Source organism: Lepus europaeus, chromosome 8 (genome assembly GCF_033115175.1).
Source record: "Lepus europaeus isolate LE1 chromosome 8, mLepTim1.pri, whole genome shotgun sequence".
NCBI classification, from domain to species: Eukaryota; Metazoa; Chordata; class Mammalia; order Lagomorpha; family Leporidae; genus Lepus; species Lepus europaeus.
In genome coordinates this window covers 67,787,311-67,899,152 of record NC_084834.1, presented here as the reverse complement: position 1 = coordinate 67,899,152, position 111,842 = coordinate 67,787,311, and the positions used below count along the sequence as shown (strand labels likewise).

At 42.7% G+C, this 111,842-nt stretch overlaps 1 protein-coding gene across 4 annotated transcripts; it reads right to left on the bottom strand.

Annotated features, from left to right (window-relative positions):
• Positions 1–1,739: 1,739 nt before the first annotated feature.
• SEC24B (SEC24 homolog B, COPII coat complex component) lies at positions 1,740–103,025 on the bottom strand. Of its 4 annotated transcripts, none has more exons than XM_062199751.1 (24): positions 102,799–103,025; positions 74,623–75,369; positions 65,285–65,452; positions 52,620–52,724; positions 40,931–41,011; positions 37,280–37,503; positions 33,152–33,336; positions 31,365–31,467; positions 29,426–29,552; positions 28,663–28,772; positions 26,264–26,376; positions 21,658–21,776; positions 21,313–21,368; positions 20,859–21,065; positions 18,700–18,823; positions 18,137–18,295; positions 14,943–15,116; positions 14,219–14,329; positions 10,390–10,565; positions 9,361–9,498; positions 8,095–8,199; positions 7,205–7,297; positions 2,905–3,008; positions 1,740–2,661 (listed from the first exon to the last, which is right to left on the bottom strand). In XM_062199751.1, exons 1-24 carry the CDS (start codon positions 102,923–102,925, stop codon positions 2,547–2,549), a joined length of 3,771 nt encoding a protein of 1,256 aa, XP_062055735.1. In that variant the 5' UTR covers positions 102,926–103,025; the 3' UTR covers positions 1,740–2,546. The 4 variants fall into 4 exon arrangements, with proteins under 4 accessions (XP_062055735.1, XP_062055736.1, XP_062055737.1 ...); XM_062199752.1 differs by having other exon boundaries at positions 33,152–33,333; XM_062199753.1 differs by lacking the exon at positions 52,620–52,724 and having other exon boundaries at positions 1,741–2,661; positions 102,799–103,024.
• Positions 103,026–111,842: the final 8,817 nt, after the last annotated feature.

Here is a 111,842-nt window from a genome sequence, read left to right as displayed (position 1 = left end):
GCAGAAGCCAGGGACTGTATTCGGTGCTCCACTCTGGGTTCAGGGGCCTGAGTCCTTGGGCCGTCTCCCTCTGTTTTCCCAGGCATGTCAGCAGACAGCTGGATCCCACAGGGAAAGGCTCCCAGGAGGGGCCGACGCTGTGGGGGAGCGGGTAAAGCCACCGCCTGCAGCGCCCGCATCCACATGGGCGCCGGTTGGAGTCCCGGCTGCTCCACTTCCGGTGCAGCTCTCTGCTGTGGTCTGGAAGGCAGTAGAAGATGGCCCAAATCCTTGGGCCCCTGCATCCACAAGGGAGACCCCAGGGAGGCTCCTGGCTCCTGGCTTCAGATCCGCTCAGCCCCGCCCATTGCAGCCAATTGGGTAGCAGACCAGCAGATGGAAGACCTCTGGATCACGATTCATTCTCTCTCTCTCTCTCTCTCTCTGAATTTCAAATAAATAAGATCTTCAAAAAAAATTAAAAATTAAGAAAAGGAAGACATAGTTATAAATAAAATACTACATCAAGGCCAACTACTACAATTCCTTCAGAATTTGATATTATATGCATTACCTCCCTATTAACACAGAATTTGAAAAAGAATTTAACTCACTCTTAGAAAAGGTGTTGGTACCCATTCTTTCTCTTCTTCCTTACAAACGTTCCGTGTGGTATTATCTATGACTTATGCATGAGGAAATCAATGTAGTTTATTTATTCGGACACTTGGGTACCCACTCGCACAGGGACTTGAGACACCTGTGATCTACAGAGTTCTCCACTGAACACAGGTCTGCTCCCCAACCTCCGCCCTTCACAGTCTAGGCCTGCATTTAATGTATGGAGCATGTTTGGACTAGGACAAACCGTGTCTTCCACAAAGCATGGTAGAATACATAAAGGTAGCGTCTGAGGTCCCTCTTGGCATTTTCTACGTGCACGTTATCACATTGGTACTTTTTCTCTCCTTTCTCAATGCTAGATACAAATTGGGAGGGAGGAAGTCAAACTATCCCTATTGGCAGAGGACATGATTCTATATAGTAAATAATGTCACTTAGGATGAGTCATTTAACCTCTCATTTCCATCAGTGTGTGTGAGATAGTACTTTTCTTTTTATCCCAAGAAAATAGATTCACAAAATCACAAAACCAGCAAAAATCATTTACCACACACTCCAAGAGCCCTTTTCCTTTCAAAGTTCATTAATTGGGACTTTCATAGTATACAACATAAAATTACATTCTATATTGCTTTTTTTATTTTAAAACATTATTTTATTTTTCATTCAGTATAATATTGTTTGAGTTATTTTGCTCTATATACATGTGGATGAATATTTGTTTTTTTTTTTAATTTCCATTCCATATTCTAGTGGATAAACAGTTTTTGGGGAAATATGCTATTACTGAATGAGTGATTTTTGGACCACAACAAAATCATTCGCAAAGTTCAAGATGGTAATCTTGAAGTCAATTAAATAAAAAGCATAGTTAATATGTTTATAAAATTTTGTTATAAATGTACTTTTTAAAAATGAAAACAAGTTTATATTTACTAATATACTTTGAAAGCATCATTTTAGGATACAAATGGAATTAAGTACTTGGTAATATCCACAAACTAATGAAAATTTATTGATTCATCTATATAACTAACTAAAATGCAATATCACTACAATCCCCTAAGAAGTAAATTCAGTATATACTATATGCAAAAAAAAAAAAAAAAAAACCAGTAGTCCACACCAAAAATAAAAAAAAAAACCAAACCATATTGTCAAGCAAAATATTTTTAATTAATAGGCTGATCATAAATAAATCCACATAAAAGATTTAGCAGAATTACAAAGAGTTTGTGTCTCATTTGTGGACTCAATGCAGAATATGCATTGGTCTATCTCATTCTCTAACCGTGACAAAAAGAGATGTCATCCAACAACCCAGAGCAGTATAAGCAATTCCTATTCTGTAGCTACATTTTTACACTTTCTTTACAAATGTAACAGTTATGTACATTATACATATATATATATATGTTTTTCTATAGTTCGTGTTCTGAAACTATTGTTTTTACAGGGAAAATGCTGAATTTATTTAATGAATATGAATCATTCCTTGTTAAAAAGTAATTCATATAAACAAATAACATGGTACCTGCTGCCTTTTTGGAATCTTTTGTCAGAGTTCACGTCCAAAAATGTTATATTAATAGTAAGACAAAAGAATTTATCTAATTTTATATTAGGACATATCATTCCACACAGTTGTATCAATTTGCCCGCTTGCAACAAACAGAACACTACACTGCTGCACTACTGGAAATGTGTAGAAACCAATTCAAAATAGACTGGGCGAAACAGCGTCATCCCTACCATTATTTCAGGCTGAAGAAAATCTGTCAAGTTCTCTTTTCGCCTTTATCTTTTGCCACAACCTCAGAGTCCAGTGCATTGAATCGTGTAACAGCAAGCTCCTGCATTCCACATTTCTTGTGTGCTTCGCCAACAGATAATGCTTTACCTAGATAATAAACCTTTTTCTTCTTATTCCATTTTATTCTACTTCACTTACAAATTTGCTGCTGAACATGAAGCAAAAATTCATAATAAGAGAATGCAGCTTCTGTCCGGTCTTCAATCAAATGCTGAAAAAATTCTGTTTTGGCAGGACTCTCATCTCTGAAACAGAAAAGGACATTTGTCTAAAAATGCATGTTGTTAAAAAGAATAATTATTCATTAAAAAAGCTGTTAATAAGTAGAGACTATAGAAAAATGGAACACAGGAGATATTAATCAAGGAGCAATATTCTACCACCAGAATCTATTTTGACATTATTTAAAGTATGCTTAAAAGACATGTTATTTCACACATATTGCACAGGAAGAGATAACTTCATAATTCAGTCACATAAGTTCTTACTTCACCACATGAAGGACTGGGCTTAGTGGTCTGCTGTCTCTTAGCCAAGTTATAAAAGATCTGGTTCTTTCTGATGAAAGCGTATCTAGTTCTGGAAGATGTGTCTGGAAAAAAAATATAATTAGGAAACTATTTCCTATTCAGTACTCATCACCAGTATTAAAACTAAATCTTAGTTTTCAGTACCACCAACTGCATCACTCTATTCCCCAGCCCCAAGAGTAGCAATCAAATAAATGAAATTTAAATTGTTGACAAATCTGTTTATATGAGCATACTTTGAATTTAATTAGCTTACTGATAAGCTGACCTTGAAAAAGAAAAAAAAAACCTTATAATTTTTATGTACTTATGAAAAGAATAGACTTTTAGGTCTTTCTAAAATAGCCTTGCATATAGTTTCAAAACACTTATTGGAATGTAAATAAAATTAAAATTAAAAAGATAGATTAATTGTATTTGTAATCCTTGTCAATAGGAAAAAATGGCTATTTTCATGGGACTTTTTTCAACTATTTTTTAAAAATACACATTTAAAAATCACATACACAAGCATAATTTTTGAAGGAAAAAAAAAAAAAAAAAAAAAACAGCGACCAGAAAAGGGGATGGGGCCAGCATTGTAGTGCAGCAGTTAAGCTGCTACTCACAAGGCCAACACACCATTATCAGCGTTCTAGTATCACCTGCTCCTCTTCCAATCCAGCTTCCTGGTAATGTGCCTGAGAAGTCAGCTGCAGATGGTCCAAGTGCTTGAGTCTCAGCCACCCAAAGGGAGACCCAGATGCAGTCAGAGACTCTTAGCTTTGGCTTGGCCCAGTACCAGCTACTGAAGCCATTTGGGAATGAGCCAGCAAATGGAAGATCTCTCTCTCTCTGTTTCCCCCAACCCCTGTTCCCCTATCTCTGTCACTTTGCCTTTCAAATAAATAAATCTTTACCTCCTTCAAGGTGTACTTCAAGTATTTTGTGGAAGAATGGAATGAAAATATTTAAGTTTATTCTGGTGAAAAGTTTTGAAATCCATGAATATGAGAGGGCTTCAAAAAAAGTTCATGAAAATGCCTACTATGAAAAAAACCTGCAGGAGTTTCAAATTGTTTTACTCCAAAACACATTTACCTGTGCATCTCATCTTCCATGAACTTTCTGAAGAAGCCCCATACAAATGGGATCATACTATGCACTCTTGTCTCACGTCAGGCTGTAATCTTTTTCTTAAGTATGTATGGGCACCCATACATGCATCTATGAAAACAGCTATGGGATACATTGCTAGGAGTAAAAAAATTAACTGTGTCACAGCATTTGATTTTGAATTTTAACACTGTTAAATGGCACTTCCAAAAGGTTTGCATAAATGGACACTACAGTGACTGGTGCCTTGTACCCTCTATGTGATCACCCATCATCAAATTTTAAACTCTGTCAATCTGGTATATGGAAGAAATGCTCTGTGGTTATTTTATCTCGTTTTCCTGAACTATGAGTGAGGCTGATCTTATTCCACACGGCCAATACTATGTTCTCCTAAGGACTGCATGTTCAAATCCTCTGTCCATTTTTCTTCTTTTTCCCTTAGGGATCACAGGGTGTCTTTTTCTTAGAGATTTGTAATGTACTTTTTATAATAGAGAAGATAGCTCTTTTCCAGTATTATATAGATAATTTTATAATTTTGTTGTCTATCTTTGGGCTTTATTTTTACCAAGTAGAAACATTTTATTTCTATGCTCTTGGGTTTATTAATCTTTTGAATTACTAACTTACAAAAGCTTTACCTGTTTCTATATTATATAAATAATTGTAATAAATGCAGTGACTTGTAATGGTTTGCTGTTTCACATTTAAACACCTGATTCATTTGAAAGTTATTTGATGTACGGAACAAGATAAATATCCAGCTTTGTTTTCTTCCCAGTGTCTAATCCATAGTCCCATCATTTTCTTTCTAATTCCATTTCCTCTGGAGTGACTTGAAATGCAGTCTTTACCACATTTTGTTTTTCATGAACTGGATACATTTCTGAAACCTATTTAGTTTTACTGACTGACCTGTATATTGTACCCGTATCGTAGTACATTTAACTACAACTTTACAATAAGATTTCTTACTTTATTTAGTAGAATGTATTTTTCATAGTTTTCCTTTGTGTGGACACCAGCCTCCCTTTCCAAATGTTTCCTTGTTCTTTTCTGTTGAGTCTTAATAAGGAACTCTGGTATTCACTTGCCAAGTTAGAAACAAAAACTGACTAAGATTACATCGAATTTATATTAACTTTGGGAAAAAGAGAAAGTCTACAATATACAAGAATAAGGTAGGCCTTTTTTTGCAATTAATTGAATATGTACAACTGCTTTCAGAATTGTATTTCTTTGGTATTAGTTAACACATATTTGGTAAAAGGCAACTGGAAAAGCTGTAATAAAAATAATCTAAGTCAAAAACTATGGTTGCTTTCCTCTTTTCCTGGGGCCAGCGCTGTGGTGCAGAGGGTTAACGCCCTGGGCTGAAGCGCCGGCATCCCATATGGGTGCTGTTCGAGACCCAGCTGTTCCACTTGGGCTCCTGCACCTGCGTGGGAGACCCAGAAGAAGCTCCTTGCTCCTGGCTTCAGATCAGCGCAGCTCCAGCTGTTGTGGCCAACTGAGGAGTGAACCAGAGGATGGAAGACCTCTCTGCCTCTCCTCTCTCTATGTAACTCTGACTTCCAAATAAATAAGTAAATCTTAAAAACAAAAAAAAAAGAACATTAAGCCTTTGTCTTAAAATGTAAACTAAACATGGATTTCAAATTTTTTGCAACAAAATAAACTCCTAATTTAAAAAAACCCCTATGGTTGTTGGAAAACAATTTGATGGTTCATCACAAAGTTAAATGTAGGGTTACCTCACGCCCTAGCAACTCTACTACTGGCTACAAAGCCAAGAGAATTTAAAATATATATGTATTCGCACAAAAACTTATGTGGTAGCAATAGTCACAACAGCCCCAAAGCAGAAAACCAAAATGTGTTATATCCATAAAATAGACTAGTTTCAGTCATAAAAATGAATAAAGTAGTAATATGCACGTACTTCAAAAAAGTGTGGAAAATAAAACTGAAAGATTTATTTATTTTCGTGCAAAGCAACTTTGAGATCCATGCATAACTTTTCATTAACTTTTTGAAGACCTTGGTATGCATTGGATCTCAAACTTTTTTGCTACAAAAATAACTTTACATTTTCCATGGGCTTTTTAAAGTATTCCTATATATGCCACCTAATGAGCAAATTTTGATAACATGGGAAACAGTCTAGTGTTGTGCAGTGGGTAAATTTGCTGCTTGCAATGCTGGCATCTAATACTGGAGTGCCAGCTCCAGTCTGAGCTGTTTGGTTTTTAATCCAGCTTCCTGCTAATGTGTCTGGGAAGGCAGCATATGATGGCCCAAGTACTTGGGCCTCTGCCAGCAATGTAGGAGACCCAGATGGAGTTCCTGGCTCCTGGCTTTGGCATGTCCCAGCCCAGGCTGATGTGGCCATTTTGGAAGTGAATCAGAGGATGGAAAATCTCTATCTTTTAAATAAATAAATATTAGGGGGAAAAAATGGAGCTGGCGCAGCAGCATAGCAGGTAAAGCTGCTGCCTGCAGTGCCGGCATCCCATACGGGCACCAGTTCCGGGGACCCAGTTGCTCCATTTTCAATCCAGCTTTCTGCTATGACCTAGGAAAGCAGTAGAAGATGGCTCAATTGCTTGCACCCCTGCACCAATGTGGAAGACCTGGAAGAAGCTCCTGGCTCCTGGCTTTGGATCAGCCCAGCTCCAGCCATTGGGGCCATTTGGGGAGTGAACCAGTGGATGGAAGCTCTCTCTCTCTCTGTAACTCTGCCTATCAAAAAAATAAATCTTAATAAAAAAAGAGGAAGAGAGAGAGGAGGGAGAGAGAGAGAGAAAGAGAGAGACATGGGAAGTGAAAGAAGCAAAACAAATAGCCACATAATCGTATGTCTTCATTTATATGCCATGCCCAATGGGCAAATCTGTAGATAGAAAGTAGATAGGAATTTCCAGGGCAAGAGGGATCAGGGAGGATTGGGAGATACGGGGTTTCTTTTCTGGGGTGATAGAACTGTTCTGAAATCAATATAGTGGTGAGAACTGTGTAACTGTATAAATATACTGAAAAACAAAACAAAAACACTGAATTGCACACTTTTAAAACAGATAACATAGTGAACCTTACATAAATCTTATGTTAATAAAAAAAAAAACTAAAACAAAAAGTTAAAGTATAAAAATCCACTGACCATTTTCTGTGGAATTGATGCAAAATTAGGGCACCCCAGTACATCCTCTATGAAGTTATTTTCACAGCCTTTTCCAATCCAAATGTAAAAAACCTACAAACAAGACAACAAAGTATCAAAAATCCCCTAATATTTAATAGAAAACCATCAACAGCTAATTTTCTCAAACTAATCATGCATAAGAGAAGTATACAATCTCAAAATAGGCACAACATAAAAGTAACATGGAAACTGTACTTAGTTCATTGTGAATGTACATCCAAGGATCTAGAGTGGTTTCTATTGTTTTTGCTTCAATTTTAAGGATTCCCAGAAAATTTATAACTTCCTCCTCCCCCACTATGAATGCAGTGCTTTAATCAAGATGATTGACTCACTCTATTTCCCACTCATTCTTTCAATTATTGCCTCCCATTCTTGTGTGGTGATGCAAATCCTTTGGCTGCTCTATCTCGAAGCCATCTTGACCACTCTGACACCCTTTATCACTGCCCGTGCCCTGTGACTTGTCCTAAACTCCTGAACTCCCATCATTAACAGGACTTTCTCGTTCAAGTTATAATCTCTTGAAGTTCCTGTGGATTTTATGACTCTACATGGTAACAACCTTGAAGACAGGAATACAACTTTGTAACACTTCTCTGCACCAAGTACATGTAATCCAGGACTCTGAGTACTCCATTTTAATGAGATTTATTTATTTATGATAATAATATGATGTGCATCTGGGAAAATCTAAAGTTAAATAATCTCTTGTGCCAGTTACTAATTTAGTGCCTCTCAATTCCTAATCCAACTTTCACGGTCAGCTCTGTGGTCACAGAGCTGGATGTTATGTTTCTCTTTTTGCCAGGTGGGACAGTGCTGAGCTTTGTTAATAGGGTGCTTACAGAGCCACAGTCCATGAGGAAGGCACCTTCTCTTGTCAGCTTCTCTGCAGACAGTTTTTGAAGAGGTGGCTGAGGTACAACCCTGTCATTAACATGAATTGCACCCTGAAAGAAAAATAACAATGTGAATGCGCTTATATTACTATCAATAGTTTGTGTGCTAATGTCCACTAACTCTCTTTATTAAATATGGGAACATGCTACTTGAGAACTAGATGGTATGCAAAAATATCAATTATACATTACCACATTGCCTCAAACATACTCAAACTAAAAAGGTAAAAGCATGAGTATATAAAATGATCTGTTATTTATTTCCTTCCTTTTTGGGCTACAATGTATCCCCTTTTGGATAAGTAGTAATATAATTGCTGAATTAGAAATATGAATGATATTCTGCTGCATATCAAATTGCTTCTTACATTTATCTAGTAACAAAAGGCTATGTTTGAAGTTAATACTAATTTCAAAGAATATAGTTTTAACCCAAGGAAGAAAAAAGACACTACATGTTTGTACCTGAAAAGTATTGTTGGATACTGGATTTTTTACTTTAAAATCAAAATTACAATCTGATGTCAGACAGTCATTATCTACAAAATATAAATGGAAATTAACACTCTACAACTTAGGTGTGTAATAAGTATTAAAACCAAACCCATGGTCAGCGCCGCGGCTCACTAGGCTAATCCTCCACCTGCGGCGCCAGCACACTGGGTTCTAGTCCCGGTCGGGGTGCCGGATTCTGTCCCGGTTGCCCCTCTTCCAGGCCAGCTCTCTGCTGTGGCCCGGGAGTGCAGTGAAGGATGGCCCAAGTCATTGGGCCCTGTACCCCATGGGACACCAGAAGAAGCACCTGGCTCCTGGCTTCGGATCAGCACGGTGCGCCGGCCACAGCGTGCAGGCCGCGGCGGCCACTGGAGGGTGAACCAACGGCAAAAGGAAGACCTTTCTCTCTGTCTCTCTCTCTCACTGTCCACTCTGCCTGTCAAAAAAAAAAAAAAAAAAAAAAAAAAAAAAAACCAAACCCACAAAATAAATTATTTCCCATATGAAACTATTTTTGAAACCTCAGTTACTATTGATATTACCAGAGAGTGTTAGAAGCCAATCAGATCCATAGCTAGTGTCCTTACTTAATACAATACTACCGTGGAGGGGACAGGAATAGAAAAAACTATTAAAAATAAATTATTGATACCTTTGCTGTAAAACAGAGGTACTCAAACACATTCAAATTTTTCAAATGCACACTGAAATGCATACCTCATCTGTCAATCTGTCTATCCGGTATAAGTTGGGATGAATCATTTTCATTAGATGGACAAGTGGTTGAGACTTTATCTGACACATGGCATACACACGATCATCTAGGCGTGTGCTTGTACCCGTTCTAAAGGCTTTCTGCAAGGAAAAAAGACATGTTTTCAAGAAAACAAAAACATAGTGGGAAAATATTAAAATAAGTACCATTAATCATAGGAAAAGCATGTCCTTCACATCAGACAGACTTGGATTCTATTCTTAGCTCTGACATCATCAGAAGAACAAGATAATAATGCTCACCTCTCTAGGCGGCTGTAAGGATTAACTAAGAGTATCTATTAACAGTGCCTGAGACAAAAGAAGGATGCTCTGTAAATGTTAGATCCTTTCCTTAGGGCCTCTCTCCAGAAGCAAATGGCACAAGTGGGTTATGACGGCTCACTTGGCTAATCCTCCACCCGTGGCGCTGGCACCCCGGGTTCTAGATCTGGTTGGGGCGCCGGGTACTAGTCCCGGTTGCTCCTCTTCCAGTCCAGCTCTCTGCTGTGGCCCGGGAGGGCAGCGAAGGATGGCCCAAGTGCTTGGGTCCCTGCACCCACATGGGAGACCAGGAGGAAACACCCAGCTCCTGGCTTTGGATCGGCACAGCACCGGCTGTAGCGGCACGGCCATTAGGGGAGTGAACCAACGGAAGAAAAACCTCTCTTTCTCTCTCTCACTGTCTATAACTCTCTCTCTCTCTCTCTCTCTCTCTATCACTGTCTAACTCTGCCTGTCAAAAAATAAAAAAATAAAAAACACAAGTGGGTATGACCATAACATTATTCAAACTGCTCATACATGTTAAAGAGGCAGAGGATATGGTTTCACAAGGTCACTGTATACCCATATACAATCATTTTCCACTGAATTTTTTGGCTACTCTTCAAAACTTCCAATGCTAAAGTCCATTATCCTTTATAGCAATACAGATTTTATTTAACATATGTATCTGAGACAGAAAATCTTTATCAAATATAATAGAGCTACCTGTTTGAGAAGTGCCAAAACATAGAGTGGAAATAATTTGAGGGAGTTGGGTGCAATCAGTGCAGAGTGCTGAAAATTTGAAACAGTTGAGCCATATGCAGACAACGAATCCACCACCGCATTCACTAAGGCGTCTCTTGCATCTGACAGACTTGATGACACTGATCGATCCACAGCTGTAAAGGAATGAAAATGGGCAAAGGTTTAAATATTACATTCCAATAAGCTCTGTAAAAGACAGAATATGCATTATTTAATAAGCATAATGTAGGTCATCTGCTCCCTCACTTGAAGTATTATTTTATTTATTTGAAAGTCAGAGTTACACAGAGAGAGAAGAGGCAGAGAGAGAAAGAGGTCTTCCATTCCTGATTCACTCCCCAAATGACCACAATGGCCAAAGCTGAGCTGATCCGAAGCCAGGAGCCAGGAGCTTCCTTCTGGTCTCCCACCTGGATGCAGCGGCCCAAGGGCTTGGGCCATCTTCTACTGCTTTCCCAGCAGTAGAGAGCTGGATCAGAACAGGAGCAGCCAGGACTCGAACCGGCGCCCATATGGGATGCCAGCGCTGCAGGCTGCAGCTTTAATCCGCTGTACCACAGCGCTGGCCCCATTTTTCTAAACCAAATCTGAGTAAATCTGAAAATCACAGTAAGTTTAGATTCTTTTGGAGTTTTTTTGTTTTAATCTGTTAAGCATAAAACCACTTAGCCACTATTCATATTAAGGGTAGATTCATACACTTCTGAGAAAGCCCTGGGGATGTTTCTATTACTCAAATGGAAATCACATGTATAATAAATACATCATTCAACAATCACAATCAACGTACATTCTCTAACCTAAGTTATCCCTTGTGATTCTCTAAATTTTCTTTACAAAGCAATCCAGATCAACAAATAAAACATGAGAACATGGGGCTGACATTGTGGTATCACAAGTAAAGCCATCACTTGCAGTCCTGGCATTCTATATCAAAGTGCCAGTTCAAGTCCTAGATTTTCCACTTCTGATCTAGCTTCCTGCCTATGTGCCTCGAAAAGCACAGGAATATGACCCAAGTATCTGGGCCTCTGCCAACCACATAGGAGACCAGGATGGAGTTCTGGCTTCTGGTTTCCACCTGGCCCAGACCTGGCTTTTGCAGCCATTTAAAGAGTGATTAAGTGGATGAAGCATCTCTTTCTCTGCCTCTGCCTCTCCATCTGTTCCTCAGCCATTCAAAGAAATCAAAAACAATTAAAAAAAAAGAGAGAGAGCAAACTGAACAACACAGGTTTTCATGCAGTCATTGAAGAAATAGGTATCAATGGGAAAATTATTTTTTCTCTAAAAACCTCTTATTAAGACAGAGACAATCTATATAAAAATCCAGTACTAAAATAATCAGTTATGGTATAATTCAAAATCTAGATTTAATTGCTGTTTTTCTCCAGGACTACTTGGGAAAAAATTTTATTTCATTCATGTCTAAATTCATATATAAGGTAAATTCATTAAAAACAAAACACTCAGTGTTGTTAAGTATTAACTTTCCGAAGGATCTTTTTATCTTGCATATAGTGACACTTTTTTGACTATAGTTCCATGGTGGTTACACGTAAAATGCATAGCCATGTAATCACTACCATCAAGATACACAAGTTTCATCACCCCAAAAATATCCCCCTGTAGTGCCTCTTCACAGCAAAACCCTCCCCATGTCCCCAACCCTGGAAATCACTAACATACAATTCATCCAATCTTCTCATTTCCTGAATGTTAGATAAATGGTATCATATAGACATAGTCCTTGGAAAGTACTGCTTCTTTACACTTAGCACAATGCCTTTGAGAGTCATGCATGTTTAGATATTGATAGTTCATTCTTGTTTTAAAAAATATTGCTCAGGCCAGCGCCGTGGCTCAATAGGCTAATCCTCCGCCTTACGGCGCCGGCGCACCGGGTTCTGTCCCGGTTGCCCCTCTTCCATGCCAGCTCTCTGCTGTGGCCCGGGAGTGCAGTGGTGGGTGGCCCAAGTCATTGGGCCCTGCACCCCATGGGACACCAGGAGAAGCACCTGGCTCCTGCCTTTGGATCAGCGCGGTACGCCAGCCGCAGCGCGCCGGCCGCGGCGGCCATTGGAGGGTGAACCAACAGCAAAGGAAGACCTTTCTCTCTGTCTCTCTCTCTCACTATCCACTCTGCCTGTAAATAAATAAATAAATAAATAAATAAATAAAAATATTGCTTCAGGCGGGTGCCGCGGCTCACTAGGCTAATCCTCCGCCTGCTATGGTGCCGGCACTCCGGGTTCTAGTCCCGGTCGGGGCACTGTATTCTGTCCCGGTTGCTCCTCTTCCAGTCCAGCTCTCTGCTGTGGCCCGGGAAGGCAGTGGAGGATGGCCCAGGTATTGGGCCCTGCACCTGCATGGGAGGCCAGGAGGAAGCACCTGGCTCCTGGCTTTGGTTCGGCGCAGCATGCCGGTCGTAACAGCCATTTTGGGGGTGAACCAACGGAAAAAGGAAGACCTTTCTCTCTGTCTCTCTCTCTCTCACTGTCTAACTCTGCCTGTCAATAAATAAATAAATAGAAATATTGCTTGAGGGGCTGGCACTGTGGCACGACAAGCTAAGCTGCTGCCTACAATGCCAACGTCCAATACTGGAGTGCTGGTTTCAGTCCTGACTGCTCTGCTTCCCTCCAGCTACCTACTAATGTGCCTGGGAAAGAAAGCAGCAGCAGATGACCCAGGTACTTGGACTCCTACTACCCATGTGGCCGGTGTGGAAGTAGCTTTGGGCTCCCGGCTTCAGTGCAGACCAGCCCTGGCTGTGGCAGCCATTTGGGAAGTAAAACAGCAGATGGATGATCTCCTGCTCAGTCTCTCTGCCTCTGTCACTCTCCCCTTCAAATAAATAAATCTAATAATGAATTAATAACTTAGTCTTCAAATTAAATAAATAAATGTATTACTAACAGGTGAAAAACAGAGACAACGAGCTCCCATATGCTGATTTACTCTGCAAATGCACATAACAGACAGGGTGGGCCAGGGCCCAAGCAGGAGCCAGAAACTCACTGAGTCATCCACATAAGTGGCAGGTACGCAATGGCTTAGGCCATTACTGCTGCCTCCCAGCATCTGTATTAGCAGGCAGGCAGAGTCAGAAACCGGAGCCAGGTATTCCAATGTGGGATGCAGGCATCTTAACCACAATATCAAATGCTCTTCCCTGGTTCATTTCTTTTCATTGCTGAGTATTCCATTCTATGACTAAAAAATACTCTCATTAGTTGAGTCCATCAGGTTTTTACCAGTTTTCAGTTATTCTGAATCCCCTAAAAGATTTTTACATTAAGAATGACCATCAAATATAAGAACAGTTTAGGGGGCTGGTGCCGTGGCATTGTGGGCTCAGCCTTGGCCTGTAGCACTGGCAACCCACAGGGGCACTGTTTCTAGTCTTGGCTGCCCCACTTCCCATCCAGCTCCCTACTAACGGCCTGGGAAATAAATGGAAGATGGCCCATGTGCTTGGGCCCCTGCATCCATGTGGGAAACCAGAAAGAAGCTCCTGGCTCCTGGCTTCAGCTCAACCCAGCTCCAGGGGTTGCAGCCATTTGGGAATCAAACCAGCGGATGGAAGACTTCTCTGTAACTTGGCCTCTCAAATAAATAAATAAATATTTTTTTTTAAAAAAGAGAACAGCTTAATTCATAACATTAAAAGGAAAATGTAAAACATACTTTTTAAATAAGGAGTTTATAGGATGACAAAATCAGCTGTGTTTCAGTTTTTAGGACAGAAAAATTTATTTCACCTGTTCCTTTACGTTTTACTCACCCATATTTGCTAGAAGGCAGATGGCAGCTTGAACATCCACTCCTGCATAGACATCTGCTAGTGAACTTACCACTGGCAAACAAAGCGTATGCACTCTAATTCTCCGCTCACCTAAACAAAATGATGAACAGATGTCATTGCACAATATAGTAAACCAAGAAAGGGACAAAAAGAACAGATCAAAATTTTACTCAAGTTATTCTGACTAGATGAGATCACCCACAGGATTTTGAAATGTAAAAAAGTTTACAACTAACATGTTTTAAAGAAAAAGGAACACTCTCTATATCTGAAGACACATGATGAATCTATACTGTATTTCATCTCTAGCTGGACATTAGGTTCTACTTTTTATTGTAATTTCATACTAAATTATACCCAACAGACATTTTAGACTGTCAAATAGCAGATGAAGACCTGAATTGCTACAGCTCTCTATTTTATAGGGAGCAAGAAATATTGCAAAGGATGGCACAGCTGGATTTACCACAAGTTTCAACCAGAAATAACTGATCCTAGAGAATACAAGTCTTCTACAAATGAAAAAAGTATATTACTAAAGACTCAAAAGTGAGCATTAAGAAAGGACAGAAGAAACCAACAGAACTTATTTTTGATTAATACAAATGCCATTACTTGGTACTGTGCATTCATTTTCTTTCCACACACGAAAGAGCGTGTGTCTATTCCTGTGTATGTTGTATTTCATTTCTGTTAACATTACCTTTGCTTGATGTATACAACAGGGCTGTTTGAAAGCACACTAAGGAAGTATCTGTCAAACTTTCTTCAATTGACAACTGCACTGCAAACCCAGCATCAGGATTGATGTTGGCAAGGGATAACAAGTCAGTGGATCGGACAAAGAAGTTTCCATGAAAAGTATGCATTGAAAGACCTAAGAGGAGAAAGCTCAATATGAAAGACGAAGTAACAATATTTTCACCTAAGCTAAAGTTACTTTTTTAAAAAAAATTATTAGTTTCATTTCAGTTGAAAGGTAGAGATAGAGACAGAAACAGATCTTCCACCTGCTGGTTCACTCCCCATATGCCTGCAATGGGCAGGGTTGGACAAAGTAGAAGCCAGAAACCCAGAATTCAAATCTGGCAGCTCATATGGGTGGCAGGGATCAAAATACCTGAGCCATGATCTGCTGCCTCCTATAGTGTAAATCAGCAGGAAGCCACAATCAGAAGTGGAGCTGGGGCCAGCGCCGCGGCTCAATAGGCTAATCCTCCGCCTGCAGTGCCAGCACACTGGTTCTAGTCCCGGTTGGGGCACCGGATTCTGTCCCAGTTGCCCCTCTTCCAGGCCAGCTCTCTGCTGTGGCCCGGGAGTGCAGTGGAGGATGGCCCAACTGTTTGGGCCCTGCACCCGCATGGGAGACCAGGAGAAGCACCTGGCTCCTGGCTTCAGATCAGTGTGATGCGCCGGCCACAGTGTGCCGGCCACGGCGGCAATTGGAGGGTGAACCAACAGCAAAGAAAGACCTTTCTCTCTGTATCTCTCTCTCTCACTGTCCACTCTGCCTGTCAAAAAAAGAAGTGGAGCTGGAATTCAACCCAGGAAATTCCAATACGTGATGCTAGCAACCCAAGTGGCATCTTAACCACGGCACCAAACACCAGCCCCCTGAAGATTTTTTTTAAAAAGATTTATTTATTTGAAAGGGAGAGTCAAATACACACACACACACACACACAGAGAGAGAGAGAGAGAGAGAGAGAGAGAAAGGACAGAGTCAGACAGAGAGATCTTCTATCTGCTGGTTCATTTCCCAAATGGCTGCAATAGTTAGGGCTGGGCCAGGGCAAAGTCAGGAGCCTAGAACTCCATCGGGGTTTCCCACATGAGTGGCAGGGGCCTAAGTACTTGGGCCACCTTCTGCTGCTTTCTCAGGAGCATTAGCAGAGAGCTGGAGAGGAAGCAGAGCGGTCATGACTCAAACCAGCACTGCGAGCCAGAACGCCGGCCTCACGAGCAGCAGCTCGGTTTGCTATGCCGCAACACTGGCTCCTAAATTTACTTTTTAAAGTCAAAGATGCTTCTCACTTTGAATCAAAAGAATCTCAGGAGAGTAAAGTTAGAGTGTAGGCAGAAGGTTCCAAAATACTAATTAAGGGGCCGGCGCAGTGGTACAGTAGGTTAACGCCCTGGCCTGAAGCGCCAGCATCCCATATGGGCACCAGTTCAAGTCCCAGTTGCTCCACATCCAATCCAGCTCTCTGCCATAGCCTGGGAAAGCAATAGAAGATGGCCCAAGTACCTGGGCCCCTGCACCTGCGCGGGAGACCAGGAAGAAGCTCCTGGCTCCTGGCTTCGGATTGGCACAGCTCCGGCCGTTGCAGCCAAATGGGGAGTGAACAATTGGATGGAAGACTCTCTCTGCCTCTCCTCTTTCTGTGTAACTCTGACTTTCAAATAAATAAATTAATTTTTTAAAAAATACTACTTAAAATAACCAATGGAGATTATAAAGAAGGAAAACTACATATTTATCTTGTATTGATATCTAATTTTATTAACATTTTCTGCTTTATGATTTGAAATCAGACACTGACCTAAACAGGCACAAAATTAAACAAATGAGGATTACTGTACAACTCTTCTTAGATTGAAAATAAGGGACCAGAATCCCTACAGCAAACATTCAAATAAAACCAAGGAAATGTAAATTAAACTATCATGAAGGCAGGCCGGCACCCAGGCTCACTAGGCTAATCCTCCACCTATGGCGCTGGCACCCCAGGTTCTAGTCCTGGTTGGGGTGCCAGATTCTGTCCCGGTTGCTCCTCTTCCAGGCCAGCTCTCTGCTGTGGCCCGAGAAGGCAGTGGAGGATGGCCCAAGTGCTTGGGCCCTATACCCACATGGGAGACCAGGAGGAAGCCATTTGGGGGGTGAACCAATGGAAGGAAGGAAGACCTTTCTTTCTCTCTCTCTCTCTCTCTGTCTAACTCTGCCTATCCCAAAAAAAAAAAAAAAAAAAAAAAAAAACTATTGTGAAGGCAAGGCAAACATCCTTAATTGGACAATCCCTAATTTTCCTTCTCAAATCATTTTGGGCTTTAACTTATGTTTGAGAATAAGCCAAAATTTTATTTTTGTCCACTTATTTAGGTTATTAAAAAAAAAAAAAAAAACAGGAAATGGGGATGGGTGGGTATTTGGTACAGCAGCTGAGCTGCCTAGGTGCTGTATCAGTGTGCCTGGGTTCTGGCCATGGCTCTGCTTCCAATGCTGGTTTCCTTCTGGAGTTCAGGCTGTTGAGGTGGCAGGTGACAGCTTGACTGTTTGGGTTCCTGTGACCACGTGGGAGACCTAGACTGAGTTCCATGCTTTAGCATTTTGGAGAACATCAGTGAATGTGATTCTCTCTCTTTAATTTTTTTTTTAAACAGCTAATGATCTTTCAGTAACTTTATTATAAATAAAGAATGGCTATACGGCACCACGGCTCATTTGGCTAATCTTCCACCTGTGGCGCCAGCAACTTGAGTTCTAGTCCCAGTGAGGGCGCCGGATTCTGTCCCGGTTGCTCCTCTTCCAGTCCAGCTCTCTGCTGTGGCCCGGGAAGGCAGTGGTGGATGGCCCAAGTGCTTGGGCCCTGCACCCACATGGGAGACCAGGAGGAAGCACCTGGCTCCTGGCTTCAGATCGGCGCAGCACGCCGGCCGTAGCGGCCACTTGGAGAGTGAAGCAACAGAAAAAGGAAGACCTTTCTCTCTGTCTCTCTCTCTCACTGTCTAACTCTGCCAGTCAAAAAAAAAAAAAAAAAGAATGACTATAACTCTATGGTAAAGAATGGGTCAAAGTCTTCTATGGTAACAGTCATCATCCTAAGTAGTGACAGTAAGAATGCTCATTAATTTTGATACAAGTATGTAACATAAAATATAATTGTAACCATGTCATACCTTTCGTACACCTTATTCTCATAACAGCTTCAAATCCAATTTTTCTTGTGAGATACCGTTTTAGATCTTTTTGTAACTTTTCTGCTTGTGAAGGATTGTGAATACAATGGAAAGATGGATAATAATAGATGCACCCCGCAGAATACTTGGACATACAAGCTTTAGAGAGAAATTTAAAAAGTATCAGCTACAGAAGCAATAATATTCTGCTTGTCCAACAGCACTACAGATTGTATATTATGAAGAAACCTAAACCACAATGAGCAAACCTAAGCTGTCAAAAGAAAAACATACAAATCTGAAAAAACAGAAACATTTGCAAAATAAATTACACACTACACAGTTTATTGTTGAGCAGAAGGGTAAGGGAATCATGCAATATAGATAAAATGCTGACAGCATTTTACATTTCATAGTGTATTAAAAGTTTACTAATAATTTTCATAGATATTGTCTATCTCATTCATATACTTTTCTTCCCAAAATACTGAGAATGCTAACTGAGGAGTTTAATCATGTACCAAAAATGTCTATGTAAGCAAATAAACACAGTATCTCCTTACCTAGAGAAGCAAGATCTGAATACTGTGAACTTAGAAGGAACAAATCCACTGCAGTTTGCTGTCCTGAGCAATCTAAAGCGAGTTTCTTATAAAAATCAGTTGCAGGACCAAGATGTTGTACCACCTAAGTCAAAAGAACATAAAATAAGAGCTAGAAACCTTAAGTTATGTACACCTTTTTATGTCTCTCTAAAAAAAATTTTAGGGGCCAGCATCACAGTATAGCAGGTTTGGGTACCATTTTGTGTCCCAGCTGTTCGAACACTTCCAATCCAGCTCCCTGCTTTTGGCCTGGGAAAAGCAGCAGAAGATGGCCCAAGTGCTGGGGCCCCTGCCACCCACATGGGAGACCTGGGTGAAGCTTCTGGCTCCTAGCTGTGGCCTGGCTCAACCTTGCGGAGTACACCAGTGCATGGAAAACCTCTCTCCCTTCTTCCCTCCCTCTCTCTCCCTCTCTTTCTACTTTTCAAGAGAGAGAGGGAGGGAGAGAGAGAGAGAGAGAGCGAAGTAAAGAGAAAGAGAGCAGTAAAGAGAGAGAGAGAGAGAATGAGATCTTCCAGCTGCTGGTTCACCTCCCAAATGCCGGCCAACAGCCAGGGCTGGACCAAGCTGAAGCCAGGAGCTTAGAACTCCATCTGGGACTCCCACATAGGTGGCAGGAACCTGAGTACCCAAGCCATCATCTGCCATTTACCAAGATGTATACCAAGAAGAAGCTAGATTGGAAGCTAAGTAGCTAGGACTCATTCGATTAAATTGAATACTTTCACATTTACTGAGAGAAAGCCCCAACTACTGTGGCCATCAGGGGAGTGAACCATTGGATGTTTTTTGTTTGCTTGTTTGTTTTTTTAAAGATTTTATTTATTTATTTGACAGAGTTACAGACAGTGAGAGAGAGAGACAGAGAGAAAGGTCTTCCTTCTGTTGGTTCACTCCCCAAATGGCCGCAACAGCCAGTGCTGTGCCAATCTGAAGCCAGGAGCCAGGTGCTTCCTCCCTGCGGGTGCAGGGGCCCAAGGACTTAGGCCATCTTCTACTGCTATCCCAGGCCACAGCAGAGAGCTGGACTGGAAGAGGAGCAACTGGGACTAGAACCAGTGCCCATATGGGATGCGGGAGCTGCAGGCAGAGGATTAACCTAGTGCGCCACAGCACCAGCCCCCCACTGAATGTTAAGATCTCTTGCTCTCTTTCAAATAAATAAAATAAATCTTTAAAAATATATTTATTCATTTGAAAAGCAGAGTAGAGATCTTCAATCCACTGAATCATTCTCCAAATGCTTGCAACAGCAGTGGGGTGGGGTGGGGGGCCAGAAGGGAGGGGATGATGCCAGGAGCTAGGAACTCAATCCAGGTGTCCTATGAGTGCCAGGGACTCAAGTACATAAGCCATTATCCACTGCTTCCTTGCTGCATTAGCAGAAAGCTCGACTGGAAGTGGAGTAGACAGGACTCGAACCAGAACTCTGACATGTGATGCAGCTGTCCCTAGCAGCAGCTAAACACACTGTGCCAAAGGGCCAACTCCTGGAAATATGTATTATGAGAAACTACATGGTCTATACATGGAGTTCAAAATCTTTTTGAAATGGTCACATTTCTATGACTTGCAAAGTGATAAAAATGACACACTGCAACTTAAAAACAAATGAGTTAAGCTTTCTATTTTTAAAAACTTCTCTATTTTTTCTTTTCGGTTTACTTATATTTATTTCTTTTAAAGTAGAATAACAGAGAAAGAAAGGGAGAGACAGAGAGAGAAATCTTCCATCCCGATTTACTTCCCAAATACCCTCAACAGACCAGGCTAGGCCAAGACAAAGCCAGGAACCAGCAGCTCCCTCTGGGTCTCCCATGATGTTGGTAGGAACCCAAGTGCTCGAGCCACCACCTGCTGCCTTCCAGGGTGTGTATTAGTAGGAAGCTGGATAGGAACTGAAGGCAGGACTGATCCCAGGCACTCCAATGTGGGTTTTCCAAGTGGTAGCTTAACCTGCTACCCACACATCATAATGTATGCCCCAACTTAAACTCTTTTAATTAGCCTTTTTATTATTATTAATGAAGGAGAAAGGCAGAGGGAATACATATTACATGGTTTATAAAGGCAGAAAACACAATCTTAAATATGGCAGGAAACTAAATATAAAATACCTTTGTACTTGACCTCTGATTAGGATCTTCTCTGGACTGCAGAAGTCCTGCACCCAAGGAAGGTAACTGTGTCTGAAATACAGACACACGGCCCCCTGTTGGAGACATTAATTTAAAGGCAGCCTGCAGCGCAGGACCAAGAGCACTGTGTGTTTCTCTTGTATTGGTGAACATATTTGGTAATGCATTCAGTAAGTCTCTTATAAGCTGAGAAAACAAAGATTAAAAGTGGAATTATTGAGAAAGCAATGAAATCATCTTCCCTAAAACATTCCAGACTATGGTATGGATATCACTGCATTTCTGGGAGGTGTAAACTGAGGAGTCAATTCATAAGCTATGTATGTTAACTATTGTTTAACAACACTAATATATCAAGTAAACTGATGTTAACACTTAGTACATAGTTGAAAAACAAACATTTTGACACTTTAACAAAATTATTCAATCTTACCTCTTTACTTTCGTATAGATTGACAAGTAAACTATCTGGTGTAGGTAGAAAAACATCTACAAGGGAAAAATATATTTTAATTAACAAATCAAATCAAAAGAAAAAATAAATTAGGAAAGTTTTATCAGGTCATGTATATGAATGTTTACTATAATACTATCTTATTAAATATACATAGGCATGAACATCACAGAATTAAGTATCTGCAAGAAAACAATTATTTTAAAACAAATACAAAAGCACATTAAATGATCCTTGTAGTATAAAGTGAGCTGTATTATAAAACACAGTGGCCATTTTCCGATGGCTGTAATCAGAAACACCTTTATTTTGTTGATTGCTTACCATCTATATCAGATACAATCAACATCTGAGGCTGAGATAATCCTTCTTGTAAATTGTAGAAATGAATAGTACTGTCAAAGGTCACGAATCCTATTCTTGTGCGTGAATCACCAGGAAGCCTAAAGTTAAAATTGACCATTTTAAATTCAAAGTGTTCAGTAATAATTTTATTTAAAAAATAATGAAATAATAAATTGGGTCTAAGGATGACTGGCTTGTTACTTTTTAGAGGGGGCAGAAAAATTATTCCTATCTAAACCAATAAATATCAGTAAAGAGCATACATGAAACATTCTATTTGCAGATGAATTAATGACATACTTTGCTGCCGTACTTAAGAAAACTGAACTATATCAGTACTCAAATAATTATAAACAAAAACCAGCAACAAAAATTATTTTAAAAAACCATTATTCTCCCTAACTTTGCTTTGAAACACTCTTTTTAAGTGAAAACTTACTCATATTTTCAGTTATAATATCACAAGTATGTCTTATTTAAGCAATCTTAAGGACACAATGACAAAATAGCACTTCACAAGAAGACTAAACATAATACAAATCAAACTTTATTGTTTTAAAGATTTATTTACTTATCTGAAAGACTGAGAGAGGGAGAGGAGAGAGAGACACACACACACACACAGAGAGAGAGAGAGAATCAACCAACCAACCTTCCATCCCCTGGTCCACCCCCCAAAATGGCCACAACAGCCATGTCTGGCTAAACTGAAGTGAGGAGCCAGGAACTCCGTCCTGGTCTCCCACTGGCTGGCAGGGACCCAAGCATTTGGGTCTTCTTGTGTTGGAGATGGATTGAAAGGGAGCAGTGAGGCTTTAGTCAGCACTCAGATAGCAAACAGCACCTCAACCTGACAACACTTAAGCTGTACCACAACACCAGCTGGCAAATATGTAACACTTTCAACAAAAAAAGTACAGACATAAACACTGAAGCATTTGTCAATTTTGAAATATTATTCTATTAGCATTCACTTTTCAAAAGTCAATGCCTGAGTATAAAATAACAAATTCTTTTAATTGCCTGCCACATTTTCCTCATCTTATAAAAATAGTATTTTGAAGTAATGTCTTTAAAGTATTTCTAATAGTACAAGATGCCAAAATAGAAAGTGCATTTCTGAGGACACTGAGTATCAGGCTCATGTGTTGCTGACTGGCGTGGAGCCTACTGACCTACTTAAAAGACACAAGAGTTGAACTGAAACTGCTCCAGCATCAAACTCTTTTTAATATTTCTACAGCCCTTTCCAAACTGTTACTATCCTATACCTGTATCCTTTTATTAATTTTCTTATGCTTCTATTTTCTACTTTAATAAAGTATGGGGTTTTTTTAAAGATCTATTTAGTTATTGGAAAGTCAGAGTTAGAGAGAGGAGAGGCAGAGACAGAGAGGTCTTCCATCCGATGGTTCACTCCCCAATTGGCCGCAAGCCCAGAGCTGCACTGATATGAAGCCAGGAGCCAGGAGCTTCTTCCAGGCCTCCTGCTTTCCCAGGCCAAGCAGAGAGCTGGATGGGAAGTGGAGCAGCCAGGTCTCGAACCAGCGCCCATATCAGATGCTGGCGCTTCAGGCCAGGGCAATAACCCACTGTGCCACAGCGCCTGCCCCGGGCCATCTTCTTTTTTTTTTTTTTTTTTTTTTTTTTGACAGGCAGAGTAGATAGAGAGAGACAGAGAGAAAGGTCTTCCTTTTTGCCGTTGGTTCACCCTCCAATGGCCGCCAAGGTCGGTGCATCTTGCTGATCTGAAGCCAGGAGCCAGGCACTTCTCCCGGTCTCCCATGCGGGTGCAGGGCCCAAGGACTTGGGCCATCCTCCACTGCACTCCCGGGCCACAGCAGAGAGCTGGCCTGGAAGAGGGGCAACCGGGATAGAATCCGGCGCCCCAACCGGGACTAGAACCCGGTGTGCCGGGGCCGCAAGGCGGAGGATTAGCCTGTTAAGCCACGGCGCCGGCTGCCGGGCCATCTTCTACTGCTTTCACAGGCCATAGCAGAGAGCTGGATAGGAAGTGGAGCAGCTCGGACTTGAACCGGCGCCCCAATGGGATGCTGGCACTGCAGGCAGGTGGCTTTACCCACTACGCCACAGTATTGGCTCCTATAAGTATGCTTAAAACCTATTTTCGCCTTCCAATTTTATCCTTGTTTTCATACAGCCTATTTGGTTTACAAATAGTCAACCTGTCAAAGTGATTCCTATCTGGGGATACATCCTCATAGTTTTCTACCTGAGAACAACACACTGAGTATGTTTTTAGAGCAAGGAGGTAAAATAGTTGTTCACTCTGTCCACTGCACAAACCAGCATGGTATTGTAGTACCTTTAGGAATGCTATACCCTAGCATGGGATTAAAACTCGAAGTTTAAAGACCAAAGACAGGGGGCTGGTATTGTGGCACAGTGGGTTAAGCTGCACCCCCGTGATGCCAGCATCCCATATAAGCACAGCTGCTGCAGAAAAGCCTCCCCCATGGGCAACCTGAATAGAGTTCCAGGCTCCTGGCTTTGGCCTGACCCCATCCTGGCCTTTGTAACCAACTGGGGAGTGAACCAGCACATGGGACATATCTCTCCCTTTCTCTTTCTCCCTCCCTTATCCCCTTCCCCTCCCCCACCTCTTCTCTCCCAGTAACTATGCCTCTCAAATAAATCTTTTTGAAAAACAAAAATCAAAAAGGAAAAACAAAATCCCCAAAAAAAAGATTTCTCTTCAGTGCTCTTTCACTGTCATTCAGTGCCAAAGGCCTTTCTGAAGTAAGCATATGTAACTAAAGAACAAATACTTCAACCAAGGATAAAAAGATGAAAACTCTAAATACTAAAAGCTAACCTTCCAAGCTGGATTTTCAACATCTTGAACACCCTAATGTTCTCAGTTTCCTTTCCTGGCTGAGATCAGTGGTATGCAGACTGTGATGAGTAGCAGGAGCACTCAACAGAGCAAGGACTCCCGGCCAAATAAGAAGACAGGGAGTTCCTTGTGTAATCACCCAGAGTACCTGGGAAAGCAATCACGCAAGTTCACCAGACACCTCTAACCAGAAGAACCCAGCAGCAGTGAGCCACCCTGACAAACATTCTTAAATCAGACTGCTCGTGGGTACTGGAGTAAAAGAAGAAATGTACAAAAAACTTCATTTTCCAGTGATTTCAAAGGTTCCATTTTAAACTAGGTGAAAGGTTCCCCCATGACTAACACTGGGGGTCACACAGACAGGAAGTAGATCCAGGCAAAAATCTCTTCTATACTCTTTCTATTTCTAAACCACAGCTCATTAACAATATGGGTTCCTAACATCTTTAGCATACCATCAGCTTCTCCTTCTCTTTATCCATTTCTCATTAGGGTAGTTAAAACCAGCTTTATGAAAAAAAATTCCTTGCTCAGGTATAATGTATAGCTAGAGTTCTCTCATCTAGACTATTTTTTAAATTTCTAGTTTATTCTATATTTAAATTACAGATAAAACTGTATATCCATCACATATGACACACTATTTTAAAATATACAGATACTGTGGAATGGCTAAACCTGGAAAACTAACACATGTGTTACCTAACAGTTACCATTTTTGTGATAAAAACAACTGAAATCTACTCTCTTAGCATTTTTCAAGAACAGAATACATTGTTATTAACTATAGTCATCAAGAGTACAGTGGATGTCTTCCAACTTATTTTATTCCTCCTACCTAACTCAAATTTTGTATCCTTTGACCAGCATATCCCCAACACCACCTCTCCACAGCCCAGAGCCTCTGGTAACTGCCATTCTGCACTCTACTTTGAGATCCACTTTTTAAAGTTCCTGGTTGTTGTCTTTCTATGCCAGCCTCATTTCACTTAACATAATGTCCTCCAGATTCATCCACAATACTGCAAATGGCAGGATTTCCATTCTTATAGCTGAATGCATCCCACTCTGTATACATACTACATCTTCTTTTCTATTCATCTGTTGATGGATGCTTAGACTGTTTCCATTCCTTGGCTATTATGAATAGTAGTACTACAATAAATATGGGAGTGCAGATGTCTTCCACAGACTGGCTTCACTTCCTTCCGATGTATGCCCCACAATGAGATTTCTGGATCATATGGCGCTGCTCCCCAGGAACCACCACATTGTTCTCCATAATGCAAATACTAATTTACCTTTCCACCAACAGTCTTAAATCATACTGCTTGTGGGTGCTCTGATCAGTTCCTTTTCTCCACATCCTCACCAGCATTTGTACCTTTTGTCTTCTGAGAACAATCTCACCCATTCTTGATACTCTGGCCAAGTCAAGCTTTCTGGGCCCCTATGTTCAGGCCAGTTAAGTCACAGTGACAGTTAGACAAGATCTAAATTCCTTACTAAATATCAAAAAAATTTTTTGATTTATTTATTCAGGTTCCAAGTCATTAAATCATAGTAATTTAAGTACTAAGATTTTTTTCTCTGTGATAGAAGTATTCTTTCAATTAACAGAAAAATGTAATGCAACAAAAACCAATCCCACAAACTGGTAATACCTATTTCACATTTATATGTACACAAACACATTATGTTATGAGTAAAAAACAAAATTCTTACTTGTCTAGATTTTCTAATAGTGACTGGCACAAAATTGTCAAATATCCAGCTTCCACTGCATTATGAGACACATCTAGAACAAACAAGTAAACTGCAGGTTGAGGAGGACGGAGCTGAAAGGAATCAAAGTAATGGCATACTCAATAGGTGCAATGTATGAATTTTTATATCACTATTACTAGACGGCTCTTGAGTATATTATACCAGATAATACACAAATATGACAGCTGTTTTGTAAAATCTTATGCACTAATAAAATGACATTACCTAAAAAAATTTTTTTAAATAGCTCTTTATTTGAAAAGCAGAGCTACAAACAGAGAGAGGGAGAGACAAAGAGAGGTCTTCCATCTGCTGGTTCACTCCCTAAACGGCCGTAATGGTCAGAGCTGGGCCAATCTGAAGCCAGGAGCCACAAGCTCCCTCAAGGCCTCCCACATGGGTTTAGGAGCCCAAACACCTAGGCCATCCGCCACCACTTTTCCAGGCCACCAGCAGGGAGCTACATCAGAATGGAGCAGTGGGGACTTGAACTATTGCAGGCAGAGGCCCAACCTACTACACCACAGCACCAGCCCCTAAAAAATGCTTATATAAAAGCTTGTGCTGCATTAAATATGACAAGATAGTTACACCTGGCAGAGTGCTGGATAAAATTTTAAACAATAATCATGCTTCTTTGTTACTTAACACTAAGCTACCTATATAAACAACCTTCACCAGTTCTTAAAAACAAAATTTTTTAGTTTTTTAAAGTAAATTTTAAATGCAAAACTTGTCATTAGTACTTGCTATTGGGTCAACTATTGGTGGCTAAATCCTGAGGGTAAGTGCTTTGTAAATGTTTTTTTAAAGGTCCTTATTTGGAAGCTAGTATTTAGTGCAGCAGTTACACCACCACCTGAAACTCCCACATCCCAAGTCAAAATGCCTAGGTTTGAGTCCTGATTCCAAGTTTCAGCTCCTACACGCCCTGGGAGGTAGCAGATGATCGCTCAAGTACTTGAGTTCCTGCTACCCATATGGGAGACCTGGAATGAACTCCTGGCTTCAGCTGTTACAGAGATGCGGGGAGTGAATCAGCACATCTCTCTTTCCTCCTTCTATCTCCCTCTCAAACAAATAAAATAAATAAAAACAAACAACAACAAAAGCCCTATCTGTTAGAGACACGAACTGAAGTGCTTGTGGGTGAAATGAAATCCTGATTAGCATTTAATAAACTCCAGTTTAGGTAATGGGAAGTTGGGGGGGGAACTACAGTGAGCTGGAAGGTAGGTGAAAATATTAGTTGGCAAAATATTGGTAATTGCTGAAGCTCAGCGATGGGTAAAAGATGGTTGGTTCATTATACTATTTTCTCTCCTCTGGAATATATTTAATAAAGATGGAATAAGCACCTGGAATTTAATGCATATTGGTTGTTCTTGTTCACTTTTCTCTGACAGCAGTACTTCAAATTTTTGCAGACTGGAGCCAGTGTTGTGGCATAGCAGTTAGAGCAGCTGCTTTTGATGCTGACAACTTATATGGGCACCGGTTCGAGTCCCAGCTGCTCCACTTCCAATCCAGCTCCCTGATAATGTGTTGTGAAAGCAGTGGAAGAGGGTCCAAGTGCTTGGGCCCTTGCATCCACGTGGGAAACCAGGAAGTAGCTCCTGATTCCTGGCTTCAGCCTAGCCCTGTCTGGCAACTGTGGCCATTTTGGGGATGAATCAGCAGATGGAAGATCTCTATGTCTCTCTCTAACTTTGCCTTTCAAAGAAATGTCTTTAAAAATTGAGAAAAAAAAAATTTTTGCAAACATTAGAAATTAGGGTGCAGAAAAAAACATTACTGTAAGTATATTAACAATAATAAGATATGATAAAGAATATGAAAACTTGGGCCAAGAATTCACTTTGTAAGTGAAAAGAAGAATGAGATCATGGAGTCAATATAAGCAAAGAAAGAACAGGTAGAATTTTATGACTGAATCAGAAAGAGAGATCAGGAGGAGTCAATATTCATTTATCTTGACTATACTCAGTGAATCACTAAGAATGTGATATCTTTAAGATCCTGATTATTGCAGGGTTTTTTTTTTTTTTGGGAGGGGGGGGTTGATGTGCATTTTTCTCTTTCTGAGTGTCTCACATTTCAAATGGCAAAAACAGTACCTATGCCCATTCCATGCAAGTGATCAAATGCAAATGGCAATATTTAGTGTTCATCAGATAGCATGACTAATATTTCTTATGGATATAGAGCATTCTTCTAGGAGATCAAATGACATTTAGAGAGTATTTTCTATTTAACTTTCAGCACTGCTTGAAAATCTGGACAAAATTTACTTAACAGCTAATTACAAATAACAATAAAGTTTTAACACATGACTAATTTTAACACTGAATGCTTACCATATAATCTGAAGAAGCAATGAACTCTACAGTTGAATTCTGAACTTCTGGTCGTTTATGAGGTTCTCCATAAGATCGAGTAAGGGGGTTATACATAAATTCTTCAGGAACTAGAAAACAGAGAGAAATCAACATATACATACCTTTACCATCAGTATCTATATGAGGCTTACCAACTGTTCTGTGAATATTTAAGGGTAAAATCACATTCCTTAATCCTTTTTTTAAAAAAAGGAATGGATCAGAAGCATAAGAATTTTATTTTTCAGTATTAAGTAAGCAAATCAGGACACAGAAAACATGGCTTCTAAGACTCACGTCCCATGGGGAAAAAAATCAGAAAAACACAAATTTGAAAGTAATTATAATAGGAACACCCAAGAAATAAGGAGACAACAGGCAGACAGATACACACACAGGCATCCACACATGATGACAAATGCCTACTTGAGTTGAATATAGCAAACACTCCAGCAGAAGACAACCCAAACTGGCATGGGCACGCATAATTAGTCCACATGGGCTCATCAGCATCACTGTGCTTGCTTCTTTATGAATTGTTTTTTCCTTTGCCCTCCCTCATCTTCACACTCCTCACTGTCAATTATCTCTTTCACCAGCCAAAACAAAGACTCCCTAGCCCTAGCCTATCATCTGTCCATTCAAGGTGGCATGAAAACTGTTCTCAAAATAATGGGCAGAAATAGGAGAAAATACTGAAAGTAGTATTAAAACATACTTATTTTAACAAGTTAAGACTCACCATCATTAACTCTGTAGCACAAATTGCATTTCCATCTACGCTGATCAATGAAGGATACAAAAGGGTTGATGTATGTTCTACAAGATCGGCACCTCACAATGGTATTTGAAGTTATCACTGGTAATTGCTAGGAAATAAAATAAAGATGTTGTAGCAGCAAAAAGCACCGTGGGGAAAACAGAACACATGTTATTTTGCTCTACATATTGAAGAGAAACGAAGACTAGGGTCATAGATTGAAGCATTTAATACAATCAGTGATGTGCTGAGCAACACAAGTTTTCTACCTCTCGTCACAACTCATTATCAAATGTGAATAAGTTACTGGATGATAAGAAATGCCTGGTTTGGCCAGCTCTCTGCTGTGGCCAGGGAGTGCAGTGGAGGATGGCCCAAGTGCTTGGGCCCTGCACCCCATGGGAGACCAGGAGAAGCACCTGGCTCCTGGCTTCTGATCAGCGCGGTGCGCCGGCCACAGCGCGCCAGCCGCGGCGGCCATTGGAGGGTGAACCAACGGCAAAAGGAAGACCTTTCTCTCTGTCTGTCTCTTTCACTATCCACTCTGCCTGTCCAAAAAAAAAAAAAAAGCCTGGTTTGAGGCTGACGCTGTGGTGTAGCAGGTTAAGCCACTGCCTACAGCGCCGCATACCATATGGGCGCTGGTTCAAGACCCAGCTGCTCCACTTTCCATCTAGCTCTCTGCTATGGCCTGGGAAAGCAAAAGAAGATGGCCCAAGTGCTTCAGACCCTGTACCCGCGTGAGAGACCCAGAGGAATCTCTGGGCTCCTGGCTTCAGATTGGTGCACTTCTGCTCATTGCAGCCAACTGAGGAGTGAACCAGTGAATGGAAGACACCCCCTTCCCCACCTCTCCTTCTATCTCTATGTAACTCTGACTTTCAAATAAATAAATCTTTAAAAAATAAAAAAAAAAAAATTTTTAAAAAGCCTGGTTGACCAAGAAGATAAACAGTAAATTAGAGCTTATCAGCTAGCCTCAAGAAATGACAGCGAATCAGAAATATTTAACATATACAAATGAATCTGACTTCATTGGATGGCCACAGCTGGTACCAGACTTCCAAGCACTGCTCCTTAGCAGCCACAATACTGATAGGAGCTGAGCCTAGGAAAGCCAGACACAATGTGCACAAGCACGAAGGTACAATTCTGTGCTTCGTTTGGCAAGGAACTTTATATTCAATACGGAAAATTTAGAAAATATTTTAAAAACCCAAGAATCATGTATTATCCTATCTCCCAGAATTAATGCATTATCATTTTAATATATTTCATTCTGGCTTTTTAAAAAATCTATAGTTAAGTACTTATATCTTGGTATTCAATTTTTTGAAATTTATTTATTTGAGAGGCAGAGTTAGAGAGAGAGAGAAAAGTCTTTCATCCGCTGGTCCACTCCCTAGATGGTCACAATGGCCAGAGCTGAGCCAATCAGAAGCCAGGAGCTAGAAGCTTTTTCACAGCAAGTTTATTTATGGTCCACGGCAACTACAGATCCAGAAACTACTACTTTCTCAAAACCCTCAAGCTTTAACACTTAAAAGAACCTTTGCTACTATATACAGAGGAATTTCCACCCCTATATTATACATACCACGTAAGTATCTCAGAAAATTCAATCAATTCCAGGTATTGATTATTCTGCACTACAATCATCTGTTTTCTCCTCTCTGTCCCCCAATACAGATTTTCTTTAGGGCATTGTCAATGACTTAACCACCTCTGAACTGGCGTGCTTAGTTTAGGGTCTGTCACAACATAAGTGCTCAGAAAATGTTTCTCAAGCAGAATTAGATAGAAATGACTATTTCAAACTGTAAATTACAAAAAGATGAAAATTCTAAGAAAACATAAAATCTGAGTACCCTGTACATAACTACACCAGTACTCTGGAAGATGTTAAAACATGTTACTTTACCGTTAGGTCTCTGAAGGGATGTAACAGCAATCCTAAAGGGAGCTTAGCTTTATTCAGTAACGCCTGGGTTTGTGGAATATTTGTCAGAGTACACCGAAATGAACTGCGAAAAGCATAAACACAGAGAGTAGGGTAAGAGAACAAAATACAGCGAAGTAGATAGCATAATTACTTCAACAGGTTTCTGGGAAAATGGAATGGAAAGACAAATTCAGTTGTAAACATTTTTGAAATCTATGCATAGTTTTCATAACATGCATAGTCCGTGATTTTTTAAAAAGATTTATTTTATTTATTTGAAAGAGAGAGAGAGAGGTAGAGAGTCTTCCATCTGCTTGTTCACTCCCCAAATCACGCCAACTGCTGGAGTTGGCCCAATCTGAAGCTAGCAGCTTCTTCCAGGTCTCACATGTGGGTACAGGGACCCAAGCACTTGGGTCATCCTCTGCTGCTTTCCCAGGGAGCTTGATCAGAAGTGGAGCAAAGGCTGGCACTGTGGTGCAGTGGGTTAAAGCCCCAGCCTGCAGCACTGGCATCCCATATGGGTACCAGTTCAAGTCCCAATTGCTCTACTTCTGATCCAGCTCCCTGCTAGTGGCCTGGGAAAGCAGCAGAAGATGACCCAAGTGCTTGGGCCCCTGAACCCAAGTGGGAGACCTGGAAGAAGCTCCTGGCTTCGGATCAGCTCAGCTCCAGTCGTGAGACCATTTGGGGAGTGAACCAGCAGATGGAAGACCTCTCTGTCTCTACCTCTCTCTGTAACTCTTTCAAATTAATAAAATAAATCTTTAAGAAAAAAAAGAAGAAGAAGAAGTGGAGCAGCCAGGACTCGAACCAGTGCCCATATGGAATGCTGATACTTTAACTCACTGCACCACAGTGCCAGCCCCTCATGAATTTTTTTTTTTTTTGAAGATTCTACATGTACATGGATTTCAGAATTTTTTTTGCATTAAAATGAACCTATATTTAAATTCTGTTTTCCACAAACTATTAAAGTGCCCTTGTGTTGACTCTGAAAATCACTAACTCTCCCAACACAAGAATGAGGACCGTGTCTGTAAATGATTTACTTCAAAGCAGGTGTCCCAGGAACAGAATGCCTTTCACTAAAGTACACCTGGATCCCAGGGAAGTCCTGTTCTCAGCACAGAGAACTGAGAGCATGCCAGGAGCCAAGAATCTTTGGACTGGAAGGCACTGCCAGGTGAGCAAGAGAGCTCACATACACAGAGGCTTCCCAGGGTTTGGTGGCCCCTGGCGCAGTCTGCCAACTGAACTTCCCCATGAGGTGGGCACTGCTCCATTAGGGCAACCCAAAGTTAAACTCAAGCTGGGTCCATAAGCCTAGGGCTTCACGGGGTTCACGCCCTATACTAGGAAGGAAGAGAAACTCAGAGTTAAGTCACTTAGGCTGCGATCTTCCTGGGATTACCTAAGTGAGATCTTTGTTCTTTCCAAGCAAAGCCTGAGGAGGCAACACAATTGTAAAGATTCCACCTTATTTAAAAATATAACAAGTCATTACTGGTGAAGCTGAGGGAAAGGACCTTCACCTAGAAACTAAAAACAAGCTTAGATGAGGTTTCCTGAAATCCTTCAAACCGAAATAAGGAACAGATCACCTAAAGCTGAATTTTGCATCTCAATCTTCCATATAAACTAAGAAAAGTCCACATTAACAAGATTTCCAGTGAGAAAATACTATGCTACTTTTACTATTTTTTAAAGTTATACAATGTTCTCATCAAAGAATATTTAAGAAAGATTATAAAATAAATACCCACTCTGGGCTACAGTTTAACTTTTTGAGGTCCAAATTCAAGTTAGGTACAGGAGCCCAAACAGGAGCCGTGGGCAAAATATTCCTCTCCTGGGTGAGGTTCACAGGTCGCAGGCTTTCTGGCTGGGGAGAGCTCTGAAGACTCAAGCCTCCCAGACTGGAGGACAGCTGGCTCACACCAGGGTACTGCTGCAAGAGCAAATCCAAACAAAAGCAGAACAACGTCACAAACAAGAAGCTGATTTCCCACACTCTATCTAGGATTTCAACAAACAGAAAAAGAAGGCAAAAAGACCATTCAATCTGGCTTGGTAACAGAAATAATGCAATCAATTTAAAGCAAACTGAAAATATTAAATAAATTTAAATCTTACTGGACTTTGTCAATAACACTTTTCAACATCAAGAATATAAACACAGTTCACACCAGAAAAGCAGGACAAATGTTTAGTTGGTTTCTTTTTATCTTAAATTTTAAAAAACATTTTTAATTGCAAGGTAAAGCAATGGCGGAGGGGGAGGGGAGAGACCTAGAGAGATCTTCCATCTGCTGGTTCACTAACTAAATGCCACAAGAGTCATATCTGGGACATGCCAAAGTCAGGAATCAAGAGCCAGGAACTCCACTGTGGTCCCCAACATGGGTGACAGGATCCCAAGCACTTGGGCTATCTTCTCTTGCCTTCCCAGGCACATTAGCAGGAAGCTGGATCTAAAGTAGAATAGCCAGGACTTGAAACAGTGTTCCTTATGGGATGCTAGCTTTGCAAGTGGTGGCTGTGCCACAATCCCAACCCCTCAAGTTTTTGAAATTAGCAGTTTTCAGAATGATTTGATGCCACAGAAATGTACAGTGGTATAAAACCAGTTTTGTTTTGCTTACATTTTATGTTTCCTACATTATATTTTTAGTATTACAATGAACGTGTGGCTTGTTGTTAACTCTGATTTAATGAATATAGTTATATTCACTTGGTATTTAAAACAGAATTATTCACTTGATATTCAAGCTATCCAATCTTTGGCCAGTGGGAGCCATCTGCAACTGGCCCCAGTGTCCTTCTGATGTGAACTACTCATCATTGTTGGCTTCCTTGCCTTGTGACTTAATAGTCTGTACTCTTCCTCCTGCAAACCTAGAATCTTTGCTCTTTTAAGTGGAGATGGAATCTAGAAAGCATAATCTGGGTGTTAAAGATGCTCAGGGCTGGTATGGTATTATCACTTCTAGACTTTTCCAATAGGTAGAGAAAATAAACATTTTTTTAAATAGAAGAAATAATAAATTCAGGTAAGTATTTCCAACTAAAGTTTAAAATGGCAGAGTTTTCTTTTACATTTTTTTTAAAAAGATTTATTTATTTATTTGAAAGAGAGACAGGGAAACATACACACACACACACACACACACAGAGAGAGAGAGAGAGAGAGAGAGAATTTTCCATCTGCTGGTTCACTCTCCAAATGTCTGCAACAGGCAGAGCTGGGCCAGTCCAAAGCCAGGACTCAAGAGCTTCACCTGGTTCTCTCACATGGGTGCAGGAACTCCAAGGGCATGGTCCACCTTTCATTACTTTAACAGGTGCATTAGAAGGGTGCAGGGGGGCCGGCACAGTGGCACAGTGGGATAACACCCTGGCCTGAGGTGCCGGCATCCCATGTGGGCGCCGGTTCGGGGCCCAGCTGCTCCACTTCCGATCCAGCTCTCTGCCATAGCCTGGGAGGGCAGTGGAGGATGGCCCAGGTCCTTGGGCCCCTGCACCCGCGTGGAAGACCCAGAACAGGTTCCTGGCTCCTGGCTTTGGATCAAGCATGGCTCCGGCTGTTGCAGCCAAATGGGGAGTGGGCCAGCAGATGGAAGACCTCCCCCCCTCCCCCCTCTCTCTCTCTCTCTCTGCCTCTCCTCTCTCTGTATGACTCTGACTTTCAAATAAATAAATAAATAAATCTTTAAAAAGTAAAAAAAGGGAGCAGGATCAGAAGTGGAGCAACTGGGATGCAAACTGGTGTCCACACAGGATCTCAGCATCACAAGTGGCAGCTTAACCCACTATGCCACAACACTGGCCCCTCTTTGACATTTTTAAAATTTTCATGTTAATTTGAAAGGCAAGGAGACACAGAGAGATCTTCTACCTGCTAGTTCATTCCCCAAATAGCTGGTGCAATTGCCAGACTTGGGCCAGACTGAAACCAGGGGCCCAAACTCACTTGGGGTCTCCTGCATGTCTGCCTGGGACCCAAGAACTTGAGTCATCACCTACTGCCTCCCCGGGTGCACATTAGCAGAAGTTGAGAATGGGAAATAGAGCCAGGACTTGAGCCCAGGCACTCCAATATGGGATGTGGGCATCCCAGGTAGTGTCCTGACACCATGGCAAAATGCCCACCTCAACAGGATTTTAATGTAACTTCTTTGATTTTGTACCTGAATCTCTCTTTTACTAAAAATTTGAATTCCTAATGGTAACAGCATTAGTTGCTTTATATAGTTATATTCAGCCTCTCTCCCTCCTCCTCAGAAACTCTTTCAAAAAAATAAATTTTAAAAAAGTGGTTATTCTGGTTTAATGTGTCAGTGACCAGAAGAGACATGAGAGATTCAATTTGTAGAACTCATTAAATTGTGGGGCTGCCTGCAGTGCCAGAGCAGGTAAAGCCGCTGCCTGCAGTGCCAGCATCCCTTATGGGCACCACTTCAAGTCCCAGCTGCTCCACTTTTGACCCAGCTCTCTGCTAGGGCCTGGGAAAGCAGTACTAAATGGCCCAAATCCTTGGGCCCCTTCACTCACGTGGGAAACCTGTTTCCTATTGTTAGCTCATACTCCTTTTTCTTCCTATGATATTTTCCCATGATGCTGCACTCTTCATCAAACCTACTATAAAAATAATCCAATTTGGGCCTGGCACTGTGGCATCGCAGGTAAAGCCACTGCCTGCAGTGCTGGCATCCCATATGGGTGCTGATTCAATTCCTGGCTGTTTCACTTCCGATCCAGCTCTCTGCTATGGCCTGGGAAAGCAGTAGAAGATGGCCCAAGTCCCTGAGCTCCTGCACCTGCATAGGAAGACCCAGAGGAAGCTCCTGGCTTCCGATTGACACAGCTCCAGCCATTGCGGCCAATTAGGGAGTGAACCAGAGGATGGAAGACCTCTCCCTCTCTCCCTCCTTCTCTCTCTCTCTCTGATGGAAGACCCCTCCCTCCCTCCCTCCCTCCCTTCCTCCCTCTCTCTCTCTCTCTTTCTCTGCCTCTCCTTCTCTGTGTAACTCTTTCAAATAAATAAATAAATCTTTATTAAAGACCAAAATAAATTCCAGAACACATTTTACCACATAATTCTCTCAGGAGAATGCTAGCTTAGTAACACAGATTTTTAAAATTTAACATTTATGTTAATTTCCTTATTATGAAAAGTGTCATAGGCCGGCGCCGTGGCTCAATAGGCTAATCCTCCGCCTTGCAGCACCGGCACACCGGGTTCTAGTCCCGGTCGGGGTGCCGGATTCTGTCCCGGTTGCCCCTCTTCCAGGCCAGCTCTCTGCTGTGGCCTGGGAGTGCAGTGGAGGATGGCCCAAGTGCTTGGGCCCTGCACCCCATGGGAGACCAGGAGAAGCACCTGGCTCCTGCCTTTGGATCAGCACGGTGCGCCGGCTGCCACATGCCAACCGCGGCGGCCATTGGAGGGTGAACCAACGGCAAAAAGGAAGACCTTTCTCTCTGTCTCTCTCTCACTGTCCACTCTGCCTGTCAAAAAAATTTAAAAAATAAATTTAAAAAAAAAAAAAAAAGAAAAAGTGTCATTGTATACCGCAGACTCTGAAGACCAAAGGGACAATGAAGAGAATAAAAGTCACAGCTAAAATCTTGATCTGGATTTAACAACCTTTAAAAATTTGATATTTAATTTTTTTATTTCTTTATATACACACAAAAAAGGGATCAAATTTTATGTATGCTCACCAAGCAAAAATAACATGTATTGGTTTCTTTTATTTGTTGAGCTGGTGGGGCATTTATCATGTTAAAAAGCTCCATGTACATGTGATCTGTATTGGTACCTGTAATCTATGTGAATCACCAGGGAGTTGATCAAGTTTACAAATGGAATCTTTATCTCACTGAATACTTACTTGAGGACACTGCTGGAAGCCAGAATACACTGAGCCACTGGGCTGGACTCCAGAGTGCAGTGGTGCTGTAGCATTCTGATAACCAGGCTGAAGAGCTGGATAACCACAGCCAAAAGGCTTAGCCATTTTTGAAGGCTGAGGAGTAGCTGGAGCTGGAACTGGAGCAGGATCAGGTTCAGGGGCAGGATCAGGAGCAGGGCTGCTTGCTGAAGAAGAAAGGACATCTAACAAAAGGAGAAACCTGGTGTTAATGACTGAAAACCTGAACTCCTCAAAGACCTGACTTCTAGTCCAGCTGTAACCTCTGGAATTTTCATTTTTCTCTTTTAAATTTCTTATAGAATTCTGAACGCACACACAGTAGGGAGAATAACAAATCCCATATAACTTTTTACTCAACTTCAATAATAATCACTATTATGCTAATTTTTTACATGTTGTTCTACCCATTCTTTTCTTACAGGTGTATTTCTAAGAAAACCTCCTTTTTCTATCATTTCACTAACACCCCAATGTGCACTTCAACACACACACACACACACACACAGCTAATACAGATTTTTTGTTTTCTTTTTAATTCTCTCAGCGGGACTGGGGTTAAGAAGCAGAAAACAAAGCCAAGAAAGAGAGTGTCAACTCCTCTTTTCTCCAATTTGCCTTTAACATGACCCTGCCATCTATATAGAGAATTCATGGAAGGTGTGACCTGTTTCCACCATACCCTAGAAGTCTGCATTATCTGCAGACACAAACTAGAGTAAAAAGATAGTGTTTAGACAGTGTTCAAGGCTGAGAACAATACCTGGTATGTGATAGATGACTGTGGCACATCAGAATAGGCTGCCAATAGGATGTCTGCATCCCATATCAGAGGGCCTGTTTGAGATCCAGCTGCTCCACTTCTGATCAAGCTTCCTGCCAGTGTGCCTGAAAAGCAGCTGATGATGGCTGAAGTACCTGGGTTCCTGCCATCGCCATGGGTTCCTGACTTCAGCTGGGCCTAACCCCTGCTCCTGTAGTCACAACTGTACTTGAATTGGTCCCTGGTGCTAAGGTTGTTTTTAATATGTTACACGCTATTAAGGGTGGAGTTGAAGGATTTTAGCAGGATCAGAGAAGATTTTATTTACTTTAGCTCTGTATCATCATCATTTGCAATCCAACACCTTAAATTTGCTTTCATTTGTAGTAGCCTAGAAATAAACTATTTTTACTCATTTCATTTTCATATTCCGTGCATTCCTTTACAATCCATCGCACAAATGGAAAACTCTTAGTCACGTTGGTCATGCCAATCTTCTCAAGTCAGAACACACATGTACACTGTCCACTAGATGGCGAAAGACACCCACAGACATTTTAGACCACCAAAGAGAACATGACTTGGGACAGAACTGCAGTGGGATTTTATGATACTTTTTAAAAATTAGTTGTAAAAGATGACTGTTGCAAAAACTGAGGCTCATATATTGGAATCTTTAATAATTGTTAAAAATAATTAGAAATGTTAATGACAAGATATTTTCACAACTAAACTAGATAAAATTTTCTAATGCAACAAAATGATGCTGATCACTACTGCCTGGATAGTTTGTGGACATGTGCTTTCAAAAGTTCTTGGTACTCTGGCTCATTGGAGCTACTTAGTGGGGAAAGGCATGGAAAGTGCTGTCCTTCCATGCTTGATCTCTCTCACACTGTGCACCCCAGGGAAGGCAGTCCAGAGAAGAGTCTAGCAATGGACTTCCTCGGATGCTGGAGACTGTCCCTCGGCACCTGGATTCTGGCACCCCTCCTTCAGGCACCGCCCCTTCCCGCCTCTGGGAAATCTCCTGTTTCTATTTCTACTCCAAAGATCATTGGGGTAATAATATATTGTGGTAGAGGCATCCCCAAGGTCAGACAGAGAAAAAGAAAATTACCCTAGAAATGGAATGTGGTCACTCTCTGCTTGCCTATCAATGCTCCAACTGTAGTTATTATCTGCTTATATGCAACCATTTTAGTTCCTACTTGTTGTTAACACTTGCAGTTAACAGCTCAGTATGCATGTGGGAAAAAAAATCAATAGCTATGTGTGCATACATGGGCAATATTGTATACATTCCAGGGGCTGCCATGTAACATTAGAATATTCAATCCTATGTATGCCTGTTGCCATTAAAGGGAGACAAAGAAACTAAAGCCATATATATAAAATAATCCTTTTTAACAGGAAAAACTAATAGATTTTAGAGCCACTATTTCTAGTGATTACAAAGAAAAAGAGCAAAATTACTTGGTCTCTTAGTCCTAAAATTTGGAATCATTAGACAGAGAGAGATAAATATGGCTATCAGTGACAGCAGTCAGAATAATAAGGAAAACAACAGAAGATTTTTATAATAAAATGACTTATTTTTAAAAGTTAGCTAAGCTCTTTTCCTTTCAATGCTACCCTCCTGTATTCTTGTACAATGACCAATGTTATTTCTAGATTTGGTTTAACTATTCACCTAGCGGAGGCAGCCAGGCACCATAATGACAGTAGAGTCAAAGGCTCTTTTATATATATTTGGACTAGTTGGGAGGAATTCAAGGACCTAAGCATGAGAATAGAAATATGATATTTACTTAAGAAATTTTTTTAAAGTATATGCTTTTCAAGATCCTGGAATTTTGTTAGTATTTCTGGGTTTAACACAGTTTTTGTCTGTTTTTAAAGATTTACTTATTTATTTGAAAGAGCAAAAGAGAGAAGGATAGAGATCTGCCATCACTTGTTCACTCATGGCTGCAACAGTCAGGGCTGGGCTGGACTAAAGCCAGAAGCCAAGGAATCCGTTCAGGTCTTCCACATGGGTGGCTGGGGCTCAAGCACCTGGGCCATCACCTGCTGTTTCCTCAGGCACATTATCAGTGAGCTAAATCAGAAGCAGAGTAGGCAGAACTGGAACTGGCACTCTAATATGGGATGTTGGCATCACAAGCAGTGGCTTAACATGCTGTGCCACAACACCATCCCCCAACTCCAAAAATTATTTTTTTTAAAAGGGGAAAGGAAAAAAAGGTTATTCATTAACGGAAGTATTTGGAAAATAGAAAAAGAGGATGAAAGCATAAATGAAATAATACACTTTATTATTTCCTTAGGCTGCCTGGAAACATCAATAATTGTCATATGACAATACTATGAAATCAAGGCTGAGAAATGCAAGGAAACTATTATCCTTTTCTGTTTGAAAATACAGCATTCTGGGATGGGTATCATGGTCATTGGGTTGGGCTGCCACTTAGGATGCCCACACTGCATATGGGAGTGCTAGTTGGAATCCCAGCTACTCTCCTTCAGATCCAGCTCTCTGTTAACGCATAATGAAGGAAGTGGATGATGGTTCAAGTACTTTGCTCCTCACCACCCATGTAGGAGGCCTTGATAGAATTGCTGGCTTCTATCTTGGGACTGGCTCATCTCTGGCTGTTGCAGCCACTTACGAAGTGAACAAGCAGATGGAAGAACTCTGTCTCTCTCCCTGTCATTTTGCCTTTCAAATAAAATAAATCTTAAAAAATAAATAAATAAATAAAGGCAGCCTCCTGATAATATGTCTGAAAGCAATTGGTCAATAACCTTTAAAATGCACATCAAGCAAGCACAGAACAGCACAGCACCTGGGTAGCTGCCCCCTTCAAGAGCTTCATAGCTGTTGGGCATTGGAGAAGCACTGCTTGTGGTAGAGGAGCTGTCAACACCTAAAAGGAAACACAAAATATGGACTAGGCTTAAAATGACAACATATCTTACAGAAGCCTTTGGCAATTTTGAAAAAGATGCTTTAGCTGTACTAAAAAAATTCCTGACTCTATTATAAAAGCCAAATGATGGATATGTAAAGACAATTATAGATTCCCATTAATAAGAATGGAGAAAAGGGTAGGGAGAACATGAAGCTGACTTGTGGAATAAAATTCAGTAACAGGTACATAAGGTGCCCTAGAGAAGAACAGTCATGAACTCTTCAAGGTAGTCAAACACAAAGAAGCATTTTGGGTTGACAGAAACGCTAACACTGTCATACTTAAAGATTACCTCTACCACTCTCGAGCTATTAATTACAGTACTAGTAGTTTGAGAATATTTTGAATTAATTTATATTTTAAATGACCATGTTTGAGAGCTTGTTTGGAGGTCCTAGCAGGGGAGTGCAGCTAACTCATAAACCCTTGACCGAAGATGGCCCTTCTCCAGGGGGGAAGGTCGTCCTCTTCAACCCAGCACACAGCTTCAGGAGGAACACACATGGAGCTGTTGAGGGAGGAAGGAGATACCCACCCAGCCAGCCAGATAGCTGACATCAACCCTGGCAATCAATGGGGTGACAGATGTCACAGCCAGATTACCCTCACGTCCAACAGCACCATTTTGAAATACGCATACAAGGGGAGTCTATGGCACACTACCCACTATGTTACTAAGCTATTCTGTAGCTCGGCTTATTCATCTGCAGGAAGAGATTAAATACAATCTGCCACATTTAATAAGGTAATATAAATAACACTCTAGTAAATGTGATAGAATATATAGATTTTATTATTCATGTTTATGGAAAACCTGCAGGATGAGGAAGAAAGTTCGGGGATAATATATGATAAAAATCTGGTGATAGGACACATGAACAGAACATCTATTTCTTTCACTCTTTCACTCCACAGATATTTTGGTGAGTTCTCCTAGGTAGATAAGCTACAGTACACGCTGGCAAATAAAATAGAAAGCACACCTGGTCCCTCTCTTGTATTAGAGCTTGGTCTGTTTCATAGTGAGATTCTGGGTACAGAAGTTATCCGTGGTTCTTCACACAAATATTCTAACAGGAGCTTAAACTTTTACATTTTAGGTCATTTTCAACTATGATATAAAGAGAGTAAGTATAGTGTTGTACAGCTCCATGGGGTGACTATAGTTCACAAAAAAGAGTTCTATACTGTATAAAGAACTAGATAGAAGAGAGGGGCTGGGAGGGTCCACACAAAGAAAAGATAAGGAAATGAAAGGCTGGTTGCCTGGTTTGACTGGTTTACACTGCATATATATTGAAATATTGCACTGTACTCCAGAGAAATGTATTACATGTTACAAATGCAGATGGAATACTAAGCTAAACTAAACAGACAAACTCAAACTTGGCTAAAATTTATTGTTCAGGGGCCAACATCATGGCATAGTGGTTAAAACCACCATCTGCAAGGCCAGCATCCCATATGGGCATCAGTTCAAGACCCAGACGCTCCACTTCTGATCTGGCTCCCTGCTAATGTGCCTGGGAAAGCATTAAAGAATGGCACAAGTGCTTGAGCCCCTGCACCCACGTGGGTGACCCGAAAAAAGCTGCTGGCTCCTAGTTTCCTATAGGCTCTGGCCATTGTAGCCATTTAGGGAGTGAACCAGAGGATGGAAGATCTCTCTCTGTCACTCTGTAAAACCTGCCTTTCAAATAAGTAAACGAATCTTTAACAAAACTTTATTGTTCAGATGAATACATTCTAATTAATTAAGGCCATGTCATCACTACGAATACATTATGAAACATGTATGTTAATGCTCCAAACATGCTTAAAAGCATCTTCGCTAATTCCCAATGATCTTAGAAAATAAGGTCTACATGCCCTTGCCCTCAGACTATCATAAAAGGAAATTCAAAATTTGGCTTTTCACCTGCATCTGTCACACAGCCCTCCCTTTATCATCCTCCCTTTTTCTTTCTTTCTTTCTTTCTTTTTTTTTTTTTTTTTTTAAGATTTACTTATTTATTTGAAAGGAAGAGTTACAGACAGCAGAGGCGGGGCGGGGCAGGGGGAGTCTTCCATCCACGGGTTCACTCCCCAGATGGCTGCAATGGCCAGAGCTGTGCTGATCAAAAGCCAGGAGCCAGGAGCTTCCTCTGGGTCTCCCACGTTGGAGCAGAGGCCCAAGGAGTTGGGCCATCTTCTACTGCTTTCCCAAGCCATAGCAGAGAGCTGGATTGGAAGTGGAGTAGCCAGGACTAAAACCGGCACCTGCTACGCCACCATGCCAGCCCCACCTTTTTCTTTATAATAAAATCACAACAAACCTTTCTATTGCCAACTATGCTGTGGCTTCTTGTGCTTAGGCATACATGTTGATTTACTGACCTAGATTTCCTTTCTCTACACAGAAAATTCTTACTCATCCTTCAAATTTCAAATCCTTTGAGAGATCCTTCTCATGGAAAATCATCTCCTATGAAGGGGCTTTTTCTCAACCATAAATGACTGCACTTTTCAAGCTGCATTGTAATTATACACGGTATCTGTTTCCCTATCATAAATATTTAGAGGCCAAAAGCCGTGCTACAGTTTTAATCTTTGGGACCATGACACCAAGAAAAACACTGTTTTCTGTGTATAAGCTGGTTTCAGCTGAATGAAATATCCTTAAATAGGTCAAGTTTGCCTCTGTCACCCCATACAACAATTAGTAATGACAAATATTCTGAGATCAAATGAGGAACGAATATGAATGCAGTACTTCAGGGAAAATTCCCTCATTCTTTCGCTGGCCCCATGTCATAGCTTCAAAGGAGAATAGAGGGGGAGCTGAAACCTGAAAAAGTAGGGAAGATACTAGATCCAATAAATGGCTCAGGATCCTCAACATAGAAGACTAGTATCAGGAAGCATTTAGGCCTTTTTTTTTTTTTTTTTAGAAGATATAAGCTTTTCTCTTCCAAAAAGACAAGCAACTCAGGGGCCTATCTGTGGCAGCGATTCACAGTGGTTAAACTACTGCTTGACAAAACCTTATCCTCTATCGGAACGCCTGGCTACTCTGCTTCTAATCCTTTTTTTTTTTTTTTTTTTTTTTTTGACAGGCAGAGTGGACAGTGAGAGAGAGAGACGGAAAGGTCTTCCTTTGCCGTTGGTTCACCCTCCAATGGCCGCTGCGGCCAGCGCGCTGCGGCTGGCGCATCGCGCTGATCCGAAGGCAGGAGCCAGGTGCTTTTCCTGGTCTCCCATGGGGTGCAGGGCCCAAGGACTTGGGCCATCCTCCACTGCACTCCCGGGCCATAGCAGAGAGCTGGCCTGGAAGAAGGGTAACCAGGACAGAAGCCGGCACCCCGACCGGGACTAGAACCCGGTGTGCCGGCGCCGCAAGGCGGAGGATTAGCCTAGTGAGCCGCGGCGCCGGCCTCCAGCTTCTTCCTAATATGCACCTGAGAGGCAGCAGATGATAGCTCAAGTACTTGAGTCCCCGTCCCCCACATGGAGACCTGGATGGAGCTGCAAGCTCAAGGCTTCAGCCTAGCCTACCCCTGGTTGCTGTGGGCATTTCGCAAGTGAAGCTGTGAATTAAAGGTCTCTCTCCATCTGTCTTTGTGTCTCTCCCTTTCTGACTTTAAAATAAAATCTTTTTTCAAAGTCAAGCAACATGGGTCCCCAAAGGCCAATGTACTTACTAGCATTGCTCAACATGAAATTAGTCAGCTGTGAAAAGAGACACTCAACATTTGAGTTGGTCCTCATAGTAACAACAGGTTCTAAAATCCCTATTCCACAGGACTACTATTAAGCAGATATACATGAAACCAATACTAGTAAGAGACCATGGAAATGTTTGTCATTTTCTCTCTTTTCCCTACAAATTGAGGCAAAAAGAACAAGAAACTTCTCATAAACAAATCCAATTACTTTTTTTTTTTTTCAGATTTTGACCAAACTCTTCTCAATACTTAACAATGTTAATACAATTAATTAATGATTTGTATAAATGGCTTCCTTCTTTTGGCAATATTTTAGCTACTCCCTGTCTAATCGTTCTGCTACCTTCGTTCGAGCACTTTTTTCCTACCTGATTATTCCAATGTCTTTAGTTTCACTAGGCTCCAGGCAACTCTCCTATAACAGTTCTTTCTAAAATGCAAACTTGGTTGTTATTTTCCCAAGTGAATTCCTTTAGTGACTTCTAACTACTTTAATGATAAAGGCTAAAGCACTTAATAAAAAGTACAAGATCCTTAAAGTTCTCACCCAGCCCTCCACCTGATCTCACTCAGCTCTTCTTGTCACTATATTTTGCAAACCATAAATTAAATTCCCCAAATATGCCAATTTTCCTCAAACTTCTTGCTTTATTTTCTAAAGTGTCTCTGCTTCTCCCCAGATCTCTCATCTGCCTATTTCCAACTTTTATTTTTAGATTCAGTTCAGGTATCACTCCATTAGGAGTAACTTTCCTGTCATCCCATCCCATATCTGGTTTCAGGTTGCCCTACGTACTCCTATAACACACAAATATTAATATGGCACTTACTGTAACTTCCTTCTATAATACAAAATATAATACAATGAACATAAAGGTGTTTAAATCATGCTTACAAGTGGGACATTATTAAATAATCTGTTGATAAATTGCTCAATCAGAACTCAGAATGTATTTTTTCAGAGAAATAATGAAACAACTGATATTTATATTCTATGTCAGTTTACAGGCACATAGAAAGTTCACCATCTATCTTTTATTAATTAACCACTATATGTTCACAATAAAATGGGAAAAATAAAGCATTAGCAAATTTTTAATATTTGAGTTAATTAGATTTGGGTCTAGCATAGATATCCAGTTACCATTTGAACACCATTTCCATTTGAAAATATTCTTTGAATACCAACTCTGGACACTGGTATCAAGTCTCTTCCCACTATAGTGTCAACTTGCTCCCTGACCCCATGGATACACAGAGAGAGAGAGAGAAAAAAAGAGAGAGAAAGAGAGAGAGAGAGAGAGAGAGTGCGCGCGCAATTCCAGCAATAGCAGCAATATACACAAGATGTTTGCCAGCTGGATATTCAAGCAACAGGTAACACATGTAAGTAAGCTGCCACAGTTTTTAATGTATATGAATATCAAAAACCCTCAAATTCTTTTACTTTTCTTAGGCCCAGGACATGTGTTAAATTAAATTAAAATAACAAGAATACATCAATTAAAAGAAAAGAGATTTGCACACTTTGGAAAGCCAGAGCTAAGCAGAACAATATTGTCTGATTATCTACAGTAGTCAACTTTTTCTGTATCAAAATACATTACTTTTTAAAATAATCAAAGAAGGTTGTGGTCTGGCACAGTGGTCAAGTCACTGCTTGGGATGCATACACCCCACATCAGAGTCTCTGTGTTTGAGTTTTGGCTCCACTTCATATACAACTTCCTATAAATGTACATGTTAGAAGATCACAGATGATGGCTCAAGTAGTTGTGTACTGGCACCCACGGAGGAAACATGGTTTCAGTTCTAGGCTCCCGGCTTTGGCCTGGCCCAAAACTAGCTATTGTGGGCATCTGGAGAATGAATCAGCATAGGGAAGATCTCTATCTCATTCTGCATTTCAAATAAATAAATAAATAAAAATAATCAAAGAAAAATATGAATCATTATTTCCGATGTAGCACCAGGCACTTAATAGTTACTCTTAGCTTGCTTGTAAGATTGTCCAACAAAAACTAGTACACTGAAACTCATGAAAAATCAAAAAAGGGTCCTGCCACATCACTTGCAAAATATAGCATCACACTGTCACAGTCTCTGAACCACAGGACAGCATTGTGCTATCCTCTGGCTTCTTTTCAAATTAAAAATTCCTCAGAGGCAAGGCTATTTGGAGCATATACAGTAGGGGACAGAACATTAGCTGACAATATCTTCTAGGGCTAAGGCTGATCCTGGCCTGGAGTCTGAATTGGCTTTCTTTTTTTCCTACTTTTTTAGTTTACTTTTATTCTTTTACTTTTCATTTCATTTGCAAGATAGTACTTTCAACCGGTATTCTTTTTTTTATTTTTTATTTATATTTTTTGACAGGCAGAGTTAGACAGTGAGAGAGAAAGACAGAGAGAAAGGTCTTCCTTTTCCGTTGGTTCACCCCCAAAATGGCCGCTACGGCCGGCACACTGTGCCAATCCAAAGTGGGAAGAGGAGCAACCGGGACAGGACTGGAGCCCCAACCGGGACTAGAACCCGGGGTGCTGGCGCCGCAGGCAGAGGATTAGCCTAGTGAGCTGCAGCGCCGGCCTCAACCAGTATTCTGCACAAAATTTTATGTTGGTTTCCAAGTGTATATTTAATGAAGACATTTTTAAAAGGATACCTATTTGTAGCACACAATTTTTTTAAATGTTAGATGGTTTGACATAAAGGTAGCACTAAAATCAAACAGGTTTGAAACCGAGAATTTAAAATGAATATTCAATGGTGAAAAAAACTATAATATTTAGTAAATGAAAAGCTAAAACACTAGTTACTTCTACTGTATTTAGAGGAATATTATTGTAGTACATATTTTAAAAATCAGTGTAACCAGACAGTGTTGTTTTTTTTTTTTAAACAACTGAAATCCCTTTTACAGCTAAGTTTTTTTCACCCCCGCTCCAGAATACTCCTTCAATTTGGAATCAGCAACTGAAAAAGCATTTCAAAAAGCCATGGATACAGAACACCAGGATTCCGGTGAAGACAGCAACAGCACTCTTAGGATTCTGGTGCCTAGTGAAAACAGCACAGTGAGAACACAGCCAAGCAGTCCCACAGTGGCTGCTGTCCTGTGCCCTTTTAGGTCCTAAGTGCTACAATGCCTTCCATTTTCTCAGAGGAGATACCTTCTTTGTCAGTCCTTCTGCAGCAGAGACCTCAGTTTGAATCCCCACTCTGCTAAATTTAGCAGTTTCTGTGATCACAGGTAAATGATATTTCACTGGTGCAGGACACAGTTAATCAGTAAAATGGACTGATTATCTCTGCTTTGCAGGATTGCTGAGAAGGATCAATTGAGCTAAGAACACAATCTCATGTTGGTAATGAGCACTAATATTTTTCCATGTGCCATTTGCTAGACACTTCTAAATTTATGATGAATATCTTGAACCTTCAAAACAAGTACATAGAATTGTCACTACTATTACTTCCTTCTTACAAAAGAGTAAACTGAGACTCAACTGAGAAACTTGCCTAAGGGCACAAAGCTGGTAAATGACAAAGTCAGAATTTGAAACTAGAAACAAAACAAAACAAAGAAAGAAGCTAGAAAAACCAACCAAAAACCCAGAGAGACAGCTCTTTTGTGCTTACTGGCACACAGCAGGTGCTCGGGCATGTCAGGAATTATTAAAATGTAACTGCATTTACTTGAAAACTCGGGAATTTTTTAGTCTATACTAAATAAAAAAAATTAAACAAGATAAGATGATAGGAGAAAAGCCATAAATGCTGCATCTATTTTCATCTCTCTTTTCTCTTAATCTAAGCGAATAAAAATTTCAACAACTGCACCTTCCTGAAAGTAGAACAAAAATGGAAGTACTGTAGGTTGACAAATTAACATTATATAAAATAACACATTTTTGAAATCTGCAAAATAAGGACCAGGAGATAGAAAAGTGTACCTAGGAACTGAATAAGAGATAGGGTTAAATGTAAAAAAATCAGGGCCTGGGAGCAATAACCCCTCAGTAGCATTGAGCACTCACTGCACTTAAAACTTGGTTCCTAAAATACCCTTCCACTCTAAAGCAACCAAGACTTAGAGAAATGATCACTCCAAGGTTGAAGCAAAGGTTAAGTAGCAAATGAGCTAGCGGCATTATGGTAGCCTTAAAGAACGTAAAGCAAAGGCTGAACGATTCATGGAACTATCTTAAGATAATGGAGCTAGTGTGAAGGAGCTACTACTGACCAAATATGGCCAAATATTAAAATAACTCATGTCAGTAATGAATTATAATCCACTGAATAAAATAAAAAGTAATCAATCAATTTGCACCTAAAGAAAACAACAGAGAAGGAAAAGAATTTGTTACAATAAAACTCATCAATATAGAATATCAGAGGTTAAAAATCAGCAGTGAGTACCAAACCTAATGGGTGATACTTTAGGAAAGAGCAATATTACTTACAAAGTCTTTTAAAAAAAAAAAAAAAAACCTCTCTGCAATTAGTTATTAATTTCAAGGGGGAGAAATGGTGGAGAAACCTGGCAGGTAGCACCTTAATCATCAAATGATCAACAGTATCCTCATCAAGATGGGAAAAAAGCTGTTATTTTGTGCCTCAGAAAGGATACACAGGCAAGGCCATCGATAACGCTACCCTAAAGGGCATAATCTGAATCCAATCACAAGGAAACATCAGATACACCCAATTTTCAGGATAGTGTGCAAAAAAACAAAAAAATCTGGCCTGTGTTCTTTGAAATGTCAGAGTTAAGAAACGAAACAACTGGCCGGCACCACAGCTCACTAGGCTAATCCTCCGCCTGTGGCACCGGCATACCAGGTTCTAGTCCCGGTCGGGGCACCAGATTCTGTCCCGGTTGCCCCTCTTCCAGGCCAGCTCTCTGCTATGGCCCGGGAGGGCAGTGGTGGATGGCCCAAGTGCTTGGGCCCTGCACCCGCATGGGAGACCAGGAGGAAAGCACCTGGCTCCTGCCTTGGGATCAGCACGGTGTGCCGGCCACAGCGCACTGGCCGCGGCGGCCACTGGAGTGTGAACCAACGGTAAAGGAAGACCTTTCTCGGCCGGCGCCGTGGCTCAACAGGCTAATCCTCCGCCTTGCGGCGCCGGCACACCGGGTTCTAGTCCCGGTCGGGGCACCGATCCTGTTCCGGTTGCCCCGCTTCCAGGCCAGCTCTCTGCTGTGGCCCGGGAGTGCAGTGGAGGATGGCCCAAGTGCTTGGGCCCTGCACCCCATGGGAGACCAGGAGAAGCACCTGGCTCCTGCCATCGGATCAGCGCGGTGCGCCGGCCGCAGCGCGCTACCATGGCGGCCATTGGAGGGTGAACCAACGGCAAAAGGAAGACCTTTCTCTCTGTCTCTCTCTCACTGTCCACTCTGCCTGTCAAAAATAAAAATTAAAAAATAAAAAAAAAAGAAAAAGAAAAAAAAAAAAAAGGAAGACCTTTCTCTCTGTCTCTCTCACTGTCCACTCTGCCTGGCAAAAAAAAAGAAAAGAACGACTAAAGAATTGCTCCAGATAAGAAGTCTAAGTAGACACAACAACTAAATTTAATATGAGGGGGAGGGAATTTGGTGCAATTCTTAGGATGCTCCTTGGGAAGGCTGCATTCCATTTCTGAGCGCCTGGGTTTGAGTCTCAGCTCTGCTGTACACTCTAGCTCCTTGCTAATGTGCACCCTGAGAGGCAGTGGTGATGGATCCAGTACTTGGGTCCCTGCCACCCACCTCCTGGAAGACTGAGTTCCATGCTCCTGGCTTTGGTCTGACTCATCCCTGACTGTTGTAGGCATTTGGGGAGGGAACCAGTAGATGGAAGATCTTTCTACCTTTGTCTGCCATCCAAATAAATAAAATTTATTGTATTGTTAAAATCAAAAAAAAAATTTAATGCATGATTATACATTGCATCCTGGACTATGAGAACACCTACAAAAGATCTTATTGAGACAACTGTTGAGGTTTGAATATGAACTGCAAATGAGACATTATTTGCATCAATATTCAATTTCCCAATTAACAGTATTGTGGTTATTAAAGATTCTGTCCTTACAATGAAGAAATATACACCAAAGTATTTAGGGGAAAAGTTCAGAGGTTTCTGGCTCCTGGCTTCGGATCAGCTCAGCTCCAGCCATTGCAGCCATTTGGGGAGTGAACCAATGGATGGAAGACTTTTCTCCCTCTCTCTTTCTCTCTCTTTTTGCCTCTGCCTCTAATTCTGCCTTTCAAATAAATAAATCTTTAAAACAAGTGGGGTGGACATGGTTGTCTGGGAAACAGAGATTTTGTTTACAATTGTTCTGGAAATTAGAAATTATGTTAAAATTTAAAAATTATAAATAGGGGTGAACGTTTGGCCTACTGGTTAAAATTTCACATCCCACATGGGAGTACTTGGGTTCAATATCTGACTCTGGCTCTGACTAATGCAGAGCTCCATTAATTAATTAATTATTTAATTGGGTGTCCTGCCACCCCCATGGAAGGTCTGGACTGAGTTCCTAGTTCTCAGGTTCAGACACACACAGCCCAGCTTCAGCCACTGTTGGCAACTGGAAAATTAACTTGCAGATAGGAGATCTCTCAGATAATTTTACTATTGTAAATAATTTCAAAAAGATAGATGGGTATTTATAATTCAGACTGAAAAATAATACTTCCTACTTGATTCTCCCCTTAATTTTATCTCCCTTAAACCATGTATAATGATTTGAGTATTTTAAAAAACAGTTTCTACAGCCAAATTCTCCCATCAATAATAAATACAAGGCTGGCATTGTGGCATGGCAGGTAATGCCACTGCCTGCAGCACTGGCATCCCATATGGATGCCAGTTAGAGGCCCAGCTACTCCCTCCACTTCTGATCCACCTGATGCTGGTGCATCTGGGAAACCAGTGGAAGGTGGCCCAAGTCCTTGGGCCCCCTGTGCCCACATGGGAAACCCGAATGAAGTCTGGCTCTTGGCTTCAGCCTGGCCCAGGCCCAGCCATTGCAGCCATTTGGAGAGTGAATCAGCAGATGGAAGATACCTCTCTCTCTCTGCCTCTGCCACTCCTTCTCTGTAACTCTGGCTTTCAAATAAATAAATAAATCTTTTAAAATAATAATAAAAACAGCAGAAGGAGAATCATAATCATATATAGTAACTTGAAAGAACTTACTGGTTCACTCAAACTATTAGAATTAATGGAGGAACTGAACTGTTGAATTTGCAGCAGTGTTCTTCCTATCAGAGGCAGAATAAAATATTAAATAGGTTGCAGCGTATAAGCATATGCACAGCTTCTTCAGCTAACAAGATATGAACTATTACCTCACAAAGCAGGAAATTAACTACAAATTCTGGGCCTTCTAAAGCCATGACAAGAAGGACCAAAAGGACATCACAGAAACACTGTCCTACTTCTCTATCAGTATGATAAAACCCATAAGGCTCATACTGATTAGACTAAAGCAGCATGCAAAGCAGAAAATAAAACAAAAGGTACTACAGCAATCATCAGCCAAAATTTCAGTCAGGATTCTTTTTGGTTTTTTGTTTGTTTGTTTGTTTTGTTTTGTTTTAGCATGTGATATGGGAGGGAATGCATTTCAGAATGAAAGCAATCCACCATCATGAAAGATGTAATTTCATTAGTGAGGAAATGGTAAAGATGTACAAAGCAGGGAAACAGAACACCTCATTTCAAATGCCCCAGCCGTCTGTAATCCAAACCAATTAAGTTCACTGTGTCAAATCTTCAAAGACACTTTTTTAAAGGTTATGACTATGGAAATTAAAAAAACTTGAGAAGGAAAAGATCAAAAACTGGTGTAAAGCTAAAGCAGACCTGCTTCCTCATCCTCCTCCTCCTCTTCCTCATCATCGGAAGCTGATGACAAGGGAGTTGGTGCGGAGCTAGCTTGATTATTAACATATTCACCATACTGCATGCCTGTAAAGTGGAAAGCACAAACACAAGAGTCAAACCAATAGGAAAGACGAGAAATAAAATTTTGACATTGCATTAAAAGTGAGAAAGAACTCTGACATTGCAAAGGACATCCCAGCATGCATATTAATATTAGCAAATTTATTATCAAAACTAGAACCGTTAGAAAATCTCTGCAAAGCAATTTAGTAAAAGCAACTTTAACATGAACCAAGTGCTTTAAAGAACCATGAATTAGGCTGGCGCCGCGGCTCACTTGGCTAATCCTCCTCCTGTGGCACCGGCACCCCGGGTTCTAGTCCCGGTCGGGGCTCCGGTCCTGTCCCGGTTGCTCCTCTTCCAGTCCAGCTCTCTGCTGTGGCCTGGGAAGGCAGTAGAGGATGGCCCAAGTGCTTGGGCCCCTGCACCCACATGAGAGACCAGGAGGAAGCACCTGGCTCCTGGCTTTGGATCGGCGCAGCGCGCCGGCCATAGCGGCAACTTGGGGGGTGAACCAATGGAAAAAGGAAGACCTTTCTGTCTCTCTCTCTGTCTAACTCTGCCTGTCAAAAAAAAAAAAAATGAATTAATTACACCAGTAATATTTGGGAAACTGCAATGATGTTCTCTGAAAATGTCATTGAGCACTATACACATTTACCTTCTTTGAACTGAGGACCTTTGGGGTATACTTCCTTTGGGACAATGCACTCGTGGTGGGCAGTGATCATTTCTACTGTGCTAAATTTGTACAGCAAACAAAACACATACAGATTACTTGGTACCTTCCTTGGGCAACGCCACTTTGATGATATCCTCTTCCATTAACGGAAAAGGAATGACAGTTGAAGAAAGAACCATATTCAGACTAGTTCTCTGCTTACAGTAGACACTCAAAAGAGAAAAAGAGGAGGTCTATTAACTGTTGTCTTTCCACTGTAACCACTACAGAAAAGTGAACTTCCTGGGATGGTCAGTCATGTCAGCATCATCCTATTGCATACAGGTATGAAGGAGATGAGTGAAACTGGAATTCTGGTGAGCCACACCAACAGAAAGCAGAATCGGTGGAAAAGGCACACTAATTACTGATACTAGTAACTGTGTAAAATATGGTAAGGATTTCCAAAAACACCTCCTAATACTAGCCGGACCATGAAGCCCTGCTTCGCCAAAGCCACACAGCGCTTTCTTCATTGTTTTTTTCAGATGACCTTTGGTTAGCACAGATACATGTATCTCATCTCTATAGCAAGAAACAAAGCAATTAAATAGTCAAATTTCAGTTTAGAAGACAGCAAACATTAAACTATAGATAAGTGAAGCTTTAGTCTTCCCACTATGATTTTAGAAGTCAAGAAATAATCTGCTAATTTTGCTGAAACTTTTTTTTTAAAATATGATAAAAACAGCAGCTATCACAAATTCATCTGAGAAAGTAAAAATCAATTTAAAATGAATTCAGGCAAAACGATAAACAAACTTGATACCTTGAAAGACCAAATCAGAGTGGCAAATTCCTCTAACCAAAGCCTAGTTAAAATGAAAAATTTGACTAATATTAGACCTTATAGTAAATACACTAAGTTTATGATTACACATGTTAACAGTAAAAGATTTTACAATAGAAAAGCGATTCTTTTTCAATGACTTGTTAAAGCCTTCTCAAAATACAATTAACACTGTACTTTAAGAAGTGTACCTATATATATGTGTATATAAGAAGAAATGAGAAAGAAGAAATAAGTATCAGTTATAGTTCTGAACTAACACACGGCAATAAACAAGAGAAAAATCAGAAAAGAATCCATTCTCTTCATGACTGAATGTATATCAAGGTGGCTATCTGTAACCGGACTCAGGAGCCAAACACAGACATATGTTATATAGACAGCGCAAGTACATATACACAGTATAAAATAATTTTTCCTTTTTCCCAAATTTACTGAGTAAAAACAGCTTTATTTCATTTACTATTGAACAATCAAAGCTTAATTGGAAGTAAATGAGATGATTACACAGTGATAAATTAAAGAACTAGTTCATGCACTGACTGAACAAACTTACGAATAAGACAGAAGAGGGTAAAATTTATTGTGGTATCTTAGATTATATTGTGTTTGTCAGTATACTATATTGACATAATGCCATATGGCATACTTGGAGTTTCCTTTCCCAAACAAGGGTACAATCTTTTTGAGTAGTGTAGAGATAAAGTGTCAACATTCAAGCCCCTTTTCAACTATGGTTCGACATGCTACCTTGTTCAAGTAAATAAAAGCTTGGGAGTATTGACAGGACAAGAATATATCTTAGTTAGTTCACGCAGCTACAGTTAACAGCTTCAGAAAAATAACTGGTCCAGTGCTCTGCTCTGGACTGAGTCTGGCATATACAGACTGCAGCAAAAGAGGAACTACAGCCACAAAGAGAGACAGCCAAATCATGTACTCCAGGACATGTGAATGGTTCCTGAAGTATCTCTATTCAAACCCTCTTTAAGAGCCAGACTCTATGTGTGGGGTAACAGAACAAATATACAAGGTAGCAGAATGATTCCCTTCCCAGAGCTCAGCATAAAGGACCACTGTGGAAATGCATACAGAATACCTCCCACCATCACAGCCATCAACTGGACAGGAAAAGCTGTGTCTTAATTTATTCAATCTTAACAGGAACTTCCAAGCTATAAACCTAGTAAATTAAGAAGTAAAAAACACTTTAGAGGATGTTATATGATAAAGAGCTCTCTTATTAGTAGGGCTCCCATATTTTAAAAAGGATATTCAATTTAAGCTTCTTTCCATTAAAGTACCTGATTCAGGTAAAACTCTGGGAGATAACATCCTTGGGGATGCTTCATAAAGATACCCTCATTGTTCCCTAGATACAGCGATACTGGGAATAAATCAAGCCTGTCTTAAGAGAGCAAATCTTCTGGAGAGGTTAACTGATTTGTTTCCTAAGCTGGTCTTTAAACCAGGTACATGTTACTAGAAGATATTTTAAGGGTTCCTACCAAAAAAAAAAAAAAAGTTTTAAGGGAATCAACTTTCAGATAACAATTTCCATTAGGAACCTTACCCGAAGTTATCCACCTTAAAAAGTACCTATGATAACAACATCCTCTCTCTCTCTCTCCTTTTTTTTTTTTTTTGATAAAGATTTTATTTTTATTTGAAAGGTACAGTTACAGAGAGGGAGAAGCAGAGGCAGAGAAGGAAAGAGAGATCTTCCATTTGCTGGCTCACTCCCCAAACGGCCGAGATGGCTGGACCTGGTTCAATCCAAAGCCAGGAGCCAAAAGCTTCTTCCGGGTTTCGCATGTGGGTGCAGGGGCCCGAGGACTTGGGCCATCTTCCACTGCTTTCCCAGGCACATTAGCAGGGAGCTGGATCGGAACTGGAGCAACTGAGACTGGAACTAGCACCCATATGGAATGCCAGCACTGCAGGCGGAGGCTTAACCCACTACACCACTGCGCCAGCCCCAGCCTTTCTCCTTTTACAAAGGAAAAGCATAACCTTAACTTACCCTAAAATCTGATAGACCCATTGCTCAAAGGTACAAAAATCTTCAGGTGCTAAAGGGAAAGTTTCTTCTTTTCTTCAAAGGTTCATCAAGGAACTCTAATATATATACCTTGACATGTTTCAGTCAACGGGGAAGCATGTTAAAAAAAGGACTGGTTGGCCGGCACCATGGCTTAACAGGCTAATCCTCCGCCTTGCGGCGCCGGCACACCGGGTTCTAGTCCCAGTTGGGGTGCCGGATTCTATCCCGGTTGCCCCTCTTCCAGGCCAGCTCTCTGCTATGGCCCGGGAGTGCAGTGGAGGATGGCCCAAGTCCTCGGGCCCTGCACCTGCATGGGAGACCAGGAGAAGCACCTGGCTCCTGGCATCGGATCAGCACAATGTGCCAGGCTTGGCGGCCATTGGAGGGTAAACCAACGGCAAAAAGGAAGACCTTTCTCTCTGTCTCTCTCACTATCCACTCTGCCTGTCAAAAAAAAAGGACTGGTTTACACTAGAAGTATGGTGGTAGGAGTTAATGGTGAATTATTTAATTAAATAATTATGCCATTATGCAGCCTTTATAAGAATCCACTGCCTTTAAAGGAGTCTCATGAGAACCAACCGAAAATGCTAAGAAATATTGAACAAGGCCAGGCATTTGGCCTAATTGTTGGGACCCTCAAGCCCCATATCTGAGCACCTGAATTCACCAACCAACTGCAGTCCTGGATTCCAGCTTCCTGCCAACGCAAGCTTTGGGAAGTAACAAGTGATGTCTCACGTAGCTGGATCCCTGCCATACAAGTGGGAGGTCTGTTTAAATTTCCAGCTCCCGACTTCAGCTGAGGCCCAGTAGTGGATACTGCAGGCATTTGGAGAGTGAACCAATGCAAGACTGCCCCCTCTCTATAGCTGTGTCAGCCTCTCAAATTTTAATAAGAAAAATACTGGGCCGGCGCTGCGGCTCACTTGGTTAATCCTCCGCCTGCAGCGCCGGCATCCCATATGAGTGCCGGTTCTAGTCCCGGTTGCTCCTCTTCCTGTCCAGCTCTCTGCTGTAGCCTGGAAGGGCAGTGGAGGATGGCCCAAGTCCTTGGGCTCTGCACCTGCATGGGAGACCAGGAAGAAGCTCCTGGCTCCTGGATTCGGATCAGCGCAGCACGCCGGCCATGGCGGCCATTTTGGGGGGTGAACCAACAGAAAAGGAAGACCTTTATCTCTGTGTGTGTGTGTGTGTGTCTCTCTCTCGCTGTCTATAACTCTACCTGTCAAATTAAAAAAAAAAAAAAAAAGGAAATACTGAACACAGAAACATCAGGACATTTTTGTTACAGATGGGAACTCTGGGTTCACTTCCAGATTCTAGCATATATTAGCTGTGTGCTCTTGGGCAAGATACTAACCTCTCTGTTGCTCACTGATTTCATCAGTAAAATGGGATAACTACTTCAAATGATTGTTGTGAGGATGAAATAAATCAGTATATTTTAAATGCTTAGATATTTTGTACCTAACGTATATGAATACTATATAAATATTACCTACTATAATAAATGAGCTTTAAAAACATGTTTTGGGGATCCAGCATTGTGGCACAGGGGATTAAGCTGTCCTTGCAATGCTGGCATCACATATGAACACTGGTTCAAGTCCCAGCTGCTCCACTTCTGATCCAGCTCCTCACTAATGGTGTAGAAAAAGCAGCAAAAGATGGCCCAAGAGTTTGGGCCCCTGCCACCCTAGTGGGAGACCTGGCTGAGCCTCTTGGCTTTGGCCTGGCTCAAGCCCTGGCTGTTGTGGCCACTTGGGGAGTGAACCAGCAGATTGAAAATCTCTCCTCTCTCTCTGTCTCTCCTTCCCTCTTTATAACTGACCTTCAGATGAATAAATAAAATCTTTTAAAAAAACCAACATCTTTTAGCATATATTTAACGAAAACCTGTTATTTTCAACTATTCTTAATACCCCAGCACACAATCAGAAAAGATTCTATCAATCTAACCAGCGTATTTAGTAATTCTAATTCTTTAAAACAAGTGGAGGGGCCGGTGCTGTGGTGCAGCAGGTTAGGTTAATGCTCTAGCCTGAAGTGCCGGCATCCCATATGGGCACCAGTTCAAGTCCCAGCTGCTCCACTTCCGAACCAGCTTTCTGCTATGGCCTGGGAAAGCTGAAGAAGATGGCCCAAGTCCTTGGGCCCCTGTACCCATGTGGGATACCCGGAAGAATCTCCTGGCTCCTGGCTTTGGATCGGCGCAGCTCTGGCCATTGCAGAAAATTGGGGAGTGAACCAGCAGAGAGAAGACCTTTCTCTCTCTCTGCTTCTCCTCTCTGTGTAATTCTGACTTTCAAATAAATAAATCTTTAAAAAAAAAAAAAATGGAATGTTTTCCAGAATCACCAGTCTTTTTTAAGATACACTGGATAAAACTCAGATAAAGGAGCCAGCACTGTGGCATAGAACGTTAAGCCTCCACCAGCAGTGCTGGTATCCTATATGGGAACCAGTTTGAGTGCCGGCTGCTCCATTTCTGATCCAGCTCCCTACTAATGTGCCTAAGAAAGCAGCTGAAGATGGCCCAAGTGCTTGGCCCCTGCACCCATGTGGGAGACCCAGCGAAAGCTTCTGGCTTCAGATCAGCTCAGTTTCATCTGTTGCAGCTATTTGGGGAGTGAACCAGTGGATGGAAGACATCTCTCTGTGTCTCTCCCTCAGTGTAATTCTGTCTTTCAAATGAATAAACAAATCTTAGACAAACGAAGAAAACCAAACATTGCATGTAACAGGGATTGTACTTTTAAAAAACCCAGATAAAATTTCTCTAGGATTTCTTTCAAAATCAATGTGATAAGGCAATAAAGTATTTACAATCTCTTTTATCATAAAATATTTATAATATAGTAAAATCTTACAGTACTGTGTTTTATAAGATATTTAATTCTTTTTTTTTTTTTTTTTTTTTTTTTATTTTTGACAGGCAGAGTGGACAGTGAGAGAGAGACAGAGAGAAAGGTCTTCCTTTTGCCGTTGGTTCACCCTCCAATGGCCGCCGCGGTAGCGCGCTGTGGCCGGCGCACCGCGCTGATCCGATGGCAGGAGCCAGGTGCTTCTCCTGGTCTCCCATGGGGTGCAGGGCCCAAGGACTTGGGCCATCCTCCACTGCACTCCCTGGCCACAGCAGAGAGCTGGCCTGGAAGAGGGGCAACCGGGACAGGATCGGTGCCCCGACCGGGACTAGAACCCGGTGTGCCGGCGCCGCAAGGCGGAGGATTAGCCTAGTGAGCCGCGGCGCCGGCTAAGATATTTAATACTTTCTACATCCTTTCAACAAAAATTGCCAGCCAATGACTCTTCCAGTACTTAGTGGTATTTATTTATTTTGAGGACTACTTTTGCTAGTTACATTGTATGAAGATACAATCTAAAAAACAAGTGACCTACATTACAGCTTGATGTTTTTGATAAAACACATTTAAAGGTATGGTAAGATGCTATATTGGCAATGGTATAAAGTAATTCACAGGGGCTGGCGCTGTGGCGCAGTGGGTTAAAGCCCTGGCTTGAGGCACCAGCATCCCATATAGGCGCCAGTTCTAGTCCCAGCCACTCCTCTCCCCTTCCAGCTCTCTGCTATGGCCTGGGAAAGCAGTGGAAGATGGTCCAAATCCTTGGGCCCTTGCACCCATGTGAGAAACCCGGAAGAAGCTCCTGGCTCTTGGCTTTGGATCAGCGCAGCTCCCACCGTTGCGGCCATCTGGAGAGTGAACCAGTGGGTGGAAGACCTCTCTCTCTCTCTCTGGCTCTACCTCTCTCTGTAACTCTTTCAAATAAATGAAAATAAAATCTTTAAAAAAAAATTCACAGTATGTTGTATAACTGCTGACACAGTTCAACCAGCACTGGGTCTAGAGGCAGATGCCTGCACTGGGTATTGGTGCCTCTCCTAGCAACTCTGCATGTCTTTGGATCACACATCTAACCTCCGTAAATTTCAATTATCTCAGTTATAAAAGGAAGATATGATTTGCCCACTTCAAACAACGAGCAAATGAGCATTATGTTACATCAGATTAAGCTCCTGCTAGGGATGTCCCCATTCTATATCAGAGTGCTAGTCTGAATCCCAGCTCCTCTGCTTCCAATCTAGTTTCCTGCTGATGCACCTGGGAAGGCAGCAGAAGGTGACACAAGTGCTTAGGCCCCTGTCACTCAGGATGGAAAGATGCAGTTCCATGGTCCTGGCTTTGCCTGGCACCGCCCTGGCTGTTGTGGGCATTTGGGGCATGACCCAGAGGACAGAAGATCTTGGTCTCTCCCACTCTCCCCTCTACCTGTCACTCTGCCTTATAAATAAATAAATAAATACGTTTTAAAACTCTAAATATATTTGTAAATAGTGAACTGCTTTGTGAAAATAATAACACTAACAACTATCTAAAACCTAGAAAATTAAATCTGACAACAAAGTTTTTTTTTTATGATTTTTATGTATTTTTTTTTTTAAGTTATAGAGAGAGGGAGAGACAGAGATAGAGAGATCTCCATCTGCTGGCTCACTCCCCATACAGCCACAATGGCCCAGGATGGGCCAGACTGAAGCCAGGAGCCAGGAGTTTCCCCAGGCCTCCCACATGGGTGGCAGGGGCCCAAACACCTGTGCCATCCTCCACGACTTTTCCCAGAACACCAGCAGGGAGCTGGATCGAAAGTGGAACAGTTGGGACTTGAACTGGCACAGGTATGGGATGCTGGCATTGCAGGTGGCAAGTTAACCTGCTATACCACAATGCTGCCGATCCCCACATTGCCAGGTTTGTTTTTTTTTTTTTTTTAAATAATTTCTCTATTTATTTATTTATTTATTTGAAAGGCACAGCATTGGGGAAAAGAGAGAGGGAAAGAAACTGATCTTGCTCCCCACATGGCTGCAACAGCCAGGCTGGGCTAGGCTGAAGCCAGCAGCCAAGAATGCCATCCTGGTCTCCCACAAGGGTGACAGGGTTCCAAGCACTTGGGTCATCTCCTGCTCCTGTCCCAGGTATGTTGGCAGGGAGCTAAATTGGAAGCAGAGCAGTCGGGACTCAAACCAGCAATCCAATACGGGACGCTGGCATTATAAGCAGTGGCTTAACCTTCTGTGCCACAAAGCCAGACATTAATGACAATTTTGACAAGTAACTCAGAAGGCTAAAGAGGTTAAAAAAAAAAAAAATAAGCACAACAGAACTGCTTTAGAAAAGTTCTTCCAATAGCATCTTATTTACTTTATATGAACAAAGTTTCTCAGCCAATTATGTGTATGAAAATGTTAAGTAGAAATATCAAGTTGATCTGAACACTATCATATTGTAATAAAGACTCATATGCAACCCAGATACAAAGCTACAGAGTGGAGGTATAACAGCGCATCCATCTCAAATTTATGCACCATTAGAAATATACTTTCTATATAAATAACAAAATTCATGATATTTCTATTGTTTTGACCAACCATAGATTACTACTAACTGTAATGATAACTTAATACAACAGGAAAAAAAAGAAGTGCTTACACATTTACAGTCACAGAAAAGAAAACAAATTTTAAAATTTTAATTGATGTATTACTGTGGCAGAAAAGTACAACAGAGTCACAAAAAGTATCTACCTTAAGAAACATTATATTCTTAAACTGGGGAGAGGGTTATAGCTCCAAGGAAAAGAAGGAAAAATGTAAATTTTTCAATTAAAAATGGATTATTCAGGAGTTTCTTAAGTATAATGATGGTAGGTATCATTCTGTTGGAGCCATTTAAAAGAATAGTTTAATATCTTTGTTTTCAAAAGTCCACATATTACATAGCTTCAACTATTTAAGTTTCTGATGAAAACTTTTAGATGTCAGTAAGTAAAAACTGTTGAAGTAGTTATACAGTGTTTTTAGGGAATAGTCAAGCAAAGATGTGAAGTCTTTCCTCTCAAAACATGCTTAGGACTGGAGGAACAACTAAGCAAGGGTATCTTTGCAGCTGGGAGACTAAAGACAAATGTGTTTTATGTGCTAACATTTTCGTAGAACTATCAAGCCCATAGCATACCCAATGGAACACCGCACACCTCCAAGAAGCTCCATTCAAGCCAACGAAAACTTGTGTGATACATGCCCTGACTCACATAAACAATCAGGCAGTGTACTTTAGCTCCATCCAAAAGCAAGAGACCACTAAGAGGCATGACTCCTACTTAAGACAAAGGAAAGGACAGGCATCTGATGCATGAAGAAACCACCTGGAACACTGTAACCTCGATTAGAGTGCCTGAGTCCAAGCCATGGCTTCACTCTTGATTTCAGCTTCCTGATAATGCACACTCTGGGAGGCAGCTGGTGCTTCGTCAAGTAGTTCAAGGTCCCTGCTGCCCACATGGAGAATCCAGCCTGGATTTCCAGTTCTTTACTTCAACCTGACCCATCCCTGACAGTTGCAGGCATTTAGGGAGTAAAAAAGTGGATGAAAGAGCTTTCTGTCTCTCTGGTTCCCTACCTTTAAGATAAACACATAAAAATTAAAAAACAAACAAAAAACAACAAAAAAAAAAGCAACAATAGGGGCCAGCGCTGTGGCATAGCAGGTAAAGCCGCCACCTGCAGTGCCGTCATCCCATATGGCCAACTCTTCAAGTCCCAGCTGCTCCACTTCTGATCCAGCTCTCTGCTAGGGCCTGGGAAAGCAGTAGAAGATGGCCCAACTCCTTGGGCCCCTGCACCCACGTGGGAAGACCTGGAAAAGGCTCCTGACTTCAGATCGGCGCAGCTCTGGCCGTTGTGGCCAATTGAGGAGAGAACCAGCGAATGGAAGACCTCTTTCTCTCTTTCTCTGCCTCCCTTCTCTCTGTGTAACTCTGACTTTCAAAAAAATAAATAAATCTTTAAAAAAAAGCAACAGTAAAAGTTACAACTACAATTCAAATGTCTCTAGTGTTTTGTTTTTTTTTTCTGTAAACTTATGAAAGGAGCTTATCTTCGGTAAATCAAGATATTTGTCATCAACCAAGAAAGTTAGTTCCATCTCATTTTATATAAAGAATCTAATTATAAAACTGCTTGAATTAAAAATCTCCCACTCTGCTACTAATTAACCTGTGGTCTTCTATTGGTTCTTAACTTCGATGAACCTCACTTTTCTTATGTGGAAAACAGGAATAATATTAATAATCTGAGCCATAGTATTAAAATGAGGGTTAATGAGACAGTAAAGGATCTAGTATGTTGCAAGTGTCTTAAAAAGGGTAGCTCCTTTCTTTAAAATCGATTAGTAAGGAAAAAAACGAACTGTTTAGTATGAAAGAGGTTTATAAAATGACATTAAGGGTCGGTGCCACAGCTCACTAGGCTAATCCTTCGCCTGCTACCATGCCAGCACTCCGGGTTCTAGTCCCGGTTGGGGCTCCGGACTCTGTCCCGGTTCCTCCTCTTCCAGCCCAGCTCTCTGCTGTGGCCTGGGAAGGCAGTGGAGGATGGCCCAAGTGCTAGGGCCCTGCAGCCACATGGGAGACCAGGAGGAAGCACCAGGCTCCTGGCTTCAGATCGGTGCAGCACGCTGGCCGTGGCAGCCACTTGGAGGGTGAACCAACGGAAAAAGGAAGACCTTTCTCTCTCTCTCTCTCTCTCTCTCTCTCTCTCTCTCTCACTGTATAACTCTGCCTGTCAAAAACTAAAAATAAAAAAATAAAAAAGAAGGAAAATATTTCAGAAATGAGACCCAGACATCAATGTAGAATGAACACACAAGAAGATCCTATTCATTTACTGAGGATTTTGCCCTACCCTTATGTTTTTTCTAGTCATGATAAGCAGATCTTTTCTATTGGCTCTTCACTTTGAGGCCTTTTTTTTTTTTTTTTTTTTTTTTTAAAGATTTACTTCATTTATTTGAAAGAGTTAGAGAGAAAGGGAGGGAGAGAAAGAGTTATCTTCCATCTCAAATGGCTGCAACAATGAGGGTGGGCTAGACCAAAGCCAGGATACTGGAACTCCACCCAGATTTCACACGTGGATTGCAGGGGCCCAAGTACGTAGATCATCTTCTGTTGCTTTCCCAAGCACATTAGCAGGGAGCTGGATCCAAAACAGAGCAGCTGAGACTCAAACTGGCACTCCACATGAGACTCCAGTATCACAGGTGGGGTTTAACCCATTGCACCACACCAGCCCCTAGTGGAAGAATTTACAATGCATTTCTCCTTTTCTGGGTCTCAAAACATAACAAAGGGTTCTTTATAATAAAGGTTGAGAGCTGTCATTACATAGTGGGCTTAGTCCCTAACACATTAGAATGTGTTCTCTGGAAATACAATTAGACCTAAAAACAGTTATCTCTAACCAAATGAAAACTATAGTATGTTAACCTGAAATAGCAACCATTTGAAATTTTAGGGCTATAGCAAATAACCAAGACTAGTCCTAAAGAAGACATGTTGGGGAGCAGGGTCAAGACAATACATTTTATTTACTGCCACTAGTTTAACACTTGGAGATTATTAACCACATGAATTGTATCGTCTGTCAATGATGCAAGGGTATGGGAAATAGCTTCATTTTTATCCTTATTCTCAAAATTGTGTCAAAAGTTACTTTCTATTAACAATAATGATAAGCACTGACATCGTGAAATAGGATATGGAGATTCATTAAATAAGGAAATCTTGGTTGATTTCTCATAAGAAAATAATGTGTCAAAAAAAAAACCCCCACAGGAAATAAATGTCCCATGATAGAAGAATGAATCAGGAAATCATAATACATCAACACAGTGATTATTAGCCATGCAAAAGGCTAAAAAGTCTAGAGATATACGCAGAACTGTGTATAATTTAATAATATAAAACACGTAAACTGTGACTGTAACATATATCATCATAAACGGACTTAAAGCTCATATGTAAAACAAAATAGGTATATTTGGATAGAGATTATCAATTCCTTTTGTTCATACTTTCTAGAAATTATAGCAATGTAGTTTGACATTTTCAGTTATTTGAATGTGTGTGTTTATGTGTGTGTGGGTAAAATAACAAATTCCTCAAAATACCTTTCTGTTGTAATAGGTCTGATGGCTGTGTGACCGAGGTCACAGGTTCAACTGGGTGATGTGCAGTGGGAGGCATTCTTGACGATGGAGCTCCTGACACAGCAGTAGATACTACTGGGCTGGACTTGGGAAGATGAACATTTTGTGGAACAGGACAGGATGAAGAGTCTGCAACGAAAGAGAGAAGAAACTATTGGATTAACAGCAACGGGGCGGAAATATTCTGAAACAGACTTACTAACAAACTACAGCTTATCTGAAGTTCCTGCAGCAGCTTTGGTGACATCACATTTCTCTAATCTAGCTATAAAAGGTAGTTCAACGGGTCAAGCGTCTGGCTCAGCAGTTAAGACACTGCTTGGGACTCACTGAGAGTGCCTGCTTCACGCCCTGGCTCTGCTTCCGATACTGTTACCTGATCATATACATCATGAATGAGTTCCATCTGCTAATTCACCCCCCATATGCCCAAATTCCATGACTGGCAGAAGCTCAACTACTTGAGCTATCACCAACTGCTTCCCATGGTCTTTATTAGTAGGAAGCTGAAGTCTGGAGCCAGAGGCGGGGACTGAACCCAAGCACTCCAATGAATGCGCATTTAATTTCTAGGGCAATCACCCACCCTTGTTTTCACAATTTTAACAGCAATCTTCCTAAAACCTTTCACCATCTTCCTTACCTTCTTAAATAAAATAAACCCCAAACAGCTTTTCTTTACTAACGATCACTACCATTAATTAGTATCCAATACAATTGTATCTATGGTAAGAAAATGGATAGACGTTGATTGACTCTGCAGTAATGTGGTCCTTGAATTCTGTAAGTGCGTCCAGCATCAGCTCAAATTTCACTGTGCACCGTGAACTGCCACTTCTCATCTGCTATTTCTAACCAGATGCCTTATTTTGCGTGGAACTACGGAATGGACTTGCAGTAACCACAGGCTTGACTTGTGGAATAAAGTACTTGATTCATAGTGGACCCTTGTGACAGCTCATATCACCAAATATCTCCTGTGAGGCAAAAATGCCCTGGATGAGAAACAACACAGGACAATCCAATTCAAGATTATCCAACTGGAGCCAGTGTCGTAGTGTAGCAGTTAGAGCAGCCACCTGTAATGCCGTCATTCCGTATGGGCACTAGTTTGAGTCCTGGCTGCTCCACTTTTAATCCAGCTCCCTGCTAATGAATGGCCTAGTAAAACAACAGAAGATGGTTCAAGTGTTTGGACCCCTGCACCAGTGTGAGAGACCTGGATGAAGCTCTTGGCTCCTGGCTTTGGCCTGGCCCAGCCTTGGCCATTGCAGCCATTTAAGGAGTAAACCAGTGGATTTAAGTGCCCCCCCACACACCTCATCTCTTCTCCTCGCTCTGTAACTCTTTGAAATAAATAAACCTTTTAAAAAATGTACAACTAAGAGGTAAATAAAAGCCTATGGCAAAAAGTAACGGTCAGTAGTGTTTATGTACTGATAAATGTACACATAGGTATACATGTACCTCTATGGACAGATGGATGATTTTGTGTAGATGTAAGTAAATGCGGGTCTGGGACTAATTCCCATGTAGAATACAGTGACTGAACTAAATGTTAGTTATATGCCCTAATAGCATGAACATGTTCTAAGCATGAGGAACAGGGAGAGGAGGTAGAAGGAAGGTAGTCTAAATGCGCTGATGACTTCATTACTTTTAGTAGGAAGAAAGGCTGTCACTGTGGAGGATGGAAAACATCACAGTATCTTGCAGCTCCTTTCATCATGGTAGAGTATTTTCCCACCTGTTGAATCAGAGCTACCCCTGTGGCTGGCTTCAATCAACAGGATATACTTATGGTAAAGGTATACAAGTCCCAGAACTCCAGTCTCAAGAGGCCTTGCAGCTTATGCCTTTCTGCTCATGAAATGCTGCCGTCTATCACGCAGGGAGGCTAGTCTAGTCACATGTGCCCAAAAACCTCATTGTCCCAGAAAACAGTCTACACCAACTGCCAGATAGGTAGGTGAAGCCACCCAGCATCTTGTAGCCCAGTAAACCCTCCAACTAAAGCAATTCCTATGAGCAGATCCAGGAAAAACAGCAGAGAACCTCTCCTGCCAACCCACAGAACCATGAAAAGTAGTATCACTTGTTAACCAGCAATAGATAACTGGTAGTGTCATTAAAGCTATAAAGGTAAGTGATAAAATCATTTCACAGTATATAATTAAAAACCAAGAAAGATATAATCATCTAAAATCACATGTATATATGCACATGCATGAATATATACATACATGAATATGTATAGCTTAAAACACAGTAAAATACATATCCATGAGCGTGGCATCCAACTTTTAAAATACAGTCAACTGTCAGTTAACAGGGACATGTTTGGAGAAATCACCACTAGGCAATTTGGTCATGATATGGACATTACAGGGTATCTTTGCACACACCTAGGCTATATGGTATATACACAGTACATTCTATTGCTCCTAGGGACGTGACAGACAAAACAGCAAGAGGTTAGTAATCGAGCAATTGATACAATCAAGAGGTACAATAAATCTAAGATGTATAGTGACGCTGTCAGTATTAACTGCATAGTATTTTACTGTTTTTGTAACTAGGAACCCACTCTAATGATAAAGAGTAAATAGCCTAGTCGTTCATTATTACGTACAAAATACATTATTTCATGTGCTATGCGTTTATATAACTAGCAACACAGTGGGGTTGTTTACACCAGCATCACCACAAACATGTGAATAACATTTTGTACCACAATGTTACCATGGCTATGACCTTACTAGACAACAGGAATTTTTCAGCCACATTTTACCTCTGTGGCACTAATGCCATACACACAGTTTGCCACCAAACAAAATGTCATTATGAGGCACAGGGCTGTGAAACAACCCTGCTGAAGCTCTGAGTGTGCTCCTCACAGGAGGCATTCCTTTGCCTCCTCCTAAATTATATTTAGTATCTGTTGCTTTTCTTTTTAAATATTTTAACAAACATGTTAGGAATCACTTAACTGCATCCTCCCATCCCCCCCCACACCACTTTTTAGTTACTTGAAAGGCAGAGAGATAGAAACAGATGGACACAGAGAGATCTTCCATCTGCTGATTCACTTCCCAACTGCCTACAACAGCCAGGGTTGGACCAGTCCAAACCCAAGATCCGGAAACTCAATCCGGGTCTCCTATGTGGATAATAGGGACCAAGTACTGGAGCCATCACTTGCTGCTTCCCAGAATGCACACTGGTAGGAAGCAGGAATTAGAGGTGAGGCCAGGACTTGAACCCAGACACTCCAGATATGGTATGTGGGCATCCCAAGTGGTGTCTTAAGCACTGCACCAAACACCTATGTCCCTGCACATTATTTTCACTTTTTTTTTTAAGCTTTATAACAGCATCTCCACATACTGATCTTCTTCTGTGATTTCCTGTTACGTTTCTGGGATCTATTAATGCTGTAAGCACAGCTCTAGTTCATCATTTTCACTGCAACTGAGAATCTATAGGAACATAATTTACCCACACTACTGAAAATTGTCTTTTAAATTGTTTCCAATTGGGGCCTGCGCTATGGCGCACGGGGTTAAAGCACGGCCTGTAGCGCCAGCATCCCATATGGGTGCCAGTTCAAGACCCAGCTGCTCCAATTCTAATCCAGCTCTCTGCTATGGCCTGGGAAAGCATTACGAGACGGCCCTAGTCCTTGGGCCCCTGCACCCAAGTAGGAGATCCAGAAGAAGCTCCTAGTTCCTGGCTCCTGGCTTCAGATCGGCGCAGCCCCAGCCATTGCGGCCTGTTGGGGAGTAAACCATCAAATGGGAGACTCTCACTCTCTCTTTCTCTCTCTCTGCCTCTCCTCTCTCTGTGTAACTCTTTCAAATAAATAAATAAATCTTTTTAATAAATTGTTTCCAATTGTTTGTTTTCACAAATACTGCAAGTATGACTATTCAGGAATATGTCCCTGGTAAAGATGGGCAAGTTACAATAACTCTTAAAAAAAAAAAAAAAAAATGGGGCTGGCGCTGTGGTGCAGCTCTGACCACTATAGCTATCTCAGGAGTGAGCCAGTGGATGGAAGACCTCTCTCTCTGTCTCTACCGCTCTGTGTGACTCTGTCTTACAAATAAATAAAGTAAATCTTTAAAAAAAAAAACTTAGTTAATAGCTAAAAAAATATGGACTCAATCCAGATGCCCATCAACTGGAATACCACTTAGCAGTGAAAAAAAAAAATGAAATGAAATACTGAAAAAAATGAAATTAGTTATGTTTATAACATTTATCTTTTATAGAGGCTAACATTACATTATGAAATCCTCCCTACTCCAAGGTTTCAGAGATAGTCTCCTATATTTTCTCTAAAAAGTTTTAAGGTTTTACCTTTTGTACATTTAAACATGTATTTCACCAGTAATATATTCTTATACATGTACAATTCATTGTTCAGATTGGAGCTAAAATATCACTTCCTCAGAAAGACATGGCTACGCTTCCCGATTAACAGGCCAAATGCACCTAATCTCTGCTTCATGACTGTTAAATAACAGCAATTTTTACATTTGTGTTTATTTTTTCCCCCTTCCGCCTCCAGCTTTTTTTCCCCCTACATTTGTGTTTATTTTGCTTCTCCGGGTATACTACAAATTATGAAAATGGAGATCAGTCTTTTTACTACTTCTATCTCCCAACATTAAAACAACCCATGAGACAGAGTTAGCTTTCAAATATTTGTCACATAATGACAAGATCTATCAACATTACACACCAAGAAGCATGCCAATCAAACTGGCACCCTACAACATGAATCACTGACTTACTTTATGGCAGGTTTAGAGACAAAAATCATGACTCAAACATGATTTATTTCCTCTGATAATTAAAGTGGCCTCTTTGTGATTAGCACTTCCTTAGATTTCTTATAAATTACTTAGCATTCACTTCCTCAGATATAATACCTGGACGGTTCTGAGAAGAGCACTCTCGGGGGTGGGCCTTCGGCCTAGGGTTGACTGTTGATCAAGCCATGGGCATTTGGCGCCAGTTAAGTTGCCCCCAGAAACCCCTCCACCCCAAATGGGAGTACCTGGTTCCACTTAAAACTACTTTGCTCCCAATCCAGCTTCCTGCCAACATGTCCCCTGGGAAGCAGTGGTGATGGCTCAAATACTTGGGTGGACTGGCACCCATGTGGAAGACAGAGATTGAGTTCTGGGCTCCTGGTTTCACGTTGGCCCAGTCCTGGCTGTTGTAGGCATGCAGAGTGAAACAGCACATGGAAGGTCTTTCTTTCTCCCTCTCTCCCGTTTATGTCAAATGAAAATGAGTTAATAACACATTGGAAAAAGAGAAAGACTGCCAATTAAGATGGCCAAGTTCCATACTGGAGTGCCTAGGTTCAAGTTCTGGCTCCATTCCCAATTTCAGCATCCTGCTAAAATGCACACACTGGGAGACAGCAAGTAGGTGATGCCTCATATAGTTTGATCCCTGCCACTCCTGGGGAAACCGGGATTGAGTTTCTGGATTCAAGCTTTGCCTGGCCCAGCTCTGGGTGTTGCAAGCATCCGGGGAGTGCACCAGTAGATGGAAACTCTCTCTCTAAAATAACTTTAAAAAAAATACTTTTGTTAAAACTATACAAGTAAATCCTATCTTACGCAATTGTGCATAGAATTCATTAGGAGCAGGGCCAAAGTGGTGGCGCAGTGAATAAAGTAACCAGCTGTGATGCCAACAGCCCATTTGGGTGCTGCTTCAAGATCCTGCTGCTCCATTTCTGACCCAGCTCCCTGTTTATGGCCTGGGAAAGCAGCAGAGGATGGCCTAAGTGCTTCGGCCCCTGCACCCATGTGGGAGATCTGGATGAAGCGCCTGGTTACTGCCTTTGGCCTGGCCCAGTCCTGGCTGTTGTGGCCACTTGGAGAGTGAACCAGTGGATGGAAGAGCTCTCTGTCTCTGCCTCTGCCTTCTTACGCAAGTAAATACAAATGAATAAAGAGAAGAAAAAAGAAGAGAAAGAATCATTAGGAATTAGGAAATATTAAATAAGTTCTCAGTAAATATTGCTACCAACCATCTGAGTTGTTGAAGCTAGAATTTTAAGTAATCTTTTATCCCTCTTCCTTCAACAAATCCTTTAAACGTGCCTTTTGTTTAGGAGAATCCCATATCTCCTTCATGATCTGCATCTTAGTAATTGTAGCAATTCCTTTTTTTTTTTTTTTTTTTTTTTTTTTTTGCAGGCATTGTGGACACTGAGAGAGAGAGAGAGGGAGAGAAAGGTCGTCCTTTTTCCGTTGGTTCACCCCCCAAATGGCTGCTATGGCTGGCGCATTGCAGCCAGCGTGCTGGGCCAATCTAAAGCCAGAAGCCAGGTGCTTCCTCCTGGTCTCCCATGCGGCTGCAGGGCCCAAGGACCTGGGCCATCCTCCACTGCCTTCCCGGGCCACAGCAGAGAGCTGGACTGGACGAGGAGCGACCAGGACAGAATCCGGCACCCCAACTGGGACTAGAACCCCGAGGTGCTGTCGCTGCAGGCGGAGGATTAGCCTAGTGAGCCGCGGTGCCAGCTGCACTTCCTTTCTAAATTTTTTTTTTTTTCCCAAGTTCATCATCCTTGTACACTGTTCACAGAAGAAACTCTGAAACACAAATCTGATGGGCTACCACCTTGTCAAAACACTTCTGGAGGCTGCTGATGACCTAAAGCCCAGGCGTATATTTTTCTTCATTAATTCCTCTCATCTAGCTTATGCTGTAGCCCAGAAGAAACTGAAAAACTGACATACTAGAGAAGGGATACCTGATAACATCTAATCCTGAAACACAATGATGAACATTTGATCTTCTCAACATGGACAAGCAGTACATTTGGAAACATCTACAAGTAATGTGCAAAAAGTTGAGAAAAGATAATAATGTTCAAATGTGGCTTCAGAAAAACTAAAGGAATCCAGCAGTATAAGGGAGCCAAAAGCTTATTAGTCCCATCTTGTAACTCTGCAATCTCAGATTTCCAAATCTGCAAATAATTTATTTTTCCAAGGCAATTTTCTTCTTTATTTCTACCCTTTATTTCTTTATCTAGAATAATCATCTTCTAGAGGGTAATTACTTTACCTTTCCTCAGGCATATCACCATCCAGAAGTGATAAATATAATATAACAACTGATTTTACCTTAGTGTCATATATGTAAAAGGCGTTTACACCAGGACTACAGAAACGTTTATTATTATGTTTACACAAGCAGATTAAATACGTCTTATATGAAACCATAGAGAGTAAAACAGCATTAATCAAACACTACTACTTTATAGTAGGCTATTAAGCAATAAATATTCAAAATAATTTTAATCAAAATAGTTTTCTGGTAAAAATTGGCAAAAAGATTTGTCTAACTATTTCTTAAAAATTATGTGCTTTTCAAAACAAAAATGTTCACAAAGTAAATAAGAAAATGACTTTTTGTTTTTTTTTATTTTTGACAGGCAGAGTGGACAGTGAGAGAGACAGACAGAGAGAAAGGTCTTCCTTTTTGCCGTTGGTTCACCCTCCAATGGCCGCCACGGCCAGCGCACGGCAGCCGGCACACCACGCTGAAACCAAGGCAGGAGCAAGGTGCTTGTCCTGGTCTCCCATGGGGTGCAGAGCCCAAGCATTTGGGCCATCCTCCACTGCACTCCCAGGCCATTGCAGATAACTGGCCTGGAAGACGTACAACTGGGACAGAATCCAGCACCCCGACCTGGACTAGAACCCGGTGTTCCGGTGCCACTAGGCAGAAGATTAGCCTGTTGAGCCACGGCGCCGGCCAGAAAATGACTTTGAATGAAACCTTTAGCACTAGGCAAAACTTCAGGCTAACTTAACATAGCCTCAAAAACATACATACATGTAGTATGCTTGAATAATCTCAAGTTCTAGAGCTAAGTCATAATATGTAAACATGTACTTCTAAAATAAGATAACATTTAAGGTCTCTTTTATTTCATATTTTGAGTATGGACTCAATAGCTGCCTAAAGATAAGGACATGTATCTATCTGTGTATTTCTTTTTTTTTTTTTTAAAGATTTATTTATTTTACTTGAAAGTCAGAGTTAGAGAGAGAGAGAAAACAGAGAGAGAGAGAGAGAGAGAGAAAGAGGTCTTCCACCCTATGTTTTCACTCCACAATTGGCTGCAACGGCCAGAACTGCGCCCACCCGAAAGCCACGAGCTTCTTCCAGGTCTCCCCCACAGGTGCAGGGGCCCAAGGACTTGGGCCATCCCCTGCTGCTTTCCCAGGCCATAGCAGAGAGCTGGATGGGAAGTAGAGTAGCAGGGACTCGAACCGGCACCCATATGGGATCCTGGCACTTCAGGCCAGGGTGTTAACCCGCCGCACTACAGCACCGGCCCATCTATCTGCACATTTCTAATGTTTAACCCAAATGCACAGTTCAGATCTACTATTAAAATTCTTATTTTAAATAATCAAATTGTCCTGACTTGTGGCTATCCAGATGTTATAAACTTTAAGGACATTTTTCATAAAACTAGCACAGTCTGTCCAATTCCCATTCTTTGCATACATTTTTATTCAGTTCAAGAGCAGATTCTGTTAAATCCAAATTCAAGAGTTGAATTAAAATGAATACATCTTACACAAATGCCACACTTTTTTAAAAAAAATCACATACAGAATTTTTAAACTAACATGTTTAACCACATCTTGGCTTGATACGCTCAGATAGGCACACTATACCAGAGCTGTCAAGTATTTTCTTTTCCCTTCCCCACCTTCCATCCCAGTTTATCAATTTGTGAATGAGCAAACATTTTTTGCACATAGGAAGCATGGCTTCTGTGAAAGTCACTAACACAGCTAACTTAGGGAAACCAACACAGTGTTGCAGGCCATCATTTTATCTGTAGGGAATGGGCTCTGGCCAGAAAAAGAATTGTCTCAAAGATAAACTAGTATCAAAGAGAAAGTAGTGGGCAATCAACCATATCCATTCCACTCTACATCTAATTCACACTAAAAGTAACTATCACAGAGGATAAAACACATCCCAAAAATATTGACTGAGATCCCAGTTATGACAAGGAATCAGACAAGACAGAAGGTTGGGTGGCTGGTTAATTGTGAATGGGTAAAAGAGAAGAGTTTAGGGGGATGCTGCAAAATACCACAATAAATAAAGCATACACCTTACAAAGGTGAGCCAATTGCCTATTTTCCTATTAGGCAATATCATCTTTCACCTTCACGTAAAGGATTAGAAAAACACAGATTTTCAACCATATTTTAGCGATGTTTCATTCAACCTACCAGGACTTGTTGGATTGTTGGCGGACATACTCAGCGATCCTGTGTGGTTTCGGATGAGATTGTCATTGGTTGCTGGAAGGCCTGAAGGTGACCATGATGAAGTGCTGTATCCTGACAGACTTTGCTGCTGCTGGTGCTGCTGTGAGGGTGGAGGTGGAAGCGGTAATGGATGGCCGATAGCTGTATTTTGACCAGAAAATGGATGATCTTTAACTGGCCTGACACTTGGAGCATTTGCAGAGGTAAACATTTGCCCATATGCGTCACCAGCAGGCAACGAGGGGTATGAAACACTAGGATACACTGCATTCGAAACAGCTGACGTAGCATAATGACCACAAGTAGAGGGAAATCCCTGAGAAGCAATGGAGGAGTTGGCAGAGTAGGTGGCTGGACTATTGTAGTGATTCACAAAAGAGGAATATGGCTGGGAGGCACTCGTATGTAAATGGGATGCTGATGAGGCAGCACCTTGGAAGGATCCTGCAGTGGATCCCACAAGATGAGGGGCAGGGGGACCCCTGCCATATATCTGCTGTGCTCCTGGTTGTTGGGTCGCTGTGCTGGGCGGCATCACATTTTGTGTTGGTACTGCATAGAGACCAGAGTAGTAATCATCACCCTGGCTGTCCAATGGCAATGAGGTCAGTTTCCCAGGTCCTTGAGAGTAATGTCCTGAGGAAGCAATATAGTTTTGATGATGCAATCCATACCCAGAAGGAACCTGCATTTGACTTTGTGCTGGACCTGAAAAAGACAAGTATTGACAGAGATGAGTCAAGAACTTTTTAAGCATAGTTCCCACACAAATGTTAGCCAGTTAATTTCCTTTTCCATACTCCCAAATCATCACAGAAGATATACACTGTAATAAATCCAGACGGCCCCCATTCATCCTCACCTCTTGCTAGTCGTCCCCTCGTGCAGTCATGCCTCACAATATAACTGTGTGACCAAGACCAAGAGCACACAGCAGAGGTGGTGATACATCCCTTTTTTTAAAGATTTATTTATTCATTTGAAAAAGTTTCACACAGAGAGAAGGAGAGGCAGAGGGAGAGAGGAAGAGACAGAGAGAGGTCTTCCATCCACTGGTTCACTCCCCAGCTGCCCGCAACTTTCAAGATTGCTCCAGTTTTACACTCTGGCTCTTTCTCTCAGATCACTCAGTCTGGCAGAAGCAAACCGCCAAGCTGTCATCAGCACTACGGAGAGACCTAGCCAGTGAGAAACTGAGGCCTTGATGAGTAGACTTACAGGTACATCATTCATAATGGTCTTGTGATGACTACAGTCCAGCTACCACCTTGACTGTAATCTCTGGGCAAGAACCAGAGATGTTCTGCAGTTTATGTCCCTAAAACACTATGAGATAGGGGCAGGCGTTGTTGCACAGCAGGTTGAGCCACCATGTGAAACACCCATATACCCTACCGCGCTGCCAGGTTGAGCCCTGGCAACTCTGCTTTCTATCCAGCATCCTACTGCTCCTGAGAAGCGGTGGATGATGGCCCAAGTACTTGGGTTTCCACTACTCATGTGGGTTGTTGGAGACCTGCATGGAGTTCTGACTCCTGGATTCTGGCCTGGCCCAGCCTTGGCTATTGTGGCCGTTTGGGAATTGAACTAGTTCACTCCCCACCTCCCCAAATAAACAAATCTTCAAACACACACACACACACACAAAGTGACAAATATCTGTTGTTTTGAATTGGTACATTTGGGGCTATTTGGTTAATATAGCAATAGATAACTACTATACTCGGCATAAAAGGAGTGCAAACCTCTTTTGTCACATTGTTTCCTAACTATAAAAGCAGCAATATACTCACGGTAGAAAACCGAAAGTTCAAGCAATGATGATTATGAAGTAAAATTCCCTGCTTTCTGGTAGCTGAAATCCTACTTCCCAGGTGTAGCCACAGTTAATGGTTTCTTGTGTATCCTTTAGAATCATATATCAGATGTATGTACGTCTAAGCATTTATTTAACATTTATTTTCTTTCTCAAACATACAAACAGAATCATATGACAATTCTGCAACACTATACACACACACATATACGTGTGGTGTTTCTGTGACCCATATGGGAGACCTGGATTGAGCTCCTGGCTCCTGGCTTTGTCCTGGCTGAGCCCAGTCACTGAGAGAGTATTTGAAGAGTGAAACAGCAGATGGGAGCTGTGTCTCTCTACCTCTCTAATAAAGACAAGATTAAAAACAAAAACTCACACAAGTGTTTCAGTTTCACTGACACAAATAAAACAAAGGAAGTGTTACTGTTTTCTTTGCCACAATAATGTATAAAAATATTTCCTTTATAAAAGACTTAGAATGAAGCTTGCATTTCTTGAATATTTTCAATTTATGCAAAATAATGTCATGGAAACTTCATTTTTACTCATGCAATACATATTCTATACCAACATAAAGACAGCTTACAAACAAGCTATGAGAAAAAAGTCATATCCACACTTCTAGAATTCCAAATATACAGAGAAACGAAATTTAGACACTGGGCTTATGATTTACTTTTCTTACGGGTTACTTTACATGATCAATTTCATCTGAAAGAATTTGTTTAGGGGCCTACACAGTATTGCACAATGGGTTAAGCTACCACCTGCATGCCAGCACCCCATATGGGCATCAGTTCGAGTCCTGGCTGCTCCACTACCAATCCAGCTCCCTGCTAATGGGCCTGTGAGAGCAGCAGGAGACAGCCCAAGTCCTTGGGGCCCGGCAACCCACATGAGAGACCTGGACGGGGTTCCAGGCACCTGGCTTCACCTAGGCCTGACTGTTGTGGCCATCTGGGGGGTGAACCAATGGATGGAAGAGACACACCCCCTCTCCTCCGACCCAGTAAACTGTCTTTACAACAATCATATAAATGAGAGTTTGGTTGGAGTTCCAGTTATTCCATTTATTTTTTCTTTTTTTTTTGTGATCCCCAGGAATACTTTTATTTATTTTATTCGCTGTTATTTTTTTCCCCAAAGAAAACTTTTATTTACGGAGTACAAACTTCATGCGTTTCATAAGTACAACTGCAGGAAGACAGTGATTCTTCCCACCACACCTGCCCTCCCACCCTTCTACCTCCTCCCTCTCCAATTCCCAGTCCCATTCTCCATTAAGATTCATTTTCAATTAACTTTGTACAGAAGACCAACTTTATACTAAGTAAAGAGTTCACCAATTTCAAAAAAAAAAAGTTCCACAAGGGCTGTTCAAAGTCATTGCCTCTCAAAGTTAATTTCACTTTTTTTAGAAACTTAATTAACCTTACTTTTTAATAATTATTTTTTATTTATTTGAAAGAGTTACAGAAAGAGGCAGAGCCAGGGAGAAAGAGAGGTCTTCCATTCCACTGGTGTACTCCCCAAAAGACCACAACAGCCAGCGCTGAGCCAGGAGCCAGATGCTTCTTCCGGGAGTCCCACACAGGTGCAGGGGCCCAAGGACTTGGGCCATTTTCTACTGCTTCCGCAGGCCATAGAAGAGAGTTAGATCGGAGGACAAGCAGCCAGGACTCGAACCGGCGCCCATATGGGGTGCCTGCGCTGCCGGCTGGGGCATTAACCTGCTGCACCACAGTGCCAGCCCCATAAACTTAATTAACTTTAAAGAAGCACACAAGAATGATACATCTTTTGTGAGCACTTAGACATAACTATTACTAGGAAACATAAGAATTTCCTCTCTCAATACATTAAAAAAAAAAGTAAGTCCTTGAGAATAAGTTTTATCATTAATTAAGAGAGCACCTAAGAAAACAAGCAATGGAGTTGACACTCAGGCATAACTAAAACTTATGAGACATAAGAATATCCTCCACTTGATATGATATACTAAAATGAAATAAATCTTTGAGAACAAATTTGACTGTTAACTCAAAATACAACTCTTTGGCTACTCTACTTCTGACCCAGCTTCCTGCTCATGAACCTGGGAAGGCAGGGGAAGACAGTCCAAGTACTTAGGCCCTTGCCACCCACGTGGGACACCAGAAAGGTACACACTTGGCTGTTGCAGCCATTTGGGGAGTGAACAGCACATGGAGGATCTCTCCTCTCTGTCTCTGTCTCTCTGTAGCACTGCCTTTCAAATAACTGTTTTAAAAAAGAGAGAGAGACGGCGCCGTGGCTCAACAGGCTAATCCTCCGCCTTGCGGCGCCGGCACACCGGGTTCCAGTCCCGGTCGGGGCACCGATCCTGTCCCGGTTGCCCCTCTTCCAGGCCAGCTCTCTGCTGTGGCCAGGGAGTGCAGTGGAGGATGGCCCAAGTGCTTGGGCCCTGCACCCCATGGGAGACCAGGAGAAGTACCTGGCTCCTGCCATCGGAACAGCGCGGTGCGCCGGCCGCAGCGCGCTACCGCAGCGGCCATTGGAGGGTGAACCAACGGCAAAAGGAAGACCTTTCTCTCTGTCTCTCTCTCTCTCTCACTGTCCACTCTGCCTGTCAAAAAAAAAAATAAATAAAAATAAATAAAAAAATAAAAAAATAAAAAAAAAAAAGAGAGAGAAAGAATTTGCTAGCTTTCACTAATGTCTCAGAAAACTTTTCTCTGAAGGGAGGAGAGAACTTCCACTTTGCTTATGGTCTAATTACTGACGGAGTTTGTCGATTCAAAAGGCTTCCATAGCCTTGGCAGCTCAGGTCAAGGGCCTCAGGTGATCAATAAGAGTGTCAATTGTTAAATCAACAATAGGAGTCACTGTGCACTTTTCTTACTCCCCATGTAGGACCTCTGTCCTTCCTGAGTTGTACTATGGGAATTAACTACAAAACTGGCTCTTAGACTGTACTTTTTATACTCTGTGTGTCTGTGTGAGTGCAAATTGTAGAAATCTTTACTTAGTATAGAGTTGGTTTTCTGTATATAAATTAATTAATGATGAATCTTAAAGAAGAATGGGATGGGAGAGGGAGTAGGAGGTGGGATGGGAGTGGGGGTGAGAGGGTGGGTATGGGGCAAAGAACCGCTATAATCCTAAAGCTGTACCTATGAAATTTGTATTCATTAAATAAAAGCTTTCTTAAACAACAACAACAAAAAGAATTACCCACCAGATGAAGTCTAGTTACTTGCCAGTCCAAAGAAAAGAAAGATAATATATACCAGGAACTCAGAAAACTCAAACCCCACCCCACCAAAAACAGGAAATGGAATGCAATCCAAGCAGTTAGGAAATAGGCACAGTACCTGATTAGACAATTGTGAGAAGAATACAAATAACCAACAAACATATGAAAAAATATTCACCGTCACTAGATATCAGGGAAATACCAATCAAAAGCACAATAGGATATCACCACACTCCTGTTGGAACACTTATTACTGGGGCTGGCACTGTGGCATAGTAAGTAAGTTAAACCTCCACCTACAGTGCCAGCATCATATATCGGCAACGGTTCGAGTCCCGGCTGCTCCACTTCTGATCCAACTCCCTGCTAATGTACCTGGGAGAGCAGCAGAGAGAACAGCCTAAGTGTTTGGGTCCCTGCAACCACATGGGAGATCCAGAAGAAGCTCCTAGCTCCTGGCTTTGGCCTGGCCCAGCCAGGGCTGTTGTGGCCATTTGGGGAGTGAACCAGCAGATGGAAGATCTCTCTCTGTCCCTCTCTCTGTAACTCAACTATACAAAATCTTAAAACAATACAGAGAAAAAGATATAGAACAGCAGTTCTCAAAGCTTACTATACAGAAGCCTATCCCTACCAGAGATTCTTCGGAGGATCCATTAGTAAAAACCATTTCATTCATTTCATTTCATTTCATTTTATTATTGTTTGTATTCGACAGGCAGAGTTAAGATAGTGAGAGAGAGAGAGAGACAGAGAGAAAGGTCTTCCTTCTGCTGGTTCACCCCCAAAATGGCTGCTACGGCAGGCACTGCGCCGATCTGAAGCCAGGAACCAGGTGCTTCCTCCTGGTCACCCATGTGGGTGCAGGTGCCCAAGCACTTGGGCCATCCTCCACTGCCCTCCCGGGCCACAGCAGAGAGCTGGACTGGAAGAGGAGCAACCGGAACTAGAACCCATGCTCACATGGGATGCCGGAGCTGCAGGCAGAGAATTAACCAAGTGAGCCACAGCGCTGGCCCCCAGTAAAAACTATTGTAATAACAGCACTCAGATTGTATTTGCCTTCTTTGCTATGCTGATGCTTGCACTAATAGCACAATAGCAATCATGGGTAAAATGCTGGCCCTGTGGCAGAAACTAAAGCGGTGGCATAAAAACATCTTAGTAATTACTACACTCATCACTACAATGCACTCACAGGGAAAAAAGCAAATTTCATTTAAGAAATGTTCTAAGTAATACCAATGAGGGAGGTAACTGGCCCACTGGCTGAGATGCTCATATCCCACATCAGGGTACCTGGGTTCATCTCTCAGCTCTGGTTTCTGCTCGGGTAGACTCTGGGGGAAACAGCAGTGGTGGCTCAAGTGGAAGGGTTGCTGTCACCCACATGGGAAACCTGTACTGAGTTCTTGACCCCCATGTCGTGGGCTTTTGGGTAGCAAACCACCAGAAGAGACTTCTGAGTTCTTCATGTCTCTGAAGCAAATAAATTAATAAATTTATTTGTTTTAGTAAATTTAAACTGTGGATTTTTTTTAATATTTATTTATTTGAAAGTCAGAGTTACACAGAGGGAGGAGAGGCAGAGAGAGGGTAGAGAAGTCTTCCATCCACTGGTTCACTCCCCAGTTGGCCACAACAGCCAGAGCTGTGCCCATCTGAAGCCAGGATGAGCCAGGAGATTCCTCCACGTCTTCCCCTATGGGTGCAGGGGCCAAGGACTTAGGCCATCTAGTACTGCTTTCCCAGGCCATAGCAGAGAGCTGGATTGGAAGTGGTTCTGCCAGGACTCAAACTGGCACCCATTACATCACAGATCTGGCCCCAGGGATTTATTTTTAAAATTCTGTGATGAAAATGGGAATAAAGGGCCAGACCATGGCACACTACGTTAATCCTCTGCCTGCAGTGCTGGCATCCCATGTGGGCGCTGGTTCTAGTTCTGGTTGCTCCTCTTCCAGTCCAGCTTTCTGCTGTGGCCTGGGATAGCAGAAGATGGCCCAAGTGCCTGGGCCCCTGCACGCACATGGGAGACTGGGAAGAAGCACCTGGCTCCTGGCTTCAGATCGGCGCAGCAGCTCCGGCCGTTGTGGCCATTTGGGGAGTGAACCAACAAAAGGAAGACCTTTCTCTCTGATTCTCTCTTACATCTGTAACTCTGTCAAATAAATAAATAAAATCTTAAAAAAATATATATGGGAATAAAAATAAAGCACTTTGTATCCTGAAGTGTGAGGGTAATAATCATGAGAAAGAGTACTTGTTTAACTTAGCTTTTTCATGAACAAAAATATCAGCAAAAGAATAAAGCAGTATATTAAAATATACAGGGGCTGGGGATGTGGCGTAGGAGGTAAAGCCAATGCCTGCAGTGCCAGCATCCCATATGGGTGCCAGTTTGAGTCCTGGCTGCTCCACTTCCAATCCAGCTCTCTGCTATGGCCTGGGAAAGCAATGGAAGGGCCGGCGCCATGGCTTAACAGGCTAATCCTCCGCCTTGCGGCACTGGCACACCGGGTTCTAGTCCCGGTTGGGGCGCCAGATTCTATCCCAGTTGCTCCTCTTCCAGGCCAGCTCTCTGCTATGGCCCAGGAAGGCAGTGGAGGATGGCCCAAGTCCTTGGGTCCTGCACCCACATGGGAGACCAGGAGAAGCACCTGGCTCCTGGCTTCGGATCAGCACGATGCGCCAGCCGCAGCGGCCATTGGAGGGTGAACCAACGGCAAAAAGGAAGACCTTTCTCTCTGTCTCTCTCTCTCACTATCCACTCTGCCTGTCAAAAAAAAAAAAAAAAGAAAAAGAAAAAGAAAAGAAAAGAAAGGAAAAAAAAAAGAAAGCAATGGAAAATGGTCCAAGTCCTTGGGCCCTGCAGTCATGTGGGAGACCTGGAAGAAGCTCCAGGCTCCTGGCTCCAGACTGGCGCAGCTCTGGCAGTTGTGCCCATCTGGGGAGTGAACCAAATAGAAGACCTCTCTCTCTCTCTCTCTCTCTCTCTCTCTCTCTCTCTCTCTCTCTGCCTCTATCTCTCTGTAACTCTGCCTTTCAAATAAGTACACAAAACGCGCACACAAGCGCACGCACACACAAACACACCAGATAATGACCAAATGGAGTTCATCCCAAGAATCAAGTCGGTTGCAACATGTGAAATACATTTAATGTAACTCGCCAAACTAACAGTTTTTTTTGTTTTTTTTTTTTTTTTTGTTTTTTTTTGTTGTTGTTGTTTTTGGACAGGCAGAGTGTACAGGGAGAGACAGAAAGAAAGGTCTTCCTTTTGCCGTTGGTTCACCCTCCAATGGCCGCCACAGCCAGCGCGCTGCAGCCAGCGCACCACGCTGATCCCAAGGCAGGAGCCAGGTGCTTCTCCTGGTCTCCCATGGGGTGCAGGGCCCAAGCACTTGGGCCATCCTCCACTGCACTCCTGGGCCACAGCAGAGAGCTGGCCTGGAAGAGGGGCAACCGGGACAGAATCCGGTGCCCCGACCGGGACTAGAACCCGGTGTGCCAGCGCCGCAAGGCGGAGGATTAGCCTATTGAGCCGTGGCGCCGACCAAAGGTATATCTTTTCAACAAATGGTGCTTTCTAGTTAGTTATATGCTGTCCCACTTGCACTCAAAAAAAGAAATCAGAAAGAGAAAGAAAAGGAACCACAGTAACTATCTCAGACAAAAATGAAGTCAGAATAAGTGACAGGTCTAAATGTAAAATTATAAAACTTCCAGGACAGAGGCCAGCTTTGTGGCATAGCAGGGCTAAGATGCTGCCTACAATGCTGGAATCCCATATGGGTACCAGTTTGAGACTCAGCTGCTCCACTTCCAATCCAGCTGCCTTGTAATGTGACCCAGAAAGCAGTGGAGCATGGCCCAAGTGTTTGGGCTCCTGCACCCATGTAGGAGACCCAGAAGAAGCTCCAGGCTCCTGGCTTCGGCCTGGCCCAGCTCCAGCTGTTGCAGCCCTTTAGGGAGACAACCAACAGCGATGGAAGATCGATCTGTCTCTCTCTCTCTCTCTCTGTCTCTCTCTAGCTCTGCCTTTCAAATAAATAAGAAATAAATCTTTTTAAAAAAATACAAAAAACAGCCGGCGCCGCGGCTCAATAGGCTAATCCTCCACCTAGCGGCGCCGGCACACCGGGTTCTAGTCCTGGTCGGGACACCGATCCTGTCCCGGTTGCCCCTCTTCCAGGCCAGCTCTCTGCTGTGGCCAGGGAGTGCAGTGGAGGATGGCCCAAGTGCTTGGGCCCTGCACCCCATGGGAGACCAGGAGAAGCACCTGGCTCCTGCCATCGGATCAGCGCTTGCGCCAGCAGCAGCGCGCCTACCGCGGCGGCCATTGGAGGGTGAACCAACGGCAAAAAGGAAGACCTTTCTCTCTGTCTCTCTCTCTCACTGTCCACTCTGCCTGTCAAAAATTAAAAAAAAAAAATACAAAAAACAGTCAAGAACAATTGTTTGCAAATCATATATCCTACAAAGGACTTGAGTTCACAATATAGAAAAAATTCCTAAAATCCAACAATCAGAAAAGAGACAATGCAACTAAAAATGGATGAAATATCTAAAAAGATTATCACTAAAGATATATGAATGGCTGGAAAGAGCAAAGTTGCCCATCATTAGCCATTAGAGAAATGCTAATTAAAATCACAATGAGGTGTCTCTATTTGTCTCTTAGAATGAGTACGACAACAAAACATATGAAAATATCAAATGATGGCAAACATGGTACAACAGGAACTCTTATTGCAAGAAATGCAAATAGAAAAGCTACCTTGTAAACCTGGTTGAAAATCTTATAAAATGAAGTATACATTTATCACATGATCCAACATTCTCACTCTTAGGTGTTTATTTGAGCTGAAAACTATACAAAAATTGGTTCATGAATGTTTATGGCAGCTTTGTTCATAACCACCAAAATGTTTGACAACAGAGGAATGGCCCAACAATCCTGCTACATGCTTATGACAGAACACTACTGAGCAGTAAAAATGAAGAAACTACTACTGATGCATGGATGAAGACAGCCAACCGAAAGAAGCAACATTCAAATGCTACATATTGTATAGCTCCATTCATATGACATTCTGATTATCACAAATATTAAACAGAACAATGGCTGCCAAGGGCTGGTGAAGAAGAGAGGCACCAACTACAAGAGAACCACAAGACACTTTATATGATAATGGAATTGGATGTAATATTGTGGTGGTGGATGTATGGCCACATGCATTTGGGAAACCTATAGAGCTGTAGTCTATAGAAAATGACTGCAAATTTTCCTAAAAACAAGATGTTGAGAAAACCCAGAATGGAACGCAGACAGACAACTCAGCCTAGTTCACAAATATAAGATAACCAAACTGAAGGATACAAATGCAAATGGAAAAACACATGGACAATTACAGGTAAGTTTATCTACATGGGTTAGACCTAAGAGTACTTCCTGGCAGCGACACATCAGTGGCAATGATCATTGTAGTGCTCAGTTCTTAATTCCTGAATACCATGCCCAATCAAAAGAAATCTGGGATTGTTGACTAAGGGTCAATTTGAATGCTGGAGTAGGACAAGTATAAGACAAAGTACCTCAGCCGGCGCCGCAGCTCAATAGGCTAATCCTCCGCCTGTGGCACTGGCACCCCAGGTTCTAGTCCCGGTTGGGGCACCGGATTCTGTTCCAGTTGCTCCTCTTCCAGCCCAGATCTCTGCTGTGGCCCGGGAAGGCAGTAGAGGATGGCCCAAGTCCTTGGGCCCTGCACCCACGTGGGAGACCAGGAGAAGCACCTGGCTCCTGGCTTCGGATCAGCACGATGTGCCGGCCGCGGCGGCCATTGGAGGGTGAACCAACAGCAAAAAGGAAAACCTTTCTCCCTGTCTCTCTCTCTCCCACTGTCCACTCTGTCAAAAAAATAAAAATAAAAAAGACAAAGTACCCTGTAATATAACTGTAGCAGGACTCCTGTACTGAGACAAGACACCAAGGCCTCTTAACTGGAAGCAATCTTTTATTATGCTGGCATAAGGTCCAGGTAGAATTTCTTATCCAAAATCCTGAGCCCCAAACAAAGAATGGTTTTCCTTTATATATGGTTTTAGCTTGTTTGTCTCCCTTATATGGTCACCTGCATACATTTGATTGGATATTCTAATGTTATATGGAAGCCACAGGATTGATACAATACTGCACAAATGTGAATCAATGTTCTGTACTAACAAGCAGACCATTAAATGGTTACATATAAGCTGATAAGGACTACAGTTGAAGCATTCCTAGACAAACAGATAACAACCACATTTCATTCCCAGGACAGCTGCCTCCCTTTTTCTTCTAACCTTAGGAAGGCCTCTACGACAACTTAAATCAAGTCAGTTAGAAACACGTTTAATTAAAAGACTGAGGACTCTGCCACATCAGAAAGTAAGGGGTGGGGCCAGCGCTATGGTGTAGCAGGTAAAGCTTCTGCCTGCAGTGCCGGCATCCCATATGGGCACTGGGTCAAGTCCCAGCTGCTCCACTTCCGATCCAGCTCTCTGCTATGGCCTGGGAAAACAGTGGAAGATGGCTGAAGTCCTTGGGCCCCTGCACCTATGTGGGAGACCTGGAAGAAGTTCCTGGTTCCTGGCTTCAGATTGGCGCAGCTCCAGCCATTGCAGCCATCTGGGGAGTGAACCAGCAGATGTATCTCTCAGATCTCTCTCTGCCTCTGCCTCTCTGGAACTATGCCTTTCAAATAAATAAATAAATCTTTTTTTTTTTTTTTTTTTTTGGACAGGCAGAGTGGACAGTGAGAGAGAGAGACAGAGAGAAAGGTCTTCCTTTTTGCCGTTGGTTCACCCTCCAATGGCCGCTGCGGCTAGCACACCGTGCTGATCCGAAGCCAGGAGCCAGGTGCTTTTCTTGGTCTCCCATGGGGTGCAGGGCCCAAGCACTTGAGCCATCCTCCACTGCACTCCCAGGCCACAGCAGAGAGCTGGCCAGGAAGAGGGGCAACTGGGACAGAATCCGGCGCCCCGACCGGGACTAGAACCCAGTGTGCCGGCGCCGCAAGGCGGAGGATTAGCCTATTGAGCCACCGCACCGGCCTAAATAAATCTTTAAAAAAAGGGGGGGGAGTGGGGACCCAATTAAAAAAAAGGGGGGGCCGGCGCTGCGGCTCACTAGGCTAATCCTCCGCCTAGTGGTGCCAGCAACCAGGTTCTAGTCCCAGTCGGGGAGCCGGATTCTGTCCCAGTTGCCCCTCTTCCAGGCCAGCTCTCTGCTATGGCCGGGAGTACAGTGGAGGATGGCCCAAGTGCTTGGGCCCTGCACCCCATGGGAAACCAGGAGAAGCACCTGGCTCCTGCCTTGGGATCAGCACGGTGCGCCAGCCACAGCGCGCCGGCCGCAGTGGCCATTGGAGGGTGAACCAATGGCAAAAGGAAGACCTTTCTCTCTGTCTCTCTCTCACTGTCCACTCTGCCTGTAAAAAGAAAAGGATGAGGATGAAGGGACACAGCAGCCAATATGAAAATGCCCAATGACGAAAGTTGAAATAATATAAGGAACAAAAATAAGTAACAATAGTATTGGAGTATAACCCAAAGAATAAGATAAAAATTTGCTGTGAGTTCACAATATAAGAAAATGATAAAAGTTTAAAACAGGATTAACAAAGGCCAGCATTGTGATACAGCAGGTTAAGCTGCTATTTGTGACACCAGCATCTCCCTTTTAGGGTGTAGATTCATTGTCCCAGTTGCTGGGCTTCCAATACAGCTTCTTACTAATGGGCTCTGGGAAGGCAAGTCAGATGGCCCAAGTACTTGTGTCCCTGTCACCCATGTAGGAAAGGAGGATGGAATGCCTGGCTCCTGTTTTGACCTGACCCAAGCCTAGCTGTTGTGGCCATTTCAGAAGTGAACCCATAGATGGAAGATGGCTCTTTCTGTGTCTCTCCCTCTCTCTTTGATGTTCTGTCTTGCAAAAATAAATAAATAAATAAATCTCAAAATAAAATGGGAGTGGGGCCCACACAGTAGCACAATGGGTTAAGCTGCCGCTTGCAACGTTGGCATACCATATGCCATCAGTTCCTATCCTAGCCACACCACTTCTGACCCAGCTTCCTGCTAATGTGCTCAGGAAAGCAGTGGAGAATGGTCCATGTCTTTCAGCCCCTGCATCTGCATGAGACCCAGAGGGAGTTTCAGGCTTCTGGCTTCAGCATGGCCCAGCCACAGCTCTTTTTTTTTTTTTTTTTTAATTTATTTATTTATTTGAAAGTCAGAGTTACACAGAGAGGAGAGGCGGGGGGGGGGGGGGGCGGAGGGAGGGAGGGAGGGGTCTTCCATCCGATGGTTTACTCCCCAATCGGCCACAACGGCCGGAACTGGGCTGATCCAAAGCCAGGAGCCAGAGGCTTCCTCCGGGTCTCCCACGCGGGTGCAGGGGCCCAGGGACTTGGGCCATCTTCCACTGCTGTCCCAGGCCATAGCAGAGAGCTGGATAAGAAGTGGAGCAGCTGGGTCTCGAACTGACACACATGTGGGATGCTGGCACTTCAGGCCAGGGAGTTAACCCGCTATCCCAAGCAATGGCCCCAGCCACAGCTCTTGTGGCCTTTTCGGGAGTAAACCAGTGGATGGAAGATTTCTTTCTCTCTGTAACTTTGCCTTTCAAATAAATAAAGTGTTTTTTAAAATAAAATGGGAGAGGAAATCAACACTTTTTTCAGCAAAATAATCTTTTAATTCCATTTTTCCACTAATTTTTTGAGGTCCCTTGTACTTTCCACCCCCACCAGGGTCCTCCAGGTCCCTTGTACTTTTAAGGACTTTGTGATTACACTGAGCTTTACTGGATAAGCAAGGACACGCTGCCAGTTTTCAAGCCCTCCAATTAACCATTTACAACTTTAATTCTCTTTTGCCATGTAGCCTAACATATTCATAGGATCCTGAGATTAGAACATGGACCTATATTTTAAAAGCCTTGTTAAAGAATCTGAGTTTTGGGGGCCAGCGTCATGGCGTAGCAAGTTAAGCAGCCACCTGTATCACTGGCATCCCATGTGGGTGATGACGGGTCAAGTCCCAGCTACTCCACTTCAGATCTAGCTCCCTGGTAATGTGCCTGGGAAAGCAGTGGAGGATGGTCCAAGTGCTTGGGTCCCTGCATCCATGTGGGAGACTGGGAGGAGGCTCCTACTTCCTGGCTTCAGCCTGGCCCAGCCCTTGCCATTGTGGCCATTTGGGGAGTGAAGCAGCAGGTCAGCAGATGGAAGATTTATGCCCCCCACCCTGCCCATCTCACTCTCCTCTCTCTTTATCTGTCTTTCAGATAAACAAATAAATCTTTAAAAAATATTTTCTGAGTTTTTCCTGATGGCAAGAAAACTGTTAGAAGGCTTTTAAACAAGGAAGTAACATTATCACATTTACCTTTTAGGGAAATCACTCTGGCTATGTTTGGTGTAGTCATTTGTCTAAAAAAGTATGTCATCCCAACAATTCAGTCATTTCCCACAATTTTTCTACTGATGCTTTACAAGCTGTTTTGCAATAATTTCAGATTTATGAACATGTTACAAAACTAACACAGAAAGGGCAACACCCTAAACTCAGCTTCCTCTCATGTTAACAACTTACAAATGCATGGTATATTTATCAAGATAAAAAAAGTAATACTGATGAAATACAGCTTGCTAAACTATACAGTTTATTTATAATTCATCAATTTTCCAATGATGTCTTTTTTCTGTTACAGAACCAAATTCATGACATCATGGTGCATTTAGTTGTCATACCTCCTTCCAAGGACTCCATTAGGAGAAAGCTGGAACTGGGAGTGGAGGTAGGACTCAAATCCAGGCCTTCCGACACTGGATGTGGATATCCTAAGTAACTTTTTTTTTTTTTTTTTTAAGATTTATTTATTTATTTGAAAGTCAGAGTTACCCAGAGAGAGAAGGAGACACAGAGAAAGAGTCTTACATCCGCTGGTTCACTCCCCAGTTGGCCACAAAGGCAAGAGCTGTGACGATCCGAAGCCAGGAGCCAGGAGCAGGTGCAGGGGCCCAAGGACTTGGGCCATCCTTTACTGCTTTCTCAGGCCATAGCAGACAGTTGGATCAGAAGTGGAGCAGCCAGGACTCGAACCAGCGCCCACTGGGATGCCGGCACTGCAGGCAGCAGCTTTACCCACAATGCCACAGGGCCGGCCCCTATCCTAAGTAATACCTTAATTGCTGTATCAAATGACAATTTCTGGATTTTTTTTTTTATGGTCTTGACAATTTGATATGTCCCTCACTTTGGCTTTGCTTTGCATTCTCATAATTAAGACTTGAATAGGTAGGGGCTAGCGCTATGGCACAGCGGGTTAACACCCTGGCCTGAAGCGCTGGCATCCCATATGGATGCCGGTTCTAATCCCGGCTGCTCCTCTTCCAATCCAGCTCTCTGCTATGGCCTGGGATAGCAGTAGAGGATGACCCAAGTCCTTGGGTCAGCACAGCTCCAGCCGTTGCAGCCATCTGGGGAGTGAACCATCCTCTCCAGACCTACCTACCTACCTACCTCTCTCTCTCTCTCTTTGCCTCTCCTCTCTCTGTGTAACTCTGGCTTTCAAATAAATAAATAAATCTTAAAAAAAAAAAAAATACTTGAATAGGAATTTTTAGGAAGAATACCATAAAGGTCAGATGCATTCTTTCTTTAAAAAAAAGAAAAATATTTATTTTGAAACCTAGAGTTACAGAGAGAAAGTGAGAGACAAAGAGAGAGATCTTCCATCCACTGATTCACTCCCCAGATGGCCACAATGGCCAGAGCTGGGCCAATCCGAAGCCAGGAGCTTCATCTGGGTCTCCCACTTGTGTACAGGGGCCCAACCCCTTGCGCTATATTCTATTGCTTTTCCCAGACCATTAGCAGGGAGCTGGATTGGAAGCAGAGCAGCTAGAAGAACCAGCACCCATATGGGACACCACTGTCACAGGGAGGTGGCCTTCCAGACTATGCCAGCCCCATTCAGGTACTTACTGCAACATATCAGGGATTACATAATACTGACATTTTAAATTCTTGGATGTGTTAACCTTGGGCATTTGGTTAAGGGATTCTCTCAATCAGCTCTGGCTGTTCTGACAAAATACTATAACTTGGGAGGAGTAAATAACAATTAATTATTTTCACACCATTGTGAAGGTTGGAAGGCCACTAATTCCATCATGATAGTTCTCCCACACCCCATGACATAATGGAAGCCTAACTGCCTCCCAGTCACTCCACCTGTGAATGCCATCAAGTTAGGTGTGAGGGCTTCATTATAAGAATTCTGAGGGTACACAAACATTCATTTTACCAGGTTCTGGGATCCTAGCCTTTGCAGCCATCTGGGAAGTAAACCAATAGATGGCAGATCTCTCTCTCTCTCCCAAACTCTGCTTTTTAAATTAAAAAAAAAAAAATTTTTTTTAAGTAGCCATCACTATAAAAAGGCTACATCACTGTCTACATATACCCTTACCACACTACATTTTTTCTACCTTGTTTTTCACCTCTGAATCTTCAAATAGGCTCTTCCCTCTACATGGAACTTTGCAAAATTCCCTCCTCCCTGCTCACTTTGGCATTTTATACTTTTTACTCGGTAATAATTCCAATATAAGAACAGCATCCACAGCAAAATGTAATTCAAAATCTACAGCATTTCATTCTAAGTTATTCTGATACTGCTGCTTTTTTTGTTAATCTTACCAAGTGAATTAGTTTCCTACTGCTACTGTAATAAATTATAATAAACAAACTGGCTTAATACAACAAAATGCATTCTTTTATAATTCTGGATGCCAGAAGTCCGAAATCAGTTTCACTGGGCTAAAGTCGAGGTGTCACGGGACAAGGATCGTTGTTTGGAGACACACTGAGAAAAGAATCCTGTTTTGGTTTTTCATTTTTCTAGGGCCGCCTGCATTCCTTGGCTAGTGGTCCCTTCATCTACCCTTTTTTTTTTTTTTTTTTTTTTTTTGGACAGGCAGAGTTAGACAGAGAGAAAGAGAGAGAGAGAAAGGTCTTCCTTCCGTTGGTTTACCCCTCAAATGACCGCCACAGGCGCTGCACCTATCCAAAGCCAGGAGCCGGGTGCTTCCTCCTGGTCTCCCATGCGGGTGCAGGGCCCAAGCACTTGGGCCATCCTCCACTGCACTCCCTGGCCACAGCAGAGAGCTGGACTGGAAGAGGAGCAACCGGGACAAAATCGGCGCCCCAACTGGGACTAGAACCCGGTATGCCGGTGCCACAGGCGGAGGATTAGTCAAGTGAGCCGCGGCGCCAGCCCCTTCATCTACCTTTAAAACATAGCACTCCAACCTTGCTCTGTCATCACATTACCTTCTTTGCTGGCTCTGACTCCTCTATCTGTACTAAGAACAACTATATTACTTAGTAGGACACCCAGATCCAGGACAATCTCCCTATCCCAAGACCCCTAATCAAAACTGCAAAGGTTTTCAGGGATCAGAGCACGGACCTACGTCGGTGGCCTCACACTCAGTCTATCATATCAGGTGTAAAAAGGGCAAATTTTCACACTACTATATCAAGATTCCTGCTTCACAAAAAGCAATTTAAAATTTCCACTACTCTAAGGTGCACCTCTATTTCAGAGGTAAAAAATGTGGGAAAAGGTATCTTAGAATCAATGAAATAGTTATTGTACTCAAACAGTCTTACAAAGTACCTTACAAAAGAATCAATCAAGTGCCTGCACTGTGGCACAGCAAGTTAACACCCTGGCCTAAAGCGCCAGCATCCCATATGGGCGCCTGTTCAAGTCCCAGCTGCTCCACTTCCGATCTAGCTCTCTGCTATGGCCTGGGAAAGCAGTGGGAGATGGCCCAAGTCCTTGGGCCTCTGCACTTGCATGGGAGTGAGCCTCGGCGCCAGCCTGAAAGAATTTTTATATTCTTACCAAGTTTGTAACACTGTCCTTCAGATAAATAAAATGAATCTTTAAAAAATAAAAGGAAAAGGATTGTTCTAACACATTACCTACTTGTTGGTACCAATCTAAACAGAAATAAACAAGATTTTTCAACAAATAGTTTGTATGCCTTTTAGTAGAGCTGCTTAGCTGGTCAGCCTCTGATTTTCTATAAGTATCTATGCTCTCTTCACCCAAGACCAAATAATCACGAGATCTATCCCAAGAGTATACCCACCACAGTGACATAATCTCTTTTCAAAGACTAGCTTCTAACCAAAGGAAAACTGATTCTCTCCCTACTTTAAGCAAACCTGACATGAAAATCAAAATTTACAAAATAATTATTTCATGGAACATTTAGTCACTGTACAAAAAGAAAATTATAGGATCTCTTTAACATAAATCAGTTTCTTTAGGGTACATGAAAATTCACTTCAAAAATTTTCAAAACCTTCTGACTTCTTTATTCCATGTTTATATCCCTCTAATTCATGATCTGTGCAGGCAAAGTAGTTTTTAAATACTCCATTCCACACAGTGGTTTTTCTTTGGTTCAAATGAAATCCAAACTTCTTAGGATAATGTTTAAGAATCTCTTTCAACAACTGCAATTACCTCTAATAACTATGCTTTCATTACTGTCTCTCATGTACCCTTGAAAGTACATTTCTTAAATTCCTTGCCTTTGATTCATACATTCTTTTCTGACCATACAAAGTCTGCCCATCACTTTAGATACAACTAAACTTCCTCCTGGCCTCATCCCATAAGTTTTCCCTATTACAACTTAGAACCTGACCAGTAGCTAAGCAAGGCATTATTTTACTACTCCATCCCACTTTTTCACAACTCCTATGACAGGTGGCTTTCAGCCTACAACTTCAGAAATTTTGAAACCAATGAAACCCACCTACTCAAAAGGCAGCTAGCCAAGGTAGACAGTCTATTAGCAGAAACCATCCAAGAGTGGATTTGTTGTGTGAGTGCTGGGGGGTAGGAGGGAGCGATGCTGGAAAGTGGAGGAAAAATAGAAAAGACTGAAATAGTAATTGGATCTTAAATACAAGAAGGGGTAGGAGGAAGCTGGCCACAGATTCTGTCAGTGACCAGTTTCAAAAAGCAGTACTAACTATGAAGCCAAGTTCACTTAATCAACTGAGTGCCTCTTGCATGCTGTTCTGGGAACAAGGTCAGGAAAATGGACATGGTCTCTGCCATTCTCCTGAAGGAAATGAAATAAAGGGGAGTCTCATTGCTAAGCACCTACTAAGACCAGGTACTTCTATTATTTATTTTATTTTATTTTATTTAACTTATACAAGTTTCATGTATTTCATATATACAGATTTAGGAACACAGTGATACTTCCCACCCTACCCTCCCTCCTGCCCATACTCCAACCATTCTTCCTCTTCCCTCTCCCATTCCCACTCTTAATTTTTACGAAGATCTACTTTCAGTTTACTTAGTCATCGTAAAGTTAACCCTACACTAAGGAAAAGACTTCAACAAACAGTATGAAGAGAAGAAAAAAAAATGGGGGCCAGCACTGTGGTGTAGCAGTTAAAATCACCATCTGCAGTGCCGGCATCCCATAAGGGTGCTGGTTCAAGTCCCGGCTGCCCCACTTCAGATCCAGCTCTCTGCTATGGCCTGGGAAAGCAGCAGAAGACAGCTAAAGTCCTTGGGCCCCTGCACCAGTATGGGAGACCCAGGAGAAGCTCCTGGCTCCTGGCTTCGGATCTGCATAGCTCCAGCCGTTGCAGCGATCTGGGGACTGAACCATCAGGTGGAAGACCTTTCTCTCTCTTTGCCTCTGCCTCTCTGTAACTCTGCCTTTCAAATAAATAAATCTTTAAAAAACAAACAAAAGCAGCAACAATAAAACATGCTCCTCAACAAAAGAGACAAGGGCTGTAAACAATCACTGAATCTCAAAATATATTACATTTTAGATACTCTATTAGTTACCTTGGATCAGGGAAAACATATGGTTATCTGTCTTTTGGGGACTGGTTTATTTCACTATGTATAATGTTTCCAGTTGGAGCAGGTACTTTTTAAAGATTTATTTATTTATTTGAAAGGCAAACTGTTAGACAAAGGAAGACAGAGAGACAGACACACGCAAACACACACACACACACACACATCTTCCATTTGCTGGTTCATTCCCCAAATGCCCTCAATAGCCAGGACCAGACCAGGTCCAAAGCAGAAGCCAGAACACCCCGGTCCCCCAAGTGGGTGGCAGGGGCCCACGTACTTGCGCCATCGTCCACTGCCTCCCAGATGCAGTAGCAGGGATCTGGATAGGAAGCAGAGTACATGTGACTGTAACAAGGGATGCAGGCAACCCAAGCAGAGGCTTAACCCACTGCCCCAGGACCAGGTCCTTTAAAATAGTATCTCTTTTAAGGCAATCCTCTCAACTACTCTACAAGTAAAGCTATTATCCACAGGAGCTCAGAAATGTAGTTTTTCCAGAAAATCTTGGTAATGTCAAAGCTTTTTCACTCGTCTACACCCTGTAGACATTTCGGAGTCTGTCAGAAATTGTGGCTTCTCAGGGTTGACTCTAACCCAATCCTCTCTCTCATTCAGTGTTGACTATGAAGATGCCACACTTCTAGGAGGGTCTGTTGAAGACTGGATCAAAATCTTTCTATCTCAATGTCTTTTGCATAAATACTTCAGGGGTTACAGATGAACGAGAAAGAGGAAGTTAGCCAAACTATTATTAGTGACAATCAATATATTACTGCATCTATAATCTCAGAAACCCAAGGAGGTAGGAGATGCCACAAATAACAAAAGCAATACATACCACAATACAAACTAAAAAACCCAGATGATAAGACACCTGTTTATATAAGGAGCAGATATTTGTTAAGATATCTATTAATCAGTGTAGAAGGAAATTATATATTTAGTTACATTAAAGCCCACGCACTATCTCCATGAGAGGGTCTGGTCCTTTTGGTTAGCTATAATTGAAGAAAAATCCTGAGACACATATGCTGTTATGATCAAAAGGAACCCACCTTAGACATATGAGGGAGATGTATATCATTTTAAATTTTCCATACACTCTCAAAATTGAAGGTTTCCTACAGGTTTCCTGACTAGACAGTATGGAATGGTATGCTTATGTATACCTTCCACAATGAATTTTTTAAAAATAGTTTTTAAATATTTTTTTAAATATTTATTTGAAAGGCAGAGTTACAGAGAGGTAGAGGTAGAGGTAGAGGTAGAGAGAGAGATTCTTCCATCCACTGGTTCACTCCCCAAATGGCTGCAATGGCCAAGGCTAGGCCAGGCCAAAGCCAGGAGCTTCTTTCAGGTCTCCTATGTGGGTGCAGGGGCCCAAGCACTTGGGTCATTTTCCATTGCTTTCCCAGACACAATAGCGGGGAGCTGGATAGGAAGCAGAGCAGCTGGGCATTACAGGCAGAGGCTTTATGAGCTAGACCACAGCACCAACCATCCATAATATATTCCAATAATCGGGGCCAGCACTGTGGCGCAGCGGGTTTTAAAGCCCAGGCCTCAAGCACCAGCATCCCACATGCTTGCCGGTTCTAGTCCCAGTTGCTCCTCTTCTGATCCAGCTCTCTGCTAGGGCCTGGGAAAGCAGTACTAGATGGCCCAAGTCCCTGGGCCCCTGCACCCTCGTGGGAGATCCGGAAGAAGCTTCTGGCTCCTGGCTTTGGATCAGCACAGCTCTGACCATTGCAGCCTCCTGGGGAGTGAACCATCAGATGGAAGACCTCGCTCTGTCTCTACCTCTCTCTGTAACTCTGTCTTTCAAATAAATAAAATAAATCTTTAAAAAAAATCCAATAATCATCATTACTGTCTCATCTTTCTCGCGTTATTGACAACTAAAAACAGGCTGGCACTATGACACAGCAGGTTAAGCCACCACCTGCAATATCGGCATCCCTTACGAGTGCCAGTTTGAGTCTCAATTGCTCCACTTCCAATCCAGCTCCCTGCTAACATACCTGAGAAAGCAGATGAAGAAGGTCCAGTGTAAGGGCCCCTGCTGCCCATTTGGGAGACCTAGATGGAGTTCCAGGCTCCTGACTTCTGCCTAGCTCTGCCCTAGCCTTGGCGGCCATTTGGGAGAGTAAACCAGAAGATGGGAGATCTTTCTCTTGCTTTTTCTCTAACTCTGCTTTTTAAAATAAAATAAAGAAATCATTTAAAAAAGAAAGAAAGAAATCACCAGTAGTATTTTACAAAGAGCATATGTTAAGAAGAATACATTCCTACATTTGAAAATGAGTACCATTTGCTTCATAAAAGTAAAATAAAAAGGTAGAGAAGCAATTGTTAAATCTGGAGGTATCTGCTCCCTCTCCACTCCTAAAATTTTTAAAGGTATTTTCAATTCGAGTCAGCAGAAACTTTTTTTTTATTATTATTTGACAGATAGAGTTAGTGAGAGAGAGAGACAGAAAGAAAGGTCTTCCTTCCATTGGTTTACCCCTGCTACAGCCGGAGCTACGCCGATCCGAAGCCAAGAGCCAGGTGCTTCCTCCTGGTCTCCCATGCGGGTGCAGGGGCCCAAGCACTTGGGCCATCCTCCACTGCCCTCCCGGGCCACAGCAGAGAGCGGGACTGGAAGAGGAGCAACCAGGACTAGAACCCAGTGCTCATTTGGGATGCCAGCGCCGCAGGCGGAAGATTAACCAAGTGAGCCACAGCACCAGCCCAGCAGAAACAACTTTGTAGTTAACACCATTCATTACAAGGCTATTATTGCACTCAATCTTCCTATGATTGAGGACCTAGCATTAGAAGGAATCTCAAAGAGACAGAGGAAAGTAAATGGTGAAAAATATACAACTAATACTTCAAACGGAAACAAAAGTAATTCTAAGTTTATTTGCCCCAAAATGAAAAAGTGAAGTGTAGAAATACAACCTCAAGGAAGGAAGTTTAAGAGAAAGATTTCACAGTTCATTCAATGAAGTCAAACTAACTGAGTGGGGGGGAAGAGGGACAGGTTAACACTGAAATCTAGAAAACAAGAGATAATAAAGATCCAGTGTTCTCCCTCTCTAGTCCCTACTCTTCCCACACATCAACGTTTCTAAAAAAACGTCTTAGAGTCTGGTAATAGAAAGATACCTGGACTTGGAATTAGAAGAACTGAACTGGACTTCATTTAACAAGTATCTGATAAACACTTAAAACTTGCCATCAATATACAACAGTGAATTGAAGCATACAAAACCACTACCCTCACAAAGCTTGTACAAGAATTGGTGGAAAACGACCTCACTTACTCTTTCTAGATCTCGAATTTATCTATAACATAGGAGGACTGGACTATGTGTTTTTCAGGTTGCATTCCCACAACAGCTGCAGCTCTATTTTATCCACAACCAGTTTTCTTGTTTGTTTCTGATTTCTCTATCACAATTTCCTTTGGAAAAACAAATCTACTTTAAAATATCTGTTAACCATTTCCAAAGGAAAAAACTTTTCTTTCACTCTGCACAGCACTCTGTGATCAGCAGAGGGGGTTAAGAGGAAGGCTCCACATCAAGCAGTACAGCAGTGGACACCAGTCCTCAGATTCAACCCTGACAGGGCCTGAAGTCAGGGCCTAATGGGTATTCCTCCCCCAAGACTGCCTCCTACGGCAGCTGCCAATCACAAACAGTAGGCTGTCATCCCTACTTCTAACCAGTTGGCTACAACCTGGGATTCCTTCCACCCCTCCTTGAATTTTACTACTTTGCTAAGATATTACAAAAGCTAAGGAGGAGCAGCCTTATGAAAGGTGCACAGAGCAAGGTATGGGTGGGGGACACCAGCCCCCTTCTCAGCAGGTCCACCTGGTCAGCAACCCAGACACTCATCAAATCTTATTGTTTATGCCGGTGCTGCAGCTCAATAGGCTAATCTTCCGCCTGCAACGCCAGCACCCTGGGTTCTAGTCCCAGTCCGAGCGCCGGATTCTGTCCCGGTTGCTCTTCTTCCAGTCCAGCTCTCTGCTGTGGCCAGGGAGGGCAGTGGAGGATGGCCCAGGTCCTTGGGCCCTGCACCCGCATGGGAGACCAGGAGAAGCACCTGGCTCCTGGCTTCAGATCAGCGCAGTGCACCAGCCACAGCTCGCCGGCCGCAGCGGCCATTGGGGAGTGAACCAACGGAAAAGGAAGACCTCTGTCTCTCTCTCTCTCTCTCTCACTGTCCACTCTGCCTGTCAAAAAAAAAAAAAAATCTTATTGTTTAAAGAATTCTTACAGGGACCTGCATCACATATCTAAGCTGTTCCATTCCCAATCTAGCTCCCTGCTGATGTACCTGAGAAAGCACTGTGAAATGGTCCAAATGTTTGGGCCCCTGCCACCCACATGGGAGACCCCAACAGAGTTCCAGGCTCCTGGCTTCCGGCTGGCTCAGTTCTGGCCATTCCAGCTATTTGTGGAGTGAACCACTGAGTGGAAGATCAACTCTGCCTTTCAAACAAACAAACAAATCTTTAAAGAGAGACAAAGAGAGAGAGAGAGAGAGAGAGAGAGAGAGAGAGAGAGAGAGAGAGAGAAAGTTCTTATAGAGCTCAGTCTCTAGTCCTCTACCCTTCCTGGAGGTCAGCAGATGAACACTCAAAGTTCCAACCCTCAGACTAACGCTGTGGCATAGAAGGTTAAGCCACAGCCTTCAAGCCCCAGGTTTGAGTCCTGGCTGTTCCATTTCCTATCCAGCTCCCTATTAATGCGCCTGGGAAAGCAGTGGAAGATGGCCCAAGTCCTTGGGCCCCTGCATGCACATGAGAGACACAGAAGAAACTCCTGGCTTCAGCCAGGTTAAGCCTTGGTCACTGTGGCCATTTGGAAAGTGAACCAATGGATGGAAGTTCTCTCTCTGTCTCTCCTCTCTCTATAGCTCTGCCTTTCAAATAAGTAAATAAACCTTAAAAAAAAAAAAAAAAAAAAAAAGAAGGAAGGAAGGAAGAAAGAAAAGAGAAGTAAAAACAAAAAAGAGTTCCAAAGCTCTAATCACCTCTCTTTTCTTGTGAACAACCTTATCCTGAGGCTATCCGAGGTGCCACTCTAAGTCACCTTATTAACTTAAACTCAGGAGTGATCATGGTGCTTATTATGAATAAGACAAGACATTCTCATCACTGGGAAACTGCCTGGGTTTTAGGCGCTCTGTGACAGGGACTGGAAATGAAGACCCAATGTACTTCATATCTAACCACTCCATTGAGGTAAATCATCTCATTCTGTCTCCTGTGATGTTTCATTTGCATACTTCTGACATTTCTTTTTCAACATGTCTGGTATTCCACAGAAACATACTAAAACACAAACTAGTTTATGTAAAGAATAAATTGGGGGGCCGGTACTGTGGCATAGCGGGTCAAGCTGCCGCCTGCACAGCCTGCATCCCATATGGGCACCGGTTCGAGTCCCGGCTGCTGCATTTCTGATCCAGCTCTCTGCTATGGCCTGGGAAAGCAATGGCTCCAGCCATTGTGGCCAACTGGGGAGTGACCCAGCGGATGGAAAACCTCTCTCTATGCCTCTCCTTCTCTGTGTAACTCTGACTTTCAAATAAATTTTTTTAAAAAAGGGGAAAAAAAGAATAAATTGAGGCCAAAGCTGTGGCTTAGCGGGTAAGGACGCCGCCTGTGGTGCCAGCATCCCATATGGATTCTGGTTGGAGTCCCATCTGCTCCACTTCCGATCCAGCTCTCTGCTATGGCCTGGGAAAGCAGTAGAAGATGGCTCAAGTACATAGCCCCTGCACCCCCGTGGGAGACCCAGAAGCCGCTCCTGGCTTCGGGTTGGCACAGGTCCTGCTGTTGCGGCCATTTGGGGAGTGAACCAGCAAATGAAGACCTCTTTCCTCTCCCTCTCTCTGCCTCTGCCTCTCTGTAACTCTGCCTTTCAAATAAATAAATAAATCTTTAAAAAAAATCAGAAATCCAAATGAATGCTTAATCTTTATCTATAATGGATTTTTTGCCTAAGATTAACAAACAAAACAAAAGCAGATTTGATCTTTTTTCTCTACTTACACTAATCCTTTCCACAGAAACAGAACAGAACAGAACCCCCTGACCCCAGCTCTTTATTCCAAATTCCACAGCATGACATGGAAAGGCCTCTGTGCAGCCTGGCCACTGGTAACTATTCTTTCAGCTTCAACACCTTGGCTTCCCCCCAACCCAGTATCCTTTACTCCTCTGGAGAGCTTTCAATTTCTAACATTCCTCCACTTTCACACTTCCACCCTCTGCTGTTCATGCCTTAACCTCTGCCCAGAGACAGGACCTCCCTCCCACCCTTACCTCAAGGCCAGAAAGAACCGATCTGAATATCAACAAATACAGGTCAGGTAAGGACAAATGCAGGGGGCGTTTGTCTTACCTGCTACCCCAACCGTGAGTGCCCAACTGGGAATCACACAGAAATGTTGAAATGGTTATTGCAACACTAAAGGAAAGTAATGATTATACACAGTAGAAGTCAAGCGTTCATCTATGTTTACCATCAAAGCATTGATTTGTTCTTTACATCCTGACATTTGATTGAATAATATCCAGCATTGAGTGTCAATGAAATTTGTAAGGCTAAGATAAGTGTTTGCCACTTTAAAAAATGTTCACTAAGATGATAAAGCATACTCAGAAAATCAAGGAAAGACAATCCTGAATCACTGAAAAATGTTGTTTTATGATAGTCTGAGAGACTTGTGACCCATTCCTAAATGATCTAAGTTCCATTACACACAAAGCTGTTTTAAAAACAAAACATAAGCCCTTATATTAAGGTTACAAGAACAAAAACGGCTCACAGATATTTTTACAAATGTTCAGGATAGATGTATAACACCAACACTGTTCTTTCAAAACACATCAGAGTGAACAACACTGGAATATAAAGCATATGATACTGACAAGCATGGCTGACCAAAGAGCATTAAGGCTAAACTGTCACTTCTGATTACGAAAAATTCAGCTTCTGATTCGCAGAATAAACAACAAACTTCATGCCCGAGAAGCATCAGCTGTAAAACAGTCATCAGCAAGTCAGATAACATAAACCAACCACTTAAAGAACTAGTTTCTCTTACCAATGCAGAATAGACTACTGCTCTAATTCAGACAAGTACTCTCAAATGTTCTCCTGTGACATCCTCGTCCACACTGACAGGCCCCCTCCTCCGACCCGTCTGGGCATATGTGGAATCCCAACATGAGGGAACGGATTTCCTAGAGGTCAGTTCCAGCTGAAACTCTGCATATACCGAGGGCCCACGACCTTAGTGTGTAAGCAGCTTTCAAAGTGCACGGGCTGCTGCCGGTAGGAGGCCTCGCCTTAACGCAAGGCCAATCTCCGCACATCCTCCTATTTTTGAAAGCAGAGTTGAGAAAAACAGCCAGATCTAAAGGTATTCGTTGAAATCCCTTTGACATCTGCTCCCTTTCCAACACTACAAGCAAACTCGGAAACCTCTGAGCAGCAAGCGCAGACAGGGAGGAGGAACTGGGTCAGGGTTACAGTTACACTTAGGGAGCGTGCTCACCCCCTTTTGTCTCCAAACTTGAACGCAAACAGAACTTCCCTTCAAGGCCGCGAGCTCGCAGGGCCTCGGATCTCGGAGCCACATTCCCGCGACAGCAAGGACACAACCCACCTTGTTCCATGGCTGCACCAGCCTTCTCCACACCGTGCTCTGCGCGGCCTCGGCTCCTCGCCGCGACCTCAGCGAAAGGGTGGCTCGCTCAGGGCAACTCGCCACCCCTAGTCTGGACACCCCCGAGAGGACACCCCAGGAGCGCGGGCTCCCCCTTTCCCTAAGGCCCCCCACTTTGCCCCCGGCGCTTTCGGGCCTGGGGTCGCCTTACACAAACAGCCCTGGCCCAGGCTTGCCCAGGCCGCCCCAAGCCGGGGCGCCTCTGCCCCTGCGCCACCCATCACGCATTCCCTGCTCCCACCCCCGGCCAACCCGGACCCCGCGGCCTCCGCCCGCGGCCTCCGGGACACCGACGCCTCTCCCGGACCGCCCCGCCCCGGCGCGGACGCGCAGGCCGCCCGGCAGGCACTAGGCCCCGCGCTTCGCCCGCCTCACCGTTTTGCTGGTGCGGCGCCAGGCTCGGGTCCGTGGGCGCCACGGCTCCTGAGGTGGCAGCTCCGCCGAACATGGGCGGGATCCGGGCGCTGGCAACCGGGTGAGGGGACCCGGCGGGGGCCGACATGACGGCGCTGCTGGCGGCGGCGGCTCCGCTCGGGGAGATGGGCGGAGGAAGGGAAGGCGGGGCCGCAGAGATGAGAGGAAGAGGAAGGAACGCGCTCAGCGTCACCGGGGGAGTCACCCGGGACGGCGGCGGGAGTGCCCACGATCCAGCGCGGAGCTCAGCACCGCTGCTCCGCCCCCGCGGCACGGGGACCAAGAACAGCCCCGCGCCGCCTCTCGCCCTGCGTCCAGCGCCCCGCGCCCCTCCACGCGGACTCCACCTAAGGTCGCTCGCGGCACGCACTGGCCGCGCGCCGCCGCAGCGCCCCCTGCAGGCGGGTGCCGGGCGAGCCCAGACCGGAGGCGGATCCACAGAACCGCGTCCAGCGGCCCGCCCCGTCCCCTCCCCGCCAGTTCCCCGGTGCAGGCAAGGCTGCCTTCGTTATGACAGGCAAGGCCTGGGCCGCAGGAAGTGCGGGGGCCCTGTAACCTTTTCCCACCTGAGACCCAGGCTGTGCGGTCGCGGCGGGGCCTGGGCCTGGGCCTAGCAGTGCGGGAAGTAGAGCAGCTGGAACTTGAACTGGCGCCCCTATGGGATGCCCGCACTGCAGGCAGCGTAGCGGTTTTACCCGCAGCGCTGGCACGTATTCTCTAGTAACACTTCAGGGGCCAGTGTTGTAACGTAGTGGTGTAAGCCATCATCCATAATGGTGGCATCCCATAAAGGCTCCGGTTCAAGTCCTGGCTACTCTACTTCTGGTTCAGCTCCCTGCTAATGCACCTGAGAAAGCTGTAGAAAATGGCCCAAGTATTGGGGCTCCTGCCACACATGTGGGAGACCCAGATGAAGTTTCTGGTTCCAGGATTCGGCCCAGCTCCAGCCATTTTGGCCATTTGGGGAGTGAATCAGGAGAAAGATCTCCCTCTCTCTCTCTTTCTGTCCCTCTCTCTCTGTAACTCTGCCTTCAAATAAATAAGTCTTTTTTAAAAATACACAGTGGTCTAAAGCAATTAGTTAACATGGACAACTCTAAATATTTCGCTGGGAATATGACAACCATGGCCCCAAGTCTCTGCCAGCTGAGAGTGTAGAGCTTGGCATTCTCATGGAAATAGAATGAAGGCAAAGACCATTTACTGAACACCTGCTGTGCCACTTGGTAGCTCTTTAATGCATCACTATTCTTCAGGACCAAAATAGCTTTGACCCTCAACTACAAAGAAAAATTAAGTGAAATTAAATTACACTCTGTACTGTGATTCAGAAGACAGGATTGATCTACAACTCATTTTTAGAACCTTAGGAACTTTTTCCACATGAACAGATTAGATTCCAAAAGCTCTAATGTTTATAAATTCTTGTATTCATAAGTCTAGCATAAGAAGAGTTTAGGCTTAAAGGTCACTTTTGCTTTTCCAAAGAACGGAATGATAAGCCAGTCCTTTAAAGCTTTAGGACAAGCCTACTCTTCTTTTTTGATTATCTAAGTTGTAAAGTGTGCCTGTCAAATGTTAAAATGCATAGAAATCACTTGAGGATTTTTTAAATTGTTTTATTTTAAAGACAGAGAGGTAGAGCAAGAGAGAAGTATTCCATTCATTCAGCTTGTTTACTCCCCAAATGACCACCACAATGACCAGAGCTCAGCTGATCCAAAGCCAGGAGCCAGGAGCTTCCTCTGGGCCTCCCACACGGGTACAGGGGCCCAAGGACTTGGACAATCTACTGTTTTCCCAGACCATAGCAGAGAGCTAGATCAGAAGTGGAGCAGCCAGGACTAGAACTGGCGCCCATATGGGATGCCTGCACTGCAGGCTGGGGCTTTAACCCGCTTCGCCACAGCATTGGCCCTGAGGATCTTTTTTTTTTTTTTTTTTTAAGATTTATTTTATTTATTTGAAAGACAGAGTTACAGAGAGATGTAGAGACAGAGAGTAAGGTCTTCCATCCGCTGGTACACTCCCCAGATGGCCGCAACAGCTGGAGCTGCACTGATCCAAAGCCAGAGCTGGGCCAGACCAAAAGCCAGGAGCCAGGAGCTTCTTCCAGAGCCAGGAGCTTCTTCCGGGTCTCCCACGTGGGTATAGGGGACCAAGGACTTGGGCTGTCTTGTGTTGCTTTCCCAGGCCACTGCAGAGAGCTGGATTGGAAGAGGAGCAGCCAAGCCTAGAACCGGCACCCATATGGGATGCCTGCACTTCAGGCCAGGGATTTAACCCACTAGGCCACAGTGCTGGCCCTGAGGATCTTTTAAAAATGAAGACATTTATTTGGCAGGTTTGAGATAACCTGAGATGAGATTCTGTCTCTGGGTCTCCCACGTAGACAGCCAGGACCCAAGTACATAAAACCGTCATACACTGCTTCCCAGGAGCACTAATAGGGAGCTAGACCTCAGCCAAGTAGTCAGAACTCCAACCAGTACTCTGATATAGGATGTGGGCATCTCAAGTGGCAACTCAACCTTCTTTGCCAGAACACCTGCCCCAAGATTCTGCATTTCTTTTTATTTATTTATTTATTTTTATTTTTTTGACAGGCAGAGTGGACAGTGAGAGAGAGAGAGAGAGACAGAGAGAAAGGTCTTCCTTTGCCATTGGTTCACCCTGCAATGGTCACCACGGCCAGCGCGCTGCGGCTGGCACACCGCACTGATCCGATGGCAGGAGCCAGGTGCTTCTCCTGGTCTCCCATGGGGTGCAGGGCCCAAGCACTTGGGCCATCCTCCACTGCACTCCCGGGCCATAGCAGAGAGCTGGCCTGGAAGAGGGGCAACCAGGACAGAATCCAGTGCCCCGACCGGAACTAGAATTTGGTGTGCCGGCGCCACAAGGCAGAGGATTAGCCTGTTGAGCCACGGCGGGTGCCGGCCCAAGATTCTGCATTTCTAAACAGCTCTCAGGTGATGCTGATGCCACTGGTCCAAGGACCACAGCTGAATAGAGCATTTATTCATTATTATGTGAAAGCTCATTTCGGAAGGAAGTTTCCCTATTTGATGACCCCAAAGGAACTTCTTGGTAGCTATAATATATCCACCTGCTTCCACTCTCATTGATGTTCTACAGATTAAAATGTGCTTAGTAGGGTGGGGAGGCAGGTCACAGATGTTTGGCTTGTGGTAAATAGGCCATATCAGAATACCTAAATTCAAGCCCTGGTTCTGTTCCTTATTCCATTTCCTGTTGATCTGCACCCTGGGAGGCAGCAGGTGATAGCGTAAGTACTTGGATTCCTGACACCTTTAGGAGACCTACATTGAGTTCCTGGCTGATAATTTCAACCTGCCCCACACCAGCTATCACAGGCATTTGAAGAGTGAACCAGAGGATGGGAGATCTAATCCCCCTCCTTTTCTCTGTCACACTGCCTCTCAAATAAATAAAACGTACCTACCATTTCCCTGGCTTTCTATGCAACAGTATTTTCGTATGCCTTTAAGATACTTGAACCATGTCCTAAGGGTTAGTGGATGCCTGATATTAACATTGATCCTCTAGTCACATATTTAACAGTGCTTCCACTTTGTCAATTACTTTTCTGCCTGCTAGTTATCATGTGCTATAGGAAAAAGGTATTTTTATCTGGTAGGACTGCTATAGACTGGGTGACATAATCCATAGAAATGTATTTTCCCACCACTGCTGTTCCCCACAGAGTCTACCCGAGCAGAAACCAGAGCTGAGAGATGAACCCAGGTACCCTGATGTGGGATATGAGCATCTCAGCCAATGGGCCAGTTACCTCCCTCATTGGTATTACTTAGAACATTTCTTAAATGAAATTTGCTTTTTTCCCTGTGAGTGCATTGTAGTGAACAGTGTAGTAATTACTAAGATGTTTTTATGCCACTGCTTTAGTTTGTGCCACAGGGCCAGCATTTTACCCATGATTGCTATTGTGCTATTAGTGCAAGCATCAGCATAGCAAAGAAGGCAAATACAATCTGAGTGCTGTTATTACAATAGTTTTTACTGGGAGCCGGCACTGTGGCTCACTTGGTTAATTCTCTGCCTGCAGCTCCGGCATCCCATGTGAGCATGGGTTCTAGTTCCGGTTGCTCCTCTTCCAGTCCAGCTCTCTGCTGTGGCCCGGGAGGGCAGTGGAGGATGGCCCAAGTGCTTGGGCACCTGCACCCACATGGGTGACCAGGAGGAAGCACCTGGTTCCTGGCTTCAGATCGGTGCAGTGCCTGCCGTAGCGGCCATTTTGGGGGTGAACCAGCAGAAGGAAGACCTTTCTCTCTGTCTGTCTCTCTCACTATCTTAACTCTGCCTGTCGAATACAAACAATAATACAATGCAATACAATACAATGCAATAAAATAGTTTTTACTAATGGATCCTCCGAAGAATCTCTGGTAGGGATAGGCTTGTGTATAGTAAGCTTTGAGAACCGCTGTTCTATATCTTTTTCTCTGTATTGTTTTAAGATTTTGTATAGTTGAATTACAGAGAGAGGGACAGAGAGAGATCTTCCATCTGCTGGTTCACTCCCCAAATGGCCACAACAGCCCTGGCTGGGCCAGGCCAAAGCCAGGAGCTAGGAGCTTCTTCTGGATCTCCCATGTGGTTGCAGGGACCCAAACACTTAGGCTGTTCTCTCTGCTGCTCTCCCAGGTACATTAGCAGGGAGTTGGATCAGAAGTGGAGCAGCCGGGACTCGAACCGTTGCCCATATATGGTGCTGGCACTGTAGGTGGAGGTTTAACCTACTTACAATGCCACGGGGCCAGCCCCAGTAATAAGTGTTCTAACAGGAGTGTGGTGATATCCTATTGTGATTTTGATTGGTATTTCCCTGATGTCTAGTGACGGTGAATATTTTTTCATATGTTTGTTGGTTATTTGTATTCTTTTCACAATTGTCTAATCAGGCACTGTGCCTATTTCCTAACTGCTTGGATTGCATTCCATTTCCTAACTGCTTTTGGTGGAGTGGGGTTTGAGTTTTCTAAGTTCCTGGTATATATTATCTTTCTTTTCTTTGGACTGGCAAGTAACTAGACTTCATCTGGTGGGTAATTCTTTTTGTTGTTGTTGTTTAAGAAAGCTTTTATTTAATGAATACAAATTTCATAGGTACAGCTTTAGGATTATAGCGGTTCTTTGCCCCATACCCACCCTCTCACCCCCACTCCCATCCCACCTCCTACTCCCTCTCCCATTCCATTCTTCTTTAAGATTCATCTTTAATTAATTTATATACAGAAAACCAACTCTATACTAAGTAAAGATTTCTACAATTTGCACTCACACAGACACACAGAGTATAAAGTACAGTTTGAGAGCCAGTTTTGTAGTTAATTCCCATAGTACAACTCAGGAAGGACAGAGGTCCTACATGGGGAGTAAGAAAAGTGCACAGTGACTCCTATTGTTGATTTAACAATTGACACTCTTATTGATCACCTGAGGCCCTTGACCTGAGCTGCCAAGGCTATGGAAGCCTTTTGAATCGACAAACTCCGTCAGTAATTAGACAGGCCATAAGCAAAGTGGAAGTTCTCTCCTCCCTTCAGAGAAAAGTTTTCTGAGACATTAGTGAAAGCTAGCAAATTCTTTCTCTCTCTTTTTTAAACAGTTATTTGAAAGGCAGTGCTACAGAGAGACAGAGACAGAGAGGAGAGATCCTCCATGTGCTGTTCACTCCCCAAATGGCTGCAACAGCCAAGTCTGTACCTTTCTGGTGTCCCACGTGGGTGGCAAGGGCCTAAGTACTTGGACTGTCTTCCCCTGCCTTCCCAGGTTCATGAGCAGGAAGCTGGGTCAGAAGTAGAGTAGCCAAAGAGTTGTATTTTGAGTTAACAGTCAAATTTGTTCTCAAAGATTTATTTCATTTTAGTATATCATATCAAGTGGAGGATATTCTTATGTCTCATAAGTTTTAGTTATGCCTGAGTGTCCAACTCCATTGCTTGTTTTCTTAGGTGCTATCTTAATTAATGAAAAAACTTATTCTCAAGGACTTACTTTTTTTTTTTTAATGTATTGAGAGAGGAAATTCTTATGTCTCCTAGTAATAGTTATGTCTAAGTGCTCACAAAAGATGTATCATTCTTGTGTGCTTCTTTAAAGTTAATTAAGTTTATGGGGCTGGCACTGTGGTGCAGCAGGTTAATGCCCCAGCCGGCAGCGCAGGCACCCCATATGGGCGCCGGTTCGAGTCCTGGCTGCTTGTCCTCCGATCTAACTCTCTTCTATGGCCTGCGGAAGCAGTAGAAAATGGCCCAAGTCCTTGGGCCCCTGCACCTGTGTGGGACTCCCGGAAGAAGCATCTGGCTCCTGGCTCAGCTCTGGCTGTTGTGGTCTTTTGGGGAGTACACCAGTGGAATGGAAGACCTCTCTTTCTCCCTGGCTCTGCCTCTTTCTGTAACTCTTTCAAATAAATAAAAAATAATTATTAAAAAATAAAGTTAATTAAGTTTCTAAAAAAAGTGAAATTAACTTTGAGATGCAATGACTTTGAACAAACCTTGTAAAAAAAATTTTTTTTTAAATTGGTGAACTCTTTACTTAGTATAAAGTTGGTCTTCTGTACAAAGTTAATTGAAAATGAATCTTAATGGAGAATGGGACTGGGAATTGGAGAGGGAGGAGGTAGAAGGGTGGGAGGGCAGGTGTGGTGGGAAGAATCACTGTCTTCCTGCAGTTGTACTTGTGAAATGCATGAATTTGTACTCCTTAAATAAAAGTTTTCTTTGGGGAAAAAAATAACAGCGAATAAAATAAATAAAAGTATTCCTGGGGATCAAAAAAAATAAAAAAAAAAAGAAAAAATAAATGGAATAACTGGAACTCCAACCAAACTCTGTTTTATATGATTGTTGTAAAGATAGTTTACTGGGGCGGAGGAGAGGGGGTGTGTCTCTTCCATCCATTGGTTCACCCCCCAGATGGCCACAACAGTCAGGCCTAGGTGAAGCCAGGTGCCTGGAACCCCGTCCAGGTCTCTCATGTGGGTTGCCAGGGCCCAAGGACTTGGGCTGTCTCCTGCTGCTCTCACAGGCCCATTAGCAGGGAGCTGGATTGGTAGTGGAGCAGCCAGGACTCGAACTGATGCCCATATGGGATGCTGGCATGCAGGTGGTAGCTTAACGCATTGTGCAATACTGTGTAGGCCCCTAAACAAATTCTTTCAGATGAAATTGATCATGTAAAGTAACCTGTAAGAAAAGTAAATCATAAGCCCAGTGTCTAAATTTCGTTTCTCTGTATATTTGGAATTCTAGAAGTGTGGATATGACTTTTTTCTCATAGCTTGATTGTAAGCTGTCTTTATGTTGGTATAGAATATGTATTGCATGAGCAAAAATGAAGTTTCCATGACATTATTTTGCATAAATTGAAAATATTCAAGAAATGCAAGCTTCATTCTAAGTCTTTTATAAAGGAAATATTTTTATACATTATTGTGGCAAAGAAAACAGTAACACTTCCTTTGTTTTATTTGTGTCAGTGAATCTGAAACACTTGTGTGAGTTTTTGTTTCTAATCTTGTCTTTATTAGAGAGGTAGAGAGACACAGCTCCCATCTGCTGTTTCACTCTTGAAATACTCTCTCAGTGACTGGGCTCAGCCAGGACAAAGCCAGGAGCCAGGAGCTCAATCCAGGTCTCCCATATGGGTCACAGAAACACCACACGTATATGTGTGTGTATGTGTGTGTGTATAGTGTTGCAGAATTGTCATATGATTCTGTTTGTATGTTTGAGAAAGAAAATAAATGTTAAATAAATGCTTATACATACATACATCTGATATATGATTCTAAAGGATACACAAGAAACCATTAACTGTGGCTACGCCTGGGAAGTAGGATTTCAGCTACCAGAAAGCAGGGAATTTTACTTCATAATCATCATTGCTTGAACTTTCGGTTTTCTACCGTGAGTATATTGCTGCTTTTATAGTTAGGAAACAATGTGACAAAAGAGGTTTGCACTCCTTTTATGCCGAGTATAGTAGTTATCTATTGCTATATTAACCAAATAGCCCCAAATGTACCAATTCAAAACAACAGATATTTGTCACTTTGTGTGTGTGTGTGTGTGTTTGAAGATTTGTTTATTTAGGGAGGTGGGGAGTGAACTAGTTCAATTCCCAAATGGCCACAATAGCCAAGGCTGGGCCAGGCCAGAATCCAGGAGTCAGAACTCCATGCAGGTCTCCAACAACCCACATGAGTAGTGGAAACCCAAGTACTTGGGCCATCATCCACCGCTTCTCAGGAGCAGCAGGATGCTGGATAGAAAGCAGAGTTGCCAGGGTTCAAACTGCTAGCGCGGTAGGGTATATGGGTGTTTCACATGGTGGCTCAACCTGCTGTGCAACAACGCCTGCCCCTATCTCATAGTGTTTTAGGGACATAAACTGCAGAACATCTCTGGTTCTTGCCCAGAGATTATAGTCAAGGTGGTAGCTGGACTGTAGTCATCACAAGACCATTATGAATGATGTACCTGTAAGTCTACTCATCAAGGCCTCAGTTTCTCACTGGCTAGGTCTCTCCGTAGTGCTGATGACAGCTTGGCGGTTTGCTTCTGCCAGACTGAGTGATCTGAGAGAAAGAGCCAGAGTGTAAAACTGGAGCAATCTTGAAAGTTGCGGCCAGCTGGGGAGTGAACCATTGGATGGAAGACCTCTCTCTGTCTCTTCCTCTCTCCCTCTGCCTCTCCTTCTCTCTGTGTGAAACTTTTTCAAATGAATAAATAAATCTTTTAAAAAAGGGATGTATCACCACCTCTGCTGTGTGCTCTTGGTCTTGGTCACACAGACCAGTCCTGTTATATTGTGAGGCATGACTGCACGAGGGGACGACTAGCAAGAGGTGAGGATGAATGGGGGCCGTCTGGATTTATTACAGTGTATATCTTCTGTGATGATTTGGGAGTATGGAAAAGGAAATTAACTGGCTAACATTTGTGTGGGAACTATGC

Excerpts from the sequence above, each read along its gene's own strand:
- SEC24B (XM_062199751.1), bottom strand. The coding sequence starts at position 102,925 with ATGTCGGCCCCCGCCGGGTCCCCTCACCCGGTTGCCAGCGCCCGGATC. Across the intron at positions 21,066-21,312 it reads ATCTATACGAAAGTAAAGAG|CTTATAAGAGACTTACTGAA; the intron begins GTAAGATTGAAT and ends TTGTTTTCTCAG. Across the intron at positions 18,296-18,699 it reads TTCAGATCTTGCTTCTCTAG|CTTGTATGTCCAAGTATTCT; the intron begins GTAAGGAGATAC and ends TTCTCTCTAAAG.